The sequence below is a fragment of the Pantherophis guttatus genome, chromosome 6, assembly GCF_059756535.1.
Source record: "Pantherophis guttatus breed Tessera chromosome 6, ASM5975653v1, whole genome shotgun sequence".
Classification (NCBI taxonomy): Eukaryota; Metazoa; Chordata; class Lepidosauria; order Squamata; family Colubridae; genus Pantherophis; species Pantherophis guttatus.
The window spans coordinates 18,576,735-18,694,145 of NC_142068.1; the positions used below are offsets into that span (position 1 = coordinate 18,576,735).

The 117,411-nt window shown below is 39.1% G+C and overlaps 3 protein-coding genes across 9 annotated transcripts; all 3 read right to left on the reverse strand.

Moving 5' to 3' along the window:
• Positions 1 to 5,648: 5,648 nt before the first annotated feature.
• CLDN11 (claudin 11) lies at positions 5,649 to 32,157 on the reverse strand. 2 transcript variants are annotated; one of them, XM_087872074.1, is made up of 3 exons: positions 32,028 to 32,157; positions 20,733 to 20,897; positions 5,649 to 6,800 (listed from the first exon to the last, which is right to left on the reverse strand). In XM_087872074.1, exons 1-3 carry the CDS (start codon positions 32,038 to 32,040, stop codon positions 6,568 to 6,570), a joined length of 411 nt encoding a protein of 136 aa, XP_087728200.1. In that variant the 5' UTR covers positions 32,041 to 32,157; the 3' UTR covers positions 5,649 to 6,567. The 2 variants fall into 2 exon arrangements, with proteins under 2 accessions (XP_087728200.1, XP_034294890.1); XM_034438999.3 differs by lacking the exon at positions 32,028 to 32,157 and adding an exon at positions 28,456 to 28,838.
• A 10,236-nt stretch (positions 32,158 to 42,393) lies between these two features.
• Positions 42,394 to 62,080, reverse strand: SKIL (SKI like proto-oncogene). 6 transcript variants are annotated; one of them, XM_060683179.2, is made up of 7 exons: positions 61,716 to 62,080; positions 56,443 to 57,542; positions 48,924 to 49,021; positions 45,977 to 46,224; positions 45,638 to 45,876; positions 44,274 to 44,498; positions 42,394 to 43,113 (listed from the first exon to the last, which is right to left on the reverse strand). In XM_060683179.2, exons 1-7 carry the CDS (start codon positions 61,720 to 61,722, stop codon positions 42,952 to 42,954), a joined length of 2,079 nt encoding a protein of 692 aa, XP_060539162.2. In that variant the 5' UTR covers positions 61,723 to 62,080; the 3' UTR covers positions 42,394 to 42,951. The 6 variants fall into 6 exon arrangements, with proteins under 6 accessions (XP_060539162.2, XP_060539161.2, XP_087728197.1 ...); XM_060683178.2 differs by having other exon boundaries at positions 45,638 to 45,879; positions 61,716 to 62,076; XM_087872071.1 differs by having other exon boundaries at positions 45,638 to 45,879; positions 61,785 to 61,923.
• A 5,899-nt stretch (positions 62,081 to 67,979) lies between these two features.
• PRKCI (protein kinase C iota) lies at positions 67,980 to 114,415 on the reverse strand. Its single transcript, XM_034439002.3, has 18 exons — positions 113,897 to 114,415; positions 100,402 to 100,523; positions 95,862 to 95,951; positions 94,421 to 94,471; positions 92,494 to 92,579; positions 85,994 to 86,134; positions 85,575 to 85,620; positions 84,291 to 84,349; positions 83,933 to 84,106; positions 82,971 to 83,068; positions 81,719 to 81,805; positions 80,156 to 80,291; positions 77,905 to 77,992; positions 77,264 to 77,389; positions 76,689 to 76,768; positions 74,408 to 74,497; positions 73,144 to 73,259; positions 67,980 to 70,657 (listed from the first exon to the last, which is right to left on the reverse strand). Exons 1-18 carry the CDS (start codon positions 114,055 to 114,057, stop codon positions 70,570 to 70,572), a joined length of 1,839 nt encoding a protein of 612 aa, XP_034294893.2. The 5' UTR covers positions 114,058 to 114,415; the 3' UTR covers positions 67,980 to 70,569.
• Between the last annotated feature and the right edge of the window lie 2,996 nt (positions 114,416 to 117,411).

Sequence of the window (117,411 nt, forward strand, 5' to 3'; positions counted from 1 at the left end):
CAATTCAATGTTTCATTTCAACTGTTTTAACTCCTTCCCCAAGCAATTTTGAGTTTGATGAATAACAGAATAACACAGTTGGAAGGGGCCTTGATGGTCTTCTAATCCAATCCTATGCTCAAGCAGGAAACACTATACCATTTCAGACAAATGGCTGTCCAATCTCTTCTTAAAAATCTCCAGTGTTGGAGCATTTACAACTTCTGGAGACAAAGTTGTTCCACTGATGAATTGTTCTGTCAGGAAATTTCTCCTTAGTTCTCCTTGGTTAGTTTCCATCCATTGCTTCTTGTCCTGCCTTCAGGTGCTTTGGAGAATAAATTGACCCCCGTCTCTTTGTGGCAGCCGCTGAGATATCAGAATATCTAATATGAGGAATATCTAATATGAGGATGCCAAAATCCATAATCCCCAGAAAAGAATTATTCTTGCCCAAAATTCACTAAGATTGAATTATTATTAAAGCAATCTCCATGAAGAAATTGCATACTTTGCCATTTTGGATTTGGGAATGAATACATAGGTTTTGCGGTACCAGAATGGCACCTGGTGAATGTCTGGTATCTCAAGTGAAATTCAATTCTTTTGTCAGCCACAAGCGGTCCTTGCTGAAATGAACAGAAATTGGGCGATTACTGTATTGCAAGAAGAAGATTGGATGCTACAGAAAACTATGTCCAATTTTAGCCAGTTGGAGAGTTTGCCTTGGGCTTTCGGGCAAATCAGGCAGTCTCTTTGGGATAAGCATCCATGCTACTTCCACATAGAAGCCAAACCCATTGACACTGACAATGTGAGCTTTGTGTCACATCTTCCCCAAAGCCACCAAGCCCCACACTATGATTCCCCTCTCCTAAGGACCTATATTAGAAGAGGCTACAGACAGGACGTAAGAGTCCTTCCTGCCTAGCACCATCAACTGCTGGCAAGGCAGGGAGGAGGTGATGCAGAAGAGCCCTAGAGACATTTGTAACTCAGTCCCTCCTCCACTTGAAGAGCCAAGGACCTTCCTGCCCACACAATGTCCCTCAGTGATCCTACCAAGCTGCTAAGCCTCGGCGTAGCCTTAGGGAAAGTCACGTGACCTACTGATAGACACTATTTATAGCCTTGTATGTGCATACAGTACCATCCTTGTTTGGGCAATGTTTGCAACAAAGAAGAATGCTATTATCTTCTCCCCCATGCCACCCACCCACAAGGCATCCACCAGAGGCAGGCAGTCCGTATGCCATCGTAAAACACAGCCCCAAGAGACAGGGGATGCGACCCAGAGGAGAATCACCAGAAAGCAGAAGCCTCAGGGCTGTCTTTATACACAGAGATGATCTTTAGTATGTAATGGTAAGATTTTGTTGGGTCTGCTTAGATAAGATTGCCATGGGTTGTTCTACTAAATTTGGGCTCCACAATCTGGTTCCATTGACTTCAGTATGCCTGTAGGAAGAATCTCCTTTGGTGTCTATGATGTTTTGCAGTACATATACACACAATTATTTCCCAAAAGGAAAATAGATCTCAATTTAAATTAATCCCTTCCTTACCCAGTGTAAGGATACCTTCTTTACTGTACAGCAGTGTTTCCCAAACTTTTGACATATGTGTACCCCTTCTATAATTTTCGTAACGCTGAGTACCCCTCATAAAAAACATATGGTACCCCTGGGGGTACGCGTACCACACTTTGGGAAACACTTAGATAACACTGCAATTCTCCGGCGTTTAAACAGCTCCGCGGCTCAACGTCAACTGTTAATGTTCCCGCAGTTTAAAAATGGCCGAACCCAAGCTGCGCGAAGGATGCGCAGAAGTTCCTGCCATAATGAGTTGCGATACGATGTACGATGGCCCAGTTCCCGTGTAAAAACTGCGATACGCGCCTATTTCTTTCCTTGTTCTGTGGGCGCAGCTAAGCACGGTGCAGTGGATATTCCCACGTGATCCCCACCAAACTCCGGTGCAACGCGTACCCCCACCAAACTCTTCCCGTACCCCTGGGGGTACGCATACCACACTTTGGGAAACACTGCTGTACAGTATTCTCAGAGAATTTAAGACAATGGTATGCGAAAGAAACAGATGATCCTTTCAGAGAAATTCAATTTGCACCTACATGTATATACCCTCGTAGACATGAAGATAGAAAATTACTGTATTTTTCAGACTGTAAAACACACTGGAGTATAAGACGCACCAAATTTTCGAAGAGAAATACAAGAAAAAAAATAGTTTTTGGCCTCCGTGCGCCCGGTTTTTGCCCTCCTCGGCCTTCAGGAGCACTCTGTAGGCCTCCCAAACCCTCTGCACATCCCTTCTTTGTGAAAAATGGCCACATTTTTGGCCTCCTGAACCCCCCACGCATCCTGTTTTTGCCCTCCCCGGCCCCCAGGAGCACTCTGCAGACCTCCCAAACCCCCTGTGCATCCCATTTTTGCAAAAAACTGGCCCATATTTGGCTTCCCGAACCCTCAATAGCACTCTGCAAACCTCCCAAACCCTTTGCACGTCCCGTTTTTGCGAAAAGTGGGCCCGTTTTTGGCCAAAATAGGATGGGCAGGATGGGTTTCGGGAGGCCAAAAATGGCCGTATTAAGTCTATAAGACCCAACCGACATTTCCACCCTCTTTTAGGGGGGGAAATGTGCATCTTATACTCCGAAAACTACACTATTTTAATTGAAAAAATTAAAAGCGCCACAAAACTCTTGTCTTGCATCATTGCTTGTTCAAATAATGCTTTCTATCCCCACCCCCAGCCTGGACATTTGCAGAAAAGAAAAACACTTCATTAGAAAACATGCCAAGGATAAGCCTTGAGTATCTTTAAAATATTTTTTAAAAAGAAAAACAATCATCCCTTAAGTGTATTTAAAATAAATATGTAAAAAAAAATTAAAAATACATGTTATTACTTGTTTATATTTTTAAACCCCTTTTGTCACAGGTGATCCCCAGAGGTGCTAATCCAGAATCATAACCACCATACTACTGTAGCTCCATACAGTTTAAAGTGCTAATTTTTCATATGTATTCTTTATCTATTTATTTATATTTACTTATTTTTACTCCACCCAAACTCCAAGAAACTGTATACAGTGTTCTGTGCTCTTTTGCAATTCGCAGTGCAAAATTCATTTGAGCAGGTGATTGATTCAAGATCAGCTACTTGTACTTGTTACCTGAGGCCTGCTTTCCTATTTGCAGTGTCCAGTCTAAGTGACAATTGTTGGAAGAAATATCCTTCTGGGTTCAGTTCCAAGTGGGGAGGAAGACACTGGAAACGTGGCTGATTGGAAAGATGGTTTTTAATGGTGGACAGGACCACATGGTTTGAGGCCCTGGGCAAAAAGCACATGGGGGGGGGAGAGAGAGAGAGAGAGAGGGAGGGAGGGAGGGAGGGAGGGAGGGAGGGAGGGAGAGAGAGAGAGAGGGAGAGGGAGAGGGAGAGGGAGAGAGATTTATACCCTCTATTTAGCTTTTAAAAGTAGGGACCACCTTTGGTGGGAAGGTAACAGCGTTCCATGCGCCTTTGGCATTTAGTCATGCCGGCCACATGACCACGGAGACGTCTTTGGACAGCGCTGGCTCTTCGGCTTTGAAACGGAGATTAGCACTGTCCCCTAGAGTCGGGAACAACTAGCACATATGTGCGAGGGGAACCTTTACCTTTTACCTTTATATTCTTGTAAACCGCCTTGAGTCACCCTGTGCAAATGGGCGGCAATATAAATTTTCTAAATATCTGTAAACAATCCCAATTTTGCAGTTTCTCATGCCACTTGCCATCCAAAGCACTATGATCAATTGTAGGATAATCAAAGATAGAATGGCCATAACCTTCTAAGCATCTTTGTAGTGTTTGCTCTCCAGTCATATTGGGTCCCCAGCTGAGCTGCTCAACCCCCTTGCAGGCCTTTCAATAGGACCCATTGAGCAGAAAGTGGCTTCCACCAAAACAACACGGGCCACAATCCTGGGCCAGTCTTCACAAAGCTGCACAGCTGTGTGTTACACATTCCTTGAGAGCGCCCACATATTACAATGGCAGTGGTTATTGTTTCTTTTGGGGGTATACAACAAGCAACTGTATCCAGAGCCTGTGATGTAATGAGCAGAAATGTTCTGCCAAGATGCTCTGGAATTAGAGTTCACACTGTGAACATTGTGTCAGAGGGTGAGAGAATGAAAAACAATATGAAATTAAGATAACAAATTGCAGTGAGTGACAGAATACACATTTTGTTCTAAATCTGCTTGACTCCCAAGCCAGTTTGCTACTAACATGTTCAGTGCCAAAGTGGTGGTGTTTTGAACTAACAAATATCTAGAGCCACTGTTGAAATGGAGATTCCCAACACCCATTGAAATCAATGGGATCAGATGCACCAAGGCTGAAGATCGGTAACTAGGTAACTCTTGTTTGCAGGTCAAATTGAATGTGTGAAGATCCAATCTGGGTCGATCACCAGGACCAGAGGTTTACATGTATGTGGCAGTTTCAGAGCCCATTCTCAGGATAATAATCCATGGTCTACAAGCAAATCTTGGTTACCATCTATTGATACCATATCTATACCATTGATTTGAAGGGAACTCTCTTTCACATGAGTAATTTTTTTTCCAGGGTAATCAGAAGGTCCTATATTTCCTTCCCTTCCTTCACTGGACAAGTCATGCATATACTTGGCTTCTCATGATCATGATGACTGGAGTATAACCATCAATTGCTAGGCAGGCAATATGTCCAGCTCTCAAAGAATAGGGATAGCCTTACATTTTCTACTTTATCCCTTCTTTTTTTACACCCACCCAGTTCTAAACTCTAAGAAAGGCTTCAAGTGGCACTACAAGCCCACTAACTAGACCAGGGGTTAGCAACCTGCGGCTCTGGAGCCGCATGTGGCTCTTTCATCCCTCTGCTGCGGCTCCCTGTTGCTGGTTGGCTCCACAATTGATAGGGCTTTTGGTTAGGACAGGTAGAGGAATAAGGATGCCGTGCTAGGAGGAGACTCTATGGTGGGGGAACTGGACTTCTGGTCAGCAGAGGAAAAAGGACTCCATGCTAGGAGGAGACTATGAAGTGGGAACCGGACTTCTGGTTGGCTCCAGAATTGAATAGGGGCTTCCGGTTAGGACCTTTGTGGTTCTTTGAGTGTTTAAGGTTGCCGACCCCTGAATTAGGCCATCATACAATATTTTACTAGCCATATTTTGGGAACACATCCTAAGTAACAAATTTAGGTTTCATGTGTTGTGGGAACCTAGAAAAATGGGTTCATTCAGTAAAACCATGTATTAAGTTAACCATGGGTTAGGCACATTGTGGGGAAAGTCCCTCAATCGCTAGATCAAACTATATTAATATTCATTTTTAATAGGAGGAAGGCATGTATTTTCCAATCAGTGATGTCTACATAGTCAAAGCCCCACCTCTATTCTACCTGCATCAATGTCATGCACACGTATAAAGGGCAGGACTTTACACAGTTACATCTGCCATCTTGATTTTTTTTTTGACCCTCCTAAATGCCATTTATGTTAGAAGCCACAACCGCACCAAAAATTGCACACAACATTCTGAATTGCTGGGATGACTGGGTTAGAACAGTTTGAAAGGGAAGATATCAACAGGCCAAAATGAGAGGAATATAAACTCGTTAATTTCAACATTTATTTCAGTATATTGTACAGTATTTCACTTCAGAACAGAAGACATCGTTATCATCAGTATTCATAGGACATGACTTGAACTGGCATCTGATTACAGTACAAAAATTTAGATAATAGTTCAATCGTTTGTGTCAGAATACAAATTAAGCGAAACAAAAGTAAAAAAAAAAATACAAGTTGGCAGAAAGGAGACTGAAGAAAATACACGCAGGATCGGTCCCATTGCATATACAGTACATATAAGGTGATATATACAATTTTTCTTTTGTTATTTATCTTGCAATTAGATATGGGTCTCTTTAATTTCCTTCATACTGATGTATGTAGACAAAAAAAAACAAAAAACACCACTGTTACTGAAATGGTCATCTTCCTTATAGTGCTTGTTCTGTTTTCAGACTGAGAAAACAAAGACATATCCCTTAATCTTTGGGGAAAGAAAACATTGTTGTAACACAGGGAAGTCTTTCGCCTATCTTGGTAAGCACTGCCAGATAAGATGGCCTTGAGTGAGATAAAAGGAAGGGGTAACTCATTCTGCGGAATCAGTTTCAGGCAATTCAGATACATATTTGTTAATCCTGTTCCTAGTAGGAGGGAGGGAAGGAGGGAAAAAGAAAAAGAGGCTTAATATTTCGACAGAATTATGAATGAAAAAACCCTGACCAAAGAAGACTGTGTCTGCACCTAGCTTGATCTTTATTTTGCTATTTCTATTCTGGAGAAATGGGGTGTTTACACATTACAAACACCAGGTTGTTTCTTTCTATCTTCTACAACCGATGCAGCTTAGAAGATGGAAGGTGGAAGTAGATGGAGGACCAAAAATTGAATGTAAACCCTTCCACTTGTGCCAAAAAAAAAAGTTTCTCCAAGGCTTGGGAAGTTTCAGGAGCTCTTATACGTGGGCACTCTTCGCGTGGGTGGGAGAGCTCGATCCAGAAGCATAGTAGAAGCGGTTCTCTCCAAATGTTTGAGCATCTCCTGAACAACAAACAATGATGCATCCACCGAAGAGGCAAAGAGCCGATCCAATCCAGCCGGTGTAGAGGGAATATCCAAAGCTCATAATCATGGTTTCACGGTGAGCACTCACAGGGAACCAAATGGTAGCCACAATGGCACACAGAGCTGGGGAAACATTTGGGGTGGGGGGGGGGAAATAATCACTGTAGCCCATCACAGAGTCTAGAATTCCACAGCAATTTACAAATCCTAGATTTAACAAGCATCTGAAATGTGCACCTATATTTAAGATAAAATTAAAGGCCAGAATATTGCCCAGTCATATCCACTGTATTTATTAGAACGTGTTGTCGTGTAAGCCCTTTGATTGATTTTTCTGAATGAATTCTCTATAAAAAGCAGATACATTAAGTACTATTTCTTAATTGCTCAAGCGCTTAACAGTTGTCTTTCATTCATTGGTCCAAGGTGCAAAAAGAAACTTAGGACACCTTAGAGTGATGCTTTTTTGAAAATAGCCAAAAACATGGCTAAGCGGAATATGGGATTGCTAACTCTTCGATCTTCACTCTTCAACTACACCAAAGCCTAGAGGTCTGAAGTAGTAAACAAAATTAATGCATTATATATTGTGTGAAGAAATATTTCCCTTTGGTGAACCTGAAATAGACTCCTTTCTATTTTTATTGAGGATTCTATCGTAAGTTATTTTTTCCATCTCTCTGCTACTGTTTTCATTATGCTTTTCATTCTTGTGTGTGTTTTTGGTATAAGAAAAGGCGATAATACCAGCCAATGAGAGGATTATTCATAAGATATTAAAATGTGCGAGATGTACAAGCTCACATTAGAAATAAAAGGCAAAGAAGAAACAGAATTTCACGAGGTTTGGGATAAGTGGTATAAGTGGTTAGAACAGAGAAACAAAAATGTATAGAAATAAATGTAGATAACTGTAAGAGACACATGACACAGTACTGTTAAAAAATGCTTATTGTTATGTACATTGGAAAAATGGAAAATAAAAATTTTATAAAAAGGCAATAATAAGTTCCCCCCTCCATAATTTGGCTTTGCAAGAACCAGATCCCTGAGTAATTAACTAGATATTGAAATAAAATAAAAATTCTAAGCATGCTCATTAAAATCAGTGATTACTTTGAAGGAAATATTTCATTGTGCAATCTGTCTTTTATTTTACAATCATCTCTTCAACTATGTAAAGTATCTTTGGCTTTCCATGTGTCCATTAAATCCTAATAGAAATCATTAAGAATAAAATTTCCATGGTAATTTGAGAGAGAGAGAGAGAGAGAGAGAGATAGAAATAGATATAGATATAGATATAGATATAGATATAGATATAGATGATATAGATATAGATGAAAATGTGGGCATCCAAAAAAGCTTCAGGACACAGGATTGCTGTAGGATCTTTTCCTCCTTCTAAGAGACAAGTTAGTTTAAATGTTCCACTAAGAGAAATTCAAAAGAAATTTTCAATCATCCTGAGAAAAAGACAAAATAATAGAAACCTTTTTGGGGGAGGAAGGTGGAAATTGGACATCAGATTTCAGCAAGGCATTAGAAAGCACACCTGAGAAGGGAGCATTGAAATGAGATACACAAAACCTCACAGGGTTCTTTTAATGTGAGTGTGACACATTGCATGCCCATAAAACAGAAGTGTGGCATTGATCACACAGTGGGTCCGGCTCTTTTTGGCCCCCATACCACTGTGTTCAGGGATTTTTAAAGAGCCAAAGTATTCTATTTTACATTTATGCCATAAGAATTCAACACTATGGAACTATCAAAAGGTGAATCCCAATTTTGACTTACATGAAAAAAAACAAAAACTTGACATTTAAGAACTACTGAACTGGCCAATTATTTTATTGCCTGCAGAGGAGAGCCACACTGGATTCAATCATTTAAATTCTTTGAGAACCCAAGAATAACAGAACGCTAGTAGAACCTACGGTGTCCCAGAGACCACACAGCAAAAAATAATAAGGCAGCATTAAAAGCATTAAAAGTTACAAGAGGAAGGCAAATATAGGAAAATAAATAAAAAATAGAAAACAGGGATCAGCGTTGCCCTAGCTCAGCTCTATCAGGCTATTTCCAGTCTCTGGGGGGGTGGGGAAGGCTGTTTTCGCCCTCCCCAGGCGCCTAGAAAGGCTCTGGAGCCTGGGGAGGGTGAAAAATGGGCCTTCCAGTCCCACTGGAAGTCGGCAAACGGGCCATTTCCAGCCTCCAGGGGGATGGGGAAGGCCGTTTTTGCCCTCCCCAGGCTCCAAGAAAGCATCTAGAGCCTGGGGAAGGTGAAAAATGGGCCTACTGGGCCCACCGTGCCATTGCGTGCCAAAAGCAGGGGGAGCGCAGGGGTGTCACACGCGCATGCGTGGGGGGGTAGGGCACACTGAATTATGGGTGTGGGCACGTGTGGGCATGACCCCCCCCCACGCTCCTCCTGCTTCTGGCACGCAATGGCAAAAAGGTTAGCCATCACTGCTCTAGGACAAGGATGCAACAAGCAAAACTGCAGCTGTTAAAAAGAGAAAAGAGTAGGACAGATGACTGTATGGAGTTCAAGTTGTTTCCATCTAGAACCAGGGTATCAAACGTCTAACCCATGTCCCTGATGGACATTGTAACTGTGTTGAGCAACCCTGTCACAAAAAGGGGTTTTGAGCAGCCTATGAAATGTTATGGGGAGGGTGTGTTTGTTTGGGGATTCCATTAATTCCAGAGTGATTTAGGTAGCTTCAGAGAAGAGCAGAGTGGGAAGATTAGGACTTGATCCCAGAAATTGAAATCTCTGCATTTTCAACTCTCTTTGTCATATCTAGGGGCAGGCATTTTAAAACAGTGTCTGGAACCAAGAAATGTCCCTGCCAGAAAATCGTATCATCATAAAACAATACGGGATTTCAGGTATCATCTAATCCAGCCCCTTGCTTGGTATAGGATCCACTAACGTGTTCCAGAGAGGTCTGGAGTTCTTGGTGCTCTCTGAGCTTGGCCGTTTTCTTGCAGACATTTCAATACCCAACTTGGCACTGAAGATGTCATCTCATTGGTTAATGAAACATCTGCAAGAAAACAACCAAGCTCAGAGAGCACCAAGGGCTGCTCAGTGCAACCCTGAGCTACAAATATTCTATTCTATTGGCTTCAAGTCACTGTTTGAAGACCTCTAAGACAAGTGGGAAGAAACTGCTTCACTAGGCATCTAATATCCTGGTAGACAGTGAGACCTCCTGAGGATCTCCTGATTCCTCCTAATTCCTAACATGAATGAATCTACTTTCCTACAACTCCTACAGCAGTTTTACAATGAGGCCATACACTCTCCTCTTTTTATCTCTGTGTATCTCTTTCTCCATTCTCCATCTCGAACTGTTCCAGTCGGCATCTTCCCCTCTGTCCTTGCTTTGTCCTTGTTTCACTTTGCAAACTTGCATTGCCTTTCCCCCTCCCTTCCACCAGCCAAGGGTGTTTCTTTCTCATCCTGCTAACATTTCAGACTTACAACTGAGATTTGTGGTTCTAACTACATCCATTTGCAAAGATTTTAGCAAAGGCTGAACCGGAGGCATCTGTTCAGGGAAGGGTCAAACTATCCTTTTGAGAAAAGCAGAGGACACCTGCAGATGCTCATGAAACATCCAGGGGAGGAGAGTGTCAAAAAGTCAAACTTGTGGCTGTGACAACACAATTGAGGCCCTGCATTTTTTGTAGATATGGACAAGATCACAGGAATTCTGAAAAACAAGTTTCACAGAGCTATAATTGCCATTGGTCACACACATATACATACACTTACACTTACACTTACACTTACACATGCACATACACATACACATACACATACACATACACATACACATACACATACACATACACATACACACACCCTATAGATCAGTGATGGCTTACCTTTTCCGGACTGAGTGCCCAAAGTGCGGCCACGGGTGAATGTGCGTGCGGGCACCTGAACCCCCAAAATGCAACGCACACGTGGCTCCCTCATGCACCCCACCCCACACAAACGCCCCCCACTCGCCACGCATGCCCCTGCAGCCCCCACGCACGTGCCCCATCCCCCCACGCATGCACGGTGGAGACCCAATGACCAATTGCCCGGCAGGAGCTGAACTGGGGGGACGGCTCATGTGCCCATAGAGAGATCGCTGCGTGCCACCTGTGGCACATGTGCCATAGGTTCACCATCATGGCTATAGATACTGCTGGACTGTATCCAAATAAAGATAACCCTCTTCATCCAGTATATAAAAGGAAAAAGCACTGAGAAGTGGTTTTTTTCTTAGACGAACAGTACACGGGAATAGCACAATACTCATAGATTATTTTTTAAAGAGTAGTTTTCAAAACTAGGGTTAACAGTAGCTTAAAACTTAAATAAAAGCTTGTGGAAACCAACTCTTAACCTAGCAATTCTCACTGTATCTAAAGCCGTACTTAGATAGGTGGAATCAATTAAATCAAATTGCCATTTAGAGATACAAGGCCAAAGTTTTTACTTTATTAGATCAGTCCTATTGAGTTGCACATTCTCAAACTGCCCCTTCCTCTGCATGTATTGATGTTTTCTTTCTGTTGTCTTATTACTTTATTGCTTTATTCCTTGTTTTTGATTTCTGAAGGAAAACAGGCATAGGAAGGTGTTCCTGAGTTCCATTATCTATAGTAACTTGAGATCCTTTACCTATGACTATGATGCTTACATCATGTGTTACCTTTGCATTAATTTCTCCTGCCTTTCTGAGCTGTATAAATATGAGTGGGTCTCTTAATGTTTTTTGGAAAGAGTCCAGTGATGAAATCCAAATTTTTTTATTACCAGTTCTGTGGGCGTGGCTTGGTGGGCATGGCAGGGGAAGGATACTGCAAAATCTCCATCCCCACTCCACTCCAGGGGAAGGATACTGCAAAATCCCCATTCCCTCCCCACTGTGGGGCCAGCCAGGGGTGGTATTTGCCGGTTCTAAAAACTACTCAAAATTTCCGCTACTGGTTCTCCAGAACCTGTCAGAACCTGCTGGATTTCACCCCTGAAAGAGTCCCACCAGCACATGAGGTAAGCCTTGATTGACAGACAGACCAGGACATCAGCAGAGAGTCAAAAGCATCAAAATGACAAGAACGATTGGCAGCTAAATCTCTGCCTTTTTAACATGTCTCACAGGCATCACGTGCGCATAAAAAAGGAGACAGCCTTGATCATCTGATCATGCTGCCATTTTACCCCAGATGACCCCATATCACGCACATCCAGATGTTTCTGGCGCTATCTGGCCAATACATTTTGAACAGACAAGCACAGCTAGGAAATACCAGCCCAGAGAAGCTGGATGGAACCAGAGTATGATTGTTCTTTCAAATGAATTCATATGAATGGCTCAACTCTCACTCTTCTGGCTTCAAAGGTTTGCTTCCAGAAGAATGCATTAACTAATTAACTGCCAACAAAGGGCTCTTCCTTACAACTGGGCTAATTTGCCTTCTTACAGACTTTGAGTTGCCAGAAAAGAATGATTTATTTTATTTATATTTATATGCAACTTATCTCATGGTTCACGGTGACTTGAAATACACTGGGCTGCCCCAATGAACAATCTCTATTTTGTCACAATGACAAGGCTGGTCTATAGGGCTTCCCTTACATTTTTTAAAGGTAGTATAATAAAATACAGAAATACAGAATAACAGAGTTGGAAGGGAGCTTGTAGGTCATCTAGTCCAACCCCCCAGCCAAGCAGGAGACTCTACGCCATTTCTGACAGATGGCAGTCCAGTCTCTTCTTGAAAGCTTCCAGCGATGAAGCTCCCACAACTTCCAAAGGCAACTTTTGTTCCATTGATTGTTGCAGATTACAGATTAACAGAGTTGGAAGGGACCTTGTAGGTCATCTAGTCCAACCCCCCCAACCCCAAAGTGTAGCAACTTGGTGCGTTGTCCCTCCTGCCCAGTACAGCTGGTCCTCAACATATGGCCATAATTGAGCCCAACATTTCTGCTGTTAAGTGAGACATTTGTTAAGTGATTTTTGCCCCATTTTACCACCTTTCTTGCCACAGTCATTAAGCGAATCACTGCAATTGATAAATTAGTCACCTGGTTGTTAAATGAATCTGGCTTCCCCATTGACTTTGCTTCTCAGAAGGTCGCGAAAAGGGATCACATGACCTTGGGACACTGCAATGGTCATAAATACGAACCAATTGCCAAGCATCCAAATTTTGATCACATGATCGTGGAGATGCTGCAAAGGTCGTAACTGTGAAAAACGGTCATAGGTCACTTTTTTCAGTGCCGTTGTAACTTTGAACAATCATTAAATGAACGGTTGTCAGCCAAGGGCTACCTGTATTATTGTGGCACCAAAAACAATAACCAATCACTACCTTTAATGTCAGACAGGCTTGGTAGCTAGAAATGTATGTCTGGGACAGAAATTTTAGCCACATTCCTGGTTGCCCTGCTGCTACTGAACTCTCTTGCAGGTTATTTCTGAAAATGTATCCAGCTCAATGGATCTGTTTGTTTTAATACAGGTCTAATGCTCTTCTGTGGAAGTGCATTAAACCTATGTTCCCAAAATAGCCTCAATGCAGTACAGGAGTGCAGGATGTCGCTCAGGTGAGTTTCCCCAGGAGATCTGTCCTGCTTCATCCCATGTGCAGAGAAGAGCAATCAAGATGATTAGGGGACTGGGGGCTAAAACATACAATGAACGGTTGCAGGAACTGGGCATGGCTAGTCTAGTGAAGAGAAGGACCAGGGGAGACATGATAGCAGTGTTCCAATATTTGAGGGGCTGCCACAGAGAGGATGGGGGCCAAGTTATTTTCCAAAGCACCTGAAGGCCAGACAAGGAATAATGGATGGAAACTGAACAAGGAGAAATTCAACCTGGAAATAAGGAGAAATTTTCTGACAGAGAGAGCAATCAACCAATGGAATAAGCTTGCCTTCAGAAATTGTGGGAGCTTCATCACTGGAAGCTTTCAAGAAGAGATTGGACTGCCATCTGTCAGAAATGGTGCAGGGTCTCCTGCTTGGGGGGGTTGGACTAGATGACCTGCAAGGTCCTTCCAACCAGAACTGAGTTTCAGCAGGTTCTGACCAGTTCTGGAGAACCGGTAGCGGAAATTTTGAGTAGTTCAGAGAACTGGTAGCAAAAATTATGACTGGCCCCGCCCCCATCTATTCTCTGCCTCCCAAGTCCCAGCTGATCAGGAGGAAATGAGGATTTTGCAATATCTTTCCTCTGCCACGCCCACAAAGCTACACCCACAGAACCGGTAGTAAAAAAATTTTGAAACCCACCACTGCTTCTAACTCTGTTAATCTGTTAAAAGATGTCTCACTGCTCTGCATGTGGCCCGTCAGCCAGGCTGTTTTGGGGACATGAGTTTGGTGCTCTTACAAAGAGATTGCGAAGTGCATCAGGAGAGGCCCCTTTCCCTTCAGTCTGTGCCTTTTGCTGTAGATTGGTAGTAAGAGTTGAGCTAAATGTCTTGAACTGGAAGTTAGAGAACAATGCCTACTTAGGAAGAGAGGTGGCAGAGAGACTCTATGTTGGCAGAACGGATGGCCTGGGACTGGTAGCAAGAGTTGAGCTAAATGTTTTGAACTGGAACTTAGAAAATTATAATATGGAAATCTCCAGGGAATAAACAGGTGCCAAGATGAAAGATTGCAATCAAAGGGAGCCCAAGATTCATCTACCTGGAGAAGCAAGACTGGGAGAAACCACTCAGTCCATTCTGTTGTTTTCAGGATCACTCCTCTGATTTATGGATGCTGGTATTGAGGAAGAGATGACTAACTTTGCCTCTCCCTGGGCATTGTTTTATTGTAAACGTACCACTGTTCTTGTACCATTTTATTATATTTAATGCTAACTCAAGGACTTGCCATCTTAATCCATTTCAGTCCATTCCTTATTCTATTTGATGAAAAAAAAGATGTCATTTTGACATTTCTTTTAAAGAAACAAAACGTTTTGGTGAAGTTCTCATAGTTAAAATATATTCCTGAACTGATTTCATTGCAAGTAGCCAAGAGACAGATGCAAACGTCCAAGCTCCCACTGAACAATAAATTCTTCAGCAGTTTATAGTCTCTCTGGCTTCCCATATTCTGATTAAAATATTTTTAAAAAGATACTATAAGGGAACTTCCCAAGGGCTTTTCCCCCAAAATGGGAAAAGAGAGCACCCGTGGAGCAGGGGTGAAATCCAGCAGGTTCTGACAGGTTCTGGAGAACCGGGAGTGGAAATTTTGAGTAGTTCAGAGAACCGGCAAATACCACCTCTGGCTGGCCCCAGAGTGTAGTGTGAATGGGGATTTTGCAGTATCCTTCCCCTAGAGTGGGGTGAGAATGGAGATTTTGCAGTATTCTTCCCCTGCCACGCCCACCAAGCCACACCACACCCACCAAGCCACGTCCACAGAACCGGTACTAAAAAAATTTAAATTTCACCATTGCCATTGAGGCTTCAGAATAGTGGGAAAATGCAAACAGGAAATATGGAGGATGTTGAGAGCCAATTTGATGTACTGTTAAGGCCTAGAAATTAGGAGACTGTGAGTTCTAGTCCTGCCTTAGGAAACAAAAGCAACAGGCTGGGTAACTTTGCGCCTGTTATTCTCTCTCAGCCCAGCATACCTCACAGGATTGCTGTTGTGGGGAAAATAGGAGGAAGGAGTATGATGTATGTTCACTGCCTTGACTTACTTATATAGTGATAAAGTCAAGATAAAAATCTAATAAATAAATAAATATCCTTCCCACTAGCAGATTGTTTTAAACCAAGCTACAATTCCTCCGCTCTCTTTTATCTGCCAGTCAGCAGCATGGCACAATTATTATGGCTCTTAGTTTGAAGCTTGCCAAGAACATCTTCAGCCAATCATTGTGCAGCTTGTACAGGCCAATAACAGAGCATGGGAAATACCAGCCAATGAACACTCATTCTCCCTTTTTTAAAATTTTCCCATTCTGGTGCCTTAGGGCTTCTCTTACTCTCTTCATGGACAAATAATTTTCTATCCCACACCCCATCCAGAGTCTATACACTGGACAACACGTATTTGTGTTGCTATGTAACTTCGAAGGGCAACCTTTATGCTAGCTGATTCCAAGGGAAGATAGTTTATTTAAGCATTAGCAAATAAAAGACAAGTCTAGAGAAGACAAGTCATATTTTTTTTAATAAAAAAATGTTTGTGAAAAATTCTGAAATTAATCAAAAGGACCGTGTCACATAATCTATGAGCGACATAACTAAAGAATGGTTTTAAGGTTGAAGCCAAATTGTTACCCTTCTCATTTCTGCCAGCCTCAAAACACTGTTGTGAACAGTTGTGGATAAGCTGCCAAAGTCACCATTCCTCCATTATTAAGGATCTTTCCATTTCCAAACATAGTTTCTTTACTAAAGACAATTGTGCATTCAAAGATATGCTAGACAAATTTTTAAAATTGCAACTCAATTCCAACCTCATTTGATTTTTGCATTCATACATGGTATTAAGTCCGGATGTCCTTTTTTAAAAAATTGAATTAAATAATTATTTTTTTTTAATTGAACAAGCCATAATGGTCTACTTTGCATATAGTAATCATAATGATTAGAATTATATATCATGCTAAGCCAACTGGAAACTATTACAATGGCTTAGCGTGATGTGTGTATTAGGCCAAAGTGCTAAATTTAATGTTGAATTTACTGAACAGATAAGGTCACAGAAGGCATTTCATAATGCTTGGCAAGAGTTTGAAAAGGCCCTTGGCTTTTGATTTTTTGGTGAACATCTGACATTAAATCAATTGGACGTTCTGAGTACACTTTTTTCCTGCAAGCGCTTAACAGTTGTTGGGTGTTGTTGCTCAGAAAACTATGTTCCATGCTGTCCAAATGTATTGGGTTTCAATTCCTATTGATCTTGATAGAGATCAGAGGAATTAATATTGAACTTTGACAGACAAAGTGGTGGTGGAGGTGGAAGTGAGGGTAGAGGTGGAGGTGGAGGAGAAGAAGAAGGAGAAGGAGAAGGAGAAGGAGAAGGAGAAGGAGAAGGAGGAGAAGGAGAAGGAGAAGGAAGAAAAAGAAGAAAAGTGCTATAAATCTGCAGCCACCAGATCTATAAGAAGCGGAGCAGAATCTCACATTCAGATATAAGGAGATAGGAATTACAAGTAAGAGGAGTTGTGGATGCAGTGGTAGGTTGCTATCGGTTCGCCCTAGATCGGGCAAACCAGTAGCGATGATGGCAGGATGCTCCGCCCACCTGCCCGGATGCTTCTGCGCATGCGCAAAAGTGTTGAGCGAGCGCGACAGCACACGTGCATCCATGAGCAAACCAGTAGCGACGGGTTTTGAAACCTGCCCCTGCATGGATGGTCTCTAAAGCAATCTTCTCTAAGGTGGCTTCCTCCAGATATGCTGAGTCTGCAGCTCCTTCCCAAATGCCTGACCAAATAGCTAATGCACTAGATGAGAGCTAAGAAAGGTGCGGCCCTCCAGAGTCAAAAGTTCCTTTGAAGCAAGCTCAGCTACTCGTGTCTGCATCTCCTCATCTGTGTAATTTCATCGGAATAATATTATACAGAAATGCCCTTTTTTCTAGGATGCTTGTTAAACTTTCCAGGGTAGTCTAGAAAGCTGATTAGTAGCACTCAGGCATTATCTGGCTTCAGTTTTGTGTAGCTATCCAAGATAAGCTGCTCAACTACAATTTCTAGTAGTCCCAATCAGTGTAACCAATGGTTAGGAACTGTGGGAGTTGCAATCTTGGCTACATCTGAAAGTCTATAACTTCCTCATCCTTGCTGTCCATCTCTCTAGATCTTTGGTTGTTTTAACCTATTGAAACAGTTGGATCTGGGTCTACATCTTGCAAATTGCAGAGAACCTGGAAGTCTCTACTGCAGCTGGACACGTCTTCTCCAATATGGTGGAAACTGGGCACCCATTATAATAAAGCATGATGTCAGTGCTGGCTGCCAGAAGGAGAGAGTCCACTTCAGGGCAAGGCAGCACAAAGAGGCCACTCTCTTCTTGGCCATCCCATCCTCCTCCTCCTCCTCCTCAGCTAAACAAACTGGTGAAGAAAGACACCAAGGCCTCTTGTTGTGAGATGGCAAGGCACAAAAATACACAGGTGGTAACGATGATTGTATTGGCCATTGTTGTCAGGGTGATACTGACTGGGTCTTCCATACTGATCAGAAGAAAATACATTCTATGAGAATTGCTCCAGACCATCATAAGCAGAGCAGCTCAGTCGTAGGGGGAGGAGGACATATAGGGACAATCGTCTTCAGAATTTGCTGCTAACAAAATGCAGTTGACATCTTTGGGTCCCTGAAAAATGACAACCCCTCTCAATTTGGTAGCTGCTTTCAATTTGGCAATGGTGTGAATTAGCCAACCCCGCTACAAGCTTCCCCGTCGTGGTGATCCTCAACTGTTCTGTCAACTTTGGTCATTTTTCCAGTATAGGTAGTCCTCAATTTACAACCAGAACTGAGCCCAACATTTCTGTTGCTAAATGAAAGAGTTGTCAAGTAAGTTTTGCCCCCTTTTGCAACCTTTCTTAACAGTTGTTAAGTGAATCACTGCAGTGGGGAAATTAGTAACATGGTTGTTAAGTGAATCTGGCTTCCCCACTGACTTTGTTTGTCATATTTATAAGCCTGCAGCTGTCATAAGTATGAGCCAGTTGCCAAGTGTCTGAATTTTGATCATGTGATGCTCCATGGGGAGCTTGGAGCTTCCAGACCATGGGGATGCTGCAACAGTTGTAGGTCTAAAAAATGGTCATAAGTGGTCACTATTTTCAGCATCATTGTAACTTTGAATGATCATTAAACGAATGCTGCGTGGCAGCAGTGGTTAGAATGCAGTATTGCAGGCTAATTTTGCCATCTGCCAGCAGTTCGATTCTGACCAGCTCAAGGTTGACTCAGCCTTCCATCCTTCTGAGGTTGGTAAAAAGAGGACCCAGATTGTTGAGGGCAATATGCTGATTCTGTAAACCTTTTAGAGACAGCAGTAAAGCACTATGAAGTGGTATATAAGTCTAAGTGCTGTTGCTGTTGCTACTGTAAATCAAGGTCTACCTGTATTCCAAAAAATCATGCAGCATAAAATGGATTGACTCTTGCATCACGCTTAACCATTTTGTCTGAAATGGTATAGGGCCGTGATGGCGAACCTATGGCACGTGTGCCACAGGTGGCACGTGGAGCCATATCTGTGGGCATGTGAGCGTTGCCCTAGCTCAGTTCCAGCGCGTGCCAGCCAGCTGATTTTCAGGTCTTCCGGGCCCACCAGAAGTCGGAAAACTGGCTGTTTCCAGCCGCCGGAGGGCCTCGGGAGCATGGGGGAGGCTGTTTTCGCCCTCCCCAGGCTCCAAGAAAGCCTCTGGAGCCTGGGGAGGGTGAAAAACAGGCATACCGGACCCACTGGTAACCTTTTTGCTGTCGCGTGGCAAAAGCTGGGTGAGCACAGGGCGGTCGCGCTTGCATGCGCAGGGGGTTGGGGCACGGCGGGGAGCCTTGAATTATGGGTGTGGGCACACACATGCGCGACCTCCCTTGCGCTCCCCCCACTTTTGGCACGCAACAGCAAAGAGGTTAGCCATCACTGGTATAGGGTTTCCTGCCTGAGCAGGAAGTTGGACTAGAAGACCTCCAAGGTTCTTTCCAACTTTGTTATTCTGTTCTCTTTGTCTAACCAGCTCAGGGAAGGACTTAGCAGATACATTTACACAACTTCTTAAGCTCCATTCGTGTTAACATTGATTAGATTTGTTGAGGTTTAGAGTGAGTTAGGCAGATTAGACCCATTGGGATAACATATGATTCAATATATTGTATAGATATAGATGTTCACAATAGGTTGTTGGTTTTTTTTTTTTTTGCTTTAATTTATATGCCGCCCTTCTCCGGAGACTCAGGGCGGCTTACCATGCGTTAAGCAATAGCCTTCATACTTTTGTATATTTATACAAAGTCAGTTTATTGCCCCCACAAACTGGGTCCTCATTTAACCTACCTTAGAAAGGATGGAAGGCTAAGTCAACCTTGAGCCTGGTGAGATTTGAACTTGCAGTAATTGCAAGCAGCAGTTGTTAATAATAGTGCTTTAGCCATTGTTAATAACAGTGCTTTAGTCCACTGTACTACAGGTTAATTTAACATGTTTGAATGTTACATTTATGTTTTACCAAATCCCCAAAAGGGTATGGCTAGCTGATGAGATAAATAGCTTGAAATAGATCTATACTGGTCTCCCTTTATTTCTTCGTCAGTAAAACATAAATTCAACACAAAAATAGTTTGTTGCGAAAGCGACTGCCTATGAAGGCTCCTGGATTGGGGCTGAAAGGAAAACCGGAGCAGTCCATCCCATAATTGGGTAGACCAGGTTGCCCTGATAAAAAAACACTTAACATGTTTGAATCAGTGGTGAAATGTAAAATTTGTTACTACTGGTTCTGTGGGCGTGGCTTGGTGGGGGTGGGGTGGGGTAATGTGACTGGGTAGGCGTGGCCAACTTTTTTTTTTTTTTACTTTTAAAAGCATTTTTTCTACAACCTCTTTGGCCAAAGAGGTTGCAGAAAAAAATGCTTTTAAAAGCCTCTGACAATCAGGCAACTCAGCTGGGATCGTCAGAGGCTTTTAAAAGCATTTTTTTCTGCAATCTCTTCGGCCTTTGTAGAAAAAATGCTTTTAAAAGTAAAAAAAAAAGCCTCTGATGATCGTGCTACTCAGCTGGGCATGGGGGGGCAGGGGCACAGGGATTTTTGCTACCGGTTCTCTGAACCGCCCGCCATCGCTACTGGATCGGGTAATCCAGTCCAAACTGGGAGCATTTCACCCCTGGTTTGAATGCAGCCTTCACTGGGAGGCTGGCTCTGTCCTAGGTTAGTGTGATGATAACTATGATTCTGGGGTCAAGTACAGCTTTGTGGATCTCTCACTGGAAAACATGCTAGGTTAGAGTTTGATTAGTACCTGAGGAAATGAATTGAGACATGGGGAGCCTTACCCAAGAGGATTAAAAGGATTCCTCCCAGTTGAGAACGCCGATACTTGGCCACTCCAGGTTCATGGCCCATCCGAATGCAAGGCAAAACAGTCACCAGGAGGAAAACAGCTGGGAGTCCCAAAACTGTGGCAGCAATCATCAGGGCCCGACATGCCTGGACGTACCCTGTGGGAAGAAAGACTTCAGTATTTGCGAACCTACAATGTTCAATGGCGCGTTTCTGCTTTAAATAACAGGGCTGTCCTACAGAATGGCAACTAAACAAGCTCCTTTCCCAGAGGGACCAATCGATTTGCATGACTGAGAATGTCCATCTGCTATAGGTGGCATTGTTACCATCGGCAAGATTAGCAAAGATATTTAAGAACTTGTCCGCCGGATGTTGGAAATGTAAGCAGAAACCGGGCACATATTATCATATGTGGTGGACATGTGCAAAAGCAACCTCGATAGAAAAAGACTTAATCTCTCCCCTGGCTCAAGCTGATGAAGGGAGGAGAACTTGTGGCTCAGAGGTTAATACAACTGCCTAATATGCAGGCAGCCCAAATCCGAGTAAGGGTATGGCTAGCTGATAAGAGCTTGAAATAGATCTATACTAGTCTCCCTCCCTCTCTCTCCCCCCCTCCCTCCCCCCTCCCCCCTATCTATCTATCTATCTATCTATCTATCTATCTATCTATCTATCTTCTTACTTCTTCGTAGGGTTTATGTGTGTTTTTCTTCTAGCCAGGTTTTCCCTACGTAGCCAAGGTTTTTTTGTAGCTCCAGCTCAGTAGAATCTCATCTACTCGGTTCTGGGCTTTTTTCCTTTCTAACAACTAGCAAGCTCTAACTGCTAGGTGGGGGACCCAAATAGATCCATTTCTAGCTCATTTGCTTTCATCAGTAGGCCACACCTACTAATACTATATATATTATTACGTATTGACAGCAGCAAGAATTGTATTTGCACAATACTGAAAAAATGAGGAAACACCTACAGAAGAAGGTGTCATTTTTTAAAAAATTAGATTGTGCAGAAATGGACAGATTGATATTAAAGATAAAAGAAAAAGAAGATACAGAGTATTTTCGAACATACTCTGGGGATTTGTTTTACAAATGGTTGGATAATAGAGGTAGAAATTAGGAGTGGGAAAAGTGCTATTATATAAGCAGCGGTGGGTTTCACATATTCTTACCACCAGTTCACCACATGAGCACCTGCACAAACTTGTGCGTGCTTGCGCCTTCTGTGCATGCACCCGGCCTTCCATGCATGTGCTTTGCTTGCACGTGCACCTTCCACGCATGCACCCAGCCTCAAAAGCGTGGCTAAATAGGACGCCCAGGCAGGCGGGTGGACGATCTCCACTACCGGTTCGCCTGAACCGGTATGAACCGGCTGAATGTCACCACTGTATATAAGCAAAATGATCTGGACCAGAGGTGGGTTTCAGCAGGTTCTGACCAGTTCTGGAGAACCGGTAGTGGAAATTTTGAGTAGTTTGGAGAACCAGTAATAAAAATTCTGACTGGCCACATCCTCATCTATTCTCTGCCTCCCAAGTCCCAGCTTATCAGGAGGCAATGGATATTTTACAGTATCCTTCCCCTGGAGTGGGGAGGGAATGGAGATTTTACAGTATCCTTCTCCTGGAGTGGGAAGGGAATGGAGATTTTACAGTGTCCTTCACCTGGAGTGGGGAGGGAATAGAGATTTTACAGTATCCTTCTCCTGGAGTGGAGAGGGAATGGAGATTTTACAGTATCCTTCTCCTGCCATGTCCACCAAGCCATGCCATGGCATGCCACGCCCACCAAGCCACGCCCACAGAAGCAGTAGTAAAAATTTTTGAAACCCACCACTGATCCACACAATACACTATTCACTAAGCGCTTATGTATGTAAAATGAAAATGTATAAATAAACTGTTAAAAAAAAGAAAAGAATGTCCATCTGCACTTCCTGTCAGCGGGATCTCTAAAGCAGGGCTGGAAAATCTTTTTCCAGAAAGGAAAGGCCAGTCCTTCTCTTCCAAAGGCTGCACAGATGACATCACAAGAGGAAGCAGGGTCCACAATTTTGAACTGGTGAGGGGAGTTTTTTCCTACTGCTGTGGTGTTGGCAAACGTACAGGCTTGTTTACTTTATTTCAAACTTTCCAGAAAGTGACAGCAGCTATTTTTTATCATTTTCTTCCCGATTGTCGAGTTTTAGGATTTGGGGTTGAACTAAAAACCCAACAGGAATGTCCACCCCAGCCACAAAGTCAGATATATGTACGATGCTCTGTACGGAAGCCTCTATGCATCCCAGGGACCTTCTAAAAGCAAGAGATGGAAACTTTATTTCTTGGAATGAGGCTGACAAGCAGAATGAAATTAATCAGCTCAAAATAATAATCTCCAAGACTAAATAATGTAGCTAAAAGTGAGGCAAGAATGCTTAAGATTCCTTTGAGCTCACAAATCGATTTCGAAGAATAATAAATTGTAGGAGGGGTGTTTTTGACTTCTTCTAACTACAGGTGGTCCTTGACTTACGACCGCAGTTGAGCCCAAAATTTCCATGGCTAAGCAAAACAGTTGTTAACTGAGTTGCTCCCCATTTTATGACCTTTTTGCCCCCGTTGTTAAGTGAATCACTGCATGAAAAAGCATGAAAACCAGACATAAGTCACTTTTTTCAGTGTTTTGTCACTTTGAACAGTCACTAAACAGATGGTTGTAAGTCAAGGACTACCTGTACCATGTTCCTGTCACTTGCAGAATCTGAGCAGAGTTTGCCTGCCTGCTAAACGGTAGGAAGAATTACAATTACAGAAAATAACAGGAAATCATCTCCAGTATTAGGAATGGGATGAGAGAGTTTGATGACTGCAACATCCTAGTGACATCAGGTTTAAACAAAATAATACCACAAAGAGGACGGGGTCAAGCTATTTTCCAAGGCACATGAAGGCCAGACAAGGAACAATGGATGGAAACTGACCAAGGAGAGATTCAACCTGGAAATAAGGAGAAATTTTCTGACAGTGAGAACCATCAACCAATGGAACAGAGGAAGCCTTTGGAAGTTGTGGGAGCTTCATCACTGCAGGCTTTCAAGAAGAGATTGGACTGTCATTTGTCAGAAATGGTATAAGGTCAGTCTCCTGCTTGGGTGGGGGGCTGGACTAGATGACCTACAAGGTCCCTTCCAACTCTGTTAATCTGTGTCTAAAATACAAGAGAAGTGTTCTGGAGCTAGAATATGGAGATCTAAGGTCAAATTTGGATTTTCCCATAGAACAATTGGAAGACTTGGGGCCAGTCTCAGTCTCTTCCTCTAGCCTACCCCACAAGGTTGATGTAAGAATGTGGTATAGGGGAGGAAAAGAATATGCATGAACCTCTTTGAGTTCCTGAATGAAAAATAACAATAAATAATCATTTATTTATTTATTTATTATTATTCGTATTTCTATGCCGCCCACTCTCCAAGGACTCTGGGCGGCTTACACCAAAGACAGTATACTAAATAGCATATTGCCCCCAACAATCTGGGTCCTCATTTTACCCACCTCGGAAGGATGGAAGGCTGAGTCAACCTTGAGCCGGTGAGATTTGAGCCGCTGATCTGCTGAACTAGCAGTCAGCTGAAGTAGCTGCAGTAGCTGCAGTACTGCACTCTAACCACTGCGCCACCTCGGCTCTTGAATATACATATCATGAATATACACATCCCAGGATAATTTTGCAGGATCCAATCTGGGTGGGTCACTTGGACCAGAGGTTTTGACTCGTGCTGGGAGCCCATCCTCAGGGAACTTCTCTACAGAAGGCTAGAGAGGAGTTCCCTGAAGATGGGCTCTAGCACAGGTCCGAAAGCCTGACTAGGTGGCTCACTGGCTAAGACACTGAGCTTGTTGATCAGAAAGGTCGGCGGTTTGAGTCCCTAGTACAGGCCTCCTGTGTGAGCAGGGGGTTGGACTAGATGACCTCCAAAGTCCCTTTCAACTCTGTTACTGTTACTTTCAGCTCGGAAGACAAAACAGACTCAGATTGGATGCTGCAATAAATAATTAATCGTAGAGGTTTGAAGCTAATGAGATTCACAATCATGCACATCAGAATAACTCCAGGTTAGAGAAAACTGGTATCAGCAAACTGGAAAATTAAGAAGTATGAAAATGGTGGAGAACTGAGCAGTAAGTTAAACAGCCGGGTACTAAAGAGGGTCTTCCAGAGAGCACTAACCTATAGTTTGAGTTTACGCTGGCTGCTCATGATGTTATGTTGCTAACAGTGAGCAGAATTCCAGCTTGCAAGTTCTACTTTATTGGGGACTTTAAATTTTAATCAATGTATTTGTATTCCAACCTTAAAATCCATTACTTGAAATCTGCTGCAAAAGATTAGCCGTCAACTTAGCATTTAAAACATCTCAGCCGGGAAATATATTCACAGGGACAAAATTGAATAAATTTTACAGTAGTTCTACGCTAATGTTCCCTGGGGTTTTTAGAATTTTAGCTGGATGGAAATAAACTTCATTTATTGAAGTTACTGCAAAGTATGCAGAAAATATGATGTATATCTCAGCCAGATCTTTTCGAAGTATTGGAGTAATGTAGTTCCTGAAAGGGACATTTCCCTACTTCAATTTTCATGTTATGCTTGAATTTGTGGATAGTTGCAGACTAATCATGCTGGTTAGTTAAGTCAGTCACGGACTTAAGAAAAGCAAAATATAACATCAACTTTTCTGGATTGACTGTCTGTTCCTCCATCCTATTTAATAGCTGTTAGTTGGAACTTCTAGAAAACTCTCTAGCATCTATCAACCTTCATCAGGTGATATTCAGATGTATCTCTGAATTAGGAGGTTACATATAAACTGGTCATTAACAAACTTGTCTTCCCTGGAGCCCTTGGTGGTCATTTCTATCCAGTAGCAGGGAGTTCCATAAGTCCATTAAGCAACATATACAGTAAAAGTCTATTTCCATTGGTGCTGAAACTCTTACCAATCAAACTGGTGCTCATAATGTTACAATAAAATAAAATAAAATCAGACCAATATACCAAACTTTTAAAAATGATATTATACGGGCTGAAATCTCCCATTAGTCATGAACTTCCTGGCCAGCCTCAAGTAATTAGTCAAGGCATTGGCCTGCAGTTGAGGGATAATAGTAGTGATAAATATATTATTTTATAAAATAAAATATAAGACATATTTAGGAAACAAACTTATAGGATTGTGACTACATAAAATATTTCATGGTCCTAATTTGTTGCATCTTTTAAGCATTGTTTTATGTCATATGCACATAATGTGATCAGGCCTCTCAATTTAATATTTTCAATTTCCTTAAATGTATGTGTATCTGTGTGTTTGCATTATATCTGGATTATAAAGATTATTGTCATAATCTTTATATCCTCTGTAAAGGATGTGTGCACGCACACAGATCTTAAAATCTGGAGAAGAGGAGGAACATCTTAAACAAATGTTTAATATTGATTGATAATGACTAATTGATAAATATAGAAACACTATTTATTAATAATAATGCCAATTATCATGCTAACCCTGGGTTTGATTCTTTATTATCAGAAAAATACATCCTTCCTGGAGAAAATGTCTCTTGTAAAGTCATGATAGAATAGCACAGAGAGCCACCAAAAACAAAAAAAACCCCTTTTTTTGACATGGTGATTCTAAAACGTATCTTCCCTGATAGCACAAACTTCCCATGCTGGAATAACAAAATTCAGCTGTTACTGTTTGTGTAGCTTTGTATTTTACACCATACAATGTGGAAAATATTTTCATTGTCTCCATTCCCACACAAAGTCACTGAAGCTAGCCCACCAATAAGGAAGAGCTCAATGATACAGACCAGATGGTATATTAGATTTCACTCCAGGCTAGGAAAGACCTGCCCAGTATTATAAACAGGATTTACCAGGTAGCCCCTAAGCCCAACCTATTTTAAGACAAATGCCAAAGCATCTGTGAGTCCCATTTTGCTGATGATTAAATAGAGACACCTCCCTTCCCCAAGATGTGGAATAGCCAGAATGACACAAATGTCAGTGGTAATTCCTAGGAATTAAGGCCTGGCTTCAGAATCAGAGATAGGCCTTAAAAAGATGATCCCATGCCAACCGCTCACCGTGACTGGAAGTCAGGTGGAAAGTAAATTTTTTAAAAATTATTGATTTTTGTCCCTTTTGACTGTTTCCATTTGCCAGAAATTAGGATATTATGATCCGAGCATGTGCATAATAATAATAATTGGCGTGGCAACACCAGGAATAATAGAATAGAAGACAAAGAATTGGAGAAGATCCGAAAGTATCAAGAGCTGAAAATCGAAACGGAAAAGATTATGGCATAAAGCAGCTATGGTGGTTCCATGATGGTTACATGGCATACTGAGTACCATACTAAAAAAATCTTGGATGGCACTTAGAAAATCTGAGCATTGATAAATTTTGCATCTCTCAATTGAAAAAGGCCACACTGCTCAGATCTGTCTGTCTGTCTGTCTGTCTGTCTGTCTGTCTGTCTGTCTATCTATCTATCTATCTATCTATCTATCTATCTATCTATCTATCTATCTACACTACACCAATACATTATGATGTCCTAGGTTCTTGGGAAAAATTCAATGCATAGAATTCCACAATTGCAGGAATTGGGTATGTCTATCCTAATGAAAAGTAGGACCGGGGTGGCAGGATAGCAGTCTTCCAATATCTAAGGGATTACTACAAAGAAGAAGGGGTCAACCTATTCTCCAGAGTATCCGAAGGGAGAACAAAAAGCAATGGATGGAAACTAATCAAGAAGAAAAGCAATCTAGAACTAAGGAGAAATTTCCTCATAGTTAGAACAATTAATCAATGGACCATCTTGCCTCCAGAAGTTGTGGGTGCTCCATCACTGGAGGTTTTTAAGAAGAGACTGGACAACCATTTGTCTGAAATGGTATACAGTCTCTTGCTTAACCAGGGGGTTGGACTAGAAGACCTCCAAGGTCCCTTCCAACTCTATTAGTCTGTATTCTATATGAAGGCCAAAACGAGCTAAAGAACTGGCAGCTGTGACTTCATATTATTGTGGACATAATAAGAATAAGAATAAGAATAAGAATAAGAATAAGAATAAGAATAAGAATAAGAATAAGAATAAGAATGAGGAGGAGGAGGAGGAGGAGGAGGAGGAGGAGGAGGAGGAGGAGGAGGAGGAGAAGAAGAAGAAGAAGAAGAAGAAGAAGAAGAAGAAGAAGAAGAAGAAGAAGAAGAAGAAGAAGAAGAAGAAGAAGAAGAAGAAGAAGAAGAAGAAGAAGAAGAGGAGGAGGAGGAGGAGGAGGAGGAGGAGGAGGAGGAGGAGGTTATTCTTTTCTCTTGCAGGGATTAAGGGTTTTATTGGTGTCCTCACTTCATAAATTCCTTCACAAATTTATCTCTCTCTCTGTTTATTCAAATATAATTTCAAATGCAGCCTTTCTATAAAAGATTAACCCTCAATTTGTTGCTGTTATTATAAGGATTCTAAACAGACATAACTAGAATTCCCCATATATTACTTCTTTTTTGTCTGTTCTAATTTTTCAGCAATCTTACCAAACATTCCCAAATTCCCCTAGGAAGTCCTATCTAAAAATATAATAAACCAGCATTGAAGCTGTGAGGTTTGGCTTGAGTTGGGAGTCAGAGTTGGCAGTTGCTGGATAATCCATACCTGGCAATATGAGGATGTCCACCAGTGGCTTGCAGTGATACAGCCCTGTTGCCATGACGCAGTCGGCCCACAGTCCCTTGGACCCCAGCTCATCCATCTTCCGGCAAGTGGTGATGGTGTATCCACAAGTCACAACCCACTCATTTGTGGAAGTGGCCACAATCAAGCCAATCCAACCGACAAAGCTAGCCACAAACCCAGTAAGATGTAGACAAGTGGCAACCATCCTTCCCCTAAGCTTGGCTGAACACAGAAAAACTGGCGAGCAACAAGGCGAAGGTCTGACTGTAAGTGGTCAGCGAAAGGCACTGAAATGAGATCAGCTGGGATGGAGATGCTTGGCATCTGTTAGCCCAGCCCCTGGGAGGAGTCTGCTCCCATACAGATAGAGGGAGGTGGCTCAAAATGTGCCAAGTTTTGTTCTTCTTTTCCCTTTGTTTAAAACTTCCTGCAATTACACAGTGGGGAAAGGGAACACAGAAAGGCAAATGGGAGAAGAGAATCCACATTTAGGTCCAAGCTTAAACAAGGCCTGATTCTAAGTTAGAAAGGAAAGATTTGGGCAAACATGAATGAGAGGAAATGAACTTTTTCAAAAGAAGAGACAGCACCAAAGGCTGGCTTGTTACTGTGTCCATTCTCTGAAGAGTCTTGTTGTATAACACGCCAACACACCTTTACACTTTCTAAAAGAGAAAAATGATGCAGCAAACAAGTAGAGAAAATACAGACCTTAGATTTCACCTTTTAGAATAGACGGAGTACAGCAGAAGGATTGGTGGGAATTTTCAGTCTCTTTTCTGCATTGGGTGAATTTGGGGAGATGTTAAGGAAGAATCAGATACTTTTGGCTTGGCAGAAGCTTCAGGCACCCAGAGTATCTCTGACAACAGCTCATGGATGGGCTGATTTGTCTTATTTGGAAAGGCCGTGGCAAGCCATGTACCTTAAACCTCTACACATTACTTTGTTCACTTCTACAACTCCATACAGCGTTAAAATTGCTAATTTTACAGGTGGGATATATTTTAGTGATGGGCGCTAAGGATTATGTCTTTTAGTAAACTGACTTTTATGCAATTGTCCTGCAAATGATTAATCTCAGGTTTGACATTAATCTCTGACACATTTGCAATAATCCTACAGGTTACGGAGAGGGGAAGAGCAGATTTAAGGTTGATTCATAACTCTGGAATAAACAATTAAAAGTGCATTCTATTTTAATATTCAGGAGAGATTTTAATCAAAAGCGGAAAGACTTGTTTGCTAACATCAGAGGTGAACAACAAATCTTCAGAGAGTGGAAAGCAAAGCCAAACTTAATAAAATCCACTTTGCATTCAAGTTAGAATTTTTCCTTTTGTGAATAAAACGTGCCTCTAGCGACTGCTGGTGGCACTTTGAGGTGTTGCATCCCATGTTGCATTGCAGGTTGCTTGACATATTTCTTTGACTTTTTGGCAACTCACAATGACATACAATTAAACATGTGAAAGACTGTATTGGGACGAGCACTGTGGGTGCAAGTCCTGCATTTGATCGAAAATGGTCGACTCAAATATGTAAGGAATGGACTTAAATTAGCAATATTGATTATCCTTTTATTAGGAATCAGGAAATCAGCGATATTTGTGATAGGGGAGCAGATGAAACCATCCCTGCATTTACAGTTTTACTCATCTCACGTAGACGGGCTGCTATCTCCCATTAGAAAATAAAAAGATAACAAAAGCTGATCTATGGAATCAATATTTTTCCCCTTTTTCCCTCTATGGCTGTCCTCAACTTTAATCTACATGGAGGGAAGTATGCAGTGGAGTACCCCAAGGCTCTGTTTTAGGCCCAGTACTCTTCAACATCTTCATCAATGACTTGGACAAGGGGATAAATGGGGAACTCATCAACTGTGCAGATGACACCAAACTGGCAGGAATAGCCAACACTCCAGAAAATAGGCTTAAGATACAGAAGGATCTTGACAGACTTGAACATTGGGCGCTATTTAACAAAATGAAATTCAGTGGTGAAAAAAGTAAGGTTTTATATTTAGGCAAGAAAAACCAAATGCACAGGTACAGTTTATGTGTACCTTGCTCAGTAGTAGTAACTGTGAGAGGGATCTTGGAGTCCTAGTGGACAACCATTTAAATATGAGCCAGCAGTATGCAGCAGCTGCCAAAAAAGCCAACACAGTTCTGGGCTGCATAAACAGAGGGATAGAATCAAGGTCAAGTGAAGTGTTAATACCACTTTATAATGCCTTGGTAAGGCCACACTTGGAATACTGCATTCAGTTTTGGTCGCCACGATGTTAAAAGAAATGTGGAGACTCTAGAAAGAGTGCAGAGAAGAGCAACAAAGATGATTAGGGGACTGGAGGCTGAAACCAGGGGTGAAATGCTCCCGGTTTGGACCGGCTCGGGCGAGTAGGTAGCGATGGCGGCGGGCAGTTCGGAGAACTGGCAGCAAAAATCCCTGCCCCTGCCCCCATGTCCAGCTGAGCCGCGCGATCATCAGAGGCTTTTTTTCTTTTAAATGCCTCTGATGAGCCAAGCTCTGACGAGCCAAGCTCTGACGATCCCAGCTGAGTTGCCTGCCGATCAGGCAACTCAGCTGGGATCGTCGGAGCCATTTAAAAGAAAAAAAGTTTTTTTTCTTTTAAATGGCTCCGACGATCCAAGCTCTGACGATTTTACATGTAAAAAATGGTTTTAAAAGTAAAAAAAAAAATTGGCCACTCCCACCCAGTCACATTACCACCCCCACCAAGCCACGCCCACAGAACCGGTAGTAACAAATTTTAGATTTCACCAGTGGCTGAAACATATGAAGAACGGTTGCAGGAACTGGGTATGTCTAGTTTAATGAAAAGAAGGACTAGGGGAGACATGATAGCAGTGTTCCAATATCTCAGGGGCTGCCACAAAGAAGAGGGAGTCAAGCTATTCTCCAAAGCACCTGAGGGTCGGACAAGAAGCAATGGATGGAAACTAATCAAGGAGAGAAGGAACTTAGAACTAAGGAGAAGTTTCCTGACAGTTAGAACAATTAATCAGTGGAACAACTTGCCTCCAGAAGTTGTGAATGCTCCAGCACTGGAAGTTTTTAAGAAGATGTTGGATAACCATTTTTCTGAAGTGTAGGGTTTCCTACTAAGCAGAGGGTTGGACTAGAAGACCTCTAAAGCAGGGGTGGGTTCTATTTACCTTTACTACTGGTTCGCAACGGAATTGCGCGCATGCGCAGGTCACCAATGACGACATCCGGGGTGGTGGGTGGTGCCTCCTGCCAGTTTTACTACCGGTTCTTGCGAACTGGTCCAAACTGGGGGCAACCCACCACTGCTCCAAGGTCCCTTCCAACTCTGTTATTCTATTCTATTCCTTCTGCCTCCTTCACAGACTTTAACCTGAACACTGGAGAAGACGAGGTAGAAAAAAAGAGTCCAAATTTTATTGTCTTCCATTTACACATCTTTTACAAATGGAGATAAAGTTTTCTCAATATTTTTCTCCTGCCATATCAAAAAGAAAACCATATTATGTTACAGAAAGATGAAACAGCTACTGTACCTGATCCCTTCATGATGGCTCCATGATCTCGTTTGATAACAAAGAAATTTGGTTCCAGAATCAAGTCCCTTGTGGGACTTTCAACACCGATTCCAGTCCCGCCACAGATTAGAATATCAGCAAAACTGGATTCTTGCTTTCTGTTCTTTCCATCTTCCTTGGCTCTGGGGAATTGAAATATTAAAAAAAAATCTTTTTCAAGAGAAAAGGCAAAATTGCCAAACAGGAAAAGCAGAGTCAATACTTCATCCAGTAGAATTCCTTTGCTTATAGGAGCAGGAAGAACCATCAATCAGTACCCATTAGCTTCTCTTAGCCTTACACAATCTGGGCAGAATTCCCCAACAATATGGCCACTGCTGAAACTTGTGTAAAATGAAGTCCATACATCTTGAATGGGCCAAAGATGATTTATTTATACAAAGGTAATCCTCACTTAGCAACTACAATTGGGACTGACACAGTCAGTGAGGAGCGAAATCACATGATTACAATTGAATTTACATCTTACTTCTCTGGTTGTTAAGTTGTACCAAGTTGTGTCGGTAAGTGAAAAATCACTTGACTATGTGTTAGTTTTACTTCCGCCTCCCGTACTTACAGTATTGATTCTGATTGTCTCAAGCAGAAATGTATGCCAGTTGTGAATTACATGAATGACATTCGTAATATATATTTTTCAAGACTGTGGAACAATGAAGACTGATATCAATATAATCCTCCAAAGCATGCTGAATACACAGAAAATAAAAGCTTGTTCGTTGCTGATTTGCTTTATCGTGAAGGTAATGTAATTGCACCAAGAACATTTAGACCTGTTATTCTAAGTATTCATTGCAACAGTCATAAAAGCAAGGATTTGTTTCAAAGTTATTTTTTTTAGCATCGTCATAACTTTGAATGGCCGATATACAAGGCAGTCAGTGAAGACTACCTGTATCTATCTATCTCTGTAAATCAATTCCAGGTTGATTAGCGCAGTTGTATCAGAAGACTTTGGGTGCATGCGTTGGTCCAACAAAAGTTGATATAATGTAAATAGAGAAACCATGTGCTTTCATTAGAGGTAGTCCTTATGACCATAGTTGATACCCAAAATTGTGATTAAAAATCATGTCAGTCATTAAGGTGATCATGTGATCAACCTGATTTTACTTTTTTTTGCCACGGTCATTAAATGAATGTGGCAGTGAAGCAAATGTCATGGTCATTAAGCAAACCCATTGTTTACTTAACGACAGGTATTTTTTTTTGCAGGAAACTGGATGTAAATGTCAAGTTTCCAGCAAAAAGCATTATACATTGTGGTCACATGATCTCCGAATGCTACAAATTGCCATAACTATGGGCTGGTTGCTAGATGCCCCAAATGCGATCATGTGACCATGGGAGGGACGACTGAATGTGGGAAATACAAATCCGGGTCTTAAGTGCCTTTTTCGGGGTGGGAGTCCGATGTAACTTAGAATGGACACTGTCATTGAGACCTGTCAACCCTGAAGCTGACCTGACTGAAGCCATCTTGACAGCTTCAGTGTTGCCACACTGGAGCTGAGGGATAGGGAGGGGGGGATTTGAGATAGCTGGGACTTTGTAGCCAAAGCAAAATACTTTCTCTTGGGAACCAAGGACACTCTCACACCTGGTCAGAGGAAGGCGGAGTGATGTCACCAGGCAACTAGACAACACCGTGATTGGACATGTGACTGTTTTGAGAAAGTGACAAACTTTTAATTAGGTGAAAACCGCGGGAACCTTCAGAGTCGGTTTTCACCAGACATGTGCCAATATGATATATCCAATTAAGCTATTCTTTGAGGAATCGGAGTTTTGCTTGCTATGGGTTTATTACTTGGAACCCTGACACTACTTTTATCATCAAAGCCTGGTGATAAATTGCAAAGCAATTTTCAACTGCTTGGAGTGAGGATAACTGCATAATTGTCTTCTGTTCAGGATTATATATTCCAATATTCTAAAAAATGATGGGGGATGAAGGCATGTTCAGAATGATAGGCTGAATTGTCATTGTGTTGACCAAATTTAATTTTCCTAGCAAACAAAATGATGGGAATCCAGGGGTGATTGGTATAAGAGCTTCTGTTATTGTTTCAAAAACCTGATTTCCCCCCCCCCCAAGCAGGGTAAACACAATGGGAAGCAATGCTTTTCAACTTCAGATAGCCATAGAGGTCTTCTGATTTATGCCATTATAAAGACCAGTGAATGGCACATTGTCAATGTACAAAACTAGCATTGAGAAATAATTGGAACAAACATTCAATTCACAAGGCTATATGTACAAAGGATAAAAAAGATGAAGTCTTTGATTTGAATTGTTTATTTGAATGTGGATCACAAACTATACAAGATATTTACAATGCATGAAAAATGGAAAACTGCACAAAATACATTTGAGGTATAAGCAAAGAGCACAGTATGTCATATTTTAATAAATAGAATCCAAAATTTGTAAACTAAGTGAACAGCTAAATGCATTTTTTTTTGTTTTACTAAAACTGTACAAAATCTCTCTCTTGTTCTGTCTTGTTTTGAATCACATGAGGTAGAGGACAGTTTTGTGTGTCACAAGATGAACTCAAACTGTACATCATTGGCAAAACATGGAAAACTCTTGGTTTACACCAAACATTTTGTCTTAGACCTGTTTGACCAATCTACTTCTGGGCTTGACTCCTTGTACAACTTCTCACACTAATTGTTATAAACTCTTCTAATGTTTTCATTGTGATCCAGAAGGACAAGTTAGTTCAAGAGCTTTCATGTAACCATTTGAGATAGATAGATAGATAGATAGATAGATAGATAGATAGATAGATAGATAGATAGATAGAGAAAACAACATGCCCTATATATATTGTAGGGAGAAATTCTGTTCAAGATATATGTCAGAGGTCCCATTGAGTATTCAAAATATATATTTTTCAAGACTGTGGAACAATTAAGATTGAGATCAATAAACATTTTCCAAAGCATTGTGAATACACAGAAAATAGAAGTTTGTTCGTTCTTTGTTGATTTGCTTTATTATGAAGGTAATGTAATAGCATCAAGAACATTTAGACTAGTAATTCTGTGTATTCACCAAAACAGATGCATTACAACTGTGCTTCCCTTTTCTTAATCAGAGGTATTTGAAAAAAATTACAGGATTGCTGTTCTTAAAGAGACATTTGGGGGTGGCGGGGAGATTCTTGGTGCTTGAATATTACAGATCACTATATATCTAAGCAACCTTCCAGATTCTGGCTGTTACTATGTGATACATTTGTGCGATCTGTAAATGATAGGACTTTTGCTTTTACAACAGAGAACATTTGCAACAGTATTAATCAAAGTATTTCTTCTTCTGAAATTACGGACTGTCTTACGTTATGATAAACATTGAAGAACCAGTAAAAAGCTATAATTAAAATATCAAACTGTTGCTTGCGGAACTGAATTATTTTATAGTTGCAACATACACTGAAGCATTTCTAGTCTTAGATTACAAGTGGTGTGTTTTGGTATTACACAATCAGATTTTTAACAATACAGTACAATTGTTCCATATTCTGTGCAAAAGAAAAAGAAAAAAGCATTTACACTTTCCTAAGAATTTTTGAGTTGGAGATTATTTTGAGGTCAGCCAGATAATCCTATACCTGCAAATTACCCCCCTCCCCCGGCTGAAAATTCTGCATTTTGAAATTGAAGCTAAATATAGAAGTATAATCATCGTAGGGTTCTAGGATGCAAAGCTAAGCAACACTGAGACAGCAAGTTGTTTAGCTGGATTCCTTCCCTAGTATATTTTATTCCAAAGGTGCCATTACAATACACTGACTATGTACAAATTATCATACAACTATCAATATATTAAATACGTAATTAACATTAATCCAAAAACATAAAGCTATCACATTTACCTGAAATATCTAAACTAAGTAATATAAATCCAAAACATAACCAAATCTGCTGAAATACACTCCTTAACAGCCAATTTTTTTAAAAGTCTGGTGTCTTTAGTGCTGCCAGTCCGTTAAGAGAGCAGTTGCAAATTTCTTGACTAGTGCCCCATCTATAAAGATATGTAAAGAGGTTCATCATGCTTAGTTATTTGAAAGAGCAGACCTAGTTTATCCAACCACTATCTTTCTGGGTTTCGGTATTAAATCCTTTATAAACAGAAACGTTTAGAAAATTCTTCCAAAGAAGAAATGGGAGAACTAAAAACAACATGGCAGAATGAAGAGCCAATAAGAAGACCAACTCATAATTCCACCCTGGGCAAGGAGAAAACTTCAGATTGCCCATCATTGCTCCATACAGTTACTTCTTGCAAGGACACTGCAAGGTAGCAGCTGTGGGAGACAAGGAATAGCCCAGCGGTGAAATCCAGCTGGATCTATTCGGCTTGCATGAACCGGTAGCACTGGCAGCAGGAGGCTCTGCCCACCCGCTGGGATGTCATTACATCCCGTTTTTGACCCTATGCGCATGTGCAGAAGAGGTGTGCGCGCTCCCATTCCCGAACTGGTAGCGAAGGTAAGTGGATTTCACCACTGGAATAGCTATCTTGCTGAACTGGAGCCTTTGAAAGGACACAGAGTTCCCATGCTTCCTTTTCTAATCACTTTCAGAAATTGGTTGTTAACTGTGTTTCAGCTATTATGATAGGAACGTTTGGATCAATAGTACCGTAAATTCTTAGTGAAAGAAGTTTTAAATGCAAGTGCAAAAACTTTTTTAAAAAATCTAGAATAAATAGGAAAAGGGTGATTAAAACTTTGACTTTTGAAAGCTACAAAGAGCCTAAGGATCCAGAAAAAAGTTGAAACAATTCAACTTTGGAATCTTTTCCATGGGAAAATGCTTTGCTTTGAATTTTCTAAAAAGCATAAAATGGGATTTGAAAGTTGGGCGTTAGAGGAAACTAGAAGGAATTGAAGATCACAATTGAAGATCACCAAGAGCCTTGGTAGTACAGTGGTCTAAGGCACCCTGTTATTAAGCTGGTTATTAAGACCAGCTGCCTGCAATTACTGCAGGTTCGAATCTCGCCAAGGCTCAAGGTTGACTCAGCCTTCCATCCTTTCTAAGGTAGGTAAATTGAGGACCCAGTTGTGGGGGGCAATAAGCTGACTTTGTATAAATATACAAAAGGATGAAGGCTATTGCTGAGCACATTGTAAGCCGCCCTGAGTCTCCAGAGAAGGGCGGCATATAAATCAAATAAAAAAAAAAATTAAAGGAGAACACTTAATTTTGACTTACAAATAGAGCAAAACAGTTTAATATTCAACATATTGAAGAATATTTTTGACCCATGGTCCCAAAAATTAATTTTAAGAGTGTCTGTGCCTATATATGCACTTTCTTTAAAAGAAGTTAAGAAAGAGGAACAAATTTTCTTGGGACAAGATTGAGACTGATTTGAAAGTGGGGAAAAAAGAAGCTACAGCAGATATATAAAGGAAATTGGTTGAGGTCTTAATAACTGAAAGGGATCTACCAATAACAAACCAAGAGTATTACTTGGATAATCTTCCTATATTAGATTTACAAAAGTGTCTTGTAAAGCTTTGAAAAATTTTAGGACATTTGAAGAGACTAATTGTTGAAAGTAAAAGAAAGGAATATAAAGATGGTCTATTTATCATGGTTAAGTAGACAAGTTGTTTCTCTTGCAACCGTTAATGGACTTTTGATGATCAGGACTGAAATGATGAGGTTTTTTTAAGGATTTGTCATTGATAAAAGATGGATATGGGAAGAAGAGATCATTTGTTGTATTTTAGGAGGTATGTTATTAAAATTGCTTATACTTGTAATGAAGAGGGAAGTCACGCACACATATACACACAGTTTTCTATATTCTTCCTTTTTCTGTACCGATTTTTTTTGTTTGTATTAATTTTTATCATTGTAATTCTAATTTTTAATAACATTACTACTAAAAAGAAAATTAACTTGATTCTTTTAAGATCTTAAAGATATACAAATTCTAGCTTTCAGGTTTTGTGAATACTTTGGCCTAGACATGAACTTGACTCATCATTAAAACATACTCTATAATTTGTGTTTTTAAGATACCACAATACTTTTCGTTTAATTGACATACCCTTCGGAAATAATGAAATTTCTGTGAAAGTTAGACTGGAAGTTGAAAAAGTATGCCCAATAGTAGAAATGGCAAGCCACTTCTGAATCACACTGAAGTCAGTTACCAGACATCAAGATTTTATCCAAGGTGACTTATCTATAAAGCATGTAGATGCTTCAAACTTGCATTACTACTCTTTAAAATACTCATATATTTTTATTTTGTGGTATATATGTGCATAATTTATATTCTAAAATGTTACTTATGGCTGAGACTGTGCCCTAAGGAATTTGCAAATATTTCTGGTTTATTTAAGGATTGGGGTACAAAACTTAATTTCATATCAATGCCTCCACTGTTGCACCTTACTGAGTTAAAATTCTTCCTAGTAAAACTTCCTTTAAAAAAAAAAAACAAGAATGTTGAATTTTTCTTTTTTTAAAAAGACCTTTTGGTAGTCTTGCTGTTAGTCCTGAATTGCAGATTTAATGCAGTCTTTAAGAAAAGCATGAAAAAAATAAAACAGAAATAAACGTCTTAAAGAAGGTCAATGTATATGTGACTTAATAATTAACATCATACGCACACTAAAATAGCAAATTCAGACAGACAGGATTATTTGTTCTCTTAAAATGAGCAGCCTTATATCAAATCAAGCTGTATATGTAATAGAATAAATTATTCATCAAGTACATTGTGCCAAGAGATGAACGTAAGAAATTACTTGCTCTATGTCTTATGTACAGTTTAGTATAAAACTATCTTTTATTGACTATGGACACTTATAGCACAATTTTATCTAACTTCTACAGAAAAACATATGCAAAGAAGCTGAAATTATTGTATACAGAAATTATATTTATGATTTTTAATTATGAATGTGCAGATTTGGTCTTATGTTTATAAACATAATAATCTAAAATCTACTCACTCTCTTTCACCACTACCCCTTACTTATTTTTCTAAAATAGTTAGAATTGCCCCCACTAGCTCAGCTCCAGTATTTGTTGGGACTACAAAAACATTTAATATACTTACTTTTGCAGCTTCATTGTTGCACTGTGCATAAACAGAAACAACACAGTAGCTATTGCTCAGATCCTAAAATACACTCTAAAAATCTATTTTTCCATATGTAAGCGTGAACCTTCTCTTGCGTTCAATTCAAAAAGGTGTCACTGTTCGAAAGTAAAACCATGATCTACTCTATTAAGTGAACTAGTTGTGTTTGAATTCTTCTGATATTGAGTATAAGGAAGCTGCTGCTTGAATGTTAACTACTCATACACTATTTTTCTTTCATGCTCTGGTCAAACATATTTGTCTTCATGAACTCTCAGCCATCTAGATAATTATTGACAACTACCAACCACTGCAATTAGTGCTATTACTGGTGAACAATAAAAAGTACCATTTCATGTATTTATACATGAGAATGTATTTTAAGATGAGACAACATGCATAAGTAGTGACTTATGATACCCAAACTGGCCTTCAATGTATGGATAAAATACTGTAATAATCATCCTACCAGTTTTGTCAACATATGACAAAATACTGAATCAATCATCTTACCAGACTACTATAGCAAGACTTCCAAAATCCAGTGACTTCAGTTCGACATTTTAAGCACATCTGATTTTGGAATGAATTGTAGTCACTAGATATTATACACCCAGGAAGGTCAATTGTGACTATGCTTATTGATTTGTTACCATCGTAGGCAACATTTTTTTTAGGTGTGCAGCTAATTATGTAAACTGGTGAAATGACTTTTTTGAGCACTCTTACCCTTATATAGTCAATTCCATAGGCATATGCTTCAGGTGATCATCTTGGATTACTTACTTACAGACCATCAAAATTGCCGTGCAATTGGCATTTACTGGGTAGATTACAGCGTGAAAAGACAATGAAACAGCAAAACAGTATTTTCCACATGGTCACTTCCCTTTCTGCCTCTCACTATTTCAAAGGACAGCATAACTGTAACTGTGAAAAGAGTTTTGTAGGGATTTTCCTGAAGTATCATAACGGATTAGCTTTCTGAATAAGCTATAACACCTTATTGTTGAAAGACTGAATGACTCAGGAAATTCTGAATTCACCTGTTTCAAAAAGCTCACCCAAGGAATACAAATTTACATGCACCTTGATTGGAATGTACTCTTTGAACTTCAGTTGTGGTTAGGCACATTCTTTGGTGGTTAAGGTCCACCCAGCAGCAAATGATTGAATTATTATGTGCTTTAGAGTTGTCGTCTTTGAGGAATCTGAACATTCTAGCCAGCTTCAACTGAAATAGTTGAATTGTCTGACGTACACGAAATCTATTGTGATTTTCATATCATGCTCCATGGATCATGCTTAGGATCGCACAACATACTGATATTAAGTGACTACATTATGGCTTTACATGATTCTGCAGCATTTTCATTGGCTTCCAATTAATTTGCAGTGTTAATTCATAGAATTGATTGATTTTTACACTTAGATTATGATTTTTGAAGGTTCTTCTTTGCCTGCATAAATCACTGACCCACCAGAATTGACTTCAAGATCTGATTATTATAGGTGCTGCTGTGAAGATGACAATATTTTACTTACAAGTAGAATTTTTTATACAGCTGGGGAAAAGCTGAGTGTTTTTTTAGTATTTTAGTGCTAGAGTCGTTTATTAAAAAAACCCTTCTTTTAGCACATTTTCCAATTGTTTCCCTACATCTCATGGAATGATCTGTCCCTATCAATTTAAACTGATGTATACAGGTAGTGTTTGACTTACAACCACAATGGAGGCCAAAATTTCTATTGCTAAGCAAAACAGTTAAGTGAGTTTTGCCCCATCTTATGACCTTTCTTGCCACAGTTGTTAAGCCAATCCCTGCAGTTGTCAAATTAGGAATATGGTTGTTAAGTGAATCTGGCTTCCCCATCGACTCTGTTTGTCAGGAGGTCACAAAGGTGATTAGGTGACCCAGGCATACTGCAACTGCACTATGAGTCAGTTGCCAAGTGCCTGAATTTTGATCCCCTGACCATGGGGATGATGCAATGTCACTTTTTTCAGTGCCGTTGTAACTTTGAATGGTCGCTAAATGAAGTGTTGTAAGTCGAGGACTACCCGTATGAAATTATATGTGAAATAGTGAAATAATTCTTATACGTAAATGTTTAATCCTTTCCCATAAATATGTGATATATCTATGTACACTACTGGTTTCCAGAAGAAGGGACAGGAATGTAGACGGTCATCTGATGAACAAACCTGCTGCTTCAATTACTGCTGCAAAGGCCCATTTCCATTAATTTGGCAGAACATTTTTCCACAAGCATTCTGATCACACAAATCTATGATAAAGTAAGTTAATACTTTTGGGAATAATACGTTGCTATGTATGTATAATGATCTGAATAGGGAGGCATAACCAACAATTGGCAAATATTTAATACATTTTGAGCAATTAAAATTTAGTAATCTATATACAATATAAAACCGTATTATTTCTTTCCTTCTGTACAGTCAAGAGCTGTATTTCCTGTTCTATGCAGAACTGCTTCCCAAAATCAATACTTTTCCGATTTTTTTCATCAACTATGTCTTTGTTCAATGAAACTTTTTATTGGTCAACTTTTTAAGGGGAAAAAAAATCCATAAATTCCTTTTGTTCATTTATCTTTCTGACTTCCAATTATATAAATTCTGGAATGAACGGTTTACGATTTAGCACCAGACGCTTCCTCATACCAATGTCAAATACTTTAGATTTTAGTATTTTCAAAGAAATAGAAGTTTTAATAGAGTTGTTTTTGAAAAATGTTAATAGTTTGCCTTGGGTTTTTTTTTTCTTTTTCCTTTCAAGATGCTTTCCCAATATCTGACACCATTTGTTCCCTACTGGCTTTGTAATACTTTTTAAAATGTCAAGATCACCTATTTTCATGCACTCAAAGATCATATGTGGGAATGCTATTGCTCCTGAAGTAATGTGATAATTAAAAATGCTACTTCACAAAATAAGACTGACATTATAAAGCTTATATTGGTGTTTAGAAATGCTCAAAGAACAATATTAAATATGAAAATACTTACTAGCTATCAAATTGTTATCCTAACGCACTAGAGTGAATAAATAAAATATTTCAGACTCAATTTCAGCAACCCCTTTTCAAAACAGCACTCAGTATAGTACTAAAAACTGGTTATTTAACCATTAATAATTAACATTTAGTGTAAAAGTTCAACATGAAAATCTGCAATTAAAGTTTTCACTGTTTAATGATTTCCAATTAACAGTTTTCTCTTTGATACAGCATCATGAAATGAAATATTGGAGCAAAGCAAAAATAAAACTATATTTTTTTCAATTTTAGATTCTTGAATTGCATGCAAAAAGGTAGATACTGTGTACTTTGAATCAAGAATGTTGCATTCAGTAAGAGTCCTCAAGACAGTTTGTAAAATAAACAAGATACATACTGACCACTGTAAAACATAAAATTTCAATGTTGCTCATAACTATAAAAAAAAGCAGCACAAATACAGATTTGGTCAGTCTGGAAGTTGTATAAATATACATATTATTGTAGATTTCTATGCACATGTTGGACATAATCTACCGAGAACTTTTCTTGTGCAGATCACCATAGAAATGATTGTGAGTTTCCAAACACCTCCGCTACTGATGTGGGATGCACAGGAAAAGTTTTCCATAATTGTGCCCAATACCTTCACTTTTCCATGGCTTGACCGCTCCTTGGCAGGTAAATTTTTTTTTAGCCTTGCTGAGAAAATGCAGGTGTACTCTGGATGGCATTTTATTTTCCTTTTCCATTTTTTGAAGATTTCTGAATCTGAAGTTTCAATTCCTTGATCATCTTTTCTAACTTTTGTCTCGCTTCTCGTTCCTGTCTCAGTTCATCTTGGAGCTCTTGTCTATCGGCCTCTGCGTGATCCAGCCTCTGCCTCAGTTCTGCTAACTGCAAGTTTGAAAAGTAAAGACAAGTTAGAACAGCTGGTATATCATACACTTGTTTCTTAATCCTGGTGAGATAGGCAGACATTTCATTCTGTTCCAAAATGGAGCATCTGTCAGTGATCATGCCATAAAAAATAGCAGACTGGAACATAAATATGTGCAAATATATACAAAAAAAAAATTTACACATTTAAAATACTTCCTACATTTTCTCTTTCCACTTTGCTATTGCAACATTTTTAGTGAAAATATTCTTACTTCTTTGACATAGATGTTTCTAAAATGCCAGAAAAACCAAACCACACCCAAATATTTGGAAAGAACGGAAATAGCTTTCTCTGAGTTAGTAAACTGTAAATAATGTAGGAAAAATCAAAATTTCCTACTTTTAAATTTTAATACTTCCAGTGTACATCATAAATGTAGCCCACAACCAAGAGTTTTTTAGCTTGCCACATACTTATGAAATCTGTTTTTCTCTTCTGAATCAGGTAGCAAATAAAGAGTTTATTTAGTCTCACGTGAGTAGTGACTGAGTTAGTATATACGTTTTTATTTATTTATCAAATTTAGAGATTACCTATCTCACTCTCAGAGCTCTGTAGGGAAGTGAAAGATATATGACATTCTTCTCTACACATTATAGTGTAGGCATGAGAAAAGTAAGGCATATTTTAGTGTTAAATAAGGAAACTGTTTTTAAAGATAAATAAGGCTGCAATCCATAGGCTTGAATGCATGGAGCACCAATGTATTAGCAGCTCTTCAGACACCTGAGGGCAGAACTAGCAAGAGTGTATATTTTTATATTTTATCAGCAATCCAGCATTACATGTAGTGGTGGGTTCCAACTGGTGTTACCACCGGTTCTCTTCGAGCACGCGCTTTGCTTTACATGATTGTGATTTTTAACCATTTTTGTCAATTTCTGGCAAAAAAACTGCCCATTGGGGAAGCTGAATTTGGCTTAATGATCACATGATTATTTTCATGATTGTGGGTATTTGATTTGCTACTGTAAAATCTAACATAAGATTGGGTCATTCACTTTATGACCACAATGACCTACAATAGAAATTTTGGTTCCAACTGTAATCCTAAATTGAGGAGTACTTGTTTCAAAGAAAGATGGCCCAAACGAAACTTAATTTTGCTGCTCACCTGAGCTGCGTATTCTGCTTCTTTGTCCTTTTCCAAGCTGGAATCGCAGGTACATTTTTGTTTTATTACCTGCTCCAGCTTCTTCTCTAAATCTCTTTGTTCAACATAAAACTCTTGCATTCTTTGAGCATGCTCAGTCTGCAAAGATTCAAGTTCTTTTTGTAAATTTTGTTGTTCTTCTGTCAGCTCCTTCATGGCTTTGGAACTACTTAACATTTCAACTTCCTATGAAGAAATGACAATTATATAGAGAGTTTTCAAAACACAAATTGCAAAAAAAAATATGCTTCAAATTTCATAGTTTAAGTTTCTATTTCATTTGAAATAGGACTTGGTATGGATACACATCTTGTGCTTTTTTCTTTCAGAAATGTAACTCACTGTGGTTAAGCATGTACTCATGTGTGTGTACACTTACTATAGATACTCTATCAATACATGCACACACATATATTACACATACAGACACACACACACACACACACACACACCAATTAATTTACCAGTACTGTATTTCTACTTCAACATTCTCCATTAACACATTCCCAGATATTTTGGGGGAAAATATTTCAAATAGTTATTTGAGGTAAAAAAAATGTGTGAGATGTTGAGAAATTTTTCCCTCGCAGCTTTAAATTTTATACTATAAAGGATTTTCTCCCATATTCAATTAAAATGCTAATCACGAATGTACGCTTACAACAATCTGAAATTGCCCTAATTTTATTTCTATTAGCTATCTTCTAGCACCAAAGGGAAGTCTCATGACTTCCTAGATACTCTTTTTCCAGATAGCTAGTGCAAAGTAATTTTCACCATAGGAACCTTAGGGAACATAGTTAACCCCTGCTCATTATCCAGTGGAGAAGTAATAGATGCCAATGTAATGTGAGATGTTATTAAGAATTTCAATCTTCAAAGAGGGTGTGTGTGATTCGTTTCTAAGCAAAGAACTGAATCAAAGGGACATTCCTCTTCAAAGCACTGATGAGAGCAGTCATCCCATTTTTAGCCAGATGTTAAAAGGGGGTTCTCTGCATACACTCCAGAGTGGGAAAGTCCCATCAATGCAAGGAGAATGGCTGAATGGGTCAGTCTATTGCAGCAAAGCATTAAGCGGGAGAACAACTTATTATCAAACTTATGTTTGATAATAGCTGAAGTCCAACTTTCAGGTTAGCATTTTTAGGTGAAAATAAGTCTTTAATACAACTAAATGTTAAATGAAATACAGGGAAGGGTTTGGGTTTTTTTAACCCTGTCATTTTCATAATTATAAACTTTCATCTTAATATGGAATGGATAGAAAAAAAAGGAAGACACTGTTTGGGAGGCAGATAAAATAAAATGAAATTCACATATACCATTTGAAGATGCTGCTTCTTTTGCAAAATTGTATGCAGCCTTTCTTGCTGTTTAATATACGTTTTCATTACTTCTTCCATCATTTTCCCTTTATCATCATCAGATCCAGTACCATTGGAAAGAGCCTGAGATGAGGATTGTGCATCACTACTTATTTCCATTTCATCTTCTGTAGTCTCCCTGGAACTGACCTGTTCTGTTTTCCTTCTGTTTGCAGGTTTAATGGGTATGGGATGATCTACTGAATCAAAAAAATCAGGAAGGCAATGTTTGTTGATTTTCTACAAAAACTATAATTCTATTAATATTATTATGAAATGGTTTCATTTTTTACTCACCGATACTAGCACAAATTCCAGATCTAGGCTTTAAGTCACCCTTCTCTTGTCCTTCAAGAGCGATGTCCTGATAAAAGATGCTTTTTTTGCGTTTGCTACCATTCTGCTGTTTCAGCGACTGCCCGGGAAATGATTTATATACCTCTGATATCTTTTCAACCGTTTTTGTGGTTTCTTTACATTGAGGCATTGAAGTACTAAGAGATACATTGGGAGCAACCACTTTATCACACATGTAAAAGAAATAGCTGGAAACAAAATTGAAAAATATTAGAATTTACATTAATTAAATCATACTGAATCAAGCACAATGTAGCCAACAATGGAAACAAACAAACAAGCAAACAAAAAATTACTCTCTAATCCCTAGCCTGCTACACAGCAGTTGTAGATAATCATTATTTTGTGTCACATAGGAACCATCAAATCAATTACAAAGTAAAAGAAAATATATTGTCATCAGTATACTCAAATATCTATTGGCAAAATGAATGAAATAGTCGATTTTAATTTTCAGGGGTATTTTAACACTCACAATTTTATTAGCTTCCAAATGCATTTTAATGTATTTGTTTTATAACCGTGTAGCCGGCTCAAAGATTCTGGGCAGATCAAAGAGCAGGTGGCATTTTTGGCCAAAAGGGCTTTTGCAGAACTCCATGTCGCTATTAATGGTTTCATTTACATTTCCCAGTTCCATAGGAACATTTCTAACTATTGTTTGTTCAACTGTCTGTATGATTTTAATCCCAATTATATAATTGAGTTGTATACCACTCAGAGCAGGCAGATTGAATCAGACTATAAGCAGCCTATAAATAAATACGTAAAAGCACAGAAAGGTTTTAAAATATATGATACTCAAAACTGTAAAGGCCTAGAGCAGTGATGGCTAACCTTTTCTGGACTGAGTGCCCAAAGCGCGTGCATGTGTGCGAATGCATGCATGTGCGCCTAAACCTCCAAAATGCAATGCATGTGCGGCCCCTGCGCATGCACATGTGTCCCCCTCGCACACACCCCACCCTCCCGCATTTGCGCATGCGGCCCCCCGCAGATGCAAGGCAGAGACCTGAAGACCGGGAGGCGCACATGCATGCGCAGTGGGGCTGAATTGGGATGATGGCTCATGTGCCCTCAGAGACGGCACTGCATGCCACCTCTGGCACACGTGCCATAGGTTCGCCATCACGGGCCTAGAGGAAGAGAAATGTCTTAATCTCTTTCCAAAAAGCTAACAAAGAAGGGCAGGCATCCTAAAGACAGCCTTCTTTCAGACCCTCATCTCCAACTTCCTAAGGAAAGGACATCAGAAGCATGCCTTTCAAAATAAGAAGACAAAGTCTGTCCTGAAGAAGATGGCAACCCAAGTCATAAAGGCTTTCTAGGTCATTACCAATACTCTGAATTATATTGAGAAACCTCCTGTGAGCTGGTGCAGCAGGAGGGGCACTGCACAGATTGTAGGTTACAAACAGTATTCAGAGGGAGCTCCAAGTAGAGCACAGCACATAATCGAAATATTAAGTAATGAGGACTCCTCACTTCCACCAGAGCATCCTGTGCCAAAAACAATCATATCTGATGCAGGAGCCAAAGCTAAGCAAGGTCTTCCATCTGTTTTGCTCATACAGGAGCCTAACTGCAAATGAACCTGTAGATCAGACCATCTGCTTCTAACAAAGTGCAATTCCAGGAAAAGCCAATTGTGTAGCTGCTGTGGAGTTAGCATGTTTTTCAGATAAGCAGCCACTGTATCGTTGGATTTAATTTGACCATATTTGTTCCAACCTGACCCTCAAAATCTCCAGCCACCAGGTCAGGATTTTTGCTGCAAGTCCTACTCAACCTTGGATGGCAATGTATGATGATGGCATCATCACCTTACAGACAATATTTTATCTTAAATTGTTAGATGATCTCACTCAGCTGTTTCATATAGATACTAATGAAAACATCTTCCTGGGTTCTGTTACTGAACATGCTGTTGCTGCTTTAATATTTAATGCAAAGTTTCTACTGCTTTCTTAAAAGTAAAACCTCATTCAAAACAAGCAGAACTTCTGGCATTTCGTGAACATGTTGGTGAAATTAGCTGAGGAACAGTTCAAATGACACTTTAACTGCTACATCAGCAATGTCAATCAGCACAGTAGAGTTTGAAACGGTTTCAATAAGTTGCATAGCAATTTAACTCTTCACGTGATTAAAATATAGCTCCATTTGATTCTGACAATGATAAGCCACCGTGCTCTATACTTCTATAGCACTTCTAAAGTAGCCAGCAATTTTTTTTATTCTTAAAACAATCTTGAACTTTGATCTTTGAAGGAGGTCTCAAAAATGAAGCAATTTAGGATTCAATGTATTATGCAGTTAATTTCCAGGAAAAAATGGGAGGTGTTTAGCTCAGATTCGCAGAAATCTGTAAATCAGATTAAATGCATAATTTCAAAGACCAGTAGATTAGAGACCTTGAGGATATTGTATATACAAATGGAAGTTCCAGGAGCCACCATATTTTTTATCTGGAATAAAACAATTTGGTACTTCTGGTGCTAATAAAGTAGATGTCCCAGATATTAAGCAGCATCAGAGAATGGGAAACGCTAAAAGTTTTCTAGGTGCCTCCAAGGGAAAGTTTAAGGTTTTGAATGGAACTAGTTCTTAGCGAATATACTGGTAACAGTTATTTCAAAGAATGGAATTAAGAAAAAAAAATGTCCTGTGCAAAAGTTATATCTATTACATAATGCTTTGCTCTACATTATTTATGTAGATCCAACAGTATGTAAAAAGCATATTCTCCATACAAACCCAAAAAGTGTAATTAAATTATATAAAACATCAATTTAACTCAGGTAAACCATGAAATTATTTATTAAATAGCTTATGAAATAATTAAAATATGATTCTCTGATCATTTTTATTAACAGAAGAATGTTACCTGGGATGGATAAATGAATGTGGCTGATCTGTAGAATCTGTTTCTTGCTTTATAACTGGATACCACTGCTGAAATTCTACATTATAATGGGAATCTGCCTAAGGAGGGAAAAATATTTACATTTGTTATATACCATTCTAGCTTTAAAGCAAATAGCAATTGCATTTTTAATCAATTTTGTTACAGAAAAAAAAATCACAAATATAAACAGCATCATTTCCATTTTCCCTATTCAAATACACTGTAAATTAAGCCATAAGCAGCTTTTGTAAAGATTGTAAATGAATGCCATATGTTTCCTTCTCAGTCAAAAGAAATTGTGCAGTATTTTGATAATTTAACATCAATTAATAATTGATCAATAAAATGGTTAATTAATATAAATTTTTATTTAGTATTGCCTATTTAAGAAATGGAATTGTGACTGTCAGGCAATTCACTCAACTCCTGAGATCAACATGAGACAATAAAAGCACACTAGCTGAGCGACCAATCCAACAATAGGTAAAATTGACTGTATATGGAAAGCATTACTTATTGCCTGCTTTTTGTTTTTAATGCATTCAGTTTTTATAGTTTTAATATAGTTTTTTTTGTTGAGTTTTTTATAAGATGGGCAGCTGCTTTAAATAAATAAGATAATTAATATATCTAGGATATATTCTAGATTGATTGTTCATTCATTCCTATCTTTTCAAACAGATCTTTTTAAAAATCAGTGTTTTCTTGCAGCCTTGCAAATTGTTTTTATTTTTATGCTTTTAGATAATTGGCTTTTATGCTAAAAGGAAATCATCTACATTTCAAAACTGAAGGAGAGAAAACAGGTTTTTGTAGGACTACCAGAGAAGCCTATCAAACCTGTTAAGAGAAAGCAGATTGTTTCATCTCTTTCTCAAGCCCCTTGTTTATATCATTATGCCATTACTTCTGCCACCTAAGGCAACCAGATAAACTTTTGAAGACAGCTCTGTTCTAGCTGATATAGACAAATTGGTTTCATTTCACATTCCTGTTTATCATATTATTGTTATTGTGGTTGGTCACAGTCAGCCAGAAATTTAGACTGAATTTGGCATATCGAATCCTTCCCAGGTACCTGGGATAGGCAAATGTTATTATTATTTTGGTTTCTGGCAGTCAACTAAATGTTCAGGCTGGATTTGGCACTTTTCTCCACTTATCAAATCCTTCCAAGGAACTTGGATAGGCAGATGTGGATGTTTGATGGTGTTAAAGGTATTGTCATAGGATGTAAGCTATTCTGAGCAAAGATACCTTTTGCAATTGACTGACAGTGATTTTGTCAATGTTGATTATGTTAAGTGGTGCACTCAAGGTGCCTATTACTATTGATGCTACCTTTGCTTTCTTTTGTCACAGTTGTCTATTTCTATTTGTAGGTTTTCTTTCTATTTATTATCATCATTATCAAATTTCACTTTGAAACAGCCTGATTAAAAGTAGTAAATAAAATTCAAAATAATAATTAAAAATGAAGCCTAACAATAAAGTTAATTACTATAACTAGACTTTAATTTTATAAGTTCTAATTTAATGAATACTTTTATTTGGGTCCAAAGAAGCTTTTGCACATGAATAAAATGTTCCCATGAATAGAAAGGAGCAAAGAAATATGCCTTCATTTGTTCTGTTACATGCATGCTACTACAAAGAGCAGCAACTTCCCAATTTTTGCAGGCAATTGACTTCTAGTATTTCTAATCTTTCTCCTGACTTTATTTTTTTTAAAAAAATCTTTATTATATAATTTAAAAGAATATATATTTTGAATGGCTCTGATTCTCTCATTCATGCTTTTTCAACAATTCTTCAGAATTAGGACTATTTCATACTCGTAGAAGGGTATCCCTCCCCACATCATAGCCCAGTTAGTTTTTCCTTTTCTGTTCAAAATGTGAAGATTCCCCTGTACTCTGCATTTTAATACTTGTTACTTTGCTGTTCACAAATCAGAAGTGTTAGAAGCACTGCTGAAGCAGCAAAGTGTTTCTGCACTTTCTGTTAATGCATATATAATAGGAACAATTGAAGGTTTTTATTTTTAAAAAAACCTTGGGTATTTTGCATTCTATTTCTAAATCCACTTTAATTTTGGGAGCCAGAGCTACAGTTCTGCAGTTAGACTAAAAGAAGGAATATATGAAACTATTTTGAATTCTTATGACATTTGTTTTTACAAAGGAGACCAAGTAAATTAACTTAAAAAAAGTGTTTGAAATTATGGCAGAAATATATGTCTTTTCTTAGTCCATGAGTGCATGTGTAAGTATGTATACAATGGCTCTAGGCCCAAGGACAGGCAGGTGGTGGGGCCCATGCTCACCCTGCCACTGAGGCCTCAATTCCCTCCACGTAGTCCTCATTTAATGACAGTAATAGGGACCAGAATTTCCCTGGCTAAGCAGTGCAGTTGTAAAGTATAGCATCACATGACTGTATCACATAGTGATAGCAATCCCAGCAGTTTCTGTTGCCAAAAAAAGGGGCTGTGGATCATTAAGTGACTGAGATTTGCAACTTCCTACCAAGTTCTAACAAGCAACGTCAATGGGGAAGCGGCAAGAAGTAGCAAGCCCCTATCACAAACTTTTCCTTAGGTAACTTAAAAGCAGGCCAGACAGCTGACACCTACTATGGAGTGTAAGGAGACGGGATGGACATTGTGGAACGAGTGCAGCAGGGAGGTGAGCATTAAATGCGTGCAATGGGTGTGCACAGGTGGGCACTGTGGTGTTAGTGCAGGAGAGGTGCTGCAGTGTGAGCGGGTTCTGCAGTGTGGCCCAAGGACAGGCAGGTGGTGGGACCCACGCTCACCCTGCCACTGAGTGTTCCTCAGGACAAAAAACATCTGCAGAGGCAACTGACAGGAGTGATTTGCAACCCTTCGTGCCAGCTTGCTGCCTGCCTTTCCTGTGAGAGGCTGTAGGGAAGGTTGCAAATGGCAATCACATGTCTGAGGAATGATGAAGTCATCCTAAATGTGAGCCAGTTGCCAAATGCCTGCTACAACTTAGAGGACCCTTGTCATAAATCTTTGTTTAGCACCCTAACTTTGAAGGGCCACAGAATGAATGGTCATTAAGCAAGGACTATCTGTATTTTTAATGTGCACAAGCAATTGGCTTATAATGACCCTAAGAAGGAATTCAGATCAAAACTAGAGATCATCCCTTTTCCCTAAAAATAATTTTTTAGATCTGTATTATTAAAGCTCCAAAGGGTTCATATGTATTTATTCATACATATACATATACATATACATATACATATACATATACTATATGTATATGTATATATATGTTTTCTTTTCTTTTCGTAGGTCTTTATGTGTATTTCTCTTTAGCCAGGTTCTTCCTACGTAAACCAAGATTTTTATGCAGCCCTAGTTCAGTGAAATCCCAATCCACTAGTTTCTAGGCTTTTTTTCTCCAGCAGCCAGCAAGCTTCCTACTGCCCATTGTCCATAGTCTAGGCAGCTCGCTGTTGCCCAGACTAAGTCCCCTTAGTCTCCCAATGGGCAGCAGGGAGTTTGCTGGCTGCTGGAGAAAAAAAGCCTAGAAACTAGTGGATTGGGATTTCACTGAACTAGGGCTGCATAAAAATCTTGGTTTACGTAGGAAGAACCTGGCTAAAGAGAAATACAGACAGACAGACAGACAGACATATATACACACATTCAGCACAATAGCTTGAAAATACACTGCAGATCATATATCAAAACAGATGAGGTCATTTATAAGACTTAGGATGTAAGGCCTTTAATTTATTCAGTATTTTTATTAGTATACATTATTATGAAAGGTAATTACTTTAGACAAATATAGTACTGCAGCTGAATGCAAAACAAGTCAATTGGCTACATCATTAATGAGTAAATAAATCATGTTAAGTTTACAAATGTAATTTCAGCTTCCATAAGCTGAGCTGTATCCTATTTACATAGTTAACCAAATAATCTCTTAAAAACTGATCTGTACTACAAGACTAATTTAAAACATGATATTATTGCCAGTCATCATATCAAGACTGGATTTGCTCCTGTATGTATAGCCTTAAATGAACCCTACTTCTCTCTGTTTCAGTTATTTTATTTTTACTTTACCCTTCCAATGTGTAGGCAAACAAGAAACAAACTAGTTTTTCTTTTCATGGATGAATTTCGTCCTATAATTGGGAAATCTATGCTACTGAAAATGGAAGCAAATTTTCTGGAGCAAACTTTCCTTGTCAAAAACTTTAATATTCTAGGTGAAAAAGCTAAGGCAAGATCTTGGCATTTTCCAGCTATGAATTTTCAGTCTCTTTCCTGATTATGAAGAAAAATATAGATGATTCTCCTACATCTTTGGCATATGCCAGAAAAATTTTGAATTGTTCAGGGATCAGGAATATAAAATGGCTAGATTTACAAACATGCTTCACCTGATTAATCCATGTTATAAATGCACACAATCCTTTAAATAGTGACTAATTAGACAGCAGGATTCACAACTTTCTAAGGTTAAAATTATCCCATGTTGTGTGAATGCAGCCATTAGGTCTTTGACTGGTATAGTTAAATATGCTGTGTTCATACAACCTATAAAGCACAAACCCAATGCTCATTAAGAAAATTTGAATGACATGTTTTCATCATAATATTAAGCTATAATAGCTTGATTTGTTCATGTAGATGATAAAAAGAAAAATGATTGGCTAAGCATTTTACATGTATTTGACCAAACAGATGCTCTTCATGAAAGACCTAAGAAATGCCCCTAACTATCTTTAAAGAATCTTTGACAACTATTGTGATTTGTCTCAGGATCAATTGTGTTGTTTTGTTTTTTGTCATTCAAAAAATATGTTTAACTGTTGCCCAGAATTTAGGCTTTCGCAGTACTTTAGCCCAGAATTTAGGCTTTAGCAATACTAATAACTGCGGTGGGGGTTCCTTGGAGTCATTGCTGACTCCTGGCAACTGCCTGAACAAGATCCTGTTGCTTTCTTGGCAAGATTTCAGAAGTGATTTGCACTTCCTAAGCCTTCCTAAGGCTCACAGGAAGAGACTAGCGCAAGGTCACTTAGCTGGCTGTGTGCCTAAAGTCGGATTAGAACTCATGGTCTTCTGTACCGCTTATAGAAATAGCACTGAGATTTATATACTGCTTCACAGAGCTTTACAGCCTTTTCTAAGCCATTTACAGAGTCAGCATATGGTCCCCAACCATCTGGGTAATTTTACCAACCTCAGAAGAATGGAAGGCCGAGTCAATCTTTAGCCTGTGAGAATCAAACTGCTGCCAGTTGGCAAAATTAACCTGCAATACTGCATTCTAACCACTTCACCACCATGGTTCATGGTAATTAGTTGTTCCTTGTTTCTAAGAAATTCCACATTAAGCAGATATTTATCACATATTTCCTTGTGCATTTCAAGAGACTTCTCAACAGTAGAATATAGTGGCAGGTTGTATATTTTAGTTAGAAGGTCTACAATCTCAGCTTTAAGCCACTTAAGTGGAGGCTATCAAGGCCTGGTGATTTGTTTATGGTCAGTAAGTCCTAGCAATTATAAAATATATATATTTAAATGGCAAACTATTTCTGTATTACTGCAAAGAAAATCATATGTAGGTAGCTCAACAATTAGGCCTGAAGATAAAATGGTCAAGACAAAGTTGAAAAGAATGGACCAATATCAGAAGAAGAGTTCCTCAAAGTGCATATAATTGGAACATGGAATATGAAAGCAAGGAAGCAAAATAAATAAATAAATCTGAAACTGTCAAGGTGAAATAAAGCATGCTAATTGGAAGATTTATAAATAAGTGGTATATTAGATAGACTGAATGGGCCACTTTAAAATCAGATAGTTGTATGTTATCTATGTTGTCAGACCATACAAAAAATGGAAATGTCTCTAGGATTTTTAAAAATGTGCTTGGCTTTACCTAAATAACTGACAGGATTATATCTATTATGGTAGAATTAGTGAATATCAATGTTACACAAGTATTTGAACTTGTAACTGCAGTGGTGGAAGACACTAAGAAATTATATGAGAAATTGCAAAAGATACTAAATGCAACTTCAAGAAAAGACATACTGCTAGTAATGGATGAATGGAATATAATATAGAAGAAATGGAGAAACCTGAAATTACAGGAAGGTTTGGACTGGATATCTTAATTAAAGCATATAAAACTATACATGAAAATAACAAATTAAGAGAATTAAGAAATATTTCAAAACAGAAAACAGAGAGCCAAGGATGGACATTACCTGCAGGTCTATTAAATGTTTTCAGTGAATATATAAGAATGGCAGGATTGGAAGAAATTACAGGCTAAAAACTGGAGGTCAAAACATACCCAGAAATCATCACTTTGTAGCTTGATGTTAGAAAAGCTCATTATGTAAGTAAACCAGAAAGTATAATGTTAAATATTAAATGGTAATGTCAACCAGTGTGCTTAATGAACTTACAATTGACAACCAAGAAGTGAGTAATAGGGGAGGGGGGAATTGGACAGAGAGGCTTAATAAATTATAGGACTAGACTGTCTGTTTAAGAAATAGAAAAGGAATTAACTGTAGGAAGGGACACAATTACAAACATAAATAAACTATGAAGACTAAAGATTTTCTACAACAAAACCATTGTAGTAAAACATTGATCTTTCTGGTATCACAATAGTGAAAGCAATGGTCTCGCCAGTAAAAATGTACAGCTGTGAAAGCTGGGAATTGAAACCAAGATAAAGATAGATGCCTTTGAATTATGCCTCTGGAGATGCTTATTAATAATAACATGGATCACAAGAAAAATAAATTAGCCAATCCTGGATCAAATGGATTGCTCCTTTAAGGCAGTGTCAGTCAGCAAAAACTCACTCTAAACATGGAGTTGGATGATGGAGTACCAAAACAATTTAGCAACACAGAGAGAAATAAGAGAGAACTAAAAAAAATAGACAGACAGAATCAAAATGATTACAGGATTGGCCATAAAAGAGCTATGTCATACTACAGCAGACAGATCAAAATGGTTATTATCTAACTACACAATTATCAGAAGTCAAACCAGACTTGATGGAACCTATCTAATCAATGGTATTCTTCCATTCCGGATACCATTTAGCCATGGGTCTAAATAACTACAGCATTTGAAAATCTCCTCCATATTTTTTTTAAGTAAAAACCCTTGCTCCAAACACTCCTGAATGTCCTTTTTTCATACTGCTGCACATGCAGACTGAGTTGCATCTTTACTTTTATCAATGCACAATTCGTGACTATTTTAGACATTCGGGGGTTTTATACCTGAAGCAAAATCACTTAAGACATTTTTACAACAAAATTCTATCCCCTGTCATAGTCATACATCAGAAATAACTATCCAAGTACAGTATTTGAAACATATTACTTTCCCAGTATTGGCTATCATATTTTGTGGTCATAATTTAATTTTTTCAAAAATATAAAGAAACAACTTTATAAAGTATACACTTACCTTAGACTGGGGGATTTTTTGAGTTTTCGTGCTAAATTTTTCTTTCATTTGTTCTAAGAGTTGCTTCACATTTCTTTCTTCAGACGTTCCTAAATATTTTTGGTTAATGTGAAGATAACAGTGCCACTTTGCTGACTCAAAGCCCCAGTGACAAGTCCTCTTGTCTGGAGATCGATGGGAATGCATCACAAAGGTTTGGGGTGAAAACATCCCATAGCATTCTGAACACTGGATACATGGGGAATCTGGCTGAAGATAAAATTGTGGAGCAAACAAACCTTGACACTTGCCCAAGCATTCATGTTCTACTTCAAAGGCACTTCCAGTCTCCTTTAGTTGGGCCAGTGAACTTTTAGCATGAAGCAGGCTGCCATTTTGAGGAAAAGTGCGAGGGCGCAACAATGCATTGCATAATCTTTGAGCATCGGTCAAAGTGATAAGTCCACAAGAAGGGGCATTAAAGGGTAGAATCCCCAAAACTTTTAAGATGTGAAGCTGATCAGAACTGCATCTAGAACAATAGATGTAAAGTTCATCACACACTGTGTTAATTTGCTGTAGAGAATAGTCTCTGAGGACAGAATTCAAAACTTGAGGCAAACAAAGTCTTTTTTCTCCTCCAACTTTAAAACAAGATATAGACTCCCCTTCCAATAAAGTCTGAGTCAACTCTGTAGAACTATCTGAAGGAACAAGCAATGGGCCAGGAAGGATCTGAGGTGATGGAAGAGGTACAAAAACAGATGACATGTTTTCTTGTGAATGTCGAGCAGAAAATGCTGCTGGTCCACCAAGTGAACTCTGACTGCTTAAATGGAACTGTGCCAATGTATGTTTCAAACCAGGATTTAAGTTCAAAGGCTCTGTTGCTGCAGCAATATTTGGCTTGGCATCTTCTTCTCTGTCATCTATAGGATTTTCTTCACATTCATCCAAATGTTCCTTCTTAATGACTGGCAACTTATTTACCATTGTGTGTATTTTATCCTTTACATGGATTTCTGTCATGACTTTTTTTGATGGAGGGCTGCCATCTTCTTGAGCAACAGTCCCTTTTGATGGATGTCCGAGGATGATTTTTTTCTGTGGAGTTTCCATAGCTAAATTTGAAATAGGTAAAATTGAAATTTTAACAAAGGTAGCTAATTCACATCTCAGTTTCCAGTTAGCTTAGTTGCAAAAAACTAATATGGCTTTTTTGAGGTAAATATAAAGAATTACATGAAATTTCTGATATTTAATACAGTATTCTTTCAAAATGACAATATAAAATGTACAACTCAATATCAGACCAAAATAGTTGGCTCAGACCTTTAGATCACTTTGTTTTAAAATGATCCAATGATATAATCCAACATAAAACTGTGATTTAACATAAAATCTACTTTTGAAATTTTCTATTTTTATACAAATAAAGGATCATATTTCTTTCCATTTGAACCTGAATCACATAAATGCACCTGTTCTCATATCCAAGCATGCCAATTTCAAATTAGACTGAGAGATTAGATGGAGGTAGTTTTATGCAAAAGAATTCTGATATTCCCAGTATCACAAGCAACACTTTGAGTTTATTGGGCAGAAAAACTGTCCAGCAAGAATGACACTTGTTCTTCTAAAAGAAAGCCAAAGGAATCTGATACCAGAGTCCTGGTTTTAACACTATCTATACGTATCAGACGAGCTGCACATCCATACAGAAATAAAGGCCACTGTAAATTCCAGTGTTCCAACCACAATACTTAATCAGGACAAGTAAGTTTGAGACATCAGCAAAATTAACTTCTAGAGCCAGTATTTTACATATATTTATCCATTAAAGGAATATGAACAAAGGGAAGAAAAACAAGAAATTTATAGGAATAGGTTAAAATCTAAAAGCTCCAAATATAATAGGATGCATCCTAAATGGATATATTACTATATTGGGCCCAGAGATTAAAGCATATTAAATATTTGCACACCAACGATTCCAGAGTGAATATAATTTATATTTTAAAATGCTGGATTAAAAAATAAAGATTTTAGACATGTCTCTAGAACTATTTAATTAACATACTCTAATGTATCCTCTTAGAATCCAAACAATTTCTCTTGCAAAAAAAAAATCCATGATCAATCTTGTAAAGCACAAATCAGCCAAAATAATAATAATAATAATAATAATAAAAATAGAATAGCAGCAAAGAGCAAAATGTGTTTTAACTCTCCCCCGCCCCCCATGATAATCCTCTCCCTGTACATGCTATTTTCTCTCCTGGACATTGGGGGGGGGGTGCCTTATTTCTCCTTTCTACTCTCATACTTCCTATTACATTTATTCATCTATGCAAGCTCAAAAAGGACAGCTGCATCCATAAATTCCAATGACCTCCAGTTCTTGTAAATGTGTCATTTAAAATATAATTTAGGCAATTTGATTGCACTATAACCTTATCATCTTTTCCTGTTTTTAGAGGGAAATATTTCCCTTTACCTCTACATAAAGATACTAACATGATGATAATAATAATGATCCTTCCACTTATTTTGAAAGAAAGGAGAATACAAGAAAAGCTTTTGCTAAATTTTCTCCTTCTCCAATGAGATATTTTACACTTTCATAAAGCCCTCAATTACTAGTGCTTGATTTCATAAATACATACATGGTGCCACATTTCCTCAATTTTCTTTTAAAAAACATCTTTCCTACAGATCTTTAATTTTGCTGCAAAGCTGTAGACTTCCTCTGACTAGAAGCCCATTCCTATAGTTCCCCATTTTCATCTGGAACTTATTCTAAGTTCAGAAAGCACCAAAGACTCCACAATTTATCCCTCAGCTACATTTATTGCCTTCTACACTTACATACACAATTAGAAAATATATTAAAATGTTTTACACAAATTATTTCTAAGTACTGTTTTCTAGGGATCTGGAGAAGAGACTTCAATCTTTTAAGAGTAATGATGGTGGCAACACTCCAACCACACTCATACTTAAAATTAATTTCTATACTGCACATTCTACCAGAAATCTTTGGAATAAAAAAATTCAAAACACTAAAATCATTAGTATATTTTAAAAACACTAAAACTACAGTCAAATGCTAAAATAACTACTCTATATTTAGAGCAACTTTGAAATCAACATAAAACTAAAGTTAGATGAGCCGCCTATTATGGAAACTTCTGTTGTATACCAGTTGTTGTGCAAAAACAAAACAAACCCCCTCACTATTGTTTTACATAAAGCAACTCAAGCATAATGAGTTTTAAACAATGCAGATTGTATTACAAAACATGACCAGCCAATATTCTTTGTTTTCTATTATTCAGCATATTTCTCAAAACCTACCTCCTCAGCACTAGAGAATCACTCTCTCCCATCAACTAATGTAAAAAGAAATGTAAATCATCTTCTATGACTGTGTATGTATATTCAACATACTTTGTCTAAATTTCAAACGCATGCTACAATATATTTTACTCCTAAACTGAATCATCCTAGTTTCCTATTTACTAGTTATATTCTCATCCTCACTCAATGAAAAAAAAAACCTGCATTATTTTCCCATAAAAGCAGCAAAGCCCTCAAGACTAAAAAAAAATGTCTCCCTTTATTAATTGCCACACAAGTTCCCATGTCACACCAATTTCACACGAAATCTTTCTGAAACTAAGGCGTTCAAATAATTCATTGCTTATATTGTGCAACCATAGCAAACCACCTCTTTCTCCATATTTATACAATAACCTTAAGAAAGCTATCTGAAAGCTCGGCGTGGCAGTTAGCCGAACCTATATCCTCCTGACAGCAGTTATTTTCAAAGAAAACAAGAGTTAGAAAATGGCAGGCAAAGCTTCCCCGAAAGGCTGACTTAACCGCTTTAAGTCTGCAGAGAACTACCACAACTGATCGGTTGAGGTACTTCTTTAAAGCTTTGCCGTTTACACCCTTTGCCCAAAAGAACAAAAGTTGGGCCCGATCCACTGAAAAAACAAACAAACAACAACAAAAAAACAAACCCTATACTCCGCCTGGAATCCTTGCAGCCGGCAGACACGCCAAAAAGAGGAGCAAAACTTCCCCCAAGCAGACATTCCGTTCACCTGAATAAGATTACCTGAAGCTGGAAAACGCAACCCCCTCCCCCGAGGGCTTCCTCTGTGTGTGTGGGTGGCCGTCGCTCCTCTCTTAACACCCCCCTCCCCAAAATATAATAACCTGCCCGCCCCCTGAGAAAAAGCGAGGAAACTCCTTCTTTGTCCCTGACCCAATTCTTTGGGTCCAGGACTTTTTGCTCTCCCGCAAATATCACTTGCTGAAGCTAAGCAGCTTCAAAGCCTCCCCTCCTCCTCCTCCTCCAGAAAGCCTCCCCCCCCCGCCCCAGCCTTCCTGTCTTTTAGCCCGGGCGAGAGGCTGGCTGCGTTCGCGGGCGGAATTCCCCCTCCTTTGCCCTGCCTTCAACTCTCCTCCTTCCCCCTTTCTTCAGCCAGACGGGCTGGCTCGTCTGCTGCTCCAGACGCTCCTCCTTCCTCCTCCTCCCCCGCGGGGGTGAGGAAGGTGAAGTCTAGCAGTGGAGGCGGGGAGGGCGACGGCGACGCCGCCGCGCGGGGCTTGGGAGAGACTGAAAGGGGCTGCTGCCCCCCCCCACTCACCCCCCTCTGTCTGTCCCCCCCACACTCACCCCCAGGACGATGAGGGGGGGGCTTTCCCGCTCCTCCTGCCCCCCCTCCCACAGGAAGCTTTATTCCGCCCCGCAGTCCTGCTTCTCACCCCACAGGCGGCGCCCCCCCCAAACCTACTCCCTGATCCTCCCTCCGCTCCTGCTTCCAAGCGCCCCCCCCCACCCCACCCTGGCGATCTAGCCCCCCCACCCCCACACCCGGCCTTCCCTAACTCCGAGCTCTCTCTCCCCGCCGAACGGCTGGATTACAACTCCCATCCTCCACCCTCCCCCACACCCGCTCCGGGGAGCACCGGCGTCGTGGCGCAGCTCAGGTGGAGAAGAGGGGGAGGGGGGTGAAAAAACGAGTCCTGACTCTGAGGCGGCGGCGTTTCTTCCCCCCCCCCCGTAACTCCCTCCCACCCACCCACCCCAGGTCGGAGGTGGGGGGGGATGGGTGCTCGCCCCTCATCTCTCTCCTCCCCCCCCTTTCCCCGCCGTTCCATTACCTCAGTGTAACCTACACGCCGCGCGAGCGCTGCCCTCCGCCCCCCCGCCTGCTCTTCTTTCCCCCCCGACTGGCCCTGCTCCCCCCCGCGGGGGGGGGGAGACGTCCTCTCCTTACCGCACATCCCAGCGGGCGCCCCGGTTCTTCCCAAGAGTGGAAGAGAAGCGGCTGCCGCCGCCAACGTACCGCCCACCCGTGACCTCACTGCAGAGACAGGAGGAGGAAGAGGGTGGAAAAGCCGCCGTGACGGAGGAGGCGGCGGTGGTGGTGGCGGCGGCGCACGGGCAGGAATCCGCCCGGCTCGCGCGTCCCGCCAAGCCCCGCCCCTGTCTGGGCCAGGCGGCGCCGGCGCTGCGCTGCGGCGCGTGTGTGTCTGCCAAGAGACGTCATCCTGCTTCCCCCGCCTTGGGCTGGCGGGGAGGGGGGGGGAATGGTGGAGGCGAGCGAGGGAACCCCCGTCTGCGGCGCCGTTGAAATGCCGCTCGGCTGGAATCGATCCAAGCGTGGGTCAAACCAAGATCACGGGTGGGGGGGGATGGGAGGGGGAAAAAAAGAGGTCGTTAGATTTCCCTAACCCCGTTCAGGTGCAGTCAGTGCCTGAGGCCACGTGACTCCCCGGCGTCTCTCCCGCCCTGGCATGGTACGATCCTGAGCCGACCTTGGTTGACCTCGAAAACCTGAGCCGGCTCTGTGGGAGAGGAGACCATCAGGAAATCCCAAGCCAGGGAAGTGGTGGTGGTGATGGGGGGGGGGGGAGGGGGAAATACTATAAAGCAACCACTTCCCTATCGCTGCAAGCAAAGTATATAGGGACATAGGCTAGCCATGAAGCCCTCCGGATCTAAGGTGGCTGGGAGATTTTTATCTTTCCCCTGCCTCGACCCTCCATCTCGCCCTCCCCAGAATGTCTCCTCCAAACCACATAGCGTGTTTTATGAGTAGGCAGCGTCTCTTGCCTGGGGTCGTTTCAGAAGAGCAAGCCGCAGGGCGAGGGTGCCGCAGAGGTTTTGCACGATGCTCCATTCGGGGTGCGGGTGTGAAAACTGAGTTCACGATAAAAGGATGCCTTTGGCGGAGGAGTTCGGGGGGGGGGGGGCGCAGACTGATCTTACGTGGTATTTAAGGACCAGACAGAGAAACTAGCCGCCTCCGGATTCTCCGAGATTTTAGATCCCAGCATTTCCGAATCTTGATCTGAAGCCAGAATCAGGGCATCTTGACTTAGTGGGTTTGGTGATTCCAGCAATGGGCGTCTAAATGCTAATTCCTGGCTAAGGATTCTGGGAGTTGCAGTTCTGGCACATCTGGAGTTCCACCTGATTGGCAAAAGCTAAACCAGACTCTCTGCTGCCATTTCGAAAACGAAGGGTTCGTGCAATTAATTGCTTAAGGCAGAAAATCCAAATGATGCCTCCCCCTCCCACTTCCATTACCCGAAAGTATCAAGACTTGCCTCTGGATTGCGTTGTGACTCTGATGTCACTCGATGGGGAATTTATATCATCTCGTGATAAACTCTCTTGATGTGTTTGGTTTTAGGTTGTCTGGTCAAAACCCCCATTATTATTATTATTATTATTATTATTATTATTATTATTATTATTATTATTATTATTTTAATGTAGCTTGCAATCACCGTTGAACCCAGAGTTTATAAACCTTAGCCTGGGATTCTGGGAAGTGAAATCCACATAGTTTAAAGTAGCTGAGATTTAGAAACCATGCTTTAACATCTACATATATTCTGACTGTAAAGTTGGAGCTTACAAGTAACAAGTCCCCCCCCCTCATTTTACAGTAATGCTTTCCATCACAGCTGTTAGAATCAGTTTATTTGGCAATACTTTTTTTTAATATGGGGAGGAGTCATTGTTAACCAGTTTTCTCTCCTTTAAAGATACTTCCTGTATATTTCTCAAACATCTGTGTAGCCTCTAATCAGAATTAAATATATGATCCAGTTATAGGTGCACGTAAACCAGGAATTTCAGGATGTGCACAATAAGTGTGTGTGGTTTCAAGACATTTTTGACTTTCAGTGACTACCTGGACTATTCAGTTTTCTTGGAAAACTATTTTTAGAAGTGGTTTGTCCTTACATTCTTTTTGGACTGAGAGTGACTGGCCCAAAGTTACCCTGCTACCTTCATGCCTAAAACAGTCTCAATTACTAAGGCAGGATGATTAAAACAATATGCAGTGCATCCTAAGCAAAAATATCAAATCTTTGATTTAAGGATCAAGTCCTCTAAGGGTGAAAACAAAGGGAAGAGAGAGGCAACATATTTGAATTTGAAAAAATACATCTGCAATGAATTCAATGATGTCTGCGTTTACAAGACTCACTGAAAAAGAAATGACTATACTGTGCCGGAATAACACTACTGGTACAAACAAGTTGTTAAAGACATTTTAAAGTCATCCTAAAATAGAAACAATTGTGATCAATCACAATTTGTAGAGTCATGATTTGCTGAGTAAAACATGAGTTTTTGGGTAGCAGATAGCACAAAGAAACATTGACATTGGGTGTATAATTTTTATATAAATATATATATATATATAGTATTTATATGTTTATAATGTATGTTTAATATTACAAATATATATATGTACAATAGTAATGTTAAGTGTACAATAGTAATTTAATTATAATTTATATATATATATATATAGAGAGAGAGAGAGAGAGAGAGAGAGAGAGAGAGAGAGAGAGAGAGAGAGAATCATGTGTATGGTCTCATTCTTTATGAACAGAAAGCAAGCTGAATGGAAAGAGGAAGAAAGTGATGAAAGCTCTAAAAATTCCAGTTGTACTAATAAGGGGCATGTTAAAATAGTAATATGCAAACTAAGTCATTCAAGAAAAGGAGACGTAATGCTCTGCTAGCTACCTCTGTTTCGATTGGCGCTGATGATAGATTTTTCAGTTCAAAAAGCCACTGCTTGCAAAGTTGAATTCCCATGCAAACTATTTGCTCAGCCATAAAACACTGCTTTCAAATCACAATGGATAGGCTCATGTATCACATATACTACACTCAAAGCAAACAGACAATATGATGGAATATTAGGGCTAATAAATTTGTATTATGGATAACATGCTATGGGAACCCAAATTAGAAGTGTAGTTGTCAACTGGATTGATCTAACAGGAGATTCAGATCATTTAGTAAGAGGTCAGAAAACTGCCTAAGAAACAATAAAAAATGAATTCAAATAGGAATGGGAAAGAGAAATACAGAGTATTTCTTGCAAAGTAACTTGCAAGCAGCACCTGAATAAATCTGGTTGTATTTGAGGATTATCTGTAAACCAGCCAGACCCAAATGTGTTTTTATCAGTAGCCCTCAAATACAACCATTGGTTTAGTGAGCCTTTGGGGAAAAAATGAGTTCTGACCATTTTTCGCACTTATGACCATTGCAGCATTCCCATGGTCATTAGCATTAGCATTACATCCTCCTGTAGTATATCGTATATCAGGCAATAAGGGTTCTCTAGCATTATCTCTTTAGCGTGAGTGTCTTCCTATGCAGTCTTTCCATGCAATGTGTCCTATCCCCATGGTCACATGATCAAAATTCAGATGCTTAGGAACTGGCTCATATTTATGACTGTTACAGTGTCCCGGGGTCATGTGATCACCCTTTGCAACTTTCTGACAAGCGAAGTCAATGAGGAAGCCAGATTCATTTAACAACCATGTTACTAACTTGGCAACTGCATCAAGAAAATTTGTAAAATGGGGCAAAGCTCACTTAACATCTGTTTCACTTAGCACTGGAAATTTTGGGCTCATTTGCAGTTGTGATTCGAGAACCATCGTTATTAGGTTCTAATTTATTATTTTTTTTAAATCCAACTTCCTCTCTTAAGAGCCTTGGGTGGTGAGCTCAATTTAAGAAATTTAAACTGGGAACGAGCAAAGGAAAATGGATGGTGGAAGCCATGTAATTTATATAATCAGAACGCCAAATCCACAACTTCCATTATGGTCCACAAGATTGCTAGCAAAGTTGTAAAGCTCTGAGTTCTCATACAAGATAAAATAAATGTAACAAGTTCTTTTAAGGAGCTTTCTATGTGGCAGTGTGAAAATTCCACAGTGCAATTTTAAAATCTCTTTATAGCTCACCTTTCACATTTTTTTTATGTGGTTTCTGATAGGTGATGTCTCTCTCACCCACACATGAACGGAAAAGCGAGACAACTGATCTGCATTTTTAATACACAAGTGAAAATTGCTCTCCCGAATTGCTTCACGTTGAAAGGAAGGTGTTGACTAGGGTTGTACAAAAAATTAAAAATAACCTTCCTGTCAAACTGGTTAACACACACACCAAGCCTGTTTTTCAAACTGCTAAAATGGATTCAGAATTTTATCACAGTTTTATGAATTAATTTTTCATGCCCATTGTAAACATCTGTCATGCAAAAGAAGATGATTTCCTACATTAACCGAGTACATAATTAAAACATGAGGGCAGGAAAAAAGTGCCTTCTAAAAATTCCATAATTATGAAAATTGGTTTGATTTAAAAAAGAATAGTTAGCAACTGCTCAAGAACCATTTCTGATTTTATTTATTCAGTATTTATAACCAATGATCCTTCATCAGTTCCTAGCAGATGGGTGTTGAACAGATTCTAATGCTCAAATATATTGTTAATCCTCACCTAACAGATAATCCCTCAGATGAAATTTTTACTGAATGTGTCTTTAAAGCAATTTCTGAACATTGTGCTTCCAAAACCTATGAACAGAAAGGCCTATGAATATAGAAATTGGACGTCTTGCCAAGTGAAATTCTTAGTATCCATTTGCTATCCTCTCTCTGTTTCCTGGCAAATTTTTAACTAAAACCAGACCTTATTATTAAGAAAAGTTATTCTAAATTTTACGTATTGTTAACAGTATGGTTACCAAGAATTAGCATCATGTGTTTGCAAATGATTGTTACAGCAACCATACAAAACAATTTTCATCTCGCTACTATTAATACCTTACCAGATGTAAAGGTAGGTATATATTGTAGAGATTAGAAGGAATGGCCTTAAAGGAGCGCCCTCTCACACACAAACTTTGAAAGAAGAGTTAAATGATTGACAGTTGCGTCTTTAGTGGGAGGCAATGGGTTGTCACACAATTATCATCAGTGCCATGAAATAACGTAGGATCTTACTTGCTGTGTTTTGTAAATTCTCCTCCAAGTAATACCTGAAAAGCTTTAGTGGAGATAATGAATACTTATGAATGGCTCGACTATTTTCCTTAGACTTACAACCTAGCCTAAATTCAGTTTTCCCAGTTTTCTTAAAAGTCTACCTCTTTTCAAGGGCCACGAAATGTCTTCATTGTTATTGTAATTCCTTTTCGGAGCTCAGTTGTGCACAGCCCATGTTCCCCATCCTGCAATCAAGGTCTACTTAAATCTTGTATTCTGTCTTTAGTGGCTCTAATGCATAGGCATTTTATTACGTACTTCTTGGTTCTGTATTCTCCTCTTTTTCTTGGTGCATAGTTCTCACTTCTGTATAAAATAAAATTTTCACACACCACCACGAGTGATGTAGCATGCATACTTTCTCTTAATGAAGCATACTTTAACACATTAGTTGTCAGTATGAAAGCTCTGTGTGGTGTTGGCGAGCTTCATAGTACCTCTAGGGAACAAGGAACAGATTTGATACTGGCACTTTCTCCCCCTGCCTCCAAAAGATAAAACTCAAGTACAAAAACAGTACTTTGGAACAAAGTTAACCTTCGCATAAGGCTGTTGTTAATTAATAAAAGAGATATGGGACCCACAGCTTCAACCAACCAGAGAATATAGCATTGCAAGTAATTTATACCTACACTGGTGTCGCACACTACCACCCAGCTTATCATTGTTTACTCCTCTGCCAAATGAAGGAATGTAGCTGTGAGTAAGCTTGCGTTCTCTGCTTATCTTAGCTAGGTGGGGCATTAACTATTAGGTTGGCCCATTGAGGTTCTTGCTGCATCATATCCTACATTACAATGGACTTTTTGTCAACAAATGGGGACTCTCTTCAGGGTAGCTCCCTGAAGAAGGTTGCTGCACTATTGATGAATCAAAGAAAACCAAAACTGTAAATGCCAGTGGGGATATCTACAATATGCTGGTTTTTGGTTACTGGTTAAGAGGTAGACAGACATGGATGGGATTACTCTGAAGTGCATGATTATCTTGTCTGCATTCCAGGGCAATACACATCACTAATGTCTGTTTCTCGCCAGAGAAAGCAGAATTAACTGTAAGCAAAAGGCAATGTTTATACCACTCTTACATGAAAAATAGCAAATGTGGTCATTCAAAGGGTGTTTGAGAAAAAAGAGCAGGACGAATTGCAACACAGGATATAAACAAAAGCCCTGCTTTTTTTTTTTATTTTGAAACTTAAAAATGACAGTTTAAAAAGTATGTAGAAATTTCAGGAGATGGTTACACAAATATCAAAGGCAACAAAAGAAGGAAACTCACAACAGAACAGAACAAGTTCAGTGAAAACATCCACCAACACAGTTTTTATATAAAACCAACCGTTACAGCCCATCAGCTTGTCCACATCTGAATTCCTAATTCAATTATTTTAAAATAGCTTCTACATTTTCATAAAAAGGTTTAAAAATTAACACTTTAATATCATGGCATTTACCTGAAACAAATATGAAAAAAACCCTCAAAATACATGTTTTAATATTCAAATCTTCGTTAAAGTTGACATCACAAAATGAAATATACACTACACATGTACACAGTCAGTCAGACAGTCAGACAGACAGACACATTTACAGGAGGGAGTAGAAGCAATTCTGTCTGTAAATGCATCAATTTTGTGCTTAGAATTCTTGAATGTTAAAATTTTATTCTAGACTTGTGCGAGTCAGACAAAGTACTTCTGGTAAGAAAAACCATTTTGTACCGAGCCCATTGTAAGTAGCCTAATTTTATTTGCTGTAATGGAGAAATCTGAAAAGGAAGAGGGAAGGAGTCAAGCATTTAAGTTTATGCCACAGAAATAATTGCTGCCCCCCTCAAAAGATTACTAAAGATAATTTACCAGATCTAAAACTTACCAGGACTAAAAAGATGTTTAGATGTACCCTGAGTATGACACAGCTTGTTAGCATTATAATGAAAATACAAGAATCAATTAGTGCTTTTATTTGAATAATACAAAATAATTCATACTATTCAAATATACAAATTTTCCCCCATGCACTAAAGTTCAATAAATGCCATAGTAGCAAAAAGAGTAATCTGTACTTGTGAGGATTTAACTGGGAAATCTGTCACCTCATTGACTGCCAGACTGATTTGGCTGGTGTGACTATGTGGGTGCCCCCTTTCTCTCTCCTCCTGATCAGAACGGAGCTGGAAAGGATCTTGGAGGTCTTCTAGTCTAATCCTCTGCTCAAGCAGGAGACCCTATACATTTCAGACAGGGGTCTGTCCAGTCTTTTCTTAAGAACCTCCAGTGATGAAGCACCTACAACTTCTGGACGCAAGCCATCCCACTGGTTAATTGTCCTCACTGTTAGGAAGTTTCTCCTTAATTCTCTCCCTGATTGGTTTCCCTCCGCTGTTTCTTGTCTTGCCTTCTGGTCCTTTGGAAAATAAGTTGACCCCCTCTTCCATGTGGCAGTCCCTCAAATACTGGAACACTGTTATCATGTCTCTCCTAGTCCTTCTTTTCTCTAGACTGGCCATACCCATACCCAATTCCTATTCAACCATTCCTCTTATGTTTTCGTCTCCAGGCCCTTCATTGCTCTTAGGCCCTTAGTTGCTCCAGGCCCTTAGTTGCTCCTCTTTGCATTTTTTCTCAACATCTTTTTTGTTTTATACTATGTATAAATAAAAACATTGTGTAAGTAAATTATGGTCCCCGTTAATATGATGAAATAGCCACATGGAACATTATCTACCTATTTCTCCTCAAAAAGACCCAACAACTGATTTTTTTTTTTGCTTAAATTAGTTTTATACTATATAATAATCCAAAAGCTGAGGAAGGCACTCATTTATATAGCATAAGTTATTGAAGACTTCACTAAAAATTAAAAACAATGTAATACATGTGCTTGATAAGAAAATTCTCTTTTACAATAGAACCGTTAATGTCATTGCATCTACTATCCATGATTTTATCACTGTCACCGGAAATGCTGTATCACTTTCATTTAGTCTGCAGAATGTAGGCTTAATTCATAATTCTTAAGGGATACAGATAATAAGTATACATAAGATGTTTCAAAGTCAGAATTGTCGCAAGACAGTAATTATACGGAGATTTAATCAGAAGCACAACTCACCCAATCCAATGGGGTCTCAATAACGAAGTCAATTCACAGTAAATTCAGAACGTTTACAAAATGAGAGCAGCTTTTTATACTATCTGTATAAAAGCTCCTATCTTCTGTGGACATAACATTTAGTACATTCAGTGTGGGGATACTTCTTATTTTGCAATTTTTTTACAATTAATTTGGTAGCTTAATTTGGATAATGCAGTAAATAAAAATAAGTAAAGATGGAAGGAGGAAAAAAAACCCGATGCAGTCTTACTATCTCTAAACCTAGCTGTCAGAAAACCACACTTTATATACAGTTTGCTAAACATCACTTAATGAAACAGCAAATCTATAAAACACAAACTAACTTTACATGTGAAGCAGAACATCTGGCAAAATCTTTTATTTCATATTAGATAACTCCTGCCCAGAACAATTACCGTGTCTTAGACTCCAATTTTGGTGGAATCTTTTGTTTCCTTTTATATCAGTGAGCAAGTATTCCGCTTATAGCACGTTAATGATATGTTATGATAAAGTTCATACCAGATGACAAATGCATTGGATCCATTGCTTCCCAACAGAAACATTTTTCACCCATGCAGGCAAAACATTTATAAAAAAGATGGCACAGGTCACGCGTAGGAGATCAGACACATTCTTCGGCTGACATCAGGAGGGGATTGATATATTCAAATCCTTCAAACTCGGACTGATCAATCTTCTTTACAATATCACTGAAAGTATGAGCAACAATACCAAAATCAAATTTCTATTCCAAAATTAAAATACAGTTAGTCCTCATCTTAAGACTGGTTACTTAGCAACTGAGTTGCACCATTACAATGGACCTCCCCAGGATAGCTTATGATTGAGATTTGACGTTCCAAAGGCCACTCCCCCATAGTCACAAGACTGCATTTTGAGTGCTCTGTATCTGTAAAGGGGCCACATTTAAAGCCAGTTGCCCCATCTTGGAATCACGTGACTATGATTTATGACTTTCTTTGCCATAAACTGGCATGTTTCCAGCAAAACCTACCCGTTGCAGACAATGGATTCACATAACAACCATGACCATTCCCTGCAAGTTTTGATTTACAATTGCTGCATTCACTTAACAACTGCCATAGAAAAGATAGTAAAACAGTCAAGGCCACATGGTGACTCAGTTAATAACCAGCACAACTTACAACTGTAATTCTGGGCTCAATTATGGTCATTAGGTCAAGGATCTTAAATGTCTAATATAAATCGTCCTCAGATATTCTTCTCTCCATGAATCATAAATAATAAACTCTAGAAGAAGTAAAAGCTTGCTCATTGTTTACAGGAATGGACTCAGATAGAAAAATCCTTGAATGGGCATGTTTGGCTGAACATTTCATCGTTTTGCATCACTCCTCCTAAGCATGTGTCTGCAGAAATACAGGGTATAGGCTGTTTTGTTTTTAATTGAGATCCACCTCCATCCTCTGTTGGCATGGCTGTCAAGTGTAGGAGGACTGGCAGAACCAAGGGGAGGAGTTAAAGAGGAGGAGTTAAAGAGGCATCAGTTTAGACTCATTATATAGGCACAAGTGAACTTTTATCTATGACCCTTATCTACTTCTAACCAGGTTAGTCTGAGAAGATTCCTGTACATCAATCTGTGGCATCTTCAGCTAGAATCACAAAGTAACTCCTCAACCCAAAGGTTTCATGAAGTGATGTTAGATAATTTTGGACTATATGTGTCAGTCTCTTACACTGAATTATCAGTACACGACCAAAACATTAGATTGGACCCACTGAACTTGAATTTCAGAAGTTAATGTAACTAGACTTTTATTCTCCAATTTACCACCAGCCTTTCTATTCATTACATTAAGAAAGTCATTTCTGATGAAGAATCCAAGTCCATGTTCAATCAGACCATGGATCTATCAAGTTAAATATCCTGCTTCTAAGTGGTCATTCATACTGTATCAAGGACATGAGGGTATAACTTCAAATTGACAGGAAATCCCAAAGGTGCTTTTTCAGGAGGCAACTGTACTTTCTTGTTTCTTCTTTGAAGATAGTAAAAGTAACAGTTGGAAGGGACCTTGGAGGTCATCTAGTCCAACCCCCTGCTCATGCACTAGGGATTCGAACCACCAACCTTTCTGATTGACAAGCTCAGCATCTTAGCCACTGAGCCACCTAGCCAGGCATTTCAAATTTCACTTCTCATCCAAGAAGCTTCTTCAGTTCTGACTGGATGGTGGGGAACGGAAGGATTTATATTCTTTGCAGACAGCTGGTCATTTACATCCTTTTTGAGGGTCGTTGAAGGACTTGGATATTTATTTGTGTCCTCAGGATCACCTGAGCAGTGCTTGATGGTTCCTGTAGTCTGCAATTTTTCTGGAAATCCGTTCATACTCCCACGCCATTAGAAGGGTGTTCATCCCAAATTGCATAGCTGAAAGTCTGTAGAGATTCTCAGTCATCCAGGTAATGACACTCAGGTGACCCTGAGGACACAGATAAATATCCAAGTGCTTCAAGGACCATCAAAAAGAATGCAAATGACCAGCTGCAGAGTATAAATCCTTCCACTCCCCACCATCCAGTCAGAACTGAAGAAGCTTTTTGGATGAGAAGTGAAACACCTTCTAAGAAAAAACAAGAAAGTCCACTTGCCTCCTGAAAAAGCACCTTTGGGATAACCATGACCTGGATGACTGAGAATCTAGAGAGACTTTTAAATTGACAGGAAGGAAGTTCAAAAGCAATGTTAGAAAATACGACTTCAGAGAGAGTAGTCCAAGCTTGAAACTAACTTCCAGCAGAGATAGTGGGTCAATCATTAGTAACTGAGTTTAAAATTGCTTGGGATAAAACACATGTCCATCATCCAACAAAAATAAATAAATAAATAAATATTAATCAAATATAAAAATGATTATTAAAATTAAGAAAGAAAAAATAACTAAAAAACCAAATAAACTCAAAAGGCAGACTCAATGGACCACTAGGTATTTTTCTGCCATGAATTTTCTATGTTTGTGTATCATTCAAGATACCTGTAAGCCATAGAAGATATTTGCCTCCACACTAAGCCACCAACATTTGAAAATGAGCATGAACATGAGCATACATAGCTCTCTTGCACTCCACAGAACATGGTTTCATGACAGCTGCTAGGTTTACAAGAGTATTTTTTCTGATATATTAACTTCTGAAATCATTTACTTACTCATCGTCCGGTGTGAGTTGTACAGGTTCATTGGTAAACTGAGAATCAAAGTTGTCCAGACCAAATTCTCCAGAAATATTTGGTTTAAATGGAGGAACAACCTGTTTTTGTTCCATCTAGGAATAAAGCGTTCAGCATTAAAATATAACTTTTTATAAATAATGGGTAACATTTCCAAGATTACTGAAGTTTTATCTGATCTTTAATTTTACCATTTCCTTGATTGCCCTACAAATTTTAATTCAGATTCTTACTTAGTATGTTATTACAAAACCTCTAATTTGGACTGAATTTTGAATTTGATTGTGCTTTTGAATTATGCAAATAAGCAATACACTGCAGAATCCATAAGTCTTAATTTAGAGAAATAGAAATTCCAGAGGGAAGAATATTTTCCATCAGAAAAACAAGACTTTTCAGAGAAAGGGAAATGGAAATAATTAAGGAAAAAGCATTACAAATCTAAACTTCAGAAACATAAAATATATCATGTACAATTTTATTTTTCACATGGTTGGTATATTAAAATATTTTCAGCAAAATATCTGATTAGTAAGATTTCAAACACGTGAAAATGTGATATAGCTAAAATAGGATCTTATGCTTGTCTTTCAATATGGAGTCTTTTTAGCTTGTTTGGGCAATAGTAAAGTACTCATTTCTGGATTTTAAAAATTGATTTACATTCCCAAGAAATCCTTCAGCTTCCAAGACTTTTAGCCCTTCCTTCTCTGTCCTCTTAAGCAAGAACAAATTATTCCTTATTTCTAATTTAAACTCTAAAAAGTATTGCTGTCCAACCAACTGTACACTAGGCCCTCTAAAAGTGGGAGATCTAGCAACCCTTTGAAATGTAAACCAGAAAGCCACAAGCAAAGGAAGTATAGCAGAAGATCCTCTGGCTTTTTCCTTATTCTCACGACAAGAGTTATATAGTGCACAGATTTCAGAAATGATTTTGAGAAGCTGAACTGTGTTAATCTTTTGTCATAGTTATCTTAGTTTTTAAAGACAGTATTTCTTAATTCTTTTAAAAATCTAAGCAACCTCACATACCAAATTCCTCCCCCTGAATTTGTTGTTACCTCAGATTCTTACATAAAAGATTTGCCTGAATCTTACTGAGTTACAAAAGGCAAATTATATAGGGAAATCTCAAAGCATTTAACAACTTTGTCCTATGGGTATTAGAAACTGACTGATTGAATCAGACTACAAAGATCCACTAGTGGTGTCTGAATGTAGTATTTACAGAGACGCTTACCAGATCCCAATCAACATTGCGAAAAAACGGATGTCCTTGAATGTCTGCAAAACCTGTTTGAGGATGGCATCCTAAACGTTCTTTTGGATCCTACGAATGGAAAAAAATAAGCATATATTTGAAAAATAAAAGCTACATGAATACTTTTGAAGTAGATACATAGGAACTCCTGCACAACTACTATGACCGTATCTATTTAGCTTTTAGCAAATCTGTGGCATCACGTTCTTTCACACAGATACTGCCTTGAATGACAAGTTTATTTTTTTGCTATTTTTATGCCAAAGCATGACAGCTGGAACATCTGTATTGTTTAACTGCAGATTAAAGTTATGTCTCAATTATAAGCCTATAAAGGTAAAGGCAAATTCATTTAGTTTACAGCTGCTACCCCATGCCATCTTTATACTTGCATTTTTAGCTAATGTTCCTTTTAAAACAATCTGGAAAAATTACAATTTCTGCAAAGGGGAGATAGCTTTTCATTATCCATTTATAATTACTGCTATAAATGATAGATGTCTGATTTTTTTTATCTTGAGTCTTCTCTTTAAACTATTCACCTTTAATGCTAACACAACAATTAATTACTACTTTATGTAGAAATGGATCAATTTAGGAAATGGTACAAGTATCCAGAGACCTTGAACCTCAATCCTATAAATCTACCCGTATACACTGGCCATTCTCACTTGAACTATTCTGAGATCTCTTCTCTAAAATAGTGTTTTTCTTCCGCACTGAGAAATAGATGATGCTATCAAAATGGTTGTGGAGGCCTCTCTAACCGATTCCTTGCCTAGATAAATAATTAAAAACTAAGATCAAAGACAAATTTCTTCCACTGTCAAGGCATGCAGGACAGGCAAGCTTTCATTAGAACCCTTCTACTTGACACCATTAAAGACAAATCACCACGCAAGGTCAAGCATCAAATTCAGTTGGGCTCTAAGCAGCCAGAAGAGTTAAAGGTAAAGTCTTAAGTATGTTTGCATTGGGAACAGATTCCACTAGTGGGTTTTGCCTGTAAATAAACCCAGACTAAAATAAAAAGCACGTGGTGGCTCAGTGGCTAAGACGCTGAGCTTGTTGATCGAAAGGTCGGCAGTTCAGCGGTTTGAATCCCTAGTGCCGCATAATGGGCTGAGCTCCCGTTACTTGTCCCAGCTTCTGTCAACCTAGCAGTTCGAAAGCACATAAAAAATGCAAGTAGAAAAATAGGGACCACTTTTGGTGGGAAGACAACAGCGTTCTGTGCGCCTTTGGCATTTAGTCATGCTGGCTACATGACCATGGAGACATCTTCGGATAGCGCTGGCTCTTCGGCTTTGAAATGGAGATAAGCACAGCCCCCTAGAGTCGGGAACAACTAGCACAGTGATGGCTAATCTTTTTGCCATCGTGTGCCAAAAGTGGGGGGAGCGCGGGGAGGGTCGCGCACGTGCATGCCCACACCCATAATTCTATGTGCCCCGCTCCCTGCGCTGCACATGTGACGCCCCCACGTGCTCCTCCCGCTTTTGGCACATGATGGCCTGGTGGGCTCGGTAGGCCCATTTTTTGCTCTCCCCAGGCTCCAGAGCCTTTCTAGGACTTCCAGTGGGACCGGAAGTCGGCAAACAGGCTGTTTCTGGCCTCCGGAGGGCCTCGTGGGGGGGGGAGGAAGGCCGTTTTCACCTTCCCCAATTTCCTAGAAAGGCTCCGGAGAGCAAAAAACAGGCCTTCTGGTCCCACTGGAAGTTGGCAAACGGGCCGTTTCCTGCCTCCGGAGGGCTTCCGGGGGGGGGGGGGAGGCCATTTCTGCCCTCCCCAGGCTCCTAGAAAGGCTCTGGAGCCTGGGGAGAGCAAAAAACGGGCCTTCCCCCCCACACCCAGGTCCTCCAGAGGCAGGAAACAGCCTGTTTCCCTACTTCCGGTGGGCCCAGAAGGCCCAAAAATTAGCTGGCTGACACGCGCATGCGTGCTGGAGCTGAGCTTGCGTGCCCACCAATATGGCTTCACATGCCACCTGTGGCACACGTGCCATAGGTTCACCAGCACGGAACTAGCACATATGTGCAAGGGGAACCTTTACTTTTACCTTAAAATAAAATATAAACTCCGGGCAAATACTTAATAAGCTGATCTCATAACAAACTGGCTTTGATCATTCTAAAGGCTTCTTTCTCTTTCTTTTTTTTAAATAGTTTTTATTAAGCATTTTTACCTTCTTTCTCAACTTTGTAACTGCAAGGTGTTATTTAACCTCGGAATTTTCAAACTATGTATGGCAAACTCTCACCTTGTTTAAAAAGCTTTTTAGAACACTTGCTGCCTTCACAGAAAGGGAACGTGGGATACGGATTTGCTTCTCCAGAATAACTAGAAGAAATAATTAAGGATCACTGAAATTTCATAAATTAGCAATCTCAACATATGTCTGAGGACTGGAGTTAAATTCCCCTTCAAACTGAGTGTAATTTCTGGTGACATCATGAACACAACTTGTAGGGACTTTTCAGCAATAATATGAAAGGGGGGGTTTCCACTGCCTTCTTTCAAAGAGAACAATAGTGTAATCTTTCCTATCTATTTGTTCTGCTAAACCAGACATTTTTTAATGCTACACAATATCTTTTTATTAATTATTAATTAATTTCTATGTTGATTTCTGTAGAACGCAGTTTTTCCCCCCTAGCAACAAATAATTCACTTACATCTCCTGTGGTGTTTTAAGTATATGATGTGATTAAACATATATTTTCAGCAAGCATGAATGGAAATGAAAATCAAAAGGCAAGATCTGCTACACTCTTTCAGTTTTACCATGTAAGTGATTTTTCTTCATTGACTACTAGCCATTTAGAGTTAACTAACCTTGGAAGAGGTAATCTTCTGTATTTTGATCAGGATTATCAGAACTTCCAACAATATCAAACGGAGATCTTCCCGCCATCATTTCAAACATCAGGACACCTAAAGCCCACCAGTCCACACTAAATCCTAAGAGTTAGAGGAAGATAATATAACAAAACTTGATCAGTGGTGGGATTCAAGTAATTTAACAACCGGTTCTCTGCCCTAATGATTTCTTCCAACAATCAGTTTGCCAAACTGCTCAGAAAGTTAACAACCGGTTCTCCCGAAGTGGTGCGAACTGGCTGAATCCCAGCACTGAACTTGATGTTGATTTTAAAAACTGAATTAGTAAGAATTAGCTACAGAAGACTCCACAGAATTTGGCCGAATCAGTTGAAACCATCTTACAAGGGTATTATGAGGAAAAAATAGGAGGAGTTATGTACATTGCTTAGAGTTCCTACTATAAAAGTGAGATATAAACATAACTGATAACTAAAAGCAGGATCAAAACATATTTTTCTGAAACGTATATTTTATTTTTTGATGGCAAGATTAAAATTCAGAGATATAGTGAATGGTATTGACTGATCAAGGAAAGCGCAACCCTTGCTTGTTTAGGATATTAACTACACATTTTACAAAATAGTAAGAGTTACCATAATCTTCTCCACGTAAAATTTCAGGAGCAATATAATTAGGAGTGCCACAGAAAGTGCTGGTCGTGTCGCCAGGTCTTAATCCTTCCTTTTAAAATAGAAACAAGGAAAAAGTATCTTACACAGTTCAAATATATCTTTTGCTTCCGATTCATTTTAGAAATATCAAGGACTATAAATTTTCATTCTAGCAAGGACAAGATTTAGGATATGGACGTTCTGGTTGCTTATTGTAAACAAAAAAGTAAGTCATGCTAACCAATTTCCTAATGATCTTTAATTTCTTTCTTTTCCAATATGGACACCTACATCCTTTCAAACTGGAAAAACCAGACTGGAATAAGCTTGTATTTTTTAGCCAATAGGAGTATCTATTTGATATTGCTTATGAATAACCTGGTAATGCAAGTTTAAATCGAGATACCTGTAATCTATTAATAAAATAAAATTCGTAACTTGAACCAATCTTCTGAGGCAAAGAGGTGTCAATTAAAACCAAATGTATCTAACTGACATAGTAAATGTGACTAATGAAATTGCACAACACTGGACAACAAGATTTTGCTTCCTGAACACTTTTGGATGAATCTTATGGATTTTGAATTGCTAATCATGAAAATAACCTGTAATTTAATCTATCACGTAGCATTTTACAGAAATCTTCTGTTTTTACACAATGCTCTTTATGACCTGTTGGCTACTACGTACACATAAACATACAGAAACATGGAGCTGTTGTTGAAGTACATCTGCTGTACAAATGGAATGTCTGTGGAGATCTAAAGTTGCAATACATTAAAAAGGACATGGCCATTCCAAAAGAATTTGGTTCCAAGACAGAAAAATGTGGCATGTGATGTAACAGCATACAAGATCATGAAGTGCAACATGTCACTGAAGGTTCATTTTCTGCATTCATAATTGCATTTCTTTCTTGAAAATCTAGGTAGTCAGTGACGAACATAGTGAAATATCATTGCCACAAAGAAAAAACAGTATCAGGGCAACGGAAATCCATCAATATTGGCTGACTATTGTTGGACACTACAGTGAGATGCAACAGGCACCAAATACAAACTAAAATCAGCAGCAAAACATTTTCGCCCTGTTGAAACTCATGCAGCTTATCAGAAACACTATGCAATTAAATGCGTTATAGTCATTAAAAGTTAATTTCATATTTATCAAGATCCCTCCTGATCAGGGGTGGGTTCTAAATTTTTTTACTACTGGTTCTGTGGGCGTGGCTTATTTTGTGGGCGTGGCTTGATGGTCATGTGACAAACAATTCTTTAGGATTTAGTAGAGGTACTGGTCTACCAGGCTTTCAACTGCTTGCAGAGCCGTACCGGTCTACCCATTTGTTTTTGGAGGCACCGGTCTACCCATTTGTTTTCAGAGCGCACTGATCTACCACCACACTGCCTTTTACTGCTGATCAGCTGTAGGGCGGCCCTTTGAAGCGCCATGGCAAGAGTTTAAACAGTTTTTTGCCGCTCTGCCACCACCGAAAGCATCGGAAACCACTTTCAGGCAGCTTGGCCTCAATTGCCAATCTACCACCACCGAGCGGTTTACAAGGAGCGGATCAGTTCTAGCCGATCAGTTGAGAGGCTTCTTGGCTTCTCAATATAAAGCTAAGGTGTCTTGTTTTTTTTTCTCTTCTTTGTCAAGTGAGCCCTGACTTTTTTCTTCTAGCCAATCAGCTGGACTTGGGAGGCAGCGAATAGATTGGGGGCGGGGGCAGGCAGAGGTGGTATTTACCGGTTCTCCGAACTACTCAAAATTTCCACTACCGGTTCGCAAGAACTGGGGAGAACCGGTAGCAACCCACCACTGCTCCTGATAAAGTAATTCTGAAATTATATTTGTGTTCTGTTTGAAGGGGCCTATTATTATCACCAAGTTTTTCTGAAAGCAAAACCTTTGAAAAAAATCTGTTGTCCAATGTCGACATTTCTACTTCATGTAAACAAATGGCATAAGTTGGTATAAATAAAACATTACACAAATGATATAAAAGACACAAATTATGCCAACTATTACCAACTATTGACACCAACCACTGATAACTTTAGGAAAGAAGTCCACAGGAAAAAATTGCATTCTTACCCCATTAAATGAAGCTCCAGAAAACCAAGGTTTTACTGCATTTTAATCATTTTTAAGGTTTTGAAGCTAGCATTTTCTGATCAAAAGGCATCCATCAAGAAATGTTCAGATTTCAATTTGTGGATATTTTGCTTCTCACCTTGCACATGCCATAGTCAGTCAACTTGATATGTCCCTCAGAATCCAGCAAAACATTGTCCAGCTTCAAGTCTCTATAAATTATTCCTCGTTCATGAAGGTAGTTTAAAGCTAAACTGATTTCTGCAGAGTAAAACCTAAAATGAAATCAGCATTTTAAAATACACTTCCAAAAATTTGGATAGATCCCTGCCTACTAAGTCATTTTCCTCAGAAAAATGAAAGCACTTATTCTTTCTTCTCACTGGGCCTTTTTAGGCCATGGCATCACATTGCTCCTAAACCAGGTATTGGATGGGAAGATCCATGGAATATTTTGAATCAGAAACGGGGCAAGGTTAACATTTGTTTTTTAACTCAAGGTTGCTTAAAACCACCATAAATTTCCCAGTTTTATGCCAGATCAGCTTTTTGCTGAGCTGGATTTAATCCTTTACTTCCAGACTCATTGCTAAGCTTCTGTGCCCAAGATTCCTTCTACAGTTCATCTTGCTATTTTTTTTAAGGTTTTGCTTTTTATATGCCGTTATCTGAGGAAGCTGGAAGAAAATGGGTATAATTACTAGTACCAGCCAGACGCCACCATGTTTCAGTTGAGCACCAATAATTGCACAGAGCAGTAGCAGTGGTAATTACTGTTAATTCCACATTAACTGTAATTGTTACTTTTTTTGGCTTTGAATGACAAAAAAAAGTTAAATAGTTTACTATCACTTCTTTAACACTTTTGGAGGCTCTTTGAGGCGGAACTGAATCCACTGGGCCTGGGGCAGGGGTGAAATGCTCCCAGTTCGGACCAGATCGCCCGATCTGGTAGCGATGGTGGCGGGTGGTTTGGAGAACCGGTAGCAAAAATCCCTGCGCCCCCCCTTCCCCCCATGCCCAGCTGAGCCACCCGATCATCAGAGGCTGTTTTTTTTTTTTACTTTTAAAAGCATTTTTTTCTACCTCTTCGGCCAAAAAAAAATGCTTTTAAAAGTAAAAAAAAAGCCTCTGATGATCACGCAGCTCAGCTGGGATTGTCAGAGGCTTTTTAAAAAAATGCTTTGAAAAGCCTCTGACGATCCCAGCTGAGTTTCCTGATCATCAGAGGCTTTTCAAAGCATTTTTTTCTGCAACCTCTTCAGCCAAAGTGGTTGTAGAAAAAAATGCTTTAAAAAAAAAAAGTTAGTCACGCCCATCCAGTCACATTACCCTCACCACCAAGCCATATCCACAGAACCGGTAGTAACAAATTTTACATTTCACCACTGGCCTGGGGAAATCAATCTGTGGCTCTTGACAAATTCAAAAAAATATCCTTGGAAAGGCAAGGAAAACTAATCTGGAAAAAAATATGAATATGTAACCAGGAGAGAGAGAGAGAGATTGTTCTCCCTTTCTCAGCCAAGCTGGAAAAAATAAACAGAAGAGGCAGTGCTAGAATCAGAGCTGTTCAACTCCCAGAAAAAGGAGACAAAGAAAACATGCTGATACTCAGGGGGAAAAAACAATAATATGCTGCATTCAAATATATTTGTTTTCTCTAACTAGTCTGAAAAATTCCCATCAAAGAAGCACACACCTGGCATGCTCTTCTGGCAATTTCCTTTGTCGCTGCATGTGGAACATGAGATCTCCTCCATTCACATATTCGATAACGAAAAATAGCCTAAATCACAAAGAGAGATTATGTAATGGATAACTTTCACATATCCAGTTACCATCATTCACCTTCTTCTCACTTATGAATCTTAAGGGATCATAATTCTCACAATATGACTTCTTCACTATTCATTGTAAAATGTATTTATCCTTTACCAACTTGCAATTTTTTTTTCCATATATGATTGTGCTTTATTTATAAATTTCCCTCTTACTTTTTTTTGTTTGTTTGTTTGATAATGATAGAAGATAGGGAGAACACCAAGCATTCCGAAACACCTCAGGACTAATTATTTCCTTTTATTAAGTCTTCCTTAGAGAATTTCAGTGAGAATTTATTCATCACTACCATGTAAGTATGGAAGCAGGACAGCAGATATGAAAATTACTAAAGATTAATTTGTTGCAACCTACTTTTTTGGGCTGTTTTCCACTCTGTTTTACCAAGTTTTCTAATCCTAGTATCAAGAGCTGCATCTGTTCGACATAGGAAGTTGTATTTTCAAAGGGTCATTTACGTGTTACATTATTTTGTTCACATCATCACTCTTGATCAGTTTTTCAACACTCAAAGCCATTTTTTAAACTTTTGTACATAGGTCTACATAATCTATAGCTGAAATTTCCAAATACTATTACCATGTTTCCACGAAAAATAAGATCCTGTCTTATATTTTTTTGAACCCTGAAATAAGCACTTGGCCTTATTGCCATGTGCTCAAAAGCCCGATTGGGCTTATTATCAGGGGATGTCTTATTTTGGGGAAAACAGGATATGTGAAAACAAACTCAAATCTATTCAGAATTCTCATCAAGTCATCCTGTTAGCTTATTATAACACTATAGTCAAATAATATTTTTTCAGAATTTAGATATCCTCCTTCTCCTTAAGGCTATCGAAAGTCTTTTTTGTGAAACTTTTCTCCTCATCTCTCCATCTTGAAAACCCTGTATATGTGTATGTTGCTTTATGTGATAATATTTTAAATTACATAGATGATTTCCTTGTTTGATTATCTTTCTTCTGAAAATCACTTTTGCAAATAAGTAATTATGTAATTATTTTTTAAATGAAAGCAATACTTTATTTTTTTTTTTACAAAAGTATAAACAATCTCTTATAAAAAGAATAGAAAAATATATGCAAAAAACAATCTTATTGCGCAGTTTACCTGCTTTCTGTCTGAAAACATGAGTGAAGACCAACAAGGAAAGGATGATTTGATGCTTGCTCAAAGACATGCTTTTCTGTTTGAACCCAATCAATATCCTGTAACAAATATACAGAGAATACTCTTGTCTTTGCAATATTTCCAGGAAATGCAATTTAAACCTGTTAGCTAAAGTTGATTATTGAACAGGAGTTAAGCAGTGATATCTACTCTTATAATCACAAGGTGGAAAATCATGTACTCTCTATGTCCACAAGCAACAATTGTTCATAAATTCTTAGGGCACCACTGAGGAGTCTAAGGTTTCCAACTTACTTATCAGTGCAAATTCAAGATAAACTTACATTTCCCACAGTTCTTACACTGGGTTTATTCCACTGCATTCCATCACTGTATTCAATCAATTCTCTTGACAGTACATGATGATTTGAAATTTACTAATACATTTATGCATTATTGGGCATATTTAGGTTGAATATATCACAAAATGCAACAAAACTACACTTAAACGTCCAAGATTTCTGACTTCAAACTGTTCCTCTTGTAAAAATTCAGCCTTGTTTACAACATTTCCAGCCTTTTTGTTAATGGAAAAAGTAGCTAAGCATAATAGGAGATCAGAAGTGGAATTCTTCAAGAATCAAAATCTGATCACAAATTTCAGGAAATTATTAACTGTCTAATCTATTGACAGCTTCATTAAACATTTCCCTGGCTTATCCATAATAAATGTTGTAGGTCGAACAATCATTGAATAAACAATCCCCTTTCCAAGAACTATTCCAGCTCCCTGAAGTGGCATAAGGCACCATGTAACAGCCCATTCAAGAAAGAGAAGGTATTCCACTGGATTTGACTGGAATCCAGTCATAGAACAATTTCAGCAGGTAAGGCAGAGGATAAAATTGCGAAAGAGATAATGTGGTATGTAAAAATTAAAAACATTGTTAAGTATCGCTCACCTCATCATCATTAACTAATTCTTTTTTCACAACTTTCATGGCATAAATGCGCTCCGTCTTCTTTAATCGAACTAAAAGTACTTTTGCGTAACTTCCTCTCCCTATAACACGAAGTAAATCGAAATCTTGGAGACCTAGACTGGAAGATACTTTGCCACTTTCTCTACTCTTTGCCTGTAAGTAGAGAAATTCCTTTAATTTAGTGAGGATGCAATGCAGAACCATTCTTATAGCCAACAATTCTTACTACTGATTTGTGGTAAGGTAACCACTTGAAGTGGCACTGCCAATTAAAGGCATTTTCAGTTACGGACTTACAAAGGCACTAACAATTTTAGTAGAAAAGAATTAAGAGTACCTCCTTTTCTTCACCAACGTGGTCTAAACTTTCATGACTTGAAGGATGATAGGGAATCACTAAAAGGAAAAGAAATAAAAAGCTCAGATCACCAGATAAATGCAAATATTTGTAAAAGGCGTGTGTTAAAACTGGACTGGATTGATGCAATTAATCTATATGGCACTGCCCCTGAAGAGTATTTGTAAGTTTCAGTGCGTAATAGCGCAGGGAATTATAGATACCGGTCACTCGGCACCAGGGGTGAAATCCAACATGTTCTGACAGGTTCTGGAGAACAGGTAACGGAAATTTTGAGCAGTTCGGAGAACCGGTAGCAGAAATTTTGAGTAGTTTGGAGAACCAGCAAATGCCACCTCTGGCTGGTCCCAGTGTGGGGTGGGAATGGAGATTTTGCAATATCCTTCCCCTGCCACGCCCACCAAGCCACACCATGCCCACCAAGCTACACCCACAGAACCGGTAGTAAAAAAAATTGGATTTCACCAGTGCTCGGCACATGTGACACTTATGCTCTGCAAGCTGCAATGGCTGCAGGTACAGGTAGCCCTTGTCTTATGACCATAGTTGGAATAGTAATCTCCATAGTTGAGTAAATAAGTTGTTTAGCGAGACGTCACGTGATTGCCCACATGACTGCTTTACTCCAAGACTGCAATCCTGGCACTACCAACTGTGGTTGTTGAACAATTGTACAGGTGATTAAGCAGAGTCACAGGTAAGAAATGTGAGATCCCAGAGGCATGGAAGAGACATCCAAGAAAGGTTTCAGCCCGAGTGAAGATGCACTCATGCATGGCTTGGGTTGGGCCTTCCCCAACCAGCTTTGAGGCCCTTTGCAACCATTACCTTACCACGCTGACTATCTGCTTGGATTTCAGCTCACTTTCATTGCTAGAGGCTGGCTTCAAGAGCTTCCGGTCAAAAGAGTTCAGCTCTTGTTGGTGCACGGAAAGTATCTCCTTTGGCGAGGTGCAGAAATGGTGCCAAAATCTTCAGGATTTCAGCTCCATTTCTGCACCCCACCAAAGGAGTTCAGGTCCCCTCAGGAGGCAGCTCTTTCAAGCCAGTTCCCAGAGATCAGAGGAAGTCCTCTCGGTAAGTGGCAACACCTCACAACCTTTGGTGTTGGTTTCCTCATGACTTTCTGGGTAGCCCAGCAGAGAAGGTTTCAACTTGGGATCCCGTGATCATGAGGCATTTGATAATCAGTTATAAGTGTGAATAGGTTGCCAAGCACGTAGACAGCAATCATATGACGGTGGGGGTGAATGTTGTAATTACCTGGTTCTATATTATCAGAGTGCACTGAGGAATGATCCATAGGCTCCTAAAAAATACATAAATGAAAAGAAAAGGAAAAATGTAAGATCATAATTTTTCAATCACTTGCCATTTCTGAAAAGAGGCAGTGTGTTTATTTTGGGATAAATTTCACTATTTTCCAAGGAAACCCAAAAACATGCAAGAGATCAAGCTGCATGGTCCCTTCATTAGAAATGGTTTAGTTAAAATAAAGTAACCCTATGATAACTTCACTCAAATAGTTCAATGTACATAAAAATGCTTTAACAATGTAGGAAAAATCAAAATCACCCCACAACCAGATTTCAAGCGTTATTTCTTACTAATGTATTCAGTGTACTGCTATACATGTAAACACACATACACTTGAGAGAAGTACAACTATTGGTTTTACTTACCGGTGGTAAAGCATGACGGCCACATTCTATGCTGACAAGTTTATGACATTTTTTATGAACTAGAAGTTTACAATTGATGCATTTATATCCCTGGCGTCCTAATCCCCATATTCGGTCAGTACAGATGGCACAATGAGCTCTCTAGGAAAAAAAAAAGAACATAAATAGTATCTGAATATCAGTTCTCAATCTTGAATTGCACTTAATTCCTATTCTCTGCTTTACTTGTAAATTATTACATAGGAAACACACCAATAGTCTACTTTATTACTCCTAATATTTGTTCTTCATTAAGTGTTGTTTTTAGTTAATTTTCTGCTTTTTTTCCAGGTTTTCTTTATATTCTGAAGCTGTGCTAAACATCCTATATTCTACAAGCGCTTATTTTCTATTATTTTTTTAATGTTTGCAAAAGTATCAATAGCTTCCCCAATTATATCTATATATAATATATATGGTATATGGTACCAAACATAATGTAGAATATATGTTTGGTATCATATATTCATATAGTATTTTAACCTATAGCTGGCTTAACAGTAGGGTTTTAAAATATATATATATTTTTTGTAAATATTTTTTTTTTTCAAACTTAAACATAAAATATAACTTTCAAGAGCAGAGTCTCGATCTGGTCCATAGATGGTTATCACGCTTACATTTCTTTAACAAGCTCCATTCACAATTTCCCATTACAGCTTTTACAAATAAAAATTCAAAACATAAAAGAACAAGTTTTAACATAAATTCTAACATCTTCATCTAAACAAATCCATTATATCAATACAATTTTAATTTCAAATTAACTTTCACTCATTTTTATATCTATATATCAATCTTAATTATATCTTGTTCTTCTTCACCTTATATCTTTTACCATCAGCATCAAAAAAAATTTTTTAACAATATTTTAACTTCTTATTCTAATCATTTACCCTACAATTTTATCACCACAAATCTTAATTTCAAATTCCATACCACTCCATTTTATTACACTTTATAAGACAAAGTTCTATCTAATTCTTAATCTCTTGACCCTTTCCTCGATTCTTAATATCTTAAACTTTATCACTTTATCTTTGATTTTATCCCACTTATCATCTATTACACTTTTCATGTTACACAGATTTATCACAAGAACATGTTTTATTTAGTCTAATTTCCAGCATATTTTCTTCCATACCTCCCTCTATTATTTGGTTATTATCCAACGTATTCTGTTTGGCTGATTCCCAGCATATTCTTCTCCAGAGCACCAACTATTTTTGGCTAATTTCAATATAGTCTCCTCCAAGCCTACCACCGTTATTGGCTGATTTCCAGCATATTTTATCTGGCTGATTTCCAGCATAGTCTCCTCCTATACTCCCTCCATTGTTTGGCTGATTTCCAGCATATTCTCCTCCAACTCTCCTCCTGTTTGTTTGGCTGATTTCCAGCATTTTATTGGCTGATTTCCAGCATATTATGTTTGGCTGATTTCCAGCATAGTCTCCTCCAGGACTCCCACTCTTGTTTGGCTGATTTCCAGCATAGTTTCCTCCAACTCTCCTATAATTGTTTGGCTGATTTCCAGCATTTTAACTAGTTTCCAACATATTTCCTCCAAGTCTCAAACTCTTATTTAGTTGGTATCCATCCCTCTTATTTTAACTTCCTCTTAACATATAATTATCTATTTTATGTCAGTTTCTAGCGCAGTCTTTCAAATTAATTCTCAATATATTTCATAATAATCATCATTTCCAGCATATATTAAATTAAATCACAATTTGTTGCTAATATCTGTGTGTCTGATAGTTTGTTCAATAAAACCTTAATCCAACATAATCATCAATCTAACATTTGTTTGCAAATTAAAATTAAAACATATTACATCAAGCAGTAAATTTTTCTTAAAGTTGTCTCACAGTAATATATACTCTTCTTTATTGTTTTAACCACCTGTATATCATCCTCTATTTTAATTGCCATCTCTTATTTTCTATTTTTATTACTCCAGAAACCTTTCTGTTTTTATCCAAAAATCATGTATACCTTTAGGCTTTTAATCTTTACATTTCAGTTTAGTTACATTTAAAATTTATTACTTTATTTCCTCCTTTTCTTCCTTTTTCTATCTGTCCATAAATGTTCCATTTCAAAGTTCATCTGTTCAAGTTAAAAAATTCTGTATGTTCCTTTAATGCTTTTATAACGTCTGTTCCATGTGTAATGCATCAACTTCCTGTCTTTTTTTCCTGCGCCACACCTAATTTTTTTTGCCAAGCTTGTTAATTTCCATTGTCAAATGTCCAAAATATTCCTTCTTTCTTCTTAAAATTATCTGGGACAGAATAGAAATCTCCAAAGACAATAGATCTAATGTTAATTTCAAAGTAATCCAAAGTAAAAAGCCATTTAAAATGTTTCTTTTTCAAACGGAAAGAAAAATATCTTCAATCCACTTTCCTGCTTAGTCACCACAGACTCCATGGCAATTTTGTAGCCATCCGTCTGTCTGTCTTCATTAGCTTCGTTAACTTTCAAAGGTGTAAACTCCCAAAGAGACATTTCTCCAGTCCGTTCCAAATAAAAGCAAAGTCAATTTACTGAGTTGTTAAAAGCCAATTCTTCCAAGCCAAATTTAATAAAACAAAGTCTATTTCAGGTCTTCATTTCCATTTTTTTTTTCCTTTCCAATCTTCAAGCCCCACGGCTCTGTAGCCGCTATTTGAAGTTTGGGGTCTTTTTTTAAAAAATCCAAATATATGTGTTGTTCTGCCTGGGTTGGTGTCACTCACCCGGCTTCGAGATACTCGCTCTCTATTCTTCTCCGCTTCTCCTCCTCTCCTCCAGCACGATCTTTGTTCCCAATTGCCACAGTTTCGGGACAGCCGTCATGGCTGTCGTTCCACTGCCGCTGGTGTGAAGGGAAAGCCTCCGGCCCCGAGGAACCTGCCCGTTCCTCTCAGCCGCCCAAGGGGTCCCTTCTTGTCCCCCTGTCCCTGCAAGACAGGGGAGGTCCGCAGACCTGTCGGCGGCAGCTTAGCAGACGGGCTTTTGGCGAAGCTCTGCAGAGCTCGCCATTTCCCTGTCTGTGTCCCTGCGACGCCAACCAGAAGTCCTCGGGTTTTAAAATATTTATTGATCATTTCTAAAAGAATAAAGGGGGATGATGTGATTGAACAAGCAAAAGGAGAAAAAGAAAAATTGCTGATACATAAATCTAGTATCAGTAAGTGGACAAAGGAATTACTGAAATTGCATAGTTAATACTTAGTGTATTGTTGATGAAAAATTAATCATTAAAAAGTACATTAAATTATTTTAACAATATGAGAAAGGACAATTTGTTGAATGAACCACAATGTCAGATTTACACATTCATTACTGTCATAATCATATACAACAATGACTATGTTTTTAACACCATGATAAACAAACAGACAAACAAAACGGAGTATAGTTTAGAAATATGTTTACATAATTTAATTTCCAGACGGACAGCAATGTTTAATGCATTGCATCAAAACCAAAAAGACTTGCAGGATTTAAAAGATTATGGCATAAACTTAAAACTTGGTCCAGACAAGTTTTTTTCAACTTGTAAAACAATATCATTTTCCTTTTCTTGAGGAGATCACGAGACTTCACTCTGGCTTCAATTATGTCAAACTGTGTATTTGGCAACTGAAAGCTATTCAAAATAATTCCCACAATATTGTTTTGAGAAAAAAGACTGGGATTTATCTTCGCAGTTTATGTAGTTGTGGCTTTTCCATGTTGGTTAACAGATTGAGCTGACTATCAAGAAGCCCTGGTTTTCAATCTCTGAAACAGTTTTCTAACTTCTAGGTGTGTAACAAACTTTTTTTTTTTAAAAATGCAAATATTTAGGATAACAGTGTTTATCCATACATCCTTCTTCTTTGTGGTGGTGGATAACAATACTAATAACCTTTATTAAGAAGGCTATACTCGTTCTACATTTAGAAAAACAATGACTCTCAATATTAATTTCTCTGAATGTGACAGTTTAATTCTCTGCTCTCATATGCTTTCATATGCACCTAGATGATGGAATATTCTCAGAATAGGATGAAAGGCTAGAAAAATTCTTTTGTTTGATCCAAAGTGGGTCTTCTTAAAATAAAGTTTTGGATTATTGCAATGCTCTCTACATAGGGCTGTCCTTGAAGACCACCCAGAAACTTCAACTGACCCAGAATACCACAGGGCACCCAATAATGGGGGCTATAGGTTTGTCCATATACTGCCTCTGTTGCACAAAATGCACTGGCTTCCAGTTTCTTTTCTGGTACAGTTCAAGGTGCTGGTCATCACCTTTAAAGGCCTAGATGGCATAGGGCCAGGCTTCCTGCAGGACGGCCTTTCTCTAAGGCAGGGGTCTGCAACCTTAAACACTCAAAGAGCCATTTGGACCTGTTTCCCACAGAAAAGAACTCACTGGGAGCCACAAAACCTGGGTGGGCGTGGCCAACTTGACATCACTCATTCCCAGCCAGTCACATGACACACAAACCAGCCACACTTACCCAGGTTTTGTGCCTTCTGGTGTTACCTTAGGTAATTGCCCTTACCTTCTTAGGCCAGGCGAGGACTGACTGGGAGGGGAGGGTGAGGGGCAGGGCCAGCCAGTGGTGGGTTCAGCGGACAGGGAGCCACAGCAGGATGAAAGAGCCACATGCGGCTCCAGAGCCGCAGGTTGCAGACACCTGCTCTAAGGACATCTACCTATCCTACCAGTTCAGATAGAGTGGACAGGCTCCTGGTCCCTTCTCTTAAGTGCTACTGTCTTAAAGGACCTAGCAAAAAGTGACTTTTTCTATGGCAGCCCCTGCCCTATGGGAAACTCTGCCCCCTGACGTTCAGCAGGCCTCTATCCTCCATGCCTTTCATAAAGCTTTTCCCCAAGCCCTAGGACAGTGATGGTGAACGTTTTCGGCACTGAGTGCCAAAAAGGTTGCACGGAAACGTCACGAGTGCACTCGCTCGTCAGGGCTGTGCTCTGGAAAAGCCAAACCTCCGGGTTCTAGCGGGCATGCACGCCCGACGATCAGCTGGCTGGCACACATGCCCAGGCTGGTTTCCGGCACTGCCACATGCGTGAAGGGATCACGCTCCAGAAAAGCCGAACTCCCAGGTTTCTAGCACACATGCGCACCCGACAATCAGCTGGCCAGTGCGCATGCACACACCTGTTTTCAGCACTGCCACGCGCCTGAAGGACAGTTGATCGTCACGTGTGCATGTTTCCAGAAATCCGGAAGACAAACAGGCAAGGCCGTGCATGCCAGGCAACATGGCTTCACGTGTCACTTTGGGCACGCATGCCATAGGTTTGCCATCATGGCCCTAGGATAAGATTGGATAATTACACATTACAAAGTTGACTTAGCACCAGGTCTTCATTGTTTTTAGTATTTTAATTTACCTTTATAGTTTTAATAAGGTTTTTTATATACTGTTTTAAATTTTGATTGGGAGCTGCCCATAGTTGGTTAAAAGATGGACAACTAGATAAATGCTTTAAATAAACAAATAAATCTCCAATTAATCAGAGTTTGCCGTAATGTTCCAAAGCAGGAAGTTATGGTTCCCAGCTTATGATGTTCAAGTATATGTTCAATTCATTTGACTATTATGTTTTTTAATTGAGCTGATAACTATGCTATAGATAAATTTTTAAAAAAATATTACTAAAATCTTCCTGATTTGCTTGCTCATGTTGCAAAGGTGGAGCAAATAGCATGAACAATGAAGCAACCCACATGCCATCACTCTACATGAAGCAGTTTGATACTTCCAAAGCATTGTATATTTTTTAGTTGTTACAATCCTTCATGGCAGATCTGGGCGTTTTACGGCCCCTGGGCCACATCTGGCCCTTTGGCTGTCCCTATCCAGCCCACTTGAGATCAACCGGAAATTAGAAATCAAATGTAAATAAGATGTGGCATGTATTCTTAGCAGTAGCAGCTAATCAAAACCATGTAATTTTCTGCTTTTTATAAAAGTGATAAAATTAACAGTGAGCAGAATTAAGTTCAGCCTGTTGGTTGGCCCTCCACAACAGTTCCAGTTTCTCATGTGGCCTATTGAGAAAATTAATTTCCCACCCGTTTTGTGGTTTACAGCTGTTAAGGATGACTATAAGCTATACAATAATCGTGGTATATGTGTACAGACCAGTGGACGATTAGATTCTTTAATTCTGCAGAAATACTTGCAAGGTATTTCTTCCCTTTTAAGGATGTAGAAGTAATGCCATTGGTTGAAAATCAAAAGGTTATCAAAAATAAAAATTCTTATTGATAAAATTGTATTATAGTGAATGTAAATAAATTCTGGGTTAAAAGCTGATAAAGTAAATTTGAAGTCTATTTTCTTAGCATCAGTACTTAAATAAAAGGAAATAGTTATCTGACACCACAAAAGATCAAAGTCCAATTTTGAAAAGTGAAAACCGCAATGAAATTTATTAGCACTTAACTTACTCTGTTAAAACGCTTGGCTTGAAACGTATGACCATTTGCACAATAGAGCTTTCTCCATCTCCGTGCACCCCTACGATAAATAGATTCTAAGGAAAAATAAATAAATTAAGTTAAACTAGTAATTATGACAAAACAGACAAAGCTGTACATTTCATCACTATCTTCTAATTAAGCAGAGCCCTTGTTCAAGAACTGCCTAAATCAAGCTTCTATGTACAGATTTCACAAAGACTGAATAAGCAAATAAGAACAATTTACATATAATACTAAGAAACAAGAGAACAGACATATTGAAAACTAACAGTGTCCTCATTAACATGGGCTTTTCCTGGTTTTCATATATTAAAAAAGTTAAAGCTAGCTTAAAAGGCTCAGATAATATTTTAAGATGTTTTTTCTCTCTTTTTTTACAACTGTAATCTCTTGATTCGGGTTGGGGTTGGGGCGACTGAATGGAGCTGAGCTTTTCCTGGCCAGATGCCTCCTGACGCCTACGTGGAGTTCGCAGCAGATATTTTCTCTTTGCACCCTGATAGAGAAACTTCTGTCGCTGCCTAGGATTGAACTTTCAACCTTCCAAGTAGGAGGCGAGAGTCTTCACCTCTAGGCCATGGCACCATTCAGATAATATTTTAGGAGATTATCTTGGCAGAAAAGCAAGTAGGCTTTGGATCAGGTCCATCCACTCTATACATCAGTTAATACTTTAATCATCTGATTCAAAAACAATAACCTAAAACAGGTTTGTACACTACCTTCTGTGATTTTAAGCAGGATTTCCACCTAATATCTAGGAAAATCTTTACTGCAGAAACCCAAAGTCACAATACCAGTCTCATGGGAAAGTGTAACTTAATATGGTATCTCTTCGAACTGGAAACTAAGTTAAACAAGAATGCATCCTTATCCCATTATTATTCTATTTTACACCAAGAGTGAGGTATTTATCCATAGAGAAACTCCTCCTCAAAATAGCTAATCTCCACCCCCATAACAACACTGGTATATAGAAGATGCAGTAGTTGCATGGTAGACCTCAGGAGGTCTAAAGGAGGGGTGTCCAATCCTGGCCATTATAAGACCTGTGGACTTCAACTCCCAGAATTCACCAGCCACTAGCAAATACAATAGCTCATTTCTAATGCTTTTTTCTATCTGCTTTCTGAAATGGGTGCATTTAAAAGCACTGAAATTCCTCAATTGTAAATAGGCCAGAGCTATTTTATAAATACAAGCTGTTGCTTTTTATAGGAAAAATAATTCTCTCCTATCTCAATGTATCACTCAGAATTGTACTAAAGCCTGAAAATAGATGTAATATGAAATTCAGTTTTTCTGTTGGATTTGGGGGGAAATATTTATATTTTAGGTCTTCTATGGCGAACCCATTATGGACTATTGGTAGTCCTTATGACCACAATTCAGACTGGAATTTTGCTCTGTGGTCATACCAATGTGAGACACCAATATGTTTGACTGTTCTTACAGTGCTCATTCAGTGAATCATGCAGTCATTAAACCCAAATCATGCAATTTTAAGTCCGAATCCCATAGTTATTAGGCAAATCACTCGTTTGTTAAGCAAATCCATACTCCCAAATGGGCATTCTTTGCCAGAAACCGACAAAATGTATAGCAAATCACATAAATGCAAGCTGATTGCCAAGCAGCAAAATGCAGTCATGTGACCGCAGATACGTTTGCGCTTTGCGTGACATTTTACAATGGCCACTGTAAATTCGAACAGTCATAAGTTGAGGAATACCTGTTTTCTTTTTTTGTTTGATCCACTTCTTTTATTTCCATTTAAAATAAGTAGTTTCAATTTATAAAAATAATGCTGTCATATATTCCATTTACAAAGTCTATATCATAGCATCAATTTAAATGGTATGGCTGTGTTACTTATTAACTTTAATATACTTACTATCTTCCCCTGGACAGGGCATTCCCGGCCTTTCTGGTACACAAGGAAATACTAGAAAGGAAAGTAGTAATAGTAGATTAGTCATTAATTCAAAGATGTCAGAAGCAACAATAATAGCATACAGTTAGATTTATATACCAGCTCATAGTGCTTTACAGCCCTCTCTAAGCAGTTTACAGAGACAACATATCACCCCCAACAATCTGGGTCCTCATTTTACCAACCTTGGAAGGATGGAAGGCTGAGTCAACCTTGAGCCTGTCAAGATCAAACTCCTGGCAGTGGGCAGAAACAGCATGCACTAATTCATTCTAACTGCTGCGCCAGCACAGCTCAGGGTTTGATGCATCATTAAAGAGGATGAAAGATGCATGATTTGTGAGATGATTTATGTAACTATGTTTTAACCTAAATCAGTTTTTCCCCTTAGAGCAGGCCTATCAAACTGGTGGCGCACGGGTCGGATATGTCACGCACAGGTCATGCCTACCCTGGCTCTGCAAAGGCAAAACATGTTGCGATACGTCACGATCCAGCCCGTGATGCGATTGAGTTTGACACCTGTGCCTTAGAGGGAACTGAAAAATCACCTGAAAACTAATTTAAAATTTTACAGTATCTAGAATTACATCGTTCTAGTATCATACTGTGTTTCCTGGAACCCCAAGGTTCTGTGAGAATCATCCAAGGGTTCAACATGACAATTTCTGTTCACGCTGTGTGAAATGTATTATTGTAACATTTTGCTTAATAAAATGTATTATAGGAAATGATTTATCAGTGGATTATACACTGATTGTACACTGATTTTTCACACTGAAAAGGGTTCCTCAGGTATCTCAAGTTTGAAGACCATTGCTCTAGACCAAGAATGGACAATTAATTTTCCCAAGAGGTCACATGAGTAACTGGGATAGTTGTGGAGAGACGAACCAATAAGGCTATAAAGATGCATAGGCATTCATTCACCCACATACATATTCATGCACGCATTCACATACTATATTTTTTAAAAAGTCATCAAATAAAAGCATTCCATGTGGGCTGGACAGGGATAGCCAAAGGGCCAGATGTGGCCCAGGGGATGTAAAATACCTAGGTCTGCTCTAGACCATAATATATACAATGCAACATGTCAAGTAGCAATCTCCAGTATTTTTTTTAAAGAATCTATTTGAGTTATTTTATGAGTTCATCCAATAAAATCAGTAATCACAGTAGCGTTAAGGAATTGCACAGATTGTTCTGTCTACTACCAACCGATTACAAAGATGAATAAAATCTAGAATTATTGCTAAAGAGAAAACGGTTTCAAGCATCTTCACTTTGTTGAATCACTTTCTATTCAGGAAAGAATTATCTACCTGTTCCACAATATTCACCTCTATCTCTCTAATCTTTGGAGAGACACAGGTGGAAGAATGAGATTATACCATGTTACCATGTATTAGAAGTTCAGAATCCTTATTTAATTCATATAGACGAAAAGCCTCTTCCAGTTCCAGCTGGGAAGAAACAGTACATGGATCTCCTTAAAAAAAAAAGAGGCAATTCAAGTTTAGTTATTTTTACTTAACCACATATATACCCTGCCACAATCCAGACTGCCAGATGCTTTCGTCATACAAGTAAATTTAAATCAAGATGTTTTTTTTTAAAAAAAATTTCCAGAAACATATAGCCACAGACGAGCATAATTTCCATCAATATACTTTCTTTAAAGTTCTCACTCTTGCCATTTCATAGGGTAACTGCACAACTTAAACAAGGAAACTGATGAAGTATTTATTTTAGAAACATTGTTCTTCAATACTAGATCTGTTATTGCAATACACACCCTTATTTCTGAATAAAATAAATGTGCAGCAACCTGTTGCTACAATTGTATTTGTTTTATAAATTGATTAGTGTGTCAGACTGGATATTTCTATGAGAGCGTCTCATGACAGCACTATTTTTTATTTAGGAAGTTTTTAGGTTCTAGATTCTCAGAGCTATATTAATGCTTCCGTTTTATCAGTTTCACAAGATGGGCATGGAATTATGAATGAAAAATCCGTCTAAAAGATCATGATTCATTCTTCAATGGTCAGCAATCTCTCTTGCCAGCAACCCTTCTTCTCAGGAATATTTACCACATGGTAAGTACTGGTGATGAACTTTTAATTCTGTTTTTCTCCACAGTCTCTGACCATTTTTGAACTTAAATCTTTCTCTGGCCGCTTCCCCTCTTATGCCACATTCAGACCTGTTTGGTCCTTGGAAAGTTAGCCTTCCAAAAGATGGACCTAATCCTAAATCTCTTTCCCTAATTCATTTCTGACTTGGGAAGAAATCATACAACATAACCCTTTCAGAACATTTAGAGATTTTTTAAATTAATGTATCATTTTAATTTTGCACATTAAACTGACTTTTTGAATTTTCAGTATTTTTTTCGGTCTTTATTCCTTAATTTTTAAGAATAGTTTGTCATATTTTTCTGAAACAGTATTTGAAGCATATATTTCTTCTTCATAATAATTACTTTCTTGCACTTTTTCTCCTCACCATTTTCTAACAACAATGTCTTACATTTTATTCTCTGGAGTGCTGGGGCTACCAGCTGTAATTTGAACAAGCAGAACTTATGGTCCTCGGAGTTCTGCCTATCACAGCATTCCAGCAGTCATATGATGCGAACCAGGCACCCAGTACAGTTACGACATTCCAGAAGGTTGCCATTTGCAACCTTCACTGCTGGCTTCTGGGAAACATGAGTCTATGAGGAAGCCAGCAGGAGGCCCTTATCACTAAGTGTTGTACCTTATGAGTCATGATGAATGTATTTATGATGACTATGATCATGATTTTTCACTTATATCTTTTATGTACACTGAGAGCTTATGCACCAATGACAAATTCCTTGTGTGTCCAATCACACTTGGCCAATAAAGAATCCAATCCAATCCAATCCAATCCTACCCTACCCTACCCTACCCTACCCTACCCTACCCTACCCTATCCCTATCCCATCCTAGCCTATCCTAGCCTATCCTAGGCAACCACAACCACTTAACTCTGCAGGATTCACTTAACAATGGCAACCAAAAGTACCAGGCCTGCCATTACTAAGTAGTGCAGTTACACGATGTTATGCTTTGCAACCGTTGCTTAGTGTAGTGGTTCTCAACCTGTGGTCTGCAGACCCCTGGAGAAGGCAATGTCATTACAGGGAGTCCACGAAGGCTTGAAGAAATGCTTTGATTTAAATCCTGAGTTAAGTGTCTATGGAGATTCTCAGCCCTCCAGGTCATGGTTGTCCCAAAGGTGTTTTTTTCAAGAGGTAACTTCCTTGTTTTTCTTTGAAAATGTTTTGCTTCTCATCCAAGAAGCTTCTTCAGCTCTGACTGGATGGCGGGGAGTGAGTTAAGTCTTGGGGTTAACTCTTGAGTTAAACCTTGGGGGGTCAGTGCCATGGTCCAGGGCTACAAAAGGTATTTAAAAAGGGATCATTGGTGAAGAAAAGGTTGAGAACCACTGGCTTAGTGATTAAAATTCCAGCCCAAATTGCCATTGTTAAGAGCTACCTTGGGTTTATATGGCTGCCTAATTTGCAAAAAGCAATTCGCAGTAACTTACAGTGTGAAGAAAGATGAAAACAAGAAGTTAATTTTTTTTTTTAAAAAGGATGTATAAAATAATTTTTAAAAATACAACAATAGAGTCATTGTCGTAACCATAACAACAAAAACAATTGATGCCAACCAAAACATTCAAGGGGTTTACATTTTACAAAGGTACATCCCATGGCTTGGCTCAAAGAGGAAGAGTTAACCCTTTAGGGCCTTGAGGAAGGACAGAAAGATAAATGCCCTCTGAACCTCAGTGGTAATGAAGTTCCCCAGAGCAGACACTGACACAAAGAAGTCCACAAGTCTCACAACGTAATATTGTTGCCTAAAGTGGGCATGCATCTAAAGCAGGGGTCTCCAACCTTGGCAACTTTAAGACTTGTGGACTTCAACTCCCAGAGTTCCTCAGCCAGCAAAGCTCTGGGAGTTGAAGTCCACAAGTCTTAAAGCTGCCAAGGTTGGAGACCCCTGATCTAAAGCTCTGCCAGATTTCATGGGCTAAGCAGAAACAAATCAAATAGTTTGTGGATGTTAAACATTTTATTTCCTTTGTTTACTTTGGGTGTTAGTGGTATTTTTTGTTTGTTTGTTTGTTTGTTTGATGAGTGTAGGCCTATACCTTGAGTCCTTCCTTCCAATGTATCCAAATGGCTCCTGCGTTTAAACAAGCATTTGGACATTCATTTGAAAGATATTTACCACAAAATTCAAGGATTACATTTCCTTCTTTGCACCCCTTAAAAAGGCCAGCTAATGCATGCACTGAAGCACCCAACATAATTAATTGCAGATTTTTTGTTTTTTTTTTAAAAAAAGAACTTTTATTAGGACTTGTTTAGAGAACCTGTTCTTCTTCAAGCAGGACTACAGAGCAATTTAAAAAAAATACAGTGCTAATACAAGAAGCATGTTCTCAAATATGCCTTGAGGGCATTTAATGCCTATAATCTTCCTGGAATTAATGTTTATTTTCTTTAACAATACTTCTATGCATGCCAAAGTTTAAAACTTTCCTGTTCTATCTAACCATCGTCACAAAGTCCTCCCTGCTATCATCATGTAAGTAGCTGGAAAAAGGGTTAAATACTGAAATAGCTAAAACTGGATTTCTAACTCTATAATATATTCATTATATTCATTGAATATAATGAATCATGGTCAATAGACAAAAAAAAAAATAAAATGCAGATCTAGAATTAGATTGCTGTAAGTGGCCAGCAGGCTACTGATTCCTACCTGTATCTCACCATACCTTTTAAACAATTAAATATAGTACAGGTAGTCCTTGACTTACAACCATAACGGAGCCCAAAATTTCCATTGCTAAGCAAGATAGTTGTTAAGTGAATTTTGCCCCATTTTACGACCTTTCTTGCCACAGTTTTTAAGCAAATCGCTGTACATCTTAAATAAGTAACACGATTGTTTAATGAATCTGGCTTCCCCATTGACTTTGCTTGTCAGAAGGTTGCAAAAGAGGATCATATGACCTTGGGACACTGCAACCGTCATAAAGATGAACCAGTTGCCAAAAAAAAATCTAAATTCTGATCACATGACAATGGGGATGCTGCAACAGAAGTGTGAAAAATGGTCACTTTTTTCAATGCTTCAAATGCATTGTTAATGCTTTTAACTTTAATGGTCACTAAATGAATGGTTGTAAGTCAAGGACTATGAATATTATTCACTTTTAAGATTCCCTCTCCAGTATTCTGAACTAAGATTAAATATCAGGAAGTTTACGCTGCAGGTCACTTGGAATGAAATACAATAAAGAACTTGTCTTGCCACTTTCCAGTTCAATAATTTTATTTGCATCTCTTTCCACAGTTAATGCCTGATTATTTTTACTCAACTGAACTTGACCAGCTATGTGAGCTAGTACTTTTGGAGTTTTTGGCCAGTCTGCAGAACAATCTTTTCTCTATGAATCAACTGGAAATGTAATAAGACGCAGTCAAAAGCATTTGAGAGGAACAAGAGACATATACATTTCCACATGTTCTAAAACAATTACTGTATTCTTTTTCAATATATTTCCCACATTATTTGAAAGTAAACTAAAGCAGGATAAGCAAATTAACTATGTATGAAACAGGGAAGCCTAAATTCTAATATTCTTTTCTCATTTTTCATTTCAAACATAAAAAAACAGTTATCCGTACAACTGTAATGAAACCTAAAGCAATGCAAATATCATTTGATAACCCCGATGCTATTATAAATTTGAATCTAGAGTCAAGACCAAAACCACAAAACCACAAAGTGCCTCTGTGGCTTTTTACAGCGCTGCAAAAAGTTACAGAGGCACTTGATGGAGCATGCTAATAATTTATGAAATAGTTTTATTTTGTACTAACTTACCTTCTTCGTCAATCCATTTCATAGTAAATAACTGTTCATTATCGAAGGCGCACATGTCTCGAACTTCATTACATAGTCCCTCAAAGGAGATAGAAGGCTCAAAATAAGTTATCATAATGTCCCTGAAAAGAATACAATGAATAGACTATTAATTCAGAACGGAACATCCATCTGTCACTGTATCTATTTTATTTGCGTCTAATTGATCAATTTACATGCAACTGCCTATATGTTCAAAACCACTTCATGCCAATTTAAATGTGCATGAGCCCCTACTTTCTCTAGAAACAAAATGTATATAAGATTTATTTATCCATTCCTAGTATATATCTCCAAATCCAAGCAGACATGTGGTAGTTTAGAAAACAATCATCAAAAACATGGATAACAGTTAAATCTTCCATGGTAAACACAAATATGTCAAAACAACTAATGACTAACCAAAGCCTCAATAATATAGGTAGTCCTCGACTTACAACCATTCGTTTAGTGACCGGTTACAACAGCACAGAAAAGTGGCTTAGGACCATTTTTCACGCTTATGAGAAAACCATTGCAACATCCTCAGGGTCACATGATCAAAATTCAGTTGCTTGGCAACTATATATAAATATAGCTGATACATATAAATACATTAAATAAATAAATAAATAAATAAATAAATAAATAAACAAACAAACAAACAAACAAACAAACAAACTGGTTCATATTTATGATGGTTGCGGTATCCCAGAGTCACCGTTTGCAACCCTCTGACAAGCAAAGTCAATGAGGAAACCAGGTTCATTTAACAACCTTTTTGCTAACTGAGCAACTACAGGGATTCACTTAACAATGGTGGCCAAACTCACTTAACTGTCTCGCTTAGCAATAGAAATTTTGGGCTCCATTGGGATCATAAGTCGAAGACTGCCAGTACAAGAATAAATTACAGTGCGGCTGAAAATGAAAAATATGTAAAATGACTTTGAATCAAACAATAACAGGAATTAAATATGCTAATTCAAAGGAAAATATAATGACAACAAACTACAGGTAGTCTTTGATTTATCACCACAATTGAGCCCAGAATTTATGTTGCTAAGTGAGAAATTTGTTAAGTGAGTTTTGTCCCACTTTACGACTTGTCTTGTCAAGTTTAAGGGAATTGTTACAGTTGTTAAATTAGTAACAGTTGTTAAATGAATCTGGCTTCCCCATTGATTTTGCTTGTCAGGTGGTCACAAACGATGATCACATGATCCAGGGACACTGCAACTGTCATAAATATGAACCAGCTGTCAAGTATCTGAATGTAAATCACGTGACCGTATAGATGCTACAACGGTCATAAGTGTGAAAAACTTTTTTCCAGTGCCATTGTAACTTCGAACGGCCACTAAATGGATTGTTGTAAGTTTGTTTTTGGGGGTTTTTTTGCAAAACTTCTGTCTTCAGTTATTTTTGGATTGTTAAAAGAAATGGAGGAGCAGTCTTTAGAGATTCTCAGTCATCCAGGTCATGGTTGTCCCAAAGGTGTTTTTCAGGAGACAACTGGGCTTTTCTTGTTTTTTCTTTGCTGTCCGCAAGGAATATAAATCCTTCCATTCCCCACTATCCTATCAGAGCTGAAGAAGCTTCTTGGATGAGAAGCGAAACATCTTCAAAGAAAAAACAAGGAAGTCCAGTTGCCGTCTGAAAAAACACCTTTGGGACAAAATGGAGCCAGCCTTAATTCTATAGGCCAAGGAGAGAAAAGCAACCAGGAAACAATTCCTGGTCTTCGTTTCTCTCCCTTCGTGAAAGTGGGCATGACCAAAAGCTCTTTCTAGGAAGTATTTATTGGACAGGCTAAAAGGTGGATTCTGCAAGTACCTAAGAGCAGGGCCGTAAGGGATTGAGACCAAAAACAGCACTCTGCTTTGCCTAGGGAACTCTACAAACAACCAGAACAGGGACTGACAGGCAAATTATGGCTCTTGGTTGGCTAACATTGGCCACTAACAAGGTCACACTGCCTTTTGCATTAATCGCTGCATCCAGGGCGGTTTCAAAGGCAACCCAGGGGTGAAATCCAGCAGGTTCTGTCCGGTTCTGGAGAACCGGTAGTGGAAATGTTGAATATTTCAGAGAACCGGCAAATACCACCTCTGACTGGCCCCAGAGTGGGGAGGGAATGGGGATTTTGTAGTATCCTTCTCCTGGAGTGGGGTGGGAATGGAGATTTTGCCATATCCTTCCCCTGCCATGCCCACCAAGCCACGCCCACAGAACCGGTAGTAAAAAAAATTTGGATTTCACCACTGAGGCAACCCCGTACAAAATGCACTGCAGTAATCTAATAAAAGTGACGAAAGCGTTATTCCCATTGTGATTACGTTGTTAAAGAGTTTTTTTTAAAAAAAAACAAGGGCATAATAAGAGTTTAGAAATATTTTTAAAATAGGCCACTCCTCAATGAATTCTTCTGGCTAGGACTCTTTTAAACTTGAATCACCACTATTAGTTAAAAGCCATGTGTAATAAAAGGCTCAAACTTACAAGAAGATAAATATGGTTCTACAGCATTTATGGTGAAGTTTCCGGACGTTTCATTATTGATGAACTCATCACAATAAAAGTAGGTTAAAACCAAGAGTTACCATATTTATGGCCTAGCTTATCTACATTCTTCATGATTCTTGGCCAACAGATAATGCAATAAAAACACTGAGGGTTTTGCATTACATTACAAAGAGTCCCTGACTTACGACCACTGTTGAGCCCAATATTTCTGTTGCTAAGTGAAACATTTTAAGTGAATTTTGCCCCATTTTACAACCTTCCTTGCCACCATTGTTAAGTGAATCACTGCAGTTGTTCAGTTAGTAACACAGTTGCTAAGTGAACCTCGCTTCCCCATTGACTTTGTTTGTCAAAAGGCGGTCGCAAAAGGGGATCACATGACCCCCCCCGGGACATCGCAAATATGAGTCAGTTGCCAAGCATCCATATTTTAATCACGTGACCATGGGAATGCTGCAATTGTTGTAAGCATGAAAAATGGTCATAAGTCACTTTTTTCACTGGCATTTTAACTTTGAAGGGTCACTAGATGAACTATTATAAGTCAAGGACTACCTGTACTTTGTCTTCTCAATAGCAATACATTTAATTGCATCTGGAAGTCTCCTTCCACCAGCTGTATAGACATATTGGTGAATTAAATTCTTTCTTTCCCTCAACAGTACCTCAGTGAATCTTCATTCAATTCCTAATATAAAATAACGGCTTGATATATGGCCCCAAACTACACCATTGTTTCTGCACTTTTGTAGCCATATATTAGAATTTAGCCACAGAAAAGCTCATTCTTGCCAACGAAAACAAGCAAGGAAAAAGGAGTCAGGAGAAGAAATGAAGTTTATGGTTATACAAACAATTTACAGGCCTACAGTTAAATCTGAACATGCTAAAACATTTCATGTAATAAACTTCAAATTCCCTGTTTGTTTTACTGTTCAAGTTAAAGCGAATAACCTATTATAAATAAGAAAATTAATAACTCAAAAGATCTTCAGAAGCACGTTCAATAATATTTTCTAGACAGAAAAAGCACATTGTTTTTCAAATGTCATTAATCTTAATCAACTTTAATATTCTTCTTTTTTCTTCATCAATTACTGCCCATGTTTAAAACATAATTCAACAAATACTGTTCTGCGATTAAAGGTTTGTCTACTTTGGTTTTTCTCTTAAAAATAAATAGGACAGAGAGAGTAAAGAAAAGGTATTCCTCAACCTTTTACAGGCATGACACCTTAACTGTGACTAAGTATAATTCCAGTTAGCTAACCTGTTTATGCCAGACCATGAAACAACTCCCTCTGACTCATTTAAACTCCAGATGTAATAGTCAGCTGCGGATACCTTAACTTTTAACATTTACATAAAAGTTAACAGAGCATCAGAGAGAACAAAACCACCTCTCTACATTATTGAACAAATGATATAATTTGTTCAGTGTTTTTAGCAATCTATTTAAGAATCGCCCTGAAATGTATAAAGTTCACCAGACATTTAAATAGCAATAGCATTTAGATTTATATATTGCTACATAGTGCTTTACAGCTCTTTCTAAGCGGTTTACAATGTCAGCATACTGCTCCCAACAATCTGGGTCCTCATTTTACCAACCGCAGAAGGATGGAAGGTCAACCTTTATTTAATAAATAAATTTAATAAATAAATAAATAAATAAAATAAATAAACCTTGAGCTGGTCAGGATCGAAGGAATCGAACTCCTGGCAAGGTGGACAGAGTTAGCCTGCAATACTGCATTCTAGCCACTGCACCACCACTGCTCTTAAATGAAACACACACAACAGCTGGCATGGTTTAAACAGATCTTCATACATATGAAAGTTTAGATCTATGCCAAAATACAAATTATATTAAGTATTAATTAGAATGGGAGTTAGTTTAGATACTAAAACAGTATCTAAACCATGGATATCCAACTTTTTGGTTTGCCTGGGTCACACTGAGTGAAGAGGAATTCTCTTTGGTCATATATAAACAAAGGAAAAACAAATATCCTTTCTTTTTAAACATTTTTTACGTTCTTCTGGGGTCGCATTACTAGCTATCCAGGGCCAGACATGGCCTGCAGGCCATGGATTGGACACACCTGATCTGAACTGTGTTTAGTATCAATAGCTAAAAACAGGAGACAAACTGCTTTTCTCTTTTCATCAGTTAAGAGAAGGCAAGCAGGCAAGTATCAATACCTGAGAAAGACAATCCAAAAGCTTAGGGAATAATAGTTTTGTGCCTATGTCACTTCCTTCAATAAAGTTAAGAGACCATCTTTTTATGAGCACTAGAAACTAGCTATCAACAAAAGGAATTCACTGACTGAGATATCTTACATACAATATTTTTATCTCGAACATTAGTTCTTAAAGAACATTAAAGAATAATAGAACATTCTATATTTACTTTGGTTATCATCACCAAACTGGAGTTATGTTCAGAAGCAAGAATGTATAAGAACTCTGTGAGATTAATATGTATTTTCCAACTATGCTCCAGCTTTACCTGGACATCCCGATACATGTAATGTTTAAGTTATTTCTTTGAAAACATCTACAGGATGCAAGAGGTTTTTTAATAACCAAAGTCGACTTAAGAGTTTTTCCTTTCATGTTCTACTGGCAGTTACTCTCTCATTTAGTCAATCAAGAGAACAGAATAAATATTGCAGGTTTTTCAACATATCAGATTTAACTCTTGTACAAATAGAGCAATGGATGCCTGCATATGCAATTTGCATATGATACAAAGTTGGAATAGACTACTTAAGACCTCAGAAGACTGGCTCAAGATTCAAAAGGATCTTGGTAAGACTTAAACATTGGACCCAATCCAACAAAATGCTATTCAACAGTGAGGGAAAAAAAGGTTCTGCACTTTATGCACAAAAAATCAGATGCACAGGTGTAATATAGGTGGTTTGGCAATAGTACTACTGAAAAGGCTCCTGGCAGACCACAAATTAAACGTAACCCAGCACTGCATTGCAGCTACCAAAAGAACCAATTCAATCGTGGGCTGAATCAACAGACATATAATGTCAAGATCAGAGGAAGTGATAGCTCTACTTTAGATTGTGCTGATCAGATTGGAATATAGTGCCCAGTCTGGCTCACTGCAATACAAGGAGGAAACTGAAGACCTGGAAGGTGTAGAGTTGGGTTTTATTATTTATTTGTCCCTGTTTTAATTGGTTTTTAATTAGGATTTTCCTTTATTATTGTATGTTTTTTAAGTTGTGTTCGCCGCCCTAAGTCCTTTGGGAGAAGGGTGGCATAAATAAATAAATAAATGAATGAATGAATGAATGAATGAATGAATGAATGAATGAATGAATGAATGAACCATTTCCAGGTCATTTTTGACCCGGATGTTTTTGCCTGGAAAATGGCCCAAAACACAGCCTGAAAATGGCCCAAAAAATGGCCTTTTGGCCCGTTTTCTGGCACTCTGGCGCCTGCAAAGACCAGCTGGCGGGTGCACTGGAAACCAGAAGAGCAGCTGGCGACGGCATGCGTGCCCACAGAGAGGGCTCTGCGTGCCTGCTCTGGCACACATGCCATAGGTTCGCTATCATGGTCCTATGAAAAGGTTTTTAAAAACCTGGCATTTTCAGCCTGTGAAAGCTGAGGGAAGACATACAAGTCTTCCAATACTGGAAGGGCTGTCATAGAGGCTATGGATCAGCGGTGAAATCCCCGATTCTATCCAGCCGAACTGGTAGCGCTGGCAGCGGGAGGCTTTGCCAACCTGCCGGAACATCATTACATCCCTTTTTTTACCATCTGCCCATGCACAGAAGAGGCGCGTGCATGCATAGTGCGCTCCCGTTCCCGAACCAGTAGCGAAGGTAAGTGGATTTCACTGCTGCTATGGATTTATTCTCTGTGGTGTCCAACAAGAACCAATAGCCTTTACACAAGGAAAACCTTGAAAAAAGGAGGAATCTCCTGACTGAGAATCATTACAATAAGTGGATCAATCTGTCTTCTAGAGTTGGAGATGGTCCTTTATCAGAAATTTTCAAATAAAGATAGTCAACCATTTGTCTTGGTCGGTCTGACAATTCCTGCCCTGGGCAGGGAGTTGCACTACAACAGGGGTGTTAAACTGGCGGCCTGTGGGCCGGATGCATCTCGTGCAGCCCATGCCCACCCCAACTCCGCAAAAAAAAAAAAGTTGCAATATGTCACGTGACAGCAACATGACACCGCAAGTTTGACACCCGTGCACTAGAAGATCTCCAAAGTCCTTTACAATCCTATACCTCTGTTCTTCTTGAGGTGCATTATTAAAAAGGTTTATGCTTCCAAATGGTGACTAAATATTAAGACAAAATAGAAAAGATGAACAATGAATGCTTCCTTTTTTTCCTACAAAAATACTGGATGCTAACAGAACAGCTGTTGAGCTGTCCTCTTTTTCTCAATTTGGTGTTACACTTTGTTCTAACGGTATGAAGTTCTGTATTTTGCAGTATACATTACCGAATGAGACATACAGTATTACTATAGTTTGGATTCACAGTACAGATACTGGAGTGCATTGGGAGAAAGGAAATAGAAGTATTCAAAATAAAAAAAATCTTGGGAAAAGGCCTGTTTAGTAAGACCAGGAATGTAAGATTTATATAGGTATTTCTCTCTTACCCTGAAATTCTACCAGCAATATGATAAAACCTGACACTGGGAGGAGAGAGTCACTGAATACAACACTAACCAAATGTTATTAACTGTTCACAACTGTTGTTTTTGCTTTTTCAAAATAGACCTTGAAAGCTGATTTTGAATGTAATGTCTGTTCCCCCCGCCCCCCGCCACCAACACACATTCTTCTTCAAAGATCAAATATGCTATCAGGCCCCCGGCCTCCCCCAATTCCATATTGAAAACATTATTTTTAAGCTTCCACCGTTAAGGGTGTTTAACATATAAAGGTTTTCAATTTACAATCATTCATTTAGTGACCATTTTACAGCACCGAAAACAGTGCCTTACAACTGGTCCTTGCATTTACATATTGCAGCATCACGTGACCAAATTCAGGTGCTTGGCAACCAGCATGTGTTTATGATGGTTGCAATGTCCCGGGGTTATGTGAATGCCATTTGCAATCTTCCCAATTGGCTTCCAATAAACAAAGTCAATAAGGAAATCTGGATTTCCTTAGTGACTTTGTGATCCACTAAACAACTAGAGCAGGTGTCTGCAACCTGCGGCTCCGGAGCCACATGTGGCTCTTTCGCCCCCCTGCTGTAGCTACCTGTCCGCTGAACCCACCACTGGCTGACCCTGCCCCTCACCCTCCCAGTCAGTCCTCGCCTGGCCTAAGAAGATAAGGGCGATTACCTAAGGTAACACCAGGAGGCACAAAACCTGGGTAAGTGTGGCTGGGGGAAGGGGGTGTGTCATGTGACTGGGTGGGAATGAGTGATGTCGAGTTGGCCACACCCACCCAGATTTTGTGGCTCCCAATGATTTCTTTTCTGTGGGAAACTGATCCAAATGGCTCTTTGAGTGTTTAAGGTTGCAGACCCCTGAACTAGAGTGATTCGCCCAACAACTATGGCAAAAAGGTTGTAAAATCAGGTGTGACTCATTTAACAACCACATTGCTTAGCAACAGACATTTTGGATTCAACTGTGATCATAAAACTGCAAGATTACTAAATCAAAAGCATCCCAATGAAAAAATGGGAGTTATTTAAAATATTATACCTAATAGAAAGAGACATTCCTTATCCAAAAAGAAATATTTTTTTGAGTCCGTTCCCAGTGTAATTCACACAAGCACTACGATGAAAACAAAGAAAGAATGCTGCTTTTTAGAAATGCTGCTTTAATAGCAGCATTTACTTGCTTGATTTATGATAAGCAGTACATTTAATTTGAAACTGGGAAACAAAAAACACAGCCTTTAAACGAATCTCTGACAATTACTAGGTAAAAATCACACTTCAAACAAGTTAGACTCCTGGTGGTTTTATAGATTTATCCATGCAGTTTTCTCTACCAAGAATTTATTTATTTTATTTATTTTATTAAAATTTATATGCCGCCCTTCTCCCGAAGGACTCGGGGCGGCTCACAAGTATAAAATGACAATAAAAACAATATCACTAAATAACATTAAAAGTCCGATTTAAAATCCCCCCGTTAACTAAAAAACCCAACCAGATAAGGTGATTTGAGTAAAAAGCAGGTCTTAAGATCTTTGCAGAAGGAACGGAGATCAGGGGCTGTCCGGAGCTTGGTGGGTAATTCATTCCAGAGAGTCGGCGCGGCCAACGAGAACGCCCTCAATCTGGGGGCCACCAGCTGACATTGTCTGGCCGATGGCACCCAGAGGGCAGCCCTATGTGACCGCACTGGGTGGTGGGAGGCCGGTAGGAGGTTGTTCCGCAAGTACCCCGTGCCCGTGCCCAGGAAACGATTTGTTATTTTCAATATGTTTTTTGACTTTCTAGTCTAGTTGTAGCCCTGATTTCCTTTTGGTAATTTCCCATTCAAATTCTTTGCAAGCAGAAATGTTTATATCTAGAGTTCAGCAAAAACAGCATGGAATTTCTTCAACGAGATCTATAAGTTATGACCTTGGGCCAAATCATTCAGTCTCACCCCAACTTACCTCACAGGGTGGTTGATGTGGGGAAAATAGGAGGAGAAAGTTATGTTGGATACACTGACTACCTTGAGTAATTCATAAAAGTAATAAAAGTTGGATACAATTATATAAAACATGAAGTTGCATGAACAGGTAATCCTCAACTTACGACAATTGAGCTGAGCCCAAAATTTCTGCTGCTAAGTGAGACAGGTGCTAAGTGAGTTTTGCTCCATTTTACGACTTTCTTGCCACTGCTGTTAAGTGAATCACTGTAGTTCTTAAGTTGGTAACAAGGCTGTTAAGTGAAACTGGCTTTCCCTAAAATATACGGAAACGTATGACTAGTTTTTTCCCCCAATTACTTGTAACTATTCTCTATACTATCTATGTCGTTTTGTATTTTCTGTTATGGATTGCACCAGAGAGGCTAAACCAATTTCGTTGCATATATGCTATACAACAGGAGTGGGTTCTACCCACCTTTACTACCTGTTCGCAATGGGGCTGCGCAGGCGTGTGAGCAATGCTCACACAAATATGTGCTCTTCTGCGCATGTGCAGAAGCTTCTGCGCATGCACAGCATTCTGATGACATCAGGGTCGATGGATGGAGCCTTCCGCCAGTTTTACGACCGGTTCTATAGAACTGGTGCGAACCGGTGCAACCCACCACTGCTGTACAATGACAATAAAGGCTATACTATACTATTGACTTTGCTTGTCAGAAGGTCTCAAAAGGGAACCACGTGACCCCAGGATACTGCAACCGTCATAAATATGAGTCAGTTGCTAGGTGTCTAATGTTTGTCATGTGACTGTTGGAATGCTACAATGGTCATAAATGTGAAAAATGGTCATAAATCACTTTTTTCAGTGCTGTTGTAACTTCAAAAGGTCATTAAATGAACTTCTATAAGTGGATGAGTATCTGTATAAGTGAAAAGCCTTGTTTGAAGATATACCGCTATATTTAACTCTTTCACAAATAAAAGGAAAACAAAGGATTCAGAGATTGCAAGATGCTATTTAAATGGGATCTAAGAGGTGGTAATATTATGTTAAACTCTATCCTGTCCTTAGCTGCTAATACTTCATGAAGCTGGATTAATAATTTAAGAGTAAATTCAAACTGCAAATAAATATTTCTTTAAATATCATCGGTTCCCCAAACCAAGAATCTGTAAGGAATTCTTAATTCCCCAACACTTGCTAAAACAATGAGTCAGTTTATGACTCAAGGGTGAAAATAAAACAAAAAGTAGTTCTTTATGTCCAATATGATTGACAAATGTCATGGAGAGGTCCAAGTATTTTTTTTCACATATTCAGCAAAATCAAATGACATGCTTCAATTAATCTGTGACTGGCACACTCACTGATTTCTCACAACTCATTTTCAATGGACTGTTATTAGCACTGTAGTTTCCCCAACTTGATTCTGCTTCATGTGCTAGCGTTAGCCTATGAATTCTTATCACCTTTCAGTTACCAAACCTACTCGACTACGATGGAAACTATAGTCCAAGTTGTCTGGAGAACACAAAGCTGATTCCTTTAAAATACATATTTGAAGAATCAGCCAGTCTTCTAGTCATTTGACTTAATTTTGATGGTTGTCTAAATCCAAAGCTCTCTCCCACTTCATGTGTGGTGTGTGTGTGTGTGTGACACATTAAACAAGTTTCAATTCCATGAAATAAACACTGTTATCACACCCCGTGAATCTAAATAGTTATCTGCAACTGGCATGAAACATAAACAAAGAACCACAAAATGCATAAAGTGGTAATTCAGGCTTGACGTACTTTAGACCATATTGCTATGCTTGTTGTGTTATTTCAAGAGTGAGCTCAAATCTCAGCTTTACCAATCATTCATGAAGTCTCACTGCGTACATATTCCTTAACTTTCACTATGCTTCATTCCTGAGATTCTGACCTTGACATGCTTTCTCTTCCTGAATTCCCTCCCTGCCCCCTTCCCTAGTAACACAAGCATTCCTTGGACAATTGGCATCCCACACACATTTTTGTCCCTCCTGCTTTACACCAGCACTCCTTTCCTTTATTAAAGCTGCCATTCCACAACATCGTTTACTTGCTTCTATGTGAGGAATATTAAAACTGCTCATCCCCACCCATTCCCAAAGCCCCACAGCATTCTTCCCTTGACAATTAAATCCTGAGTACCTACAACCACAAGGCCCAGTGAGTGAGAATGCCATCCTCTTACTGCTGTTAAGGAATGTATGAAAATGCAACCATCTAAGCCTGTAGCTCCCTATTCATTTCATAAACATCCCTGACAACTCGTTTGCCATCCATGGGAAAGGCCCGTTTACATTTGATATTTAATTTAATTTAATTTAATTAATTCAATTTATATGCCGCCCCTCTCCGAAGACTCAGGGCGGCTCACAATACATTTTAAAAAATCATTATAAAAAACATTTAAAAATTAAAAACATTAAAAACATTAAAAACTCATTCACGCCATTCATGGCCGGATCTCGCCAGATCACAAGAGCGAGATCATCGGCCCCAGGCCTGCCAGAAAAGCCAGGTCTTCACCGCTTTTCGGAAGGCCAATAGGGTGGGGATGGTCCGGACCTCAGGAGATAACTGGTTCGAGAGAGCTGGGGCCGCCACAGAGAAGGACCTCCTCCGCGGGGGACAATTTCTCTCCCCCCCCCTCTAGAACCAAGGTATCCTGTAGTTGAGGGGTTTTGGTTTTTTTGTGCCTTCAAATCAGCCTTTAACTCCTGGCAACTGCTTGATTGAGTCCCTCCAGTTTTCTGGACAAGGTGTTTTAGGAAATGGGTTGGCCATTGCATTCTTCCTCCTTTGGCTAAGGAAGACTGGCCCAAGGTCACCCAGCAAGCCTTTGTGCCTTCAGAAAAACTAGAACTTGTTTCTCCCTGTTTTTAGTCTGGTACTGTACCAAACTGGCTGTCCTAGGTGAGTTAGTTAAGTCATTCTGAACCATCATGGGCTTAATGGTTGAGAGTAATCAACCATTCCCTAAAGACCCGCGTGGAGGGCTACCACCAGCAGGGCATCTCATGTCAGTCAACCCATGCAACTGTCCCTTATTATTTTGCATAAGGGACTTCCTTTGAAGCAGATTAAGAATTCAAAGGTAGCATATTAACCTGGATCCAACTACAGCCAGCTTCTAAGGCCACACATAGAAATAGCAGGCTGCCCAGCAATTTGACCCTTAACCCAATCTCGCCTCAAGAACCAGCCTCCCTGCTCTCTCTCTAAAGATAGATAGATAGATAGAAAGAATATATATATATATTTCTATCTAGATATGTAGAAATATGTATATCTATCTAGATGTGTGTGTGTGTGTGTGTGTGTGTATAGATATGTATATAAATACATGGTGTTGGCAACTCTCTCAATATATAAATTTATATGTGTGTGTGTGTTATAAATACACTCTCTCTCTCTATATATATATATATACATATATATATATATATATAAACAAACATGGTGTCGGCTACTCTCTCTCTAAATATATACATATATATATACATATATATATATATATATATATATATATATATATATATATATATAAATACATGGTGTTGGCAACTCTCTCAATATATAAATTTATATGTGTGTGTGTGTTATAAATACACTCTCTCTCTCTCTCTATATATATATATACATATATATATATATATATATATATATAAACAAACATGGTGTCGGCTACTCTCTCTCTAAATATATACATATATATATATATATATATATATATATATAAATACATGGTGTTGGCAACTCTCTCAATATATAAATTTATGTGTGTGTGTGTTATAAATACTCTCTCTCTCTCTCTCTCTCTCTCTCTCTCTCTCTATATATATATATATAAACATGGTGTCGGCTACTCTCTCTCTCTCTCTAAATATATACATTTATATATATATATATATAAGTACATGGTGTCGGCAATTGCATTGAGGCAATCCAGCCATTATGGTCGGGAAATCGCAGCGGATGGCTCAGCGCGGCATGCAAACCGAGCTCGCTCTGGCTTAGCTAGATCGATTGCCGCGGCCAGTGAGGGGGGGGAGGGAGGGAGGGGGAGGCGGGGGGGGGGCAGAGCCGGGCTTGAAGAGCAATCCTCCTCCCTTCCTTGGAAGCCCTGCGAGCCCCGGGCTCTTCTGGCGGGGGGAAGGGGGGGGCAGAGGATCCCCGCCAGGGGGAACCTGATCATCTTCCTTTTGTCTCGGTTGAAGCGGCGGCTGCGCCTCACGCCGTCCACCCTGTTCTTCTCGCCTCTCTTCCCCCTTCGTCCGGGCTGGCCACTCACCCTTTATAATAAGCCTTGACGCGGACCTGATGGGCGCTGTCCCCTCCGGGGCCACCAAGGCTACCGATCCCGCCGCCGCCGCCGCCGCTTCCCGGGCCCGGGTGCGACATGCTAGTGCCGCCGCCGCCGCTGTTGCTGCCGCTCTCGCGCTGAGTCGGCATCGCCCCTCCGCCGTGCCTCGCCGCGCTTCGCCCGGCCCCGCCCGCCTGCCTCCCTGGCGGCCCCACCCCGGACCTGCAGAGGGGGGTGGAGGAATGTGTGTGTGTGTGAAGGAAGGAGGGAGGGGTGTGCGTGCGTCTCCTCCTCACGCCCCCCCCCCCGCTTCCCAAAGCCACAGCCGCCGCTGTAACGGATGCCCGGCTCAGACCGCTCCGCCTTCCCCCTCCTTTTTTTCTCCCCCCCCTCCTCCTCCTCCTCCTCCTCCTCCCCACCACCACCACACCCTCCTGCGAGGTCGCGCGCTGGAGGCGAGCGCGCGCGCGGGCAGGTACGTCCCTTCGGCGAACGCGCCAAAGTGGCGGAGCGGAAAGGGAGAAGCAGGGGAGGGCCCGAGTGCGTGGCTGAGGAGCGAACCACTTTCGCCGGGCGTAAGGGGGGAGGGGGGGGAGAGGAGAGGAAAGGATGAAAAGAACCGGGCGGAAAGGGGAGGCTTAAGATCCTCTGGAGCCGGGAGGCGGCACGGAGGATACGTTGTTTTCATGAATCCGAACCATGCCGTATTCTTTCTTTTTAGGAAATAGGTTGGATGGCTTGTGAGCCTTTTTTGCAGCAACCCCCCCTCTTTTTTTTTTTTTCCTGTCCGCGCACCTGACGAATAGATCATAGAGAGGAGACTTTGGCATAGCACTCTTGTACTCAGGCTAGCATTGCTGAAAGCAAAAGACGGTAGAACACGGGTGTCAAACTCGATCGCGTCACGTGACGTATCGCGATTTTTTTTTTTGCCTTTGCGGAGCCGGGGTGGGGGCCGCCAGTTCATCGCAGCTTTCGAAATTAAAGCGTGCTGTAAAACTATGATGTGTTTTATTGGTACAAACCGGGTATTTCTAAAGTGGGAATACTACAAATCGCAGAATGCGTAGAAGTCTTCAAAGTATGGATCAGTGCACTGCAGCGATTGTTCTAACGGGCATCGATTTCTGGCTTGTACTTTACACTCCTCACATTTCTGTACTTCCAGCATTTGAAAACTCCTTTAATATTTTGCAGAGAAGTAATGCTACAGTATGCGTGGAGCTGTAGAAGGGGCATGATCTTTAAAACGTGCGAGCGTGATTTATTGAAAAACAATTGCTTCTGCGTGAGAACATGGATTTTAGTCTTGGAATTTTTCATTGTCTGTTTAGTCATGGAATTAATGGAATATAGACTCGTTTAGAGACCCAGATGTTGAAATTCACCTTATTCTTCCTCTTGCTTCCATGTTTTGTTCATTGGGGGGGGGAGGAAAGAAAGAATGGTAGCACATTGGCTTTTAACATCATGGGGAGACATCCTTCTGGCAGCCTCCTGTGATAAAGGTTTTTGAACATGCTAGACTAGACCAAAATGGGATTAGATTGTTTAGTTCCATGTATTGTAGAAACTCGGCAATTATCTCAGCACATTGTAAATGCTAGTCTATTAGCTTTAAATCACAACATGGTATGAACAAATTATGATATATATTGAAGCAGAGTAGTATATTTGGCAAAACTGTTTGCTTTACTAGTTTGAGCCCAGTAATGAAAGTCTTGAAAAAAATATTCAAATGCTGTGATGTAGCTGTATCCAAAATGACTAGAATAGTACTGTAGATAATAGTATTATTGCTTGTAACACTCTGTGTTACACTCTGTGTGTGCAATCACTCTGTGAATGCAAAAGTTGGATTTGAAGAGCCAGACAAAAAAGACAGAAGCTTTTGAACTTTGATGTTGGAGAACATTCCTGAGAATGCCATAGATAGCCAGGAAACAAATAGTTGCTAAAACAAATGAATCCAGACTTACTGAGGAACAACTGGTCAGACTCAAAACAATCAGATTTTGGGAAGATCCAGATCTCTTGAGAAGTACATAATGATGAGAAAAGTCGAAGGAAAAAAAAGAGGACTATCTGCAGCAAGATGAATTGCATTATAACAAATGAACGCACCATTTCAAGACATAAAAAGCCAGCATGTGGACACATCATCCTGGAGAAAAGTCTTATCTGTGTGGTCCCTAAGACTTGACATTGACTTGACATAATTTTGTTTTAAATAAATAAATTTTCATGACTCAGATTAGAGTGCATATACCAAGCTGTGTATCATCATTATATTTGTGATATCATGACCTGCATTGACAAATTAACTTTCTCATTGGTTTCTTACATATGTTAATACTGGAGAGAGGATCAAATACATGATCACCCATTAGACTGCCCTCTCTTTCCCCATTAATACTGAAACTACTCTCTTAAAAAAGAGTGGACAGTTGAAGCATTTGCTCTTAACAGTCTTAAAAAGTTGTCAGAGAATACCTTGGTTGATAGTATTCATATGCTTCTAAGCTGTCAAAGGATAACTGGAGGGGTGCATTCCTCCAATGAGGTCCCAACAAAGATTATCCACAAGGGTAAACAATTCCCCTACTGTCCCATGCTCGGGTCTTTAAAAAAATCCAGATGTTTCTTCTGTGGATAACTACTTACCACATTCTTGACAACCTTCCCTAAATATGGTGAGAGACTGAGCAATAGTAGGTATCTCCTTCACAACAGGTGATAACACACCTTCCCCTCAAAGTTTGCCATCTTTTGAATTGATCCTGTCACAGTCTCCCTACCATCCTAAAGGAACCAAGAAAAACAAAATTCAAGACTATAGCTGGTAGAGGGTACACTGGAGAGCATCCTCCCTTCATGCCCCAAAAAGTTGCAGATAACATTGCAAGATGGTTCCAGGCATCACATCAGATTCTGCTCATGAAAGCCAGTGTGAAATTTAAGTTGTTGTGTTGCCCATAAAAACTCAGGCACACAAGTTGGTGTGGAGCTAAAAAGAACATTGTCCCTGAATTTGAGAGAAACGCGCAATACATTTGCAAAGCTTTAGCTCCCTGACAATGCAAATCACAAATGCTTCAGGTAAAACAAAAAAGTGTTTAGAATATTGAGTAAAGTCAAGGCTTTATATAAAGTAGAGAAACAAATGATTTGCATTCAGTAAATGATAGGTGTATATAAAAAGCAAACAATTGGTGGGCAATACAAGCTTTGCTTGTATTAAATGTGAGAAAATTTTATCCTTAGATAAAATTCCTCTAGTGACAAATGTATATGTCTAGAGATAGCTGTGGGTTGCAGGAACCCCTTTATCTTTTGTAAAATGTGTAACTTTTCATCCTTTCCCACACAGTTTGTTCCTTTCTTAGCTTTGATCAAGGACTTTAGAATACTGTCCTATTGTTTGATTGTTGAGGTTAGTTTTTGCACTTCAAAGGACATCACTTTGGTTCGAAGCAAAACATACTTCCCTAAACTTAATCCTT

Bases quoted from the DNA above. Each gene is read 5' to 3' on its own strand.
- SKIL (XM_060683178.2), bottom strand. The intron at 49,022-56,442 runs GTAAGTGTATAC...TTCCCTCCTTAG, and splicing joins AAAAAATCCCCCAGTCTAAG to GCAGATTCCCATTATAATGT. The intron at 46,225-48,923 runs GTAACATTCTTC...TTTTGTTTCCAG, and splicing joins CATTCATTTATCCATCCCAG to CTATTTCTTTTACATGTGTG.
- PRKCI (XM_034439002.3), bottom strand. From the start codon at position 114,057: ATGCCGACTCAGCGCGAGAGCGGCAGCAACAGCGGCGGCGGCGGCACT. The intron at 84,350-85,574 runs GTAATTACAACA...TTTTCCTTTTAG, and splicing joins CTCTGATAATATAGAACCAG to TGATTCCCTATCATCCTTCA. The intron at 73,260-74,407 runs GTAAGCGTCTCT...CTTTATTCCTAG, and splicing joins GCAATGTTGATTGGGATCTG to ATGGAACAAAAACAGGTTGT.
- CLDN11 (XM_034438999.3), bottom strand. From the start codon at position 28,681: ATGGTTGCCACTTGTCTACATCTTACTGGGTTTGTGGCTAGCTTTGTC. The intron at 20,898-28,455 runs GTATGGATTATC...TTCTTCCCACAG, and splicing joins GGACATCCTCATATTGCCAG to GGTACGTCCAGGCATGTCGG. The intron at 6,801-20,732 runs GTAAGGCTCCCC...ATGTTTCCCCAG, and splicing joins AATCCTTTTAATCCTCTTGG to CTCTGTGTGCCATTGTGGCT.